The sequence below is a fragment of the Oryctolagus cuniculus genome, chromosome 18 (assembly GCF_964237555.1).
Source record: "Oryctolagus cuniculus chromosome 18, mOryCun1.1, whole genome shotgun sequence".
In the NCBI taxonomy this organism is placed as follows: Eukaryota; Metazoa; Chordata; class Mammalia; order Lagomorpha; family Leporidae; genus Oryctolagus; species Oryctolagus cuniculus.
In genome coordinates this window covers 20622513-20761746 of record NC_091449.1, presented here as the reverse complement: position 1 = coordinate 20761746, position 139234 = coordinate 20622513, and the positions used below count along the sequence as shown (strand labels likewise).

General features: G+C 53.1%; 5 protein-coding genes and 1 long non-coding RNA gene across 11 annotated transcripts; 1 reads left to right on the top strand and 5 right to left on the bottom strand.

Annotated features, from left to right (window-relative positions):
* Positions 1-22585: 22585 nt before the first annotated feature.
* Positions 22586-54777, bottom strand: LOC127486809 (tubulin alpha-3 chain). Its single transcript, XM_070062524.1, has 4 exons — positions 54176-54777; positions 41278-41485; positions 24985-25133; positions 22586-24692 (listed from the first exon to the last, which is right to left on the bottom strand). The coding sequence occupies exons 1-4, from the start codon at positions 54308-54310 to the stop codon at positions 24030-24032; spliced, it is 1155 nt and encodes a 384-aa protein (XP_069918625.1). The 5' UTR covers positions 54311-54777; the 3' UTR covers positions 22586-24029.
* Positions 54778-62813: 8036 nt separating this feature from the next.
* On the bottom strand, positions 62814-76170 carry LOC138846507 (TBC1 domain family member 3D-like). The gene is made up of 10 exons (XM_070062522.1): positions 73371-76170; positions 73134-73219; positions 71717-72271; positions 71165-71272; positions 68037-70081; positions 67315-67409; positions 66879-66944; positions 66167-66266; positions 65640-65792; positions 62814-64107 (listed from the first exon to the last, which is right to left on the bottom strand). Exons 5-10 carry the CDS (start codon positions 68107-68109, stop codon positions 63356-63358), a joined length of 1239 nt encoding a protein of 412 aa, XP_069918623.1. The 5' UTR covers positions 68110-70081; positions 71165-71272; positions 71717-72271; positions 73134-73219; positions 73371-76170; the 3' UTR covers positions 62814-63355.
* On the bottom strand, positions 69968-74033 carry LOC138846525 (USP6 N-terminal-like protein). The gene is made up of 6 exons (XM_070062538.1): positions 74028-74033; positions 73134-73219; positions 72232-72271; positions 71717-71794; positions 71165-71272; positions 69968-70081 (listed from the first exon to the last, which is right to left on the bottom strand). Exons 1-6 carry the CDS (start codon positions 74031-74033, stop codon positions 69968-69970), a joined length of 432 nt encoding a protein of 143 aa, XP_069918639.1.
* A 227-nt stretch (positions 76171-76397) lies between the features above and the next one.
* On the top strand, positions 76398-80764 carry LOC138846512 (uncharacterized). The gene is made up of 3 exons (XR_011384035.1): positions 76398-76537; positions 78631-78735; positions 79123-80764. It is a non-coding gene; the product is annotated as an uncharacterized lncRNA (long non-coding RNA).
* Positions 80765-80908: 144 nt separating this feature from the next.
* LOC138846509 (putative ATP-dependent RNA helicase TDRD12) lies at positions 80909-115997 on the bottom strand. 4 transcript variants are annotated; one of them, XR_011384030.1, is made up of 7 exons: positions 115631-115997; positions 101207-101365; positions 98621-98757; positions 95190-95309; positions 83448-83547; positions 83135-83279; positions 80909-82102 (listed from the first exon to the last, which is right to left on the bottom strand). XR_011384030.1 is itself a non-coding variant. In XM_070062527.1 (5 exons), the coding sequence occupies exons 1-5, from the start codon at positions 115934-115936 to the stop codon at positions 83526-83528; spliced, it is 744 nt and encodes a 247-aa protein (XP_069918628.1). In that variant the 5' UTR covers positions 115937-115996; the 3' UTR covers positions 80909-83525. The 4 variants fall into 4 exon arrangements, 1 of the variants encoding a protein (XP_069918628.1); XR_011384028.1 differs by having other exon boundaries at positions 80909-83279; XR_011384029.1 differs by lacking the exon at positions 83135-83279 and having other exon boundaries at positions 115631-115996.
* Positions 115998-121628: 5631 nt separating this feature from the next.
* On the bottom strand, positions 121629-135617 carry LOC138846504 (TBC1 domain family member 3D-like). 3 transcript variants are annotated; one of them, XM_070062517.1, is made up of 8 exons: positions 134586-135617; positions 132616-133722; positions 129491-131535; positions 128769-128863; positions 128333-128398; positions 127621-127720; positions 127094-127246; positions 121629-125561 (listed from the first exon to the last, which is right to left on the bottom strand). In XM_070062517.1, the coding sequence occupies exons 3-8, from the start codon at positions 129561-129563 to the stop codon at positions 124810-124812; spliced, it is 1239 nt and encodes a 412-aa protein (XP_069918618.1). In that variant the 5' UTR covers positions 129564-131535; positions 132616-133722; positions 134586-135617; the 3' UTR covers positions 121629-124809. The 3 variants fall into 3 exon arrangements, with proteins under 3 accessions (XP_069918618.1, XP_069918617.1, XP_069918616.1); XM_070062516.1 differs by having other exon boundaries at positions 132616-134671; positions 134823-135617; XM_070062515.1 differs by having other exon boundaries at positions 132616-135617.
* Positions 135618-139234: the final 3617 nt, after the last annotated feature.

Sequence of the window (139234 nt, the reverse complement as noted above, 5' to 3'; positions counted from 1 at the left end):
CTGGGACTTGAACAGGTACACTGATGTGGGATGCTGGTGTCACAAGCAGTGGTTTAACCTGCGGAGCCAAAGCACCCACTTCAGAATTTTCCTTTTTTTAAAATTTTTATTTATTTGAAAGTGTTACACAGAGAGAGGAGAGGCAGAGAGTGAGAGAGAGAGAGAGAGAGAGAGAGGTCTTCCATCCATTGGTTCACTCCCCAGTTACCAAAACCCCTGGAGCTGCGTCAATCCAGGAGCCAGGAGCTTCTTTTGGGTCTCCAATGCAAGTGCAGGGGCCCAAGGACTTGGGCCATCTTCTCCTGCTTTCCCAGGCCATAGCAGAGAGCTGGATGGGAAGTGGAGCAGCTGGGACTTGAACCGGTGCCTAGTGGGATGCTAGCATTGCAAGTGGTGGCTTTACCCTTTATGCCACAGCGCCAGCCCTGAATTTTCCTCATTTTTAAAGGCTGAATAGTATTGCACTGCGTGTACAGACCACATTTTGTTCACTGATGCATCTGTCAGGGGACAGTCGGGTCTCTCCAACCTCTGGACTTCTGGGAGTCCAAATATCTCCTCTAAAGCTTGCTTTCAGTTCTTTTGGGTATAATATTCAGAAATGGAATGACTGGGATTTCTTCTTTCCATTCTTCGAGGAACCACCATAGTGTTTTCTACAGCAGCTGCAGCATTTTGTGTCCCTACCTATGGTGATCAAGGGTTCTGGTTTTTCCACATTCTCACCCACACTTGCTATTTTTTTTTTTTTTTTTGGCAGTAACCATCCAATGGGTGTGAGGTGGCACCTCACTGTGGTTTTGATTTGCATTTCCTTAATGATGAGTGATGTGGGGCATCTTTTCATGTGCTCATTGGCCATTTGTGTGTCTTTTTTGGAGAGATGTCTATTCAAGTTGACTTCCATGATTTTGCGTGATCACATCTGTATTGATTCAAGCAAACCAACCGGAATAAATCCTGTCATTTAGACTGATTTTGTGGCTTTCTGCAAATAAATTTTGCCCCCAAATAACCTCCAACTTTCTGGAAGCAGTCAGCGTGGGTACAGTTCTGAAGATAACTTTCTTTTAAAAAGGGAAATTCATAAAAGTATCATGCATCTTCCTTTTTTTTTTTTTTTTGACACTAATGGAACGATTTAATGTAATTTCAGAGGGAAGCAGAGCCTCTGGGAAGAGTCGTGTGATAAGAGAAGGTTACCCAGCTCCCTTGTCAGGCAGCGTGTGGGAGTCGACAGCAGCTTTCTCTGTGGGCGCTTGTGGAGGGGAGTGGGTAAGCAGCCCAGGGCTGGCTGCTGAGGGCTAGAGGCAGAGCCCAGGGAGGGGAAGGAGGACGGGAGAGGCAGTCCCTCAGTTCTGCAGGAATCCTGGCAAGTTACCTAGCAGAAGTACCCTGCTCCGCCCAGCAGACTCTGTGGCCCCCTTCAGTACAAGTGATGGAAGCAGGGAGCCCAGTAGCACAGTGATTCAGAACACTTCTCTTGGGCGTGGCATCTTTCTGGGGCTCAGTTTTCTCATCTGTCAGATGGAGATATTATTAGGATCCACCTCATAGAGATTTCGATGAGATTTAAAGGGGAAAAAGGCAGGCAAAATGCTGGTAGTTTGTGAGCGGTTAAATTACTATGAAGGTGCAGGGACTTAATAGCTTCTGTGAAAGTGTTTTAGAAAAATTATTTGGAAAGAGGGAAGGCGCGGGGGGAGAGAGAGATTTTACATCTGCTGGTTCACTCTGCAAATGGGTATAATAGCCAGGGCTGGGTTATGAGTATTAAGGGCCCAAGCACTTGGGTCATTTTCTAATGTTTTCCCAGGTGCATTAGCAAGGAGCTGGATCAGAAATGGAGCAGCTGGAACACAAACTGGTGCTGCAGTATAGGATGTCAGCGTCAAAGCAGTGGCTTAACGTGCTGTTGGCCCTGGGACTTAGTTCTTTTTTTTTTTTTTTTTTTTTTTTTTTGTTTGTTTGTTTGTTTGACAGGCAGAGTGGACAGTGAGAGAGAGAGACAGAGAGAAAGGTCTTCCTTTGCCGTTGGTTCACCCTCCAATGGCTGCCACGGCCGGCGCGCTGCGGCCGGCGCACCGCGCTGATCCGATGGCAGGAGCCAGGAGCCAGGTGCTTTTCCTGGTCTCCCATGGGGTGCAGGACCCAAGCACCTGGGCCATCCTCCACTGCACTCCCTGGCCACAGCAGAGGGCTGGCCTGGAAGAGGGGCAACCGGGACAGAATCCGGCGCCCCGACCGGGACTAGAACCCGGTGTGCCGGCGCCGCTAGGCGGAGGATTAGCCTAGTGAGCCGCGGCGCCGGCCCTGGGACTTAGTTCTTAACCTTGGAGAGCTGTTGGTCTCTTGAGTAGACAGCCTGGTTCCTACAAAACGATAATGCAGAGTGGAAAGAAAGAAGGGTTAGTGCAAGCATGCCCAGAAATGAACCGTTAGCACTATCGTGGACACCATGGCTGGCTGCATGAGAAGATGTCTGAGTTGAATCTTGCAGGCTTTGCTGGGTCCCAATTAGCACATAGGAAGGGAATGGGCATGGCTGGCAGAGGAATGGTTTAACCAAGGAGAGGAGACTGTGGGGATAAGGGAAGAGGGTTTTGGGGAGAGGGAACAGTATCCGCAAGGGAGAATTACGGAGCCGAAATCAGTTTGGTTTACAGGTGGAGAATGTGAACCCAGAAGGCAAGAGCTTGATCAGAAAGGGCTCATACATCCCATCGAAGCGCACAGAATCTTTTCTGGTTTTGAAAGCATTGACGGATTAGATTCGTCTTTTACAAACCACTCTGTGGTTGAAAATGAATTTCATGGTGGCAAGGCTGGGGGCAGGAGGGGAGAGCAAGGAACCTGGGTTGGGAGGTGGTTGTAGCCATCCAGCCAGGACTTGAGGATGTCTGGTTGGAAGAGCTGAGAGGCGTTTGGAGAGTGCTATTGGGAGAACTTGGTGGTTGATTTGATGTGCATAAGGCAGGCATGACCCCTGGGTTTCTGGCTTGGGTCCTGGGTGGTACTGGGTGGTGCTTTTGATAGATGTGGGACCATAGGGGAGGAACATGTTTGGAGGGAAGGCTGAGTTCCTTGTTGATGTCCAAATCGTACGTGGATCTCCAGGCCCAGAGTTTAGGGCGCAGGTCTGGGTTTGGACATGGCTGGGTGTCAAGGGTAATTCCATCATGGAGCATGATGAGGTTCCCCAAGGGCTCGGGGGACTCAGGGGAGAGAAGTGCGTGCTGGCCTGGGAACTCTGACTTTGCAGATATTGTTGACATGTGCAGAATGGAGAGAACCTACAGAGGTATTTCAGGAAATGTTTATTGAGCAAGAACCTGTGAAAGGCACTGGGGTGTGCATGTTGTGCAAGGAATCCTCAGATGAATGGAACACAGGCCTTGCACAAGGAAGTGGCTGGTCTGTGCAGAAAGACTATAAATGCCCCTAATGTAGAAGAGGCTGTGCTAGGGGTGGGGTGGGGTGGGGAGGGACAAGGGAGCAAAAGGAATGCAGTGGACAACGTGGGATGGATAGGGCACCTCTGTCGGGAGATGGGAGGGCTTCCCGGAGAAGGTGTGACTTTTGTAGCTAATGTTTAAAGGAGTAGATGGAGCCGGAGTTCTGCAATGGGGGGGAAAGAGGGAAAGATGGTTCAGTTTAAGAGGGTGCTGCCCAAGGGATGGCCCAGCAGAGGAACTTTGGGGAAGATGCTTCTAGAAAAGTTAGCCTCCCGCCATGGCAGGTGCCCAGGGGAGCCTGGAAGACATTGGTGGAAAGTTGTAGCAGCAAATAGTAGGTGGGCTTGACTGCCATGTAGCAGGACTTGGGGCCCTTTAGAGAGGCACAGGGAGCTGTCGAACACCCAGCAACTGGAGGCTGACATGGCCTGCAGAACCCACGAAGGCTCGAACCAGGCAGACCCTGGTTTGCGTTTGGACTGCTGTTTCCTAGCTGTGCGCTCTTGGGCAGATTGTGAAGTTAAATCAGCAGTGCCTGGACTACAGTTTCTCGCTGTATGTTAACATAGTTGTACTTCATGCACAGCCATCCTTGCAAGAATGCTAACCGCTGCATCATCTCCACTGCTTGCTTGCTTCTGTGTCTGCGTACGGTGTGTAGAAGATGCCCAGTGAGTGTTTCTTGGGTAAAACATGAATTGCACTGGCTTCTTTTTGGAAGAGACTTATTTTCTTTTTCGGCTTGGGAAAATACTTTGATAAAACCATAGGGAGAAAGTAAAATCTGCCCCCCTCCCTTTTTTCTGGTACTCAGGTTTCAAAAGGGAGAGGTTGACTGTTCTGCAGAGTAGAAGCAGGAGGATGGGGGGTTCCTGAGGCCCTCCAGGAGAGAGGCAGTGAGGAGCAGAGGACTGATCCAGTGTGGGGAGAGGGTGTCCTGTGAAATGGGGCTCCCCCACCCCATGGGACCCCTGAAACTCTCCTACCACATTTTGCATACGTGATGCTTCTGTCTCCCATCTGGTATGGTTGAAATGGGATTAATAGACTCATGTGACTGTCAGACTTCCTAGTAACTTTGCTTGCATGGAAAGACAGCTGTCTCCTGGCTAGCTGGTGTGGCTGGGATGTGGGAAGCTCTCATCTGGGGGAAGCTGACACCTTGAGAAAAGATCTCAAGACTGGAGAGGGCTGTGGATAGGCCTGGTCTTGCTAATGCCCCGAGGCAGACACACTTTTTATGGACAGGCCGATGCTCAGGGTGAGCTGTTTTTTCTCCTACCTGAATTTATGGAGTTGCTTTTTCAAGAGCATTACGATGTCATATCTGTAGATTCTAGGAGAGAAGTGAAATCTAGCTTTCAACATTGGCCTTTCTGTATTTCTTCCTTTGAACTTACTTCTGTTGTTCTGTCTCCAGAAAAAAAAAAAAAAACAAGCCATGTAGTGCTTATTGTTAGCCTCAGAGCGATGTTGTGGATTAATACATGAAAGCTCTTAGCTTGGTGCTTGTTGCATAGGCTGCTTTTCTATATTATTGTTATTGTTGGTTAGCACTGAGTTCATTGAATTTTTACAACAATGCTGCCTGGAAACTACTCTTCCCATGTCACTATCGTGAACCCCACAGAGGTGGAAGACTTGCTTAGGATCACTCAGAAAGCAGAGCTTGTTGCCATAGCAACCATTTCCCAAGCATCAGTGTCCAAAGAGGGACCCAGCCTGGCACTGACTGGCCCCTCAGAACACTGCGATGTCTGGTCAGAGAAGTCCAGGAGGTCAGAGACAATGCCCAGCTCCAGTCAGGTGCCAGCAAGGATGCCCTCAAGGATCTGAATGCCCACTCTCTGACCCTTTCATCTCCACCAATGCTCCTGACAGCAATGGGAGCTAACCAAAGCGGAGTCTTCTCTGTTGACTCCAGCAGGGGCGCCATGCTTGTCCCCAGGTTCTGGAGCCAAGATAAGACTTCAGTTCCGTGTTTCCAAATTCAGTTCTATTCTCTCGGGAGACCACGAGGCCTCCAGACGAGACAGATGGCAGACAGATAGAGGCGTTTAAAATAGACTGAGCTCACTTCTGAGGTAGACGGGCGTGGAGAGTGAGCTGGAAGACAGGGACCCCTGTGTGGAATAGCATTTGGCAGAGTGGAGCTTTGAACGCTAGGATGATTGTAGTGAGGTGGGTGTGAGGGTGTGAGCAGGCCCTGGGCTGGAGCCAACCTGAGGCTGAGCAGGGAGGAAAGGAGGGAGAGGGCAGCTGCCTGGGAAAGTGTGGACCTGGGAATCAGAATAGGCTTCTCCCGTCCTCTCCAGATGCGACCTGCTAGCTGCGCCCCCTAGGGGCGGGAGGTCAGGTGGTTGTTCTGGGATGGCTGCTGCCTCTTGGATGCTGCTATTCAAGGAGCAGGTTGAGCTTGCTGCAAAGAGAGCTTGTGGAGACCTTTCTAGGGTGACTTATGAGGCCCATGCCTTCACTATTTTTTTTTGGTGAAAAGGCCCCCATGAGACAGACGAGTGATGGGTGCTCAGAGGTCACGTGGACCAGGGAGATGATGAGACAGTGGCTGCCTTGGTTCCTGATGATCCTACACTGAAGCCAAACTGCTGTTCCTGCCCCTGGTTTCTGTGAGATTGTTTTATTTCCTTACAACAGCTTGTTCTTTGCTTGAGCCAATTTTAGTGGGGTCTTCTACTTGAAAGTTGTTAAGTGCTATGAATAAGAGTCCAAGGAGATGAAGGTGCAAGATTTGGGACATCCAGGTAGTGAGGTTATTGAACTCTCTCTGGAAGACACATCATGGGAATTAGTAAGGTGGAATTCTGTTTGAAGGGGGTTTTGTAAGCATCTGGGGATTATTTAGAAGTGAGGGCAGATGCTTTAGCAGATGCTGTTGGCTGCCCATCCAACAGCCAGTCCTCCTTTGTTGCTAGTTTTCCTTGGTGGCCACAAGCCCAGAGGGCAGCATTTGAGTGATCTGTAGTAAACTCATTTCCCTTTCCAGTGATTAGTGTAGAGGTGGGCTTGGACCCAGTTCTGGTTGCATAAGAGAGGAAAACCCTTTCTTTCATTCCAACCCCTTCTTCCTGCCTTGGAGGTTGTGAATGAGGATGTGATGGTTGGAGCCAATGTATTCACCCTGTGATTAAGAACAGAGGCAGAGAATTCCAGTAACACCTGCCCAGAGTGCTGGCATCTCTGAGTCACTCATGCAGCCCCAGAAGAAGCCTCTTTCTTCTAGACTTTTGTTTAAAAAAGAGATGTATTGGTAAATCTCTTTTGTTTGAGTTGAATGCAGTTGCATGTTCTGTTAATAAGCCTGAAACAGCTTAACTGATATAGTGAAGCTTCATGACATGGTGATTTAGGAGGAGAATGAGGTGAAAGATACAGTTGTGACAAATGATCTTTATAAACAGAAAATCAACATTTTGTATAGGATGACCTTTAGCTTTGGTATTATAGCTTGATTTGTAGAGCTGTTTGAGAGATGTGTGAACTAAAACCCATCCGTCAGCCATCCAACCCTCTGTCCGTCCGTCCATCCATTCATCCATCACCCATCCATCATCCATCACCCATCCATCCATCCATCACCCATCCATCTATCCATCACCCATCCATCCATCCATCACCCATCCATCTATCCATCACCCATCCATCCATCCATCACCCATCCATCTATCCATCCGTACGTCTGTCCATCCATTCTTCTACCCATCCATCCATCCATCCACCTGCCCATCCACCCATCCATCCATCTTTACATCCACCCACTTCCATGACTTTCTTTTTATGGAACTTTCCTTTTGAGCAGTGGAGGATTTCCTTCCTGTGCTGGCTTGGTTCTCTGTGTTATCATCTGGGTATTGGTGCTCTCCTTGTCCAATTAGGGAAATGGGATTAGGTGGTTGCTGTGAGGAGTGAAGGAAATTTTGCCTCAGCTTCCCTCTAGGGACACTTTGCCTTCTGCAGTGTCTGGCATTTTAAAGAGACGTGTTGATTTTTAGGCACTGGGGAAAAAGTGCTTCTTTTGTTTTTAGGACACTGAAAGCTCTTATTTCCCCTTCTTTTATTCCCCAGAGCTTTCACCAACAGCAGGCTAGCCATTATTGACTAGACAAGGCCAACAGGACACATCTTTGGAGAAATCTTGTGGCATTAGCAGCTCTTCCTCCAGGGGAAAATGACTATCGTAATAGGAAGAGGTATTCTTTAGTGTTTGGTTCCTAGGAATTGTTATTTTTTTCTCAAGTCAATGGGCTTGTCTCTGTGACAGTATTCAATTCCATAGAATATTTTCAGTTTACAAAATTTACGTATCTAGAGTGCTGTCCATTTCAGGTTAGGCATGGTCAGTATTTACGTGTGTGCCTGTGTCTCTTGGTCTGTTCCTTACTGGGGTGGTGATGATGGGGATAGTACAGGGTGAGGTTGGTGCTCTTGTAGATGGAAGATGGAGCATGACGATGTGGTTTCCAGTAGAGGCCCTTGTGGGTGGTAAGGAAGTGAAAGTAGAAGAAACCAGGATGGTGGGAGTATGATCCCTGCTCTCAGGAATAACCGGAATTGATTTCATTTAGAAAACTGAGTTCTTCCTTCTTGGACAAAATTGGCCTTTCTTCTTAGAACCTTATCTTTGAAAATACATGAGTCTTTGTTTGCAATGGGAGTCACTGAGTACAGTGTCTGTCCTTACTGTGTTTTACTATGAAACTTAAAAAACAACACTACTAGTCGAACAATGCCCTATACCTTGTGCGGTTGTGTGAGTACATGCAGCCTGTTGAAATCCTTGCTTAGCGTATACCAAGTTGGTCTTCTGTATATGAAGGTGATTGAAAATGAAACTCGATGAAGGGCGGGATGGGAGAGGGAGTGGGAGAGGGGAGGGTCGTGGGAGGGAGGGAGGTTGGGGGGGAGCCACAACAATACTAAGGTTGCGCTTTGTAAATTCACATTTATTAAATAAAAAAAAGAACTTAAAAAAAGAAATAAAATTTAAGTGAAAAATAATATTTTAAAGTCTATAAACACATTATAACCAAAGCAAATGCCTTTTGTGCATTGACAAAGATTGGAAGAAAATTACAAGTAATAAAAACATAATTTAATGTTAAAAAAAAGAAAATACATGAGTCTTTGTTTGAGCATGGTGATAGCTGAGGACAAGGAGGAACGTGCCTTGGCCAGGAGGCGCATCTATAACCATTGGTGGCAGAAGTGGCTGGCTGAAGAGTCACCTGGAGAATGAGCCTGTGTGTCTGGGTTTGGAAGCTGACTCAGACCTGCCAGATCAGGAGGTTGTCGCTGGTGGCTGTACATTAGAGTGACCTGGAGAGCTTCCAAAAGACTCAGTCTCTGACCCTACCTCCAACTAATTAAAGTAGAATTTCTGGGGGTGGAGCCAGAGCAGCAGGGCTGATTAACAGCTCCCCAGGTGACTGTAATCAGCATCCAGGTTTGAGAGCCTCTGGGGGAGATAATCTCTATTTTCAATGAAGCCTGATGCATTCAGACCTTTTTTTTTTCTTTGCAAAAATGTTCTAAAATTCTTAATTGACACATAATTATTGTATATAATTATAGAGTCTAGTGTGATAGTTTCATACACATATACAGTGTGTGATAAGCTCCTGATAATTAGCATATTCATCACCTGAAACAGTTATCATTTCTTTGTGTTAGAAACATTCAAAGTCCTTTCTATTAGCTATTTTGAAATACACAATTAAATGTTAATGATAGTTATCCTACTGTGCCACAGAGCATCACAGGTATTTCTCCTTTCCAAATGTGCCCTTGTGCCTGTGAGCCGTCCTCTCTCCATCTTCCTCCCCGCCCTTCACGGCCTCTGAGAACCACTATTCTGCGCCCTTGTGTGAGATCAGCTTTTTCAGCTTCCATCTGTAGCTGAGAGCAGGTAGCATTTGTCTCTCTGAGCCTGAATTACTTCGTTTAGCATAATGTCCTCCAGTTCAATCCATGCCAAGCAAAGGACAGAATTTCACTCCTTTTTATGGTTGAATACTATTCCATTGCGCCTACAAACCGTATTCTCTTTACCCATTCATCTATCAGTGGACACTTCAGTGGATTCTGTGTCTTTGCTGTTGTGAATGGTGCACACCGTCAGCTTTTTACATAGGGCCATCTACCAGCAGAGTCTGAGTGAGCTCACCTTACCTTCAGTATGGCCGTAAATGGCTTCCTGATGGATCCACTTCAAGAACTACCAAAGCACAGGGCCTCAATAGGAGCGTAAACTTAAAATTTAATCACACTATCCTTGGGCATCATATCCCTCCTCCACCTGAAAAATCTTAAAAAGTGTTTTTATTGAAAACATTTTTTTTCGACAGGCAGAGTGGACAGTGAGAGAGAGAGAGACAGAGAGAAAGGTCTTCCTTTGCCGTTGGTTCACCCTCCAATGGCTGCCACGGCCGGCGCGCTGTGGCAGGTGCACTGTGCTGATCCGAAGGCAGGAGCCAGGTGCTTCTCCTGGTCTACCATGGGGTGCAGGGCCCAAGCACTTGGGCCATCCTCTGCTGCACTCCCTGGCCACAGCAGAGAGCTGGCCTGGAAGAGGGGCAACCGGGACAGAATCCGGCGCCCCGACTGGGACTAGAACCCTATGTGCCGGCACCGCTAGGTGGAGGATTAGCCTATTGAGCTGCGGCGCCAGCCTATTGAAAACATTTTTAACATACACACCTACAAGAAGCTATGCATATTTCTGGGGTACAATGTGATGTTTTGATACACGTATGCATTGTATTATGTCCAATCTGGATAAATATATCTATTTCTTCAAACATTTTTCATTCCTTTATCTCAAAAACATCCCAAATTTTGTGATCTAGTTTAAAATAGAAAAATACAGACTGCAACAACATTATCTATAGTCACTCTGCTATGCAACAGAGCCCCATAACTTCCTACTCCCATCCTGTTGTAACTTAGTCCCTGCCCATCAGCCTTTCCCCATATCTTCCTCCCCACTTCCCTCTCTTGCCTCTAGTGGTCACCATTATATTTCCAGCTTCAGTGAGATAACATTTTTTTTTTTTAAAGACTCTACATGTGAGATCATGGGATACTTATCCTTCCATTCAAAATTCTTTCAAATAAAAATAATGCTTTAATGTAACTAATGTATTTGTAAAACACGCACATGGTTCACAAATACAGAAAGGACCTAACTTTAAAGTCTCTTCTTCATCTTTCTCCTCTACTCACCCACCTCCAAGTCCTTCTTTGGCTGTTCTTTTCCCTCCTGCATGCTGTAACCCTTGTTCTCCACCTGATTTTTTTTTTTCTGCTGCTATTTGGTCTGTAGGCTCCCTTGTGATGGAGGGGTTGTTATTTGTTCTGATTTGTTGGGCGCCCTTGTTGACTGGCAGGGGCTCACACAGTCTCAATCTTTAGACAGTTGATTTATGTTCCTCGCTTCCCCACCTCCCACATCTTGGAGGCCTTTCTAAGTCAGCACAGAGACCTTCCTTGTACTTTTTAAATAGATGCAACGTATCCCATTATATGGATAATCCATAATTTATGAAACTAGTTCTCCAGTGATGACATTTAGGTTTTTTTTTTTTTTAACTTAAGGCCATTACAAACAATGCCACCAAGAACAATGTGGTAAATGCACCATTTCAAATGCATAGAAATCCAGCTTTAAAGCTCCCGTAAGTGCTATTTCTTGGTCAAAGGACATTTGCTGGAGTCTGTTTGACTAGCAATGAGAATTTTTGAGGAGATATTCCTTTATCCAGTCTTGCTACACCAGGCAACTCTGTTTCAGTGATTGCAGGAGGTGCAGAATTTCATTTGCTTCTTTCTATGAGTGGCATTGAGAAATTATCAGGTGGAACAGCTGGAAAATTTATGACCGGGGTTTTAGAGAAGATGTGCCTGATGCTGCAGTTCTCTGAGGGCTCTTTTAGATCACTACCTGCATCACCTGGTATTTGTGAAAAATGCAGATCCCGGATCCCATCAGAGTCTTTGAGATGGAGCCTGGTACATTTTTAATGAACTCCCCAGTTGATTCCTCTATACCCCTAAGTGTGAGAGAATCACCACTTTAGGAACTTCGTTGTAGAAAAAAGTCCTGGGAGTTGATCTCGCCCATAAAATTACCATACCAAGGCCACACTGTTCATTCAGGACATGGTCTGTAGTTGCTATGAATGTTGTAAGCTCCGCAGTTCCAAGCCAAGACTGAGTCTTGGTATAAGGTTGAAAAATAACATTTGGTTTTCGACCCCTAATGTGAAATTTCCAACTTTGTCCTCACATGTGCGTGAGAATGTAAACCACGAGGACCATTGTCCAGGACACTGGAAATAGATGGTCAGACAACCAGTCGCCTGCCTCTTTGTGAAGTCTCTGTTCACGAGGCAGATGAAGCTGGCTTGGGTCCACCCTCCCCAGAGGAAGCAAAGAGCAACTGGAGGTAGTAGCTTGTCTTTTTCCACTGTCGTATTCTTAGGCTAAGAGATCCAAGTTGTACCAAATGAAAAGTCACCTTCTTTTGCTGAAACACAACTTTCTGAGATGTCTAGAGGCCTCTTACAACTCCAGCTTTTCCTGTCTTCATTCAGGGAGAGCAGGAAGATGAGAGAGGCAGCTTACTTGTGCACTGGTTTGTGTAGGATACTGTTGCTGGCGAGTCGAGCTTTGAGTGGCTTCCGTAGGCAAGGCACATAGGAGGGACTATGGTGTGCATACATCCTGGGAGCACAGAACCAGGTCACAGAGACAGAGGAAGACTCTATGTCAGGAAAAGGATGCAGTAGATGCATGCTTGCCAGAAACCCGGTGTTGTGTATATTGCTTGCTCTCCAGCCTTACCTAGAAGTAGAATGACCATAGCCAAGGCAGGCAGAAAGCAGGACCCAGGGGAACCTACACAATCAATCTCTTGGCAAACACAGCACCTAGATATGTACAATGAATGATATAGAGCTGTATCCTCGGTGTATTGATTACGGGACTCCTGTGAATTCTGAATTCTATGGATGCCCAAGTCCTTTATATGAAATGGCATAGTATTTGCCTATAATTGATGCAATCCTCACATATACTTTAAATCATCTCTAGATTATTTGATACCCAATACAATATGCATGTTGTATGAATAGGTGTCATACTATATTGCTTAGGAAATAATGATGAGAAAAAACCCTTGTATGATTAGTACAGAAAAAAGCCTTTTCTGAATATTTTTGATCTGTGGTTGGTTGAATCTATGGAGGCAGAACCTGCAGATTGGAGAGCCAGCTATTCTTGTGTTTGATACAATGCCATGGTGCCTACAGGGTTTTCAAGAGAAATCTTAATAGTCTGCATATTTGATTCTCAGTCAAGTTGTCATTTATGTGTGAAGGCAGTGGAAAGACAGTTTTCAGATATAAAGAGACTCGAGCTAAATCACAAATGAAGAAGTTATTTGAGGCTGCGCCTTGGGAAAAGATCCAAAGTTAGGAACTTAAGGATGGAGAAGCAATTGTTCTGAGAAGTGAGGTGGACATGCAACTAATTAAACATAACACCACGTCCAAATAATTTCTGTGTGTCTTATAGTACATTAAGTGCCAGACATCAAAAGTTATCTGAGAATGCAAGACTACGTGGTGTGAAAAATAGCTTTGATGTCAAATCCCAGCTTGTGCTAACGAAGAATGGGAGGTAGGCAGCTGCAGAGTGAGGATGAGGGAATTTCACTGGATTTATTACCTTTTATATGGAAGACTTCATCAGAAAATGTCGCAGATTTTCTCTGATCACAAAGAAATGAAACTAAAACTTAATAATAAAGGTTATAGAACTCAGGAACTTAAAAGTAAGATACTTTTCTTAATGACCCAGGGACATACTCAACATAGAACTCAATATCGTAGGGGCTGGCGCTGTGGTGTAGCAGGTGAATCAGCTGTAGGCAGTGCCAGCATCCCATTTGGAAGTCATTTCTAGTCCTGGCTGCTGCACTTCTGATCCAGCTCCCTGTTAAATGCACCTGGGAGGGTAGTGGAGGATGGCCCAAATGCTTGGGCTCTTGGAACCACATGGGAGACCTAGATGAAGCTCCTGGCTCCTGGCTTTGGCCTAGCCCATTGTGGCCATTTGGGGGAAAGAACTAGCAGATGAATGATCTCTCTCCTCCCTCTCTCTCCATCTCTCCCTCTCTTCCTATAACTCTGATTTTCAAGTAAAATAAATAAATCTCTTTTTTTTTAAAAGAACTAGATGTTGTAGCCAATTCTCTCCATTGCTGTAAGGCGAGAAAAGGAAATAAAGAACCACACAAATAAGAAAGAAAGAAAAACTGCCCTATTTTCAGATAATATGATTGTCTATGCAGAAAAATCTCAAGGAACAATAATTTTAAAAGCCTCTCTTTTTATAACTAATAAAAGAATTCAGCAAGGTTGCAGGATAGAGGATAAAGAAATAAAAATCAATTGGATTTCTGTTTACTGGAATTTGCAATTGCTGGAAAAAATAACTTCAGAGTAAATATAACAAAACATATATAGTACTTATGTATTTACTTATATATTTAAAACTGTAAAATTCTGATGAAAGAAATCAAAGATCTAAATAAAGGGAGTGACACACTGTGTTCCTGAATCAAAAGACAACATAATAAAGCTCTTCCCAAACTGGTATATGGGTTTAATGCAGTTCCTACCAAAATTCCACAAAATGATTTTGTGGATATAAGCAAGATATTCCATAACATATATGAAAAGAGAAAAGAACTAGAATAACTAAAAGAGCTCCAAAAAAAGAAGAAGTGGGGCCAGTATTGTGGCACAGCAGGTAAAGCTGCTACCTGCAATGCTGGCATCCCTTATGGGCAGCCAATATCTGTCCCAGCTTCTCCAGTTCCAATCCAGCTTCCTGCTAATGTGCCTGGGAAAAGCAGTGAAAGATGGTCCAAGTGTTTGAGCCCCTGCACCCATGTGGGATGAAGCTCCTGGCTCCTGGCTCAGCTCTGGCCATCGCAGCCACTGGGGAATGAACCAGCAAATGGAAGACCTTTCACTCTCTGTCTCTCCCCTTTCTCTGTTAACTCTGACTTTCAAATAAATAAGTCTTTTTTTTTTTTTAATAAAAAGAAGAACCGAGTAGGAGGAATCCATTTTATATAGCTTTGGCAATCAACTCTGTGTGATGTTGATGGGGGGAAGGGTTAGACACACAGATCAGTAAAACAGAATAGAGAATCCAGAAATAGACCCACACAAGTATGCCCAATTTACTTTTAAGAATTTATTTAATTTATTTGCCGGCGCCGCGGCTCACTAGGCTAATCCTCCGCCTTGCGGTGCCGGCACACCGGGTTCTAGTCCTGGTCGGGGCGCCGGATTCTGTCCCAGTTGCCCCTCTTCCAGGCCAGCTCTCTGCTGTGGCCAGGGAGTGCAGTGGAGGATGGCCCAAGTGCTTGGGCCCTGCACCCCATGGGAGACCTGGAGAAGCACCTGGCTCCTGCCATCGGATCAGCGCGGTGTGCTGGCCGCAGCGCGCCAGCCACGGTAGCCATTGTAGGGTGAACCAACGGCAAAGGAAGACCTTTCTCTCTGTCTCTCTCTCTCACTGTCCACTCTGCCTGTCAAAAAAAAAAAAAAAAGAATTTATTTAATTTATTTGAAAGGGGACAGGTAGAGGGAGACGGAGAGAGAAAGGGGGAGGCAGGAGAAGCAGCAGCAGATGTCCAAGTGTTTGGACCCCTGCACCCATGTGGGAGACCCAGATACAGCTCCTGGCTCCTGGCTTCAGATCAGCTAAGCTCTGGCCATTGCGGCCATTTGGGCAGTGAATCAACAGATGGAAGACCTCTCTCTCTCTCTCTCTCTCTCTGTCTCTGCCTCTCCTCTCTCTGTGTAACTCTGACTTTCAAATAAATAAATAAATCTTTAAAAAAAAGGGGGGGGGAATTATTTATTTATTCAAAAGGTAGAGTGACAGTGAAAGAGAGAGACAAATCCTTCATCTACCGGTTGATTCCCCAAAAGTCCTTGAGGTCCAGTTCTATGCCAAGCCAAGGTCAGGAACCAGAATTCCAACTGTGGCTCCGATGCGGGAGCAGGGGCCCACATATTGAGGCCGTCTTCCACTGCTTTCCCAGGCCTGCTGGCAGAGAGCTGGATCCGAAGCTGAGCAGCCAGGACTCAAACCGGCTCTCCACTATGGGATGCCATCATTGCAAGTGGCTGCTTACCCTGCTGTAGCACCACCCTGGCCCCTGCACTTTAAATGCTAGTTTCCATGAACTTATTGAAGTCCTCTCCTACCCATGTGAACGTGTCCTTGTTTAGAGACTTCAGAGAAGCCGGCCACGCCCTCAGCTCCTCTGACAGCCCTCATGTTCCTGGAACTCCCATCCCTCCACAAGGGAGGGAAACCACGGAGAACTGAAGACAGGGGAGGGCAAGCCCGAACGCGCAGGGGCGAGTGTGCTCTGGGCTGAGCCTTGCTGTCGCTCCTACAGAATGTCTGCGACCAGGGAATTCACAGGGGGAAGAGTCTGACTTGGGCTCCTGGGCTGCACCCTGGGGAGCCCCAAGCACATCAGCGCTCCCCACCAGGCCCTCTTGCTGCTCGTGGCCACAGTGGACAGCAGAAGGCAAGCGTGTGCAGGTGGACGAGAGCAGAGCAAGCCAAGGAAGCGGAACTCGCCTTAGCACAAGCTTCCCTCTACCAGCCCAGTCCTGCCACAGCAAGAACTCACGTGCGGGGCAGGCGCTAGGGCACAGCGGGTTCCACTGCTGCTTAGGATGTGGGCATCCCAGATCAGAACGCCTAGAGTCCTGTCCCACTGCTGCTTCCTGGCCAGCTTCCGGCCAGCCCCAGCTGTGCTGCTCCTGTGTGGGGGAGGTGGACTTGCAGCTGCAAGACATCCCTCACCATATGGGCACCGGTTCTAGACCCAGCCATTCCTCTTCTGATCTAGCTCTCTGCTATGGCCTGGGAGAGCAGTAGAAGATGGCCCAGGTCCTTGGGCCCCTGCACCCACATGCGAGACCCTGAAGAAGCTCCTGGCTTCGGATCAACGCAGCTCCGGCTGTTGTGGCCATCTGGGGAGTGAACCAGCAGGTGGAAGACCTCTTGCTCTCTGACTCTGTCAATGCTTCTCTGTAACTCTGGTTTTCAAATAAATTAAAAAAAAATAAATGGAAGGAGGCCCTCGAGGGAGGGACACTGGGGCAGGAGGTGGCAGAGGCAGCAGGGTGGGAGAGGATGTGTGCGGGGAAGCCAGGGACAGAAGGGAGCTGGGCTCCCCTGGGGCGTCTTTCGGGGAGCACAGGCGCTGGAAGAGATGGAGAAGTCGTGCACGACCCCTGCCTTTTGACAAGGCTGCACTTCTTTGTGTGTCCCAGTTCTGTTCTCCCCACGGGAAGACAAGGACCTGGGCATCTGTCCCAGTCCAGCCAGGGCCCTCAACCCCCAAACAGCAGAATGTGGTCAAATGCCAAGTAGGTCTTTAGAGACAACTGGTCTACCCCGTGCCCCCTAGCCTTCAGGGCCATGAGTGCAAGAGAGAAGCAGAGGACTTGCGCTCTGGCCTGCCCGCCACACTGGCACTGGGTGTCCTGCAGTTCCCATAGTCACAGCAGCCGGTCGTCAAGGTCCCAGCAAGGTGCAAGAGGCTGAGCTGGCCCAGGGCTCCAGAGGCCCTGTGTGGCACTTTCTCCCCTTGCCCAGGCAGGGTTTCCACTGGTTCTGCTCCTTCCCTGCACCCAGGCATGGGCCCATGGTCAGGTCCCCAGAAAGAGAGGGAAAAGGAGCCAAGCCCTGTGTTAACCCAGGGCTGGACTCGGCCAACATCAACACACACACACGTGTACCCTCTGCAACTGCAGGTCATGCAAGCTGTGGCCTGGGGGGGCGGGGAGGGAACACACCCACGCTGGGGGAGGACAGGCCCCTCCTGCCCTACTGGCGGCCCAGAGCAGGTATAAAGGGGCCCCGCGGTCAGAGCGGCTGTCCCTGCACCATGAAGCCTGCTGCTTGCCTGGCACTGCTCGGCGCTGCTTGGCTCCTGATCTCTGTTGCCAGTGGGTGCCAGCCACGGACGCCTGGGCTGGGGGTGCTCTGGGGGCAGGGGCCAGCTTTCCAGGGCAGTGCTGGCTCCCAGGGCGGGTGAAGGGACGCACCTGCCGTGACCCATGCCTTCCATTTCTCTTCAGGTTGTGACATCTGCCGGCTGTGCAGACAGCTGTTTATGAATTTCTGTCAGGACCCTCCGATGAGTATATTTCCTATGTGCAAAATTACTAAAGTGACCCGCTAGTGCTGTAAAACGCCCTGGCGCTGAAGCAGTGCATTGATGGGAAACTGACAGTGGAGGATAAGGGGCACGAGATCAGTGCCGTGGTGAGTCCAGCCGGGCCTGGCCCAACACCGGCTCCTTCCGTGCCCCTGGGGAGGGGGCACTCCTCGTGCCCACCACAGCCTGGCCTGGGACTCTGTGGGAAGAACCTCCAGATGAGGACACAGAGTTGCGGGCCGCCACCCCCGTGGTGCGGGCAAGTACAGGGAGGGAGACTGCGTGCACCTGGATCCCTGGGCTCCATGGCCGTTCAGCTCCCCCAGGCAGGCCTGAGGCCCTCCAGGGCCGCTGTCCCCACGGCAGCCCTGCCTCTTGTGTCAGACCTCAGCTCTGGCCTCCCTGATCAGAGCCTCTCCAGCGCCAGAGCCTGAAACTTCTTCAAGCCGTGGGCGCTGGGTGCTGCCTGCCTTCAAATCTCACTAACTCACCCTGACCCCTCGGGTGCCCTCCTCCACCCCCAGACCTCATGTTTCCTTCTCCCTGTACCCCATGGGCCATCTGGGGCTCCTGAGCATAGAACCAGGCCTCCAACAGCCCTTCCTGTCCTCCCGGGCCTGGCGACAGCTGGGGAAAAAGCAGACCGAACCCTGACTGCAGGTGAGCACAGGCGGGGACGGGCACTGCTAGGCTGCAAGTGTGCCAGAGACAGAAGGGGCCAGCGGACTGGGGTCTGTGTGTTCCTGGAGGCCTCCGGTGCCCCTGCCACCTTGCCAGGCCTTCCGTGTAGCCCCTGCCTGTCCCAGCCTCACCTGCACCCCCCACAGAGAACCTCCCCCTCATTCCTCATCAAGGGAGGGATTTTTACGAGAGATTCTCAGGCACCCGGGTGCAGGAGAGGATCTGCCTTTAGCTGCCCAGATCCAGTGCCAGGCTGCAGCTCCTCCCCAGGAAGTGCCCTGTGCCTGCGCCCTGCAGGTGTCTCTTGGCCCCGGACTCACCAGGTGTCCCGACTTCTCTTTGCAGAATAAAATCTTCTCAGATCCTCTTTGTTAAGGGAGCGCTCCCAGCCAGAAACCCAGGGCCACCCTGGGCCTACGTGCTCAGCAGGTGCAGCCCCACCTGCTGCCTGCCGGCCTCTCACTGGAGGAGGCAACAATAAAAACTCACATTGCACAGAGTCTGCTCAGTGCTGGACCGGACACCGGGCGTGGGTGTGGGAGGCGGGCAGTGCAACGGGGCCGGCTGCCGTGACTGCCAGTGGTGGCTGGATCCAGGGCTGTCCGTGTTGTTCCTGCAGGGGTGCAGTGTGGGGCGGGGTGGGTGGGGGTGTGATCTCCGTCGCCGTGGCCGAGATCCACAGGGCACACGCGTCACCAACCAGGCGTAGCCGGCCAGCCAGCTTCAGAGCGGCAGGGAGAGTCCCAGCGTCACCGTGAGCACACTGCGGCTCAGAGCCGGGGCGCGTGCCCAACACTGCACAGCAGCAGCCACTCTGCTGCCCCGCCCTCTGCAGGGAGACCAGCTCGGCTGCTCAGTGTGAGGCCATGCACGGTGGCAGTGGTGCCCACCTATAGATGGATATGAGACCTCCCACCTCCAGGCCCAAGGGACATAAGGGGTGGGAAGGGGTCCCTGACCGGACAGGAAGACCTAAAGGTCAGGGGGCATGAACGCCCCTGGCCATGATCCAGAAATCCTCTCTCGTGCCTCAGCTGGTCCCAGTGCCAACCCCCAACTGTGGACGCAGCTGTGACCCCGCAAACACACTCCGTGTGGGGTCTCCCGCACAGTGGGCCCAGGATCTGGGTGTCTGTGGTGGCTCAGCCCTGTGGTCATGATGCTGCCTCCTGTCTCAGGCCCCCCGCACGCCTGTCTGTGCCCTCTGGGCCTGGATCTGCCACCTGCCCCCTGCTCTGTCACAACTCACTGAGGGCACTCGGCACAGGGCTGTCTGGGGAGGAGCATCTGTGACATCCTGGTGACCAATGAGCTGCTGGGAGGCCCAGACAGGGTGGAGTGGCCGCTCCTGTCCCTGGGGGCTTGCTGGGGGGGTGGGGCAGGGTGGGCTGATCCTTTTCCTGTTTCTCCCACACTTGTACCTGGGCTGCCTTCACAGAAAGAATGCGTCAGGGTGGGCGCTCCAGGCAGCGGTGAAGTCCCGGATTGGGGTGCCAACATCCCCAGTCAGGAGGCCTGGTTCTATTCCAAGCTCCTTGGCTGCCATTCAAGCTCCCCGCTAATTCACACTCGGGGGTTCAGGTGGCGCCTGTAGGTGGTGGTCCAAGCACTGGGGTTCCATCACCCACGAGGGAGGGAGACCCAGATGCATTTCCTGCCTTTGGCTGGCCCAGCCCTGATTCTGGGAGCCCAGCACTCATCCCTTCCCAGGGCCCCACCCCATCTCAGCTAGCAACCTCCTACTCTGCCCACCTCTTAAAGGTCCCACACCCCTCTTGGTGCCACAAACTCTGTCTAAAGCACTTACCCCAGGGGAGACCTGCTCTTTGTGCTCACTGAGCTCTCTCCACAGAGGAGCAATGGGGGACCCCTGCCTCTGCAGGAGTGAAAGGGAGCCCAGGGGATGTGAGGGCTTGGGGAGCAGAGACCCCCTCGTTACCCCACCTGTGGGACCCTGGGGCTGTGTCCCACCACACCCCATCCGACAGATGCAAATCTATGGGCAGTGAGGGCACAGGAGACACCAGGTGTCTCGGTCCGCTCTCTGCTGCAGTGACAGAATCCCACAGACTGGGGCGATGTGCAAGCCACACGAGCTGATTGGCTCACGGCTCTGGAGGGCCTTCCTGCTGCATGCAACATGGTGGCCAACATCCCATGGGGGTGCAGGGAGAGGCGGGTAGAGTCAAAGATGTAGAGAGAAAGAGGGAGAGAAGTAGAGGAACTTGCTTTTATTTTGAACTTTAATTTTTATTGTTTAAAGATTTATTTATTTTAAGGCCTCAGCCACTGGCTTCTGCAGGCCTCTAGTGAGGGGAACAGTGGATGGAAGCAACCACCCCCCCAGATCCACGAATTAAACATTTGTAGCAACACCTTGATAGTAAGGAAACATTTGTAGCAACAACAATGGGAACTCACTCCTGTGCATCCAAAGCCACCCCAGGAGGCCAGCGTCAGTCCATGCAGGAGCTGGGTTGGGGCCCATGCACCCATGCTCCCTGCACACGGACTCTGGGGAACAAACCTCTCCCCCAGTGAAGGAAAGTGCAATGTGGAGAACACTAAGCCTAGGCATCTGGAGTTTGAACTCAGGCAGAGAAAGGAAAACGAATGAGATTCCTCCACCCAATTAGGAACATCTGACTGCTGAAGCTGAGTGGTCCCCATTCAGCACTCGCTGTGTTATTTTACAGCACTTTGTGAGTCTTCCAAAGAGTTTACAATGCAATTTAAAGCTGAGAAGCTGAGTGGGGAGGGGGAATAAAAGAATCAGTTAAAACCCAAGTGTTGCTGGACAGCATCTCTGGACACGACACAGTGGTGCACTCATTCACACTCCACAGAGGAGGCCAGCAGGTGTGTGGGTGACCAGGGCCCTGCACCCTGTGGTCTCCATGCCAGGGCAGGGGAAGTGGGCAGAGAGGCAGAGCAGTGTGCCCTTGAAGGGAAAAGAACCGACTGTGGCCCCAAGGTGGCAGCCTAGGGGCAGTGTGAGGCCCAGGACCAAGGAGGTGCTGAGCCACTTTCCCAGGGGGAGCAACCTTGTGATCAGCACCCCGGGGAGCCACGGGCCTGTGGCTACTCCTGCCTGCGGCCTGATGCGTGCTGTCCTTGTCCTTATGGTCAGCAGCAGCCCGGTGTTACCAGCATGCGGCTCAGGTGCTGGTGCCCCAGAGTGAGTAGCGCTCATCAGCAAATATGAGCAGGTACGGGCCAGGGTGCTGGGGGAGGAGGTGGGGCCCTGCCTCAAGGACTGTGCCTGTGAGAGCCAGACCCCGCCTCCCTGAGGACACGGGGGAGGGGGCGGGCGGACAGCTCCCCCAGTGACTTCTCATCCCGGGTCCCTCTCGGCTGCAGGGACGCCGAGGAGCGGCACTGTTAGAGCCTGAAGAAGAGGACGATGAGGGCGGCTGCCTCGTCCCAGACAGGCTTGGGTTCCTGCAGTGAGCCCTCCACACCCCAGCTCACCCCAGGGAGGGACTGGGGTCAGAAACCCCAACATGAGGCATCACACCTGTCCCCGGGCCCCAACCTTGAGCCCAGCTGTGGTCACAGGCAGGCACTGGTCAGCATTTGGCCAGAGCCGAGTGACCCTGAGACTCAGGACTGCAGGCAGGGACAGAGCTGGATGTGGGGCAAGCACTGGGCACTCTTACTCTGAGGCCTCTGTTTCTGTTAAGTAGAGGGGGTGGCTTGCGGGTCCCCATGCTCCGAGGGACACCGCCTGGCCATCGCCACCCCAGAGCTGTGTCTACAGGGTTGGGGCACCAGCCTAGCAGGTAGGCAGTTGTCCAGCAGGTGCCTGGCTTCAGGGGCCAGGCTCAAGGCTTACAAAGACCTAGTCTGAAGGATGGCCAGGGATGTGGTCTCTGTGGCTCTGAACTTGTTTGTGGGCTGCCGCAGTACAGACCGTGGGGAGGGTGCAGCTGAGGGCCCTGCCCCCGGGTCTGTGCTGCCAGGAGTGGGGCCTGGGGCAGGAGTTAGATTTGGAGGCTGCTCCCACAGATGTCAGGGAGAGAGGCCCCGTGGCTGGAGGGTGGGCTCCAGTGACCTGGAAGGATGGAGCCATCTTGGGCTGTCTCTGGCATGACTCAGCAGCCCACCTGAGCACGGGGATAAGGACTTCTGTCTCCATGTTGTGCCAGAACCTGGAGAATAAGCAAGAGCAGAGTGGTAGAGAGATGGCCAGGGTCCGGGCTGACAGAGGAGGGGTGAGGTGGGGCGCATGACCTCAGGAGGCCAGGGCACGGTGGGGAGGGTGGGCGGTGGGGGACCCTGAGGGGTGTGGGGGTCCCAGGTGCCTCGAGCCCCAGGTGCACACTCACAGCACTGAGCATCTCTCAGGCAGGCCACCCGGACTCGTCAGTTCCAGGGTGACGTCCTGGGCAGAGCTGATGTGGGGATATAGCTGCCTCAGCCCTGGGCAGCCTGGCCCTGCTCAGCACAGCCACCCCACAACCGCTGTGGGGGGCTGCCCCACACCCACGAAGGTGGACCTCTGACAGGCCTGGAGCCCGCCACTGGCAGCAAGAGCCCCTGCCTGGCCCTGGGCTCCCTGTGCTCATGGTCACCAGCCCCTCCCTTCCCGTCTCCGTTCCCTGGGCTGAGAGGATGAAGCTGGTCCTTCCCTGGCCCACTAGGGAGGTCGCGGTGCTTGTTGTGGTCCTGTCCTCACCTCTCCGCCTCCCTTGCTTTCCAGTGAGCAGAAGTTGCCCCAAGACAGCACCCCGGGGGCAAAGGGGCACCACAGATGGCTGCAGTGGCCGGAGCTGTGCTGACCTGAAGCCAGGAGACAGGAGCTTCATCCGTTTCTCTCACACGGGTGCAGGAGCCCAAGGGCTTGGGCATCGTCCACAGCTTTCCCAGACCACAGCAGAGAGCTGGATCAGAAGTGGAGCAGCTGGGAGTTGAACTGATCTCCATATGAGATGCTGGCACTGCAGACAGCTGCTTAGCCGCTACACCACAGCGCCAGCCCATGCTCCACTTCTAATCCAGATTCCTGCTAATGTGCCTGGGAAAGCAGCAGATGGCCAAGTCCCTGGGCCCCTGCACCCATGTGGGAGACCTGGAAGAAGCTCCTGGCTCTGGAAGAGCCCACCTCTGGCAGTTGTGGCCATTTGGGGAGTGAACCAGCAGATGGAAGACCGCTCTCTCTCTCTACCTCTGCCTCTCTGTAACTCTGCCTTTCAAATAAATAAAATACAACTTGAAAGAAAAAAATAAGTCATCTGTGTCAAGCTGTCATCAAGGGGGCTGAGAGCGTCTAACAAGTGGTGTGTGATCAGAGGGAGCACAGCCATCCACGTGGGAAACGGCAGACACACTGCTCTGGGTTTCTCATGTCATTTTCCATCTGAATGATCTGGAACTCGAAACTCCCCCAATACATGGGAACTCATCAGAGCTTACAAATGTGGAATCCATAGTTTTGTCTATGGGGAAAATCATTGTGGACAAGGTTAAAAACCAAAGGGCATGAAGATGCAAACCAGGTGTGTCAGGGCACGCAGCCTGCTAATCACAGTATGCCTTCTCCCGGAGGTCTGCTGCCCGCTGATGGGGTGACACCTCCCAACGCCCAGGCCTACCTTAAAGCTGGTCGGGCATCAGTCCACAAACTGGATGGTGAGCTTGGTCTTGATGGTGGCAATGGCCGCGTTGACGTCCATCGGGACCATGTCACCCCTGTACAGCATGCAGCAGGCCATGTACTTGCCATGACAAGGGTCACACTTCACCATCTGATTGGCCGGCTCAAAACAGGCATTGGTGATCTTGGCCACGGACAGCTGCTCGTGGTAGGCCTTCTCCGCCAAGATGACCGGGGCGTAGGTGGCTAGCGGGAAGTGGATGCGGGGGTACAGCACCAGGCTGGTCTGGAACTCCGTCAAGTCCACGTTCAGGGCCCCGTCGAATCTCAGGGAGGCCGTGATGGATGACACGATCTGCCTGATCAGGCGGTTGAGGTTGGTGTACGTGGGACGCTCGATGTCCAGGTTGCGCCGACAGATGTCATAGATAGCTTCATTGTCCACCATGAAGACACAATCAGAATATTCCAGGGTCGTGTGGGTGGTCAGGATGGAGTTGTACGGCTCCACCACGGCCGTGGAAACCTGCGGCGCTGGGTGGATGGCAAACTCCAGCTTGGACTTCTTGCCATAGTGCACCAACAGCTGCTCCATGAGCAGAGATGCGAACCCGGAGCCGGTGCCACCCCCAAAGCTGTGGAAGATGAAGAAGCCCTGCAGCCCCGTACACAGGTCCGCCTGCGAGAAACCACACAGCGTGAGCCGGGTCCGGGCAGGCCGTGCCGCCCACCTGCCCCCCGCCAGGCTCACTTCTCTCGGCCTCTGCAAGTTAACACAGACTCAGACCGTCTGCGGTGAACACGTGTTAGAGCAGAAGCAAAGAAGCACACGATAAGACCCACAGTGAGTCGCACACGCACCCTCCGCAGAGGCCTCTGCAGACCAGGTCGGGCTCCTGATCCTGGCCTGAGTGTTGTGGAGCCACCTCCCCTGCCAACCCAAGGCTATGCGGGATGAGGGCGCCCCTTACCAGTTTGCGGATGTGGTCCAGCACCAGGTCCACGATCTCCTTGCCGATGGTGTAATGGCCCCTGGCGTAATTGTTGGCCGCGTCTTCCTTCCCAGTGATCAGCTGCTCCGGGTGGAACAGCTGCCTGTACGTGCCCGTGCGCACTTTGTCTGCAGAGAGACCAGGGAGGCGGGGCCTGCTGTACTCACCGAGACGGCGCGGCCGGCCCTGCTCAGTTCCACAAAGCATACGGTGTGCCCTGTAGCCCCCACGGGCGCAAGTGTCTCAGAAAACATCTGTGATGCAAAACCACCCATGCAATTCGTGGATTTTAGCGGGTGAGGTCAACTCACCGAAGGAATCCCAGAGTTCCCTGCTGCGGTGAAGGGAGAGCAGCTCTCACCCCTCACACGGGGACCAATTTGTTTCAAGGAATAATTTTTTTTTTTTTTTTGACAGGCAGAGTGGACAGTGAGAGAGAGAGACAGAGAGAAAGGTCTTCCTTTCCCGTTGGTTCACCCTCCAATGGCCGCCGCGGCTGGCGCACTGTGGCCGGCGCACCGTGCTGATCCGATGGCAGGAGCCAGGAGCCAGGTGCTTTTCCTGGTCTCCCATGGGGTGCAGGGCCCAAGCACCTGGGCCATCCTCCACTGCACTCCCTGGCCACAGCAGAGAGCTGGCCTGGAAGAGGGGCAACCGGGACAGAATCCGGCACCCCAACCGGGACTAGAACCCGGTATGCTGGTGCCGCTAGGCGGAGCATTAGCCTAGTGAGCCGCGGCGCCGGCCTCAAGGAATAATTTAAAACTGGGCAGTGCCTAGGTCAGTGTGGCTTTGGCTGGGCAGTCCTGTCGGGGTTGCCCAGGTGCTCTGGGCCTCCCAGGCTGTGACACTGTTGTCCCCTGGCACACCCATCTCTCTGCAGCTCTCCTTCACACGACCTTGGGCTCTAAGCTGGGAGAACCACACGAATGCTCTACGCTGACCTTGTCATGTGGGAGTTGCACCAGCACACAGAGCACGGCGGCAGGGAGGGAACCAGCACACACGGGGTCTGCAGAAGCCACCCGACCAAGGCCGAGGCAGCCCCCGGCACATCTCTCCGCAGCCCACCGTGTGCCGGCAGAGCAGCTGTGGGTCAGGGGTTGCCGAGTCGCAGTCAGACTGTGCATCGTGAACCTTTCAGTTCTCACTCGACAACAGCATGGGCTCCTACAGCTGTTCTCTCTGCAGGGGAGCCCACACCGGGCATCCCACCCTCTGGTACCCGAGCACCTACCAACCACCGTGGGCTCCAGGTCCACAAACACGGCTCTGGGCACGTGCTTGCCCACCCCTGTCTCACTGAAGAACGTGTTGAACGAGTCATCACCGCCACCGCCACCGATGGTTTTGTCACTTGGCATCTGACTGTCGGGCTGAATGCCATGTTCAAGGCAGTACAACTCCCAGCAGGCATTGCCGATCTGGACGCCCGCCTGCGCCACGTGGATAGAGATACACTCGCGCTGGGAACTAGAACATAAACGTGAAACTCGCTCATTGTCAGGCAAGCTGCAGCTACAGGGCATGTGAAACACTTTCACAGTGTATAACGCTTCAGTTTCTAGGGCTTTTTCAACTTTCATTTTCTACAATGGTTAGGTCACCCTTGTATCCTTGCTCACCCTACCTATTAAGTGCCACAGTTAGCCCTAGAACCTAAATGTTTGCCATCACACAAAAATTACATTATTGTAAAAGTTGGTGGCCAATGAATTCCCGGGGCCAGCACTGTGGCATAGCAGGTAAAGCCGCTGCCTGCAACATCATCTCCCATCCCAGCTGCTCCATTTCCGATTCTGCTCCTTGCTAACAGCCTGGGAAAAGCAGTGGAAGATGACCCAAGTTTGGGCTCCTGTCTCCCTCATAGGAGACCTGGATGAAGCTACTGTCCTGGCTTCAGCCTTGGCTGTTGCAGCCATCTGGGGAAGGAACCAGCAAATAGAAAATCTCCCTCCCTCTCTCTCTTTCTCTCAAATAAATGATCTGTCAAAAAAAATAGATGAATTCATTCTTATGGCCAGCCACAGTAATTCTCTGAATACACAGCATTTGTGAACTGTGCCTGATCAAAAGATAATGTGAATTGGGAGAGAAAGAATGGGCAAGGTCCCACGTGGTCACTATGTGTCTGCCACCTGCCCTCCCACATCCAGTCTGCCGTTTCAATCCCATTGTGTGCTTCGGGAGGCTGACATATGTGGTCAGCATCAGAGGGAGTCCCTGGCCTCTGGCCTCATACAGGCAGCAGCAGCTGACTAGACAGTGTGGTCAGGGGCCTGGTCCCTGGCTCCCCCCCTACATACTGGCTGGGACTCACTGAGAACCTTCATCAAAGCCCCAGTCCTCAGCATTTGGCACTCTTCATACAGCTGCCTTCTCAACTGCTAGTAACTACTTCCTCCTCCGACCTCTTCAAGCCCAGGAGCACAACAGCTCCAGGCATAAGGCATGCTGGGACCCAGAACTGTCCTTTGATGCTTTCTTATTTTATGACTCTTAATTAACATTTTTATTTATTTGAAAGGCAGAGATGAGAAACATCTTCCATCCACTGGTTCATCCCCCAAAAGCCTCCAATAGCCAGGGCTGGGCCAGGTGGAATCCAGGATCCAGGACCTCCATTTGGATCTCCTCATGCTGGCCAGAAACCCAAGCATCTGGGCATCACCTACAGCTTCCCAGGTGTAGTAGCAGGAAGCTGGATCAGAAGCACAGACCAGCTTGGACTCAAGCCAGGCACTCCAGCGTGGGACATGAATGTCCTAACTGGTATCTTCAGCCCAAGAATAAACGCCTACCCTCATGGTTTAACCCTATCCATATCTATGCTGCTTAGCTTCTCCTCAAGGCACCCATTTTGAATGGACCATCTGTTTCCTGCCAGGAGCCTGCCTGGACATACACTAGCGATTTATTCAATTTTATTTTATTTTTAAAATGCTTTTATTTATTTGAAAGAGAGAAAGTTACACAGAGAGAGGAGAGGCAGAGATAAAGAGAGGTCTTCTATCCACTGGTTCACCCCCCAGATGGCTGCAACGGCCAGAACTAGGCTGATCCGAAGCCAGGAGCTTCTTCTGGGTCTGGATTTGGGCCATCTTCTACTGCTTTCCTAGGGCATTGCAGAGAGCTGGATCAGAAGTAGAGCAGCCAGGTCTCGAACTAGCACCCATACAGGATGTTGGCACTGAAGAGAGTGGCTGGTTACCCGCCACACCACAGTGCCGGCCCCATTTTAAAAAATCTTTATTTGGAAGGCAGAAGAGGGACAGAAACAGAGAACAGAGGTAGATCTTCCATCCACTTGTTCACTCTCCAAATGCCTGCAACAGCCAGGGCTGGGAGGCAGGCAAAGCCAGGAGCCCAGAACTCAATTCACATCTCCCTTGTGCAAGGCACTGATGGAAGAACTTGAGACATCTGCTGCCTCCAGTGAGTGCATTAGCACGAAGCTGGAATTGGAAGCTCAGGCAGGACTCAAACCCAGACACTAATATGGAATGTGGGTGTCCCAAGTAACATCTTAATTGCTGGATCAAATATCCACCCCGACTTGTGGATATTGTAAACCACAAATACTCATAGAGATCACATCAAATTTGAGGTGCTCACCCATTCAATTCTAATCTACAATCCTAAGAACTTGAAGTCCTATTTCCTACTGTATTTGCAACAAATATCAGAGTCTGCAGAGGCATTCAAACATAAACATAATGCAATACTCTCAGTAGGAAGCATTTTTTTAAAGTAGAAAGAATTTTTTTAAAAAACAATGTCTATCTACCTGAAAGACACGGAGAACAAAGAGAGATCTTCCATTCACTTGTTCACTCCCCAAATGGCTGCAACAGCCAGGGCAGGGCCAGGCCAAAGCCAGGAGCCAGGAACTGCAAGCTGGTCTCCCACATGGGTGGCAGCGGCCCAAGTACTTGGACCATCTTCCACTGGTTTCCCAGGCTGATTAGCAGACAGCTGAGCAGCCAGAACTTGAACTGGTGGCTCCAGTATGGGGTGCTGGGGTTATTAGTGGAAACTGAACCCACTGTGCCATGCCAGCCCACAGAAAGCTCTCCAATACAAAGGAACTCACTCCTCCAAGGGAGGAATCCACCAACATTCAGGGAAAAACCCTTTTGAGTCTACTTAACGACACCATTTTGAATCCATATTACTTTTTAAATAACTTACTCATTTATCTCTAAGGCAGAGTTAAGAGAGAGAGGAAAAGACAGATTATTTTGCCTTACACTTAAATCCAGGTACCGTGTATTTCACAAGGTGCCTTATTTGGCATTCTACTCAGCTTGCCCCAGTAACATCCAAGTAAGATCTGTGACATCCATAAATCCCCAATTTCTTCATTTATAAAATGGGGATGGAGAACAGCCATTTCCATCTCTAATCAGAGCATCCGAGAAAATTATTCTTTGCTTTCAAGACAGTCACTATAAATTACCATCGCGACCCTCACCTGGGTCAATTTTAGATTTTACTTTATAGTTTTTATTTGTTAGAGATTTATTTATTTATTTGAAAGGCACAGCCGAGAGAGAGAGGGAGAAAAAGAAAGTGAGCTTCCATCTGCTGGCATACTCCCCAAAATGCCTGAAATGGCCAGGGGTGGGTCAGACTAAAGCCAGGAGCTTCATCCAGGTGCCCCACGTGGGTGCAGGGGCCAAGCACTTGGGCCATCTTCTACTGCCTTCCCAGGCCATTACCAGGGAGGTGGATCAGAAGTGGAGCAGCCGGGACTAGATGGTGCCAGTGTTGGCTTCTTTATTTTTAAAAAAAGTATTTATTTGAAAAGGCAGACAGAAAGATATAGGTATTTATTTGAAAGGCAGTTAGAGAGAAGGATTTGGTTCACACCCCAAATGGCTGCCACATCTAAGACTGAGCTAAGCCAAAGCCAGGAGCCAGGAACTTTATTCCAGGTATCCCACATGGGTAGCTGGAATACTTGGGCCATCCTCTGCAGCCTTCCCAGGGGGGCGCCAGTTTGAGTCCCAGCTGCTCCACTTCCAATCCGGCTCTCTGCTGCGGCCTGGGAGGGCGGTGAAAGATGGCCCAAGTGCTTTGGCCCCTGCACTTGTGTGGGAGACCCGGAGGAGGCTCCTGGCTCTGGATTGGCGCAGCTCCAGCCATTGTGGCCATCTGGGGAGTGAACCAGCGGATGGAAGACCTCTCTCTCTCTGCCTCTCTTTCAAATAAATAAATAAATCTTTAAAAAGAATTTACTGAAGGGGCCAGGATTGTGGCATAATGCGTAAGCTACCGCCTGAAATTCCAGCATCCCATCTGGGCACTGGTTCGAGTCCCAGCTGCTCCACTGTTGATTAGCTCCCTGCTAATGCGCCTGGGAAAGCAGTGAAGATGGCCCAAGTCCTTAGGCCCCTGCTACCCATGTAGGAGACTCGGATGAAGCTCCTGGTTCCTGGCTTCCGCCTGGCCCAGCCATGGCTGTTGCGGCCTTTTGGGGAGCAAACCAGTGGATGGAAGATCTCTATCTTTCCCTTTCTCTCCCTGTAAGTCTGTGTTTCAACTAAATAACTCTTTTTTTAAAATTTATTTGAAATTAGACCCAAGAGACAGTGAACTCCCATATCCTGGTTCACTCCACAACTGCCTAGGAGCCAGAAACTCAATCCAGATCTCCCATGTGGGCAGCAGGAGTCCAGTTACCTCTCAGGGTTTGCATGAGTCAGGATTCAGCAGTCAGAAGCCAGAACTGGGTATAGAACCTGTATACTCTGATGTGGGACACGAGCTTGTTAACCGGCATCTTAACTGCTAAACACTCACCCCCCAATTGTACATTTCTTTAGTAAGCTCTCATCTCAATAAAACCATTTCCAGGGCACGCATCTGGCACAGTGCTACTAAAAGGGATGCTCACATCCCATTATCCGAGTTCCTGGTTTGAGTCCCCGCGACACTGCTTCCGATTCAGCTTCCTACCACTCTGCACCCTGGGAGGCTGCCAAGTGACAGCTCAAGTACCTGGGTCCCTGCCACCCATGTGGCAGTTCCCGACTGAGTTCCAGGCTCTGGGGCTTGGCCTGCCCCATCCCTGGCTGTCGCTGCGATTTGGGAGTGAACTAACAGAGGGAACGTTTCTCTCTTCTCTGCTATGGAGAGAACACTGCTGGGACTGTTTGAGTGCAAGCTGACAAACCAGGATTATTCAGACTTGGGTATTTATTTAGGATCCCGTGTGCTGCTTTTAAATGAGTAGCTTTTTACTTTAAAGATTTATTTATTTATACAGAGAGGTAGATGCGAAGAGAGAGGTCTTCCATCTGCTGGTTCACTCCCCAAATGGCCCAAACAGCTGGAACTGGGCCAATCCAAAGCCAGGAGCTTCTTCTGGGTCACCCAGTGGGTGCAGGGGCCCAAGGACTTGGGCCATCTTCTGCTTTCCCAGCCATAGCAGAGAGCTGGATCGGAACTGGAACAGCCAGGACTAGAACCAGCACCCATATGGAATGCCAGCACTGCAGGAGGAGGCTTTACCTGCTATGCTCAGTGCCGCCCAATGAATAAGCTTTTTAAAAGCTTCTCAAGGGCCGGCGCTGTGGCTCACTTGGCTAATCCTCCGCCTTCGGTGCCGGAATCCCATATGGGCGCCGGGTTCTGTCCTGGTTGCTCCTCTTCCAGTCCAGCTCTCTGCTGTGGCCCAGGAGAGCAGGGGAGGATGGCCCAGGTGCTTGGGCGCCTACACCCGTATCGGAGACCAGGAAGAAGCACCTGGCTCCTGGCTTCAGATCGGCATAGCTCCGGCCGTAGCGGCCATTTGGGGGGTGAATCAATGGAAGGAAGACCTTTCTCTCTGTCTCTCCCTCTCACTGTCTCTAACTCTACCTGTCAAATAAATAAATAAAAAATCTTAAAAAAAAAAAAAAAGCATCTCAACGGTGGGCATTTGACACTGGTTAAGATGCCACTTGGCTTCCCATATCCAAATGTCTGGGTTTGAGTTTTGGCTCTGCTCCCAACTCCAGCTTCCTGGGAGGCCGCAGGGGACGGCTCAAGTACTCTGTCTCCTGATGCACACGTGGGAGACCGGCTGCCACCAAGGCTCCAACTTCAGGCTTCAGGCATGGCCCAGCAGCCTTGTTGTGGCCATTTGGGGAGTGAACCAGCAAACGGAAGATCTTTTGTCTTTCAAACAAAATGGAGAATACAACTTTTTAGAACTTCTCAGTTGAATTTTTGTTTTAAAAGACCTGGAAAAGGGCAGAATTAGAGCGAGATTTTGCATCTGCTGCTTCACTCTCAAAATGGCTGCAATGGCCAGGCTGGGCCAGGCCGAAGCCAGGGGCCTGGAACTACCTGGGCAGGACTTGGGCCACCTTCCACTGTCTTCCCAGCACATGGGCAGGGAGCTGGATCGGCAGTGGAGCAGCCACGACCAGAAGCGGCGCTCACCGAGGCTGCCAGTCCCAAGGCGGGGCGGCCTACCCGCCGGCGCCACCACAGCAGCCGCTCAGTGGAAATTTCCAATAGGAGAAACAGCCATGGCTACATGCACAAAGGCACTGCGGGCCCCTCTAGGAGCAGGGACAAGCGCCCTCCAGGCTTCAGAGCCCACCGCTACTTCCAGAGACTGACAACCCTGATCCTGCCTAACTCCATCAGCGTCACGGGCATCACTTTTTTTTTTTTTTTTTTTTTTTTTTTTGACAGGCAGAGTGGACAGTGAGACAGAGAGACAGAGAGAAAGGTCTTCCTTTGCCGTTGGTTTACCCTCCAGTGGCCGCTGCGGCCGGCGCTCCGCGCTGATCCGATGGCAGGAACCAGGTGCTTATCCTGGTCTCCCATGGGGTGCAGGGCCCAAGCACCTGGGCCATCCTCCACTGCACTCCCTGGCCACAGCAGAGAGCTGGCCTGGAAGAGGGGCAACCGGGACAGAATCCGGCGCCCTGACAGGGACTAGAACCCGGTGTGCCGGCGCCGCAAGGCGGAGGATTAGCCTAGTGAGCCGCGGCGCCGGCTGGGCATCACTTTTAAAAAATAAAAAATTCCCTCCCTCTCCCCACCCGGCTGCGTCGGGCGCTTAGCCACCGACTCCCAGGGCAATCCGCCTTCATCCTGTCACCGCTGCCCTCAGACCCGAGAGCACCATGGACGCCCTGGGCCGCCCGCGTCCCGCCCCGGCCTCCTCTCCCACCCTCCTCTCTGGCTGCCCCAAGTGGCGGGCTGTTCCGCCCGCCGGCCTGGGCCCGTCCCCGGGACCCTACCGCGGTGAACTTCACCGCTGCCGCCTGGCGCCGCTACTGGACTTGAACTGCCGCCGGAGCCAGCAGCCACCACGGCGCACGCGCGCCCAACAGCCCATAGCTGCCTCGCGCTGCCCCGGATTCGCTGGGGGGCAGTCATTGGTCCGGAGTCCCTCAAGGCGGGCCAAGGCTCCAGATCCTGCTTCCTATTGGCTGATGCTCAGCCAGCGGATCTGGGGCGCCTTCTGATTGGGTGTGGGTTTGGTGGGAAGGGCGCGGAGTGGCCGACGGCTGCACAGACCCGACGGTGAGGGCGGAAGCGCTGTGGTGGAGCTTGGGGCATTGCCGGGCACCCAAGCCCCAGGTGTGCGAATGACTGCAGTAGGAGGAAGTGGGCTGTCCACCCGCTCCCCAGGCACCCTAGGGCTGTTCGCCTCCACGCTCCTCGTTCGGTCTTTGCAGACATGGCCGCCTCCAAGAGGTCTACTTCCCTGTCGACCCAGTCCTGGCACCCTGCTCTGTTTTCTCCCAGCAGGAAAGCCATTCCCATTCAGCACTCAGGAGACCGGCAGGGTTTGATTGCTGCTTTAGTGTGAAGGAATGAGTTTCCCGGCCACAGGAGCGGGAGGGTACCCCCTACTCCCAGAAGATGGGATGGGGTGGGATCGAGTGCCCGCTTTGGTGGACTTTGGAAAAATTGTCAGGTTTTTTCGAATCTTAAGATCACTTAAATTTATTTATTTTTCTTTTTAATTTGACAGAGTTAGACAGTGAGAGAGAGAAAGGTCTTCTTTCCGTTGGTTCATTCCCCAAATGGCCGCCACGGCTGGCGCTGCGCCGATCCAAAGCCAGGAGCTTCCTCTGGGTCTCCCATGTGGGTGCAGGGGCCCAAGGAGCTGGGCCATCCTCCACTGCACTCCCGGGCCACAGCAGAGAGCTTGACCAGACGAGGAGCAACCAGGACTAGAACCCGGCAGCCATATGGGATGCCGGCACTGCAGGCGGAGGATTAACCAAGTGAGCCACGGCGCCGGCCCCAGGCAGAGACTTAACTACTTGAGCCATAACCTACTGCATCCCAGGATCACATTAGCAGGCAGCTGGATTGGAAGCAGAGTACCACGGCGGCCACTGGAGGGTGAACCAACGGCAAAGGAAGACCTTTCCCTCTGCCTCTCTCTCTCACTGTCCACTCTGCCTGTCAAAAAAAAAAAAAAAAAAAAAAGGAAAACTCTCTTTGAATAATGTGTCTCTTCCATTTGTCCTGAACTTTTCTTTCAGTTATGCCACTAATCCACATATTAGGTGGCATCCTCCATCTTTCACCTGTTTTTCTCAGGCTGCAGTGACAGAGAACCAGGAACTAAAGTTATTCCGAGGTCGAGTTTTGTCTCCAGGCAGCAGTCAGTGTAAAGGGTTCTGAAGCGGGAAGGAGCTTTGAGAAGAGAAGGAAGAGAAGACATTGCTGGTGGGAGGACAGACGCAGAGGGGTGCGTGATGAGAGCAGAGGGAACGGCAAGGCCTTGTCGGCGTGGTATATGTACATTTGAAGTGTGAAGAGAAGCCATTAGGCATTTTTTTTTATTATGGTTCATCTTATTGTTTTATTGAGACCCCTCATCTGTGGGTTCACTCCCCAAATGCCTGCACTGGCTGGCACTAGATCAGGCCAAAACAGGAGCCAGACTCCAGCTGCATCTCCTGCACAGGTGGCTGACACTCAACTGTTTGGGCCATCATCACCTGCTGCCTCCCTGGGTGTGTGCATTAGCAGGAAGCTGAAATCAGGAGCTGAGCCCGGGCTGGAGCCCAGCACTCTAACACGGGACACAGTTGTCCCAAGCGGCATTTAACCACTATGCCAAATGTTCACCCTCAACTGGTGACTTTTAATGAGGGCAGTGACTTGACATTGACTTACATTTCAATTGCAAGGTCATTTTTCCAGCTCAATGGAGAATCTATTGTGAGGGAAAGCATAGAAGTGGAGAGGCAAGAGATAATTAACTGGCTTGGCCTAAGTCAGGGGTGGGGAACTTTTTTTTTTCTTTTTTGCCAAGGGCAAAATGTAGATATGTAGAACATCGTTTGCAAGCCATACAAAGTTATCAACTTAAAAATTAGCCTGCTGGGGACAGCATCATGGCGCGTCGAGGGTAAGGCCACTGTATACGGTGTGGCATCCCATGTGGGCACTGGTTTGAGTTCCAGCATAGGTTGTCCCACACAAAGAAATACCCCTCATGAGTAGGCAATGGCCAGGAGAGAAAAGGGTGGGAGAGGGAAAGCACAGAGCTCCCCAGCGCCTCCTCCAGTCCTGGTCTGTGGTGACAGAGGGAGAATGTATCCCAGCACCTGCTTTTGGGTGGAGTGTGGGTTGGGGTGGTGTAGCCTCTGCAGATATGAAACTACCTGGGCATTATATGTTACCTCCATAAAATCCTAAAATGGAGCCTTATAGACATGTTTCCATGGCAAACTCCCCCCTCAGGTCCTGCATGCTGAAGCAGATGCATCTGGGAAAGGGGGAAGTAGAATAGATTTCATTGACAAGTAGGCTAGAATTACACAGGGGGTGGGGGCTTGTGGCTCCCAGGTACCTCCAGCTCCAGCTATCCTAATTAGCTGCCTGCCTAATCCTATGTCAGGTTACATTCCTGTCTCCTGGCTTCGGGCCAGCCTAGTTCTGGCCATTGCAGGTATATGGGAATGAACCAGCAGGTGGGACCTCCACCTCTCTGCCTCTCAAATAAATTATCCTAATACAAAAATATTGTGAGACCTGGGGGCCAGTGCTGTGGCACAGTGGGTTAAAGCCCTGGCCTGAGGCCGGCGCCGCAGCTCACTAGGCTAATCCTCCGCCTTGCGGCGCCGGCACACTGGGTTCTAGTCCCTGTCAGGGCACCGGATTCTGTCCCGGTTGCCCCTCTTCCAGGCCAGCTCTCTGCTGTGGCCAGGGAGTGCAGTGGAGGATGGCCCAAGTGCTTGGGCCCTGCACCCCATGGGAGACCAGGAGAAGTACCTGGCTCCTGCCATTGGATCAGCGCAGTGCGCTGGCTGCAGCGGCCACTGGAGGGTGAACCAATGGCAAAAAGGAAGACCTTTCTCTCTGTCTCTCTCTCTCACTGTCCACTCTGCCTGTCAAAAAAAAAAAAAAAAAAAAAGCCCTGGCCTGAAGCGCCGGCATCCCATATGGGTGCCAGTTATAGTCGCGGCTACTCCTCTTCTAATCCAGCTCTCTGCTATGGCCTGGGAAAGCAGTAAGAAGATGGCCCGAGTCCTTGGGCCCCTGCACCCGTGTGAGATGTGGAAGAGGCTCCTGGCTCCTGGCTTTGGTTCAGCACAGCTCCGGCCATTGCAGCCATCTGTGGAGTGAACCAGCAGATGGAAGACCTCTCTCCCTGTCTCTACCTCTCTCTGTAACTCTTTCAAATAAATAAATCTTTTTGAAAAATTATGGTGAACCTATTATTTAACTGGTATCGGACTGCTTATTCATAATTTTCTTTTTTTTAAAATTTTTCTTTCTCTATTTTCTTTTTTTGGACAGGCAGAGTGGACAGTGAGAGAGAGAGAGAGAAAGGTCTTCCTTTTTGCCGTTGGTTCACCCTCCAATGGCCGCTGCAGCCAGCGCACTGCGCTGATCCGAAGCCAGGAGCCAGGTGCTTCTCCTGGTCTCCCATGGGGTGCAGGGCCCAAGCACTTGGGCCATCCTCCACTGCACTCCCTGGTCACAGCAGAGAGCTGGCCTGGAAGAGGGGCAACCGGGACAGAATCTGGCGCCCCGACCGGGACTAGAACCTGGTGTGCCGGCGCCGCAAGGTGGAGGATTAGTCTATTGAGCCACAGCGCCGGCCATGCTTATTCATAATTTTCAATATTAATAAGCCTGCGGGCTCTTGCCACATATTCAGAGAAGAATTCTGAATACTGGCTCAAATAGACCAGATAACATGGTAAGTTTTTAAGCTTTTTATTCAGTGAGAATAATGTGCAGGAGAGTGAGGGCTTTATTTAGAGGAGAAAGAGAAGTCTAGAAGACAAATTGGGTCCATACCAGGCAGAGCAGACCAGCAGCAAGCGTACAGGCAGGAGAGCAGAGAGCCAAGGCCAAGGGCAACAAGGCGAACAAGGGCAAACTAGGGAGGGGCCCGCTGTGTCCCAAAGGGGAGTGGTTACATAGTCTGATTGGCAGGCGGGCATACAGGTGGGGTCAGGTAGGGGCTTGAGCTCACCCAGGGCATGGTGAAGGCATGGTCTTCCAGCTCACAAATCGAATCGATTTTTATCCTATCTGCCTGCTTACACTAAAATCTCTCCAACCAGTGAGAGGGGAAACAACAAGGTAAAAGGCAAACAATTCCCTCCTTAAAGCATGTGACCCGGAAGCACTTACCTCCTTCAAAGAGAGAAGAGGGTCTGAGGGCATGCAGTGAGGGACTTGGGTGTCTACAGGTCAGTTAGAGGGGAAGCAACCAACAGAGCTGTGACCACAGAAGGGGCAAGGAGGAGTGGAATAACCGTACGGTGTGGAGAGGGAAAACTCAGAAATAATGACAGATGCCAAGGCCAGCCTAGTTCTGGGTGTTTCCGGAGGTCATCACCCAAGAGGCTCAGAACAGACAGAGGCCATGATAATGTGAAACAACGTCATTGTTCCTGAGGTTACAGACGGCATCCTAGGCATGGGGCAGGGACACCTGTGCGCTTCCTGCTTCTGCACCTGCGGCCCAGGTAGCTGGAATGCATCAGGTAAGACAGCTGCTGTGAGCACTAGCTGGGCTCTGAAACAATCTAATTTTTTCCATGCGTGAGGACACCCCTCTTATTCGGGGCTGGGGAGCAGGCCATCACAAGTGGGAAGTCAGGTGAGAATCTCCCAGAAGGGATTCCTAGGGGCAGCTTTACTCGGATTAACGACAAAACTGTAGCTCTTCCACGGAGAAAGACCGGTCACATAACTACCGGGACATCTGAACCACCCGTTTAGCCCTTAACCCGTTACAGGGAGCAGGGCCGGGAGGCAGGTTCTGCTCTTGGCTCTGGCGCTGACGAGTGGCGTGGGTCTGTTTCCCGGTGTCCTCACTGGCAAAGCCACAGTGTACGCTGATGGACTTCAGCTCGGAGCACTCACTCCTGGCCAGGTAACGCTATCTGTGTTGGGCACCTTTCCCAACTAGACGGCAGCAGCAGACCCCTGTCCCCTGGAGAGGTGACCACCAAAACGGCTTCCAGTCATCAGCAAATGTCCTCTGAGAGTGAAATGCCCGGGGTTGAAAACCACTTCCTATAATCAGGATTAAATAACACACACTTCATTTGTATTTATCATTGTTTTTATTTTACTGGTAGGGAATGGAGACATTTCATGAAAAATGAAATCAATTGTATGATACAGTCAAGATCTTGAAAAAGAATGATCATTTCTCACCTTTAATCAGTAAACATTCCTCTCCAAAGGAGGTGAAAAAATACTTATATTAAATGTACCAAAAATAAAACGCATTAATTAAATACCACATCTCTCTAACTTCTTTGCATTCATTAACTACCACTCTAGAGTAAAAACAGTGATGGCTTTTGTTATGGCTTCATATTTCTTTAAAATACTAACTACAATAGATTTCCTTGTACAACTGTATTATTGAATGTTAATTGACAAGATAAAATGCAGGGAGAAAACAGTGACATCGTCATTTTAACCTTTTAGTTAATTTCTAGCAGCAAGTGTGAGAAACCCATGGGTTACTCTGTACAGCACCTTGGGAAAGAAAGTGCAAATATAGTGGACCAGCAGAACCACAGCAGTCGAACATCTTATTTAAACTTCTGAGATGAGAAATCGCCATGGAATTCTTGGTAGCAAGATCATTAATACTTTATAAACTTTATACTTGTGGTGGCATACTGTAAAGTTTACAGAAAAAAAAAATAAGCAAGAGAGCTAAGAATCACTGCATCAGAACTTTTACAGGTTTCTTACATTTCAAGTAAGTTTAATCAGCTCTCACTGTTATGAGCACCACCTCGGGCAGGCCAGCGTACCATCGAGCGGCGCCCTACAAGTGGCTCTTACTCGCCACATAGTTCTTGGGATAAATGTGCTTGTACTGTGGCTGAACGGTCACGTGAAGGCTACAGTGATGGCGGCTGTGGATCACTATTCGGTGAAACTTCTTGCCTTCCCTCATGACTTATTCTATACCTTTTTCAGTAGACAAAACTTTTTCTAAAAAGTCTGAATCTTTCAAGTATAGCTCATCCCCTGAAAAACAATAAAATTTTCATTTCATTGAGTATTATTTTACAAGTAATTCCAATAGGTTGCTGGCACATGAATCACTGTTTGTTTGGGACTAAGATAGTTGCTAAATGGTCCTAACCATATGAGCTTCTCTCAATTTCTTTCTTATATTTCCCTTTGTCAGTCTGAGAGGCAGAAGGCAGAGAGAGAAAGAGGAAGTGCACATCCGGGTCTCCCAGCGGCTGGCTCATTCCCCAGATGCCTGCAATGGTCTCACTCACGGGGCAAAGCTGTGAGCCAGGAACTCTGTCCCAGTGTCCCAGGCAGGTGGCAGGAACCTAATCACTGGAGCCTGCACCATGGGCCCCCGGACCTCCAGTGGGAAGCTGGAATCAAGAGCCAGGGCACTCTGATATGGGACATGAACGCTTTAACCACTATCTCCAAAGCCTGCCTCCCTTCTTAATTTTGAATACCTCACCACCTTCATCCCCCAGCGAAGATTTTCTCTGCATGCATAAGCATTTATGACTGGTACACTGTTCGTGCATCTAACTTGTATATTAGTTCATGACTCTTTGTATATTTTGCTATTTCATTGTATTCTGATAAACTAAAGGAATTACCATTGGAGCCGGTGCTGTGGCTTAGTGGGTAAAGCCACCACCTGCAGTGCCGGCATCCCATATGGGCCCTGGTTTGGGTCCCGGCTGCTTCACTTCCAATCTAGCTCTCTGCTATGGCCTGGGAAAGGAGTGGAAGATGGCCCAAATCCTTGGGCCCCTGTACCTGCGTGGAAGACTCAAAAGAAGCTCCTAGCTCCTGGCTTCGGATTGGCTCAGCTCCAGGAGTTGTGGCCATTTGGGGAGTGAACCAGCAGATGGAAGACCTCTCTCTCTCTGCCTGTGCCTCTCTGAGAGGTAACTCTGCCTTACAAAAAAATAAATAAACCTTCGAAAAAGACAAAAACTACCACTGATAGAAAGGTTGCTGAATCGTGGCCCTGCAGGTTGCAATACAAACGTTACCACTATTCTCAGGAACTGAGCCGGCAGCCATGAAGGGAGACAGGTCACAAGGCCCCAGTGTGGAGCACCAGCAGCTCTCCTGACGTGCACCAGGCCAGCAGCAACCAGCCACTAACAACTGCCCCAGCTCAAACACGCTGCCAGCTTCCCAGTGCTCACAATTCAGAATTAAAGTGATACAGATGAAAAAGAACTTTTCCAATGTCTAGGAAATGTTTTTATATAAAAGTAAATGTGTATGGGGCTATGTATGTAGTTGTGGCTCAGTGGGTTAAGCTGCTGCCTGCAACAGTGGCATCCCATATCAGAGTGGGGGTTTGAGTCCTGGCTGCTTTGCTTCTGATCCAGCTTCCTGCTAATGAGCCCGGGAAAGCAGCAGAGGATGGTCTAAGCACTTGGGCCACTGCACCCACACAGGAGACCTGGAAGAAGCTCCTGGCTCCTGGTTTTGGTCTGGCCCAGCCCCAGTCATTGTAGCCATCTAGGGAGTGAACCAACGGATGGAAGATCTCTGTCTCTCTCAAATAAATGAAATAAATCCTTTAAAAAAAGAAAAGAAAAAGCAAATGAGCACAATATATGTGTATAACATATTATCCAGAATTCTCATTATAACAAGTACTAGGGCTATTTTATAGGCATTGACCTTATTGGATACATACCTTGTAGCCTCTAAAACCCAGACTGAAATTCATGTCTCTGTGTTGGCATTCCTGTGCTGCACAGCCCAGCGTACCGAAGTGAGTCCCAACAAAAGCACCGCGGCATCACGACTTACCAGGTAAAAGCTGGACCACCCCATCAGCAGTGAACAAGGTGATGGGCAGCCATCTTTCCACTCCTTCCGACGCACGATCCAAACAAAAGATGTGCAGGTCAGACAGGGAGGCAAAGTTCTCAAGTCTTCTGATTTCGTAGAACTGTGGTGGGGGCAGCCAAATTTCCTTCGAGATTAAACTTCTGGTTGCCTCTGAAGGAGAGGACCACTGTGGAAGACAAAGGGAGGGTTTCCTAAGGTTCATTCCATATATACTGTGAGCTCTGAGGTTGTTGGGTCAGTGCCCAAGATCTCATTGAGATTTAAACTTGATGCCCGCATGCGTTCTTCCAGATCCCTCTGAGACTACACGAGATCTGTGAAGAGAGCTGACTTGGTCCTCTTCAGAGGCTGCTTGCTGGGCCACTGACCCTGAGAGCTCGCAACTATGAGGGTGTTCCACAAGGGCCATGGGGGATGGAAGGAAGAGGCCAGCGTGGTTGCACAGCAGGTGGAGCCGCTGCCTGTGATGCCAGCTTCCCATATTGGGGCAACAGCTGGAGTCCCAGCTGCTCTGCTTCCGATTCAGTTCCTTGCTAATGGGCCCGGGGAAGGCAGCAGATGATGGCCCAGGTACTCGGGCCTTTGCCACCTATGATGGGGTTCCAGGATCCTGGCTTACGCCTGGCGCAGCCCCAGCCCTTGTTACTTGGGAGTAAACCAGCATATGGGAAAAGCTCTCTGTATTTCCCTCTTTCTGTCAGTCTGCCTTTCAAATAAATAAAAGTTTTTTTTAAAGATTTAATTAATTAATTAATTTATTTATTTGAGAGGCAGAGTTACAGAGAGAGAGGGAGAGACACAGAGAGGTCTTCCATGTGCTGGTTCACTTCCCAAATGGCCACAATGGCTGGAGCTGAGCTCATCTGAAGCCAGAAGCCAGGAGCTTCCTCCGGGTCTCCCACGCTGGTGCAGGGGCCCAAGCACCTGGGCCATCTTCCACCACTTTCCCAGGCCACAGAAGAGAGCTGGATCGGAAGAGAAGCAGCATCCATAGGAATGCTGGTGCCACAGGCAGAGACTTAGCCTACTATACCACAGCGCCAGCCCTGATAAAACAAAACTTAAAAAAAAAAAAAGAAAATGGAATTAAAAGATTTTTTAAATGTTTAAATCGATGCATATGAAAGGTCTTTGGAAAAAGTTCACAAAAATTATGTATGACAAAGAACTACACATGGATTCAGCTATTTTTTTCATCAAAAGAAACTGATCTTTTAATTCCATTTTCTGTGGACTTTCTGAAATATCCTCATAAGCCAGGAGAGAGGATCAAAGCTGACCTGAGAGAGCTGTTCAGCCTGAGAGCAGGAGATGCTGAGAGAGCGAGCCTTCTGGTCTGGACAAGGACAGGAAGATTAGACTGACAAGGCAGTGCCTGTGCGTCCCTGAGGATGTCACGATGGACAACACAAAGCTTTCTTGAGCCGTATGGTGCCTTCAGCCACAGAAATGTGGTGTGACGCGGGCCACACGTTACCATGAGGGTGAGGAATCGGGAACAACAGTTACTTCCAGCGAGGTCAAGAGGCACTGGGCAGTAACCCTATAGGGTGGCAACCAGCCCCTGTCAGCCCATTAACATTAAGCGGCCTCACTGCTGCAACCTGCCCTCCTTCCCAAGAATTGTGGGGTGGGGAGAGGGACACAGACATGATGAAAAAGAGCTATTTCAATGAGCACAGAATTCTTTAATCAGCTTACTGAATCTTCCCTTACACCAGGGCAAACTGATTCTCATGCCTAAGCCCCTGCAGTTGAAAATGTTTTGGACCTTGCACAAGATGGGTCAAAGGTTTGCCAGCTTCAACATGGGAAACCTGTTACACCTTTACACACCTAGGGCCCTGGCAGAGGGCCCAGCAAACTACAAGTTTAACAAGCACCCTAGATCACTCTTAAGTTGGCCAAGACTACATCTTGAGAAACAAAGCTCTGGGTTTCAAAGGACTGCCCCCACCTCTCTAACTTGTTTCCAAGTCAGTCTGTTTTTACGGTTTTGTTTGAGTTCAGTGATAATCAAGACGAATGGCAAATGACAGGCATCGAACCACCAAGTCCAACCCACAGGTCTCAATAAGTTATCAGTTATTAGATACTTGTTTCTTTGCTTTTAGATTTATTTATTTATTTGAAAGGCAGAGTTACAGAGAGGCAGAGGCAGAAGCAGAGAGAGGCCTTCCATCTGCTGGTTCACTCCCCAAATGACCACAATGGCCGGAGCTGAACAGATCCGAAGCCAGGAGCTAGGAGCTTCTACCAGGTCTCCCATGTGGGTGCAGGGGCCCAAGGACCTGGACCACCCTCTATTGCTTTCCCAGGCCATAGCAGAGAGCTGGATTGGAAGTGGAGCAGCTGGGACGCGAACCAGCGCCCATGTGAGATGCCAGCACCACAGGCGGCAGCTTCACCCACTATACCACAGTGCTGGCCCCTGCTTTTTAAATTTTTTAAAAACATTTTTGAAAAGTAGAGAGGCAGGCACGCACACACACACACGCACACACACACGGAGCTCTCCACTGATTTACTTTCTGGATGTCTACAATGGCCAGGGCTGGAGCAGGCCAAAGCTGGGACCCAGTAAGGGTCTCACCCAGGTCTCCCATGTGGGTGGCAGGGATCCAAGTACTCAAGCCATCATCCCCACTGCCAGGGTGCACACCAGCAAGAAGCTGGAATAGGAGTGGAGCTGGGACGTGAACCCTGGCACTCTGAGATGCAGACATCCCATGTGGTGGTTTAACTGCTGCACCAAACCTAAAATGTTTCACGTCAGATGTTTCCACTTCTCGGGGTCATGCTGCATATTCTCATTTTATAGACAGGGAAATTGAGGCAGCTCCTCTGACTAGAGTCTCAGCATAAAACTCTGGAGGTGCCTGGCTCCAAAGTCTACTTTTTTTTTTTTAAAGTATTTATTTATTTGAAATGCAGAGTGAGAGAGAGAGAGAGAGAGAGAGAGAGAGAGAGAGAGAGAGAGAAAGAGGAAGAGAAAGAGACAGAAAGAGATTTTCCACTCGCTGGTTCTGGAGCTCCATCCAGGTCTCCCACATGGGTGACAGGGGCTCTAGTCCTTTGGCCATCTCCTGCTGCTTTCCCAGGTGCATCAGCAGGGAGCCAGATTGGAAGTGGAGCAGTAGCCAGGAATTGAACTGTGCTCATACGGGAGGCAGGGGCTTATCCCACAATACCAGCCCCCCAAATTCTACTCTTTCCGCTAAGCTTTTGAACCTCAGCACTAAGGATTCTAGCCGCATAATTCCTTGTTGTATTATGCACCGAAACAGGGGTGTTGAGAAGCATTCCTTGGCTCTACCCAGCAGATGACAATAGCAATTCCCCAGCAGTGACAACCAAAACCATCTCCAGACGTTGCCAAATGTACCTGGGGACCGGGAGGGCCTCCTGTGGAGAACCACTGGTCTAAACCGGGTGAAGAACTGTTCACTGGAACCTCCTCTCCCAGTCGGGAGAGAATGCCCACTCCCTCCCCTCCCCGCTGCAATGTAAGAAACAGAGAACTGGATAAAAGCTCTGAAACAGCCATTTCCAGACACTGAACACTGCAGAGCTGTGATCTCTGAGAAAGGACAAACAAGGCGAGCCCTAACATTGCCTGTGGCTTCGCCTGAAGTCATTCCAGGGCTGCACCACAAGGAGGCAGAGTCTGGTCAGTATCTAGGACTCTCACTGGCCCCAGGGGGCAGAATGTGCAGTTGGGGAGGCCCTGCGAGGAGGGACCCACGGCTAATAGAACTCAGATCTGTGTCCTAGAATCTTTGCTAGGCACTTATCTGTAGATACATAACACGAAACCACGGAGCCAGGAAAAGACGATTCCCGAGAAAATAAGTTACCCTCTAACTACCATGTAGGGGCCCTGTAGAATATAAGCAGTATTCTAGCAGACACCACAAAGGTCACAGTGAGAAGTGCGGCTACATCAGCACTAGAATAAAGGCTACTGTACACCCTCCCTAAGCCAGCTACACTCGCACTTCAAAAGCATCAAGGCAGGAGCAGAGGTGTAGCATTGTAACACTGGAGCAAGCCAGGACTCCAGCTACAGCCCTCTGGGCGGTGCTGGGTTCCTGCAGCCTGTGAAGACGGTATTGCTTACACTGGCTGCCCAAAGGGCGGATGGGCTCCACTGGCTGCCTCGTTCCAGCAGGACAGACAGTATGGGCAGGACCCACAACGGCACCAGAGGTGAGCTAAGCCACTTTGCACAGGAAGAAGGTGCCCACTCTGTCTAGACCTGGCTCCTATATTGAATCTGAAACTTGCGTTAAGAGAATCAAGAAGGTCTGCATGTACAGCCACGCTCAGAGGAACCCGGGCTCCAGCAAGTGCATCACTGCGGCCAATACGGAAGCTTCCTTGGGGACGCGCACTCTCAGCATGGGGCTTCCATACTAACAGTCTGTCCAGTCTGTCCAAGAAACACCGCCAGGATGACAGCACTCCACCATGGGCTTCACTAATGCCAATTTGCAGCAGTAGTTAGCTGTCTGTTTCATCACGTTAGTGGTGGATGTGCAATGCTGGCAGCTGTGAGGCAGCGAATAAGTCACTGGAGAGGGAGAACCCAGAACCCAGCAGGTGTGTGTTTCCAGGAAGCTGAGCTCATCAGGAGGTGTATTAGGAACTGTTGCCTCTAAGGACCGTGCAAGAAAACACATACCGTGAAAATGAAAGGCTATCCCTGGTTTAACGAAGCGTAATCCTATGTAGGAAGCTTAATCCTATCTTTTGGGGACAGAGGTTTTCTTTGTGTGCTAAACTATGTAAGTTAGAGAAGACCAGCTTGTTTTGTTTTTAATTTCCCTCCCAGATCATTAAAAAGACTTTTCTTAGTTATGTATTTTTATTCAATTGAAAGGCAGAGAGAGAGAGAGAGAGAGAGAGAGACAGACAGACAGAGACAGGCAGACAGATTTTCCACCTGCTGGTCCACTCCCCAGACACTTGCATTAGCCAGGGTTGGGGCAGGTCAGAGCCATGAGCTTGGAACTCAACCTACAACTCCCCCATGGATGGCATGGACCCAGGTATTTGAGCTGTCACCCGCTGCCTCCCAGAATGCAGATTAGCAGAAAGCTGGGAGGGGAAGCAGAGCTGGGACTTGAACCTAGGCACTTCAAAATGGTGTGTAGGCATCCCAAGAAGAGACGCAAGGACTGTGCTAAGTGGCAGCCACCCAACACACCTTGAAAACAGGGCTGACCGGGGCATTCTCATTCTCTCAGGGGGCCATCCATCAATGACATTTAGCACAGCCAATCTATGCTAGCAACACTCTGCAATTCCTTCAAAGAAGGCAGCCCTTTGAGAAGTCTCTTGAACCTAACCAACAGTCCCTTCGTGGGTGATATTTGTGATTTTCAGTAATCCGAGTTTCCGGGGGTCTTTGAACAAGACTCCAGGATGTGAAGGTTAATTGCTGTGCTGCACAGATCTCATGTATTAGCGTCTGTAGGAAGTTCACTTTTCTTTTTCTTTTATGATATGTTGTGCATTTCACAACTTTAAGGTTAAATGAATTATACATTTATTTATTTTATTCTTAAAGATTTATTTATGTATTTGAAATGTGGGGTTACAGAGAGGCAGAGGCAGAGGCCGAGGCAGAGAGAGAGAGAGAGAGAGAGGTCTTCTATCTGCTGGTTCGCTCCCTAAATGGTCGCGCTGTGCTGATCTGAAGCCAGGAGCCAGGAGCTTCTTCTGGATCTCCCACATGGGTCCAGGGGCCCAGGGACTTCAACCATCTTCCACTGCTTTCCCAGGCCATAGCACAGAGCTGCATCGGAAGTGGAGCACCCGGGTCTTGAACCAGCGCCCACATGGGATGCCAGCACTGCAGGCAGTGGCTTTACCCACTATGCCACAGTGATGGCCCTTATTATTTTTATTTACTTATTTTGTTTTATTTTTTCATAGGCAGAGTTAGTGAGAGAGAGAGAGAGAGAGAGAGACAGAGAGAAAGGTCTTCCTTTTTCCTTTGGTTCACCCCCACCCCAGGTGGCTGCGCAGCTGGCGCGCTGTGCTGATCTGAAGCCAGGAGCCAGGGCACAGGGCCCAAGGACCTGGGCCATCCTCCACTGCACTCCCGGGCCACAGCAGAGAGCTGGACTGGAAGAAGAGCAACTGGGACAGAATCCGGCGCCCCAACCAGGACTAGAACCCGGGGTGCCAGCACCGCAGGCAGAGGATTAGCCTAGTGAGCCGTGGCGCTGGCCCCTAATATATATTTATTTATATACATTTTTTAAATGATTAGGGGCCAGCATTGTAGCACAGCAGGTTAAGCTGCTGCCAACACTGCATATCAGAGTGCCAGTTCCCCATTTCTGATCTAGCTCCAATAATGTGCCTGGGAAAGCAGCGGAAGATGGCCCAAATGACTCGGGCCCCTACCACTCACATGGGAGACCAGGCAGAGTTACAGGCTCCTGGCTTTGGCCTGGCCCAGTCTTGGCCATTGCAGTCATTTGGGGAGTGAACCATCAAAGAGATCATCTCTCCCCTTCTCTTTATCACTCTGCTTTTCAAATCAATCTTTAAACAAATAAAGGGTTAACTAAATAAAAATAAGGTTGTGCCATTAGTTCAGAGATGTAAAGGCAAGTATCATCATGATGAGAGAAAACAGAGTATTTATGAATTAAAAGGAACTTCCAGGGGAAAGCGTTGTGGTATAATGAATTCAGTCACCACTTCCAATGCCAGCATCCCCTATCGGTGCTGGTTCTAGCCTTGGCTGCTCCACTTCCGATCCAGCTCCCTGTTTATGTGCCTGGGAAGGCAGCAGAGGATGGCCCAAGTGCTTCGCCCCTGCAACTGCACGGGAGACCCAGATGAAGCCTGTGGCTCCTGGCTTTGGCCTGGCCCAGCTCCGGCCATTGCAGCTATCTGGGGAATGAACCAGTGGATGGAAGCTCTCTCTAACTTTCCTTTTCTCTCTCTGTAACTCTGCCTTTCAAATACATAGAATAAATTTTGTTTTCTTTTTTTTATTTTTCCTTCCAGAGAGGAAAAATAACTGAAGTGAAAAACACTCTGGCTGCCATTTACAGCAGGTTAGGTGCTTTATAAACAGAGCGCTAACTTGAAAACAGCAAATAGAACAAAGTAAAACAGAGGAAAAGAGAAAGATCGAGAAAAACTGAATCAGGCATCAATGTACTGTAAGACATTATGAAGTAGTCTAACACACGTGTGACTGGAATCCCGCACAATAGGGATAGAGAAAGAGATGAAATAGTTAAGGAAATAATAAAACGAGCAAATCAGTGTACACCATAATCAAGTTGTTAAACACAATCATTAAGAGAAAGTATTAAAAAGACACATACACCAAAAAAATGCACATATATTAAGTACACAGAAAAAAAGATAAAATTGATAGCAGATTTCTCATTGAACATTTCATTAGCAAAAGGGGAGGGGGAGGGCTGCTGTGGCCCAGCGGATTAAGCTGTTACTTGGGCTGACAGCAGGCCATATTAAGAGTGTCTGGTTCGCATCCTGGCTACTCTGCTTCCAGTCCAGGTTCCTGATAGTGCGCATCCTGGGAGGAAGCAGATGGCTCAAGCACTTCAGGCCTGCGACCCATGGGAATATCCAGCTGGAGCTCCAGGCTCCTGGCTTCAGCCTGGCCTAGTCCTGGCCGCCCCAGGTGTCTGGGGCAATGAACCACCAAAAAAATGCTCAAAAAAAAAAAAAAAATGAACCACCAGCTGGAAGATCTTTCTCTCTAAAAAAAAAAAAAAAAAAAAAAAAAGTAGGAGAGGACTTCAATAAGTTCATGGAAATTAGAATTTAAAGTGCAGGGGCCAGGGTGGTGCTACAGCAGGGTAAGCAGCCACTTGCAATAATGGCATCCCATAGTGGAGAGCCGGTTCGAGTCCCGGCTGCACAGCTTCGGATCCAGCTCTCTGCTAATTGCATCCTAGTTATTCTCCCAAATGAAATGAACTCGAGTCCATACAACTACCTGTATGCAAAGATGATAGCAGTGTTGTTCATCATCTCCCTAAACTAAAACAACTCAAGTGGCCTGTGAGTATAAACTGCTGTGTGTGCACACAACGGAATACTACTCTGCCACTGACCCTATGCAGCAACACAAAGCAGTATCCAATGTGCCGTCTTTGAAGAAGCCACAGTGAAAGGCCACTACTGCTCTGGGATTCTGCAGGCACCCATTTCTGTGACATTCTAGAAAAGGAAAAACTAATAGCAGAAAACAATCTTTTCTTTATAAAGCATTACAGGTAGAGAAAGATACAGCTACAAAGGAGCTTCCTCATGGGAATATGGGGAAGTGAGGAAATGCTTCTGCATTTTGACTGTGGGGGTGATTACACGATGCTATGCATTTTTCAAAATACAGAAGTCTACACAAAAAGGAATGAATTTTTCTGTAAATAAATTATACATCAATTAAAAAATAGGGGTGGGCTTTTGTCATAGCAGTGAATCCTCAGGCCGGGTCTGCATTCCACATGGGAGTGCTTAGGTTTCCGTGCACGTTCTGATGCAGATTCCAGCTTGCTGCTAATCAGTGCACACTCTAGGAGGCCTCTTGACCATGGCTTGAGTGACTGGGTCCCTGTCCTCAGTGTGGGGGACTCAGGTTGAGTTCCCAGCTCCAAGCTTTGGCCTGGCCCCACCTTGGCTACTGTGGGCATCTGGGGTGCGAACAAAGGGATGGGAGAGCTCTGTCTCTCCTTGTGTCTCTACCTTTCAAATAAATAAGAGTTTGGTGGGTGTCCCAATATTGATACTATTTTCCACACTTTTCTGCATCTCCAATGTATTTTCTAATAAAAAGTTAAAATTTTTAAATTAATCTGAATTTTTAAAAAAGATTTACTTATCTATTTCAAACGCAGAGTTAGAGAGGGAGGGAGGCAGAGAGGGGGACAGAGAGAGATCTTCCACCCACCAATTCACTCCCCAAATGGTTGCAATGACCAGGGCTGGACCAGGCTGAAGCCAAGAGCTTCATCTGGGTCTCCCACATGGTGGCAGAGGCCCAAGCACTTGTGTCATCTTCTGTTGCTTTCCCAGGCACATTAGCAGGGAGCTAGATCTTAAGTGGAGCAGACGAGATTTGAACAGGTGCCCATATGGGGTCCTGACATCACAGGTGGTAGCTTACCTTGCTATACCACAATGCTGGCCCAGCATCAAATTTTTTTTTTAAACATCTTGTCCTCTGACGTGGCATATCTTATGTAGCATTTTTATTAAAAATGTCTAACCTAAATATATTAATATAGTTATAATTATTGAGGAATATTTTGCAAAGTGACTGCCCTTATTCTTCAGAAATTTCAGTATCATCAAAGATAGACCAATGTACTGCCTGAATGAACTCTACAAGGCCATGACAATTAAATGCAGTGTGTAGTTCTGGGTTCTTTATCAGAAAAAACAAGCTACAGTAGACCTTATCAGGACAAAGGGAGTACAGACTGTGTATCAGGTAACAGACTTGCACCAACATTAAATTTCTCAAGTGTGATGATTACATTACAGTTCTATAAGAGGAAGTCTTTGTTCCTAGAAAAATCACTTAAGTGCTCTGAGTTCTAGACTCATTCTCAAATGGCTCAACCAAAAAAGAAAAAGTAATTTTTACATACACATATTTCTGAAGTGCAAACGCAGCAAAGCGTTACCAACCAGTTAGTGTGGGTGTAGTACACACAGGCATTCATGATGCTGTTTTTGTGTTTGAAAATTTTCCAAAGAGTAATTTAGGAAAGACGTTTACAAAGCATTCTTAGGGGTGGGCGTTTGGGGCAGCAGTCAGGTCATCACGGCTTGGGACACTCAGAGTACCTGGTTCACATCAAGGCCACACAACCACCAATCCAGCTTCCTGCCAACGTGCCTACTGGTCAGACAGCAGATGATGGCTCGAGCACTGTGCCGCTGTCACCCATGTGGGAGACCAGGACTGAGCTCTAGGCTCCCAGCTTTGGCCTGGCCCAGCCCTGGCTGCTGTGGGCATTCTGGAGTAAACCAGCAGATGGAAGAACTCTGCTGACCTGTTTTCCCAATGAAAATACATAAATAATTTTTTTTAATGTTAAATGATGAAGCTGCTAGAATGTTTCATTAAAAAAAAAAAATCTGCTTCTAAAACCTAAAAATGCAAGCCAGGCCCAGTTTTTGCAGACAGCAACACACACAGTTCTAGTTGCCAGTTCCTCCAGGAGCTTCCCAGGGAAGGCCGAGGACTACTGCTTTCTGCCACTCTCCAAGGCCACGTGCCCAGCCATCAGTGTGCTACGGCCTCCCAGATTTCAAACACAGAAGTGTGCGGCCCGGGCTGCTTTCCTCATATATGCTGTGTGTACTTATGTATTTGAAAAGCAGAGTGACAGAGAGAGATGGACAGCAAGAGCAAGGTGGGGGATGGGGAGAGAGCTCTTCCATCTGCTGGTTCACTCCCCAAATGCCCACAACAGCCAAGTCTGGGAGGAGGGAAGGAACTCCACTCTGACCTCCTACACAGGGGCAGGGGTCAAAGTACTTGGGCCATCACACGCTGCCTTCCCATGTGAGCACACAGGAAGCTGGACCAGAAGCTGAGCGGTCAGATCTGAACAGGCACCCTGATGTGCGATGCAGACATCACACGCGGCACCTAACCAGCTGGGGCGTGCGAGCCCCCCTCACATTCCTGGCAGCCAACAGCTCTTCTCTGCCCTCCTTAGCCAGGAGAGGTCTCGTCCCTGCCAGATGTGGCAGAGTCTCCTGCAGGCCGGACTCTTCAGGAACAGCACAGCTGCCCTGCTACAGGGCTCCTGGTGATGCGGCTCTCCAGGTACAGCTCTCGCCTCTGTCTGCGTCACTCAGGGAGGCCGCTGTCTTCTGGGTCGCTGCTTCTCTTCTCTGCCGGGTTCCTGTCTCATGACCACCAAGAACCAGTTCGAGTCCCGCCTGTTCCACTTCTGATCCAGCTCCCTGGGAATGTGCCTCGGGGTCCCAGTGCTTGGTCCCCTGCCACCCACATGATAGGCCCGGATGGAGTTCCTGGTTCCTGGCTTCAGACTCTCCCAGATCTGGCTGTTGCGGCCATTTGAGGAATGAACCAGTGGATGGAAGACCTCCCTCTCTGTTGGTCTCTGTCATTCTGTTCTTCAAATAAGTAAATCTTTTTAAAAAGTCGTGGCAAACTCCAGATAAAATTCATCCTTTTGGGCAATTTTAACTGTACAGTTCAGTAGCATTATGTAGACCGGCACTATTATGCAACCACGAGCACCAGCCATCTCCAGAATTCCTCACCTTACAAAACTGAATCTCTGCCCTGTACGCACAAACCCAACCTCTGGCAGCTGCCATTCAACTCGCCCACAGAATCATACAGCACATGGGCCTTTCTGCTTGGCTCACCTCACTTCATATGACATCCTCATGTGTAAGAGGACACCTCCAAACTAACTAATGTGAAAGCTAAATAATTTCCCATCCTACATGCACACCACCCTGAGGGTACCCCATCACCTGTTGATGGGCACAGGGTGGGAGGGGGCACCGTATCCATGGAAATGCCACATCAATCTGGATCAGGACAGCCGGAACCTGGACCTCACTGGGGCAAATACTCCTATAAGGGGCAGAAGATTTGCTCCAAGGGTGAGCCAGGTCGCAGTCATAAGTGGAGGCCGGGCAGAGCTGAGGGGAGACACAAGCAGGTTCCAGGGCCCAACACACACACGGGTTCCCAAGCAGGAGGGCACGAGCCCAGCACTTCTTGCCCAAGTCCTGCACCCACGGGCGTGCACGTGGCACGATGGGTGAGAGCCCTTTCACAGGAAGGAATTGGGACTAACATATTTAGGACTGATGGAGAACATTGACTAGTGCAGAGGAGCCTCCCAGGGAGACCTGAAATCCCTTCAAAGTCTGAGAGCCGGGGCCGACGCCATGGCTCACTTGGTTCATCCTCTGCCTGGGGCGCCAGCGAACCATATGGGCGCCGGGTTCTAGTCCCAGTTGCTCTTCTTCTAGTCTAGCTCTCTGCTGTGGCCCGGGAGTACAGTGGAGGATGGCCCAAGTGCTTGGGCCCTGCACCCGCATGGGAGACCAGGAGGAAGCACCTGGCTCCTGGTTTCAGATCGGCACAGCGCGCTGGCCGTGGCGGCCATTTGTGGGGTGAACAAAAGGAAGGAAGACCTTTCTGTCTGTCTGTGTCTCTCACTGTCTCTAACTCTGTCAAGTAAATAAAACAAATTGAAAAGTCTGAGAGCCAGGCCTCCTTGCAAGGAGTCAGCGGCTTCGGGGGTGTGTGACGCTCTGGTCGGGTGAATCCACAGAACACAAACACCACCCATCCCCCTCCTTCGCGGCGCCCCTCCCCATCCCACACCCTGGCTCCGGTTTGTAAACTCCCTCCTCCAGCGCCTCCCCTCAGTCTTCCTCGGGAGCCCTCCCTGCACCTCAAGTCTCCCAGGTGGCGGCCCATGCCCGCCCCGGGGACCAGGACACCCGCGTGAGGAGAGGGCGGCGTGGGGGGGGGGGGGCGGGGGGGGTCCCAGAAGCCGAGCCCTGAGGGCTGCGGGCGGCGGGGGAAGGGCGGGAGCCAGGTCCACGGTTCCCCGCGAGGGCCCTAACCTAGGGCGGACGTGGGCTGGGGTGTGCGGGGCACCGACACACCTGCCAACGTGCCCGAGTCAGGCACGCACACCTAGTGCGAGACAGCTCGCAGCAACCGCCCTCCGGGGTCGTCGGGAACAGCGCACGCGCCCCCTTCTGAAGCGACCCCCACCCGCACTCCAGCCTCCCGCCTGCACCGACCCGGGCCCGACCGTCCGTGCGCGGGCCGCTCGCTCACCTGGAGCACCAGGACCTGGAGCATCTTCGCCGCGCCTCTGGCCCGCTCGCCCTGGACGACGCGCCCGGCGGCGAGCATGGCGGGCGTGGCGAGCCGCGCGGCCACCGCCGCCGCCCCGGGGGCGGCCCCTGCCATCGCGCCGGACGCCTCAGGCCTCTGCGGGGGCCGCGCCCACCAGCTCGACGGGGACTCCAGCTTCCTGCCCTGGACGCGCCCCCGCCTGCAGGCCGGCCGCCACGCCCCCCAGTGCCGCGCCTCGTCTTCCCACCCGACGCCGCCGCCGCGGGCGCGCTCTGGGCTCCTCGTCGGCTCCACCCCGCGCCCCCGGCCTCTCGTAATGGCGCCCGCCCCCGCGCCGGCCTCCAGGCGTCCAGAAGCCACGTGGGCGCCCAACGGCCCCGGACAACGGCCGGCCTTGCGCAGCGCCGCCGTGCGGCGGGGAGGGGCGTGGGGGCCCGCGGTCCTGGCGCGCGGCTCGCTTCCTGGGCCGCGGGGCGCCCGGGGGCTTGGGGACCTGGGCTGGCCTCCCCGCCGGGAGCGCGCGGGGCCTGCTGGGCTGTCCACCCCCAGCGTCCAGCGGGCCGCGCTCCCCAGGTCTCTGTGCGGGCCTTGCCGTCTTAGCGGAAGTGTGCACGACCCCGTCCTCTGAGTGGGCCGGGGTCTGCAGCTCCTGTGACTGAAGCAGCCACCAGAGTTCTCACTTGGAAGGCTCTGTCCCCGCACCCAGAAGAAGCTCCTGGCTTCTGATTGGCCCAGCTCTGGCCATCTGGGGAGTGAACCAGCTGATGGAAGACCTTTCTCTCTGTCTTTCCCTCTCTCTCTAACTAGCACTCAAATAAATAAATAATATTTTTTTAAAAAATGAAAGAAACCTCGACACCCCCCCCCCCAAATGCTGGGCCAGGAAGCTTTTACAGCTGAATTCCTTAATATTTCAATGGGGGGTGGGGGTGGGCGCAAGGTTTCTTAAGCTCTATGTGGAAATGTGTTAATTGATTGGGGCAACCAACAAAATAGTAGAAGACCAGATTAGAGAGAGCATGGGAATTGTTAGGTTCTGTGCTTGGGGGAGCAAGATGTTCAGGTAAGCCTCTAGTTTTAAAAAATAAGCTCGACTCTCTCGGTAACTGACTTTCAAGTAAACCTTTAAAAAAAATAAAAATTCAAGGAAAAAAAAAAAGCTTGATTCTACAGGCCCCACAGGTGTGTGCTTGACGTCCCCCAGGAGGACCTTGGGAAAGGACAGGTGTGTGCCTGCGAGTCAGGCAGGAAGCTGCTGATGGGGAGCATGGTGTTCACCTGGTGCTGGGGGGGGGGGCGAGGAAGCAGGCTACATACCTGGCAGGCCAGCACACCAGTCGACAGGTGAGACGTGGAAGGTCCCGAGCCTGAAAGGAGGTGGAGAACACGGGCAGGCGATGTGCCAGCGCGGTGGCTGGAGCCCCTGCGTGCGGTGTCCCTCTGCACTTGCATTCAGTTTCCTGCGATGTGCAGGAGAAGCAGCAGGGGAAGGCCCAGGTGCTGGGTTCCTGCCACCCACGTGGGAGATGCAGCTGTATTTCCTGCTTTCAGCCCGACTCGGCCCTGCTACTGAGGGCAGTTGGGGAATGAACCAGTGGATGAAAGATCTCTCTCTCTCTCTCCCTCCCTGCCTCCCTCCCTTCCTCCTTCCTGCTCTCTCTCTCTCTCTCATTTTGCATTTCAAATATATAAAATTTTTTTAATGAAGAATGCAAGGGACAACCTTTGTCTTTTTTTCTTTGATTAACTCATGCTGCAAAAGGTGATCCTGAAACATTGTCACAAACCTGCTTCCAGAAAGTGGAACTATTTGTACATCACAGTGGCCTTACCAAGCCCAGGGTCTTTGGCTCACTTGCAGATAGAAATTGACAAGGGGCCAATATGCAGCCCAGAAGGGTTTATGGGGCGCTCATGCTCCAACACAGGGACAGCACAGCAGGGTGAGCTTCCATCAACTTGCTGTCCTGTGGGAGCCGAACAGGTGCTTTCATGGGGGTGGGAAGGCATGCCCGTTCCCCCAGTACACACGGCACTTCAATCTGGCTCAAACCCCCCGGGCACAGGACAGCATTTGGCACCCAGCTAGGTGATCTGCACAGGCACCGCTGATTTGGCTTTCACTCTTTTTGCACACGACACACCACAGCAATGGTGCTTGATACCATCACCCCGGAAAGTTCACATGAGGCCATTTTGGGCATGCTTGAACGTTCAGGAGTCCCTACCAGGGCAGCAGGGGTCACTGCCGGTGAGGATCTGACACTCCTCGCTCCTGATTGGTTTGGAGCTAGAAATGGACACGTGTCCAGTTGTGAGGAGCTTGATATTTTTCTAAATGAGTCCTGTTTCTCTCCTGTTGCACTGGGATGGATACTCAAAATGAGGCTGCAGCCACCCAGTCTCTTAAGACTGCAGAGTTTCAGAATCTGTACCTGTAACCTGCTCCCCCCTCCCCCAACTCTGATGCTAATGGGCAGATTTTTTGTTTGTTTTTTAAAAGACCTTGCACCATTGTTTTGGACATTTGGTGCAGCAGTTAAGACACAGCTTGGTATGCTGGTAGCCCCTATCAGAGTGCCTGGATTTGAGGCCTGGCTCCACTTTGAATTCCAGCTTCCTGCTGGCCTAGACCCTGGGAGGGAGTAAGTGACAGCCCAAATATTTGGATCCCTGTCACCCACACAGGAGACCCAAATTGAGTTTGGGGCTCCTGGCTTCAGCCTGGCCCAGCCCTGGCTGTTGCAGACATTTGGGGAATGGATCAGTGGCCAGGAGATCTCTGTCTCTCTGCCTTTCAAATAAACAAATGTAAATAAAAATTCTAAAACTTTACAACATAAACAGGTAGAAAGAGAACAAGGTTGTGGAAAAAAGGAAGACGTAGTATGGTGCTGCCATATCGTCCCCATTGGGTGTCTGGGCCACTTTGGAGCAGAGCAGCTGGGGTTCAGGCTCTGTGGTCTGTAGGAACCCCCAGAAGAGCCCAGGGAAGAGTTGGCCACGTTAAGTGGAAAAAGAAAGCAATGACTGATTACGATGACTTTGCATTTTGGGTCTGGATTTGCCACTCCTTTCTTGATGCGAAGACACCTAAAGCTTAAGAAAAACATTGGGGGCAGGCCCTTGGTGCAGTGGTAAAGCCGCTGCAGCCAGGTCCTATATAAGAATACCTGAGTTCAGGCCGGCATCCTGGCTCACTAGGCTATTCCTCCGCCTTGCGGTGCCGGCACACTGGGTTCTAGTCCCTGTCGGGGCACCGGATTCTGTCCCGGTTGCCCCTCTGCCAGGCCAGCTCTCTGCTGTGGCCAGGGAGTGCAGTGGAGGATGGCCCAGGTGCTTGGGCCCTGCACCCCATGGGAGACCAGGACAATTACCTGGCTCCTGCCATCTGATCAGCGTGGTACGCCAGCCGCAGCAGTCACTGGAGGGTGAACCAACGGCAAAGGAAGATCTCTCTCTCTCTCTCTCTCTCTCTCTCTCTCTCTCCACTCTGCCTGTCAAAAAAAAAATTTTACTCTGAGATTCTTATAATAAATTTAACCCATTTTTTGTGGTTGTGGTTGGTGTGTTCTAATTTCAGTCACTCTCTTCTAAGGTTTTGGCTTACGTTTCATGGCTACTTTCAGTGCTCTCCCTTTTGCATGAGGAGTTACACTCTTGTTTCTGACTGATTTGTAACATCACACGCTGTCTTTAATTCTACCAGCTACTCTTGCACTGAAAAGCACTTGAACAGATATTTCTCTATTATCTCAGGTATTTACTCTGTCCTCTCATGTTTTTTCCTATTCTTTCTAGCACTACCCCTATATGTGAGAATATAGTCTGGAATAATTGAACAAAAACCACGTTATTTTTATCTTTAAAAGGTTGTTTTTAACAAAACAGGTTAAATTTTAATTTTTAACATTTGCAATGTCTTGTTTAAAAAAGATTTATTTATTTATTTGAGAGTCGGAGTTACACAGAGAAGAAGCAGAGGCAGGGAGAGAGAGGTCTTCCATCTGCTGGTTCGCTCCCCAGTTGGCCGCAACAGCCAGAGCTGTGCCAATCTGAAGCCAGGAGCCAAGAGCTTCTTACCAGTCTCCTGTCGCTGCCCCTCTTTGTGGAGGAACGACACAGGACCCTGCGCTGTTCTTTTGTCTGCTCGGCCCTCCCCGGGTTTGCTGCTGGTTCTTCCCAGGTTGGCTACCATCCCTTCCACCTCTGTGGAAGGGCAGTTCCCCCTGCCACCTTCCCCACTTCCGCGGGGGAGCGGCACACCGCCGGCCGGCTCTCTCGGGGGCTGCACAGGTGTTCCTTCAGATAGATGTTCCTGGTGCATGTTGTCTCTCTCCTCCTTCATAGTCCTTTTCCGCCAATCCCAACTCTGCTACCCACACGCCGAGTACGCTGCTCTCCTCCAATCAGGAGCAGGTCCTACAGTTTATTGGTTGAACTGGAGGCAGCTGCGTAGAAGCTGTTTCTCCCTTCTCAGCGCCATATTGTGGGAGAGCAGATGCATAGAATAAGTCTTAATTCCAGTAACAGTCTAGTCCGAGTTGCTCCCCACAGTCTCCCATGCGGTGCAGTTTCTCAAGGGCTTGGGCCATCTTCTGCTTTCCCAGGCCACAGCAGAGGTGCTGGTTCCAGTCCCGGCTGCTCCACTTCCAATCCAGCTCTCTGCATGTTTCCATGTGGGAAACCCAGAGGAAGCTCCTATCTCCTAGCTTCGGATTGGAATAGCTCACTCTGTTGCGGCCAGTTGGGGAGTAAACCAGCAGATGGAAGACCTCTCTCTCTTTCTCTCTCTCTCTCTCCTTATCTTTCTATATAACTCTTTCAAATAAATAAATAAATCTTTAAAAAAAAAAAAGAGAGAGGGGCTGGATTGGAACCAGTGCCCGTATGGGAGGCCGGCACTGCAGGCAGCGGGTTTACTCAATACGCCACAGTGCCAGCCCCTACAGTGTCTTTATCTAGAGCAATTATCCAGGCTGGCACCGCGGCTCACCAGGCTAATCCTCCACCTAGCGGTGCCGGCACACTGGGTTCTAGTCCCGGTCGGGGCACCGGATTCTGTCCCAGTTGCCCCTCTTCCAGGCCAGCTCTCTGCTGTGGCCCGGGAGTGCAGTGGAGGATGGCCCAAGTGCTTGGGCCCTGCACCCCACGGGAGACCAGGAGAAGCACCTGGCTCCTGCCATCGGATCAGCGTGGTGCGCCAGCCGCAGTGGCCATTGGAGAGTGAACCAACGGCAAAGGAAGACCTTTATCTCTCTCTCTCTCTTTCTCTCTCACTCTCACTGTCCACTCTGCCTGTCAAAGAAAAAAAAAGTAATTTTGCAGACTCTCTCTCTCTCTCTCTTTCTCTTTCTATCTCTGCCTCTCTGTAACTACGCCTTTCAAATAAATAAATAAATAAATAAATATTTAAAAAGGAAAACAAAAAAACCAATATGTGATAGTCACAGAAAGAATTCTCTGGATCATGGGCTCTGAAGATTCTCCTGCTCAAAATACTATAGATGAAAAAACAAACAAAAAAGAAATACTATAGGCTTCTAAAAATGAATCAGAATCAAATATTTTGAATGAGCAGTGCATGGTAGAAGTCCTGATAATAAGTGTCAAAGTCAATTAATTATAGGAAGTAAGTCTGGATAATTACTCTATTTTTTTTTTCTTTGACAGGCAGAGTGGACAGTGAGAGAGAGAGAGAGAGAGGTCTTCCATCCACTGATTCACTCCCCAGATGGCCGCAACAGGCAGAGCTGAGCCGATCTGAAGCAAGGAACCAGGAGCTTCTTCTGTGCCTTCCACACGGGTGCAGGGGCCCAAGGACTTGGGCCATCTTCTACTGCTTTCCCAGGCCATAGCAGAGAGCTAGATCATAAGAGGAGCAGCTGGGACTAGAACCGGTGCCCATATGGGGCACCGGTCCCTAAGGCCAGGGCGTTAACCCACTGGGCCACTGTGCTGGCCCCAATAATTCCTTTTTAAACACAGTAAGCTGGGGCTGGTGCTGTGGCTCTGGCGTAGTGAGTTAAAGCCTCCTCCTGCAGTGCTGGCATCCCATATGGGAGCCAGCTTGAGTCCCAGCTGCTCCACTTCCCATCCAGCTCTCTGCTATGGCCTGGGAAGGCAGTAGAAGATAGCCCAAGTCCTTGGGCCCCTGCACCTGCGTGGGAGACCAGGAAGAAGCTCTGGCTCCTGGCTTCGGATCGGCACACCTGTGGCTATGGGGGCCAGTTGAGGAGTGAACCAGCAGATCGAAGACCTCTGTCTCTCTTTCTCTCTCTGCCTCTCCTCTCTGTGTGTAATTCTGACTTTCAAATAAATAAACGAATCTTAAAAAAAAAAAAAAAACAGTAAGCTTATTTCAGTGCAAAAATTTCGAAAGTCACATGACTTTTTCATAAAATGCAGCTTCCACTACGTTTTTGAAGGTCTTTTGTGAATGTGTAGATATTGCCTCACATTAATTTTTTTAAAAAAAAAGACTTATTTTATTTATTTGAAAGACAGAGTTAGAGAGATAGAGAAAGAGAGAGAGAGAAATGTCTTCCATCTGCTGATTCACTCCCCAAATGACCAAAATGGCCGGAGCTGTGCTGATTAGAAGCCAGAAGCCGAGAGCTTCTTCTGGGTCCCCCACGCAGGTGCAGAGGCCCAAGGACTTGGGCCATCTTCTACTGCTTTCCCAGGCCATGGCAGGGAGCTGGATTGGAAGCAGAACAGCCAGACTTGGCCAGCATCCATATGGGATGCCAACACCAAGGCCTGGGCTTTAAACCCACTGAGCCACAAGCCAGCCCCTCACATTTTTAAAAGTGCAGGTTTTACATGTCACAATATGTCAAAATTAGGGTCCATGTTGTGGCTTAATGGGTAAAGCTGCTGCCTGCTGTGCCGGTATCCCATGTGGGCTCCAGTTCCAGTCCCGGCTGCTCCACTTCCCATCCAGCTCTCTGCTAATGGCCTGGGAAAGCAGTGGAAGATGACCCAAGTGCTTGGGCCCCTGCACCCAAATGGGAGACCCAGAGGAGGCCCAGCTGCCATTGCAGCCATTTGGGGAGTGAACCAACGGACTGAAATTCTTGCTCTCTCTCTCTCTCGCTCGCTCTCTCTCTCTCTCTGCCTCTCTGTGACTCTGCCTTCCAAGTGAATTCAAGATTAAGCACTTTTGTTTTGTTTTGGCTGGAGGCACTCTATCACCAACAATGACAGAATACGGTTTGCTGGGCATCAGAGCAGAAAAGACACACAATTATTTCGAGCCCAGGGAGAACCCTGTGCCAAACAGGATTCACATCCGGCAACTGCTTTAGGCAAAGAAGCACCCAGAGCTGAGTGCCAGCTGCCCGTTGTCCACCTGTCCTCGGGGCTGGGAGCTTTCTCAGCCTGTCCTGGGTTTTCTGACCTTGCCACTCTAGGGGAGGCCTGGCCAGGGATGACCCAATGTCCCCTACACTGTGCTCTCTTTGGAGTTTGGACTAGGGTTGGGGAGTTTGGAAAGAAAACCAAAGAAATCAGGTCCCTTCTTGTCACCTGGCATCCAGGTGCATGACAGCTGTGGCTGACCACGGGTTATCACCAGAGGACTGTCCACATCTGTCAGGGAGGGGCAGTAGCTCCCCCTGCTGGAGCGGAGTCAGCCATTGACTACTTAGGGTCTCTCTCAGGAGTATTTGTCTCTTCTCCATCCGTCTGCTTATGCAGTTATCTGTTTGTATCAGGATGCACTCACATGTGGGGTTTTATTCATGGTTATAACCCGATATTAAGTTACTCCTCTTGCTGCTCACCGGGTTCCAGATAAGCGCACAAGCAGCTGTCTTGGGCTCGCTTCTGCTAGCGTTTCCATGGACACCCTCGTCTTGTTGGAGCCAACACACTGTGCTCCTGCATCGGAGGCTGGGGGAGCTCTCTGGAAGGTCTAGGCAGAGCAGCACCGCCCCTTGGTGACCCGGCGTGTGGGCCTGTAGGGCTGCAGCCTCAGGGGCTGGAAGGGCTCGGGACAACTCAGTCTGGGGAGATGCCTCTCTCCCGATACCACCTGCTGGTGCTGATGGAGGCACAGGGCCCTTTAAACCGCCCAGGGGGTTCAAGGCTCAAGTTCAGAAAAAAAACTCCATTGCTGTGCTTACGCTGGTTTGCAGGTCATACTTGCTGCTTGTTATGTGAGTTTCCCAAGGCAATGAAAAGGTCGATCATCTTATCTCCTGCAACTTGGCTGCCATCAGACACCTAGAACAAGCCCCTATTCTACACCAAAAACTTCATATGGCAGAAAGCAACACAAAATCACTTTTCCCGGAGCTAACAATGAGCCAATGCAAACACCTAGTGCACTCTTGCAAGAATTGTGCCCCCTCGCCCCGTCAGCCCCACTGCTACAAACAGGAGTGAACCCGCGAGGCCTTGCTCCTAAGAAGCTCTGGCAAGTGGACTTCACCCACATGAACTCCTTGGGTCAACTTAAGTTTGTCCAAGTGGTGGGAGATACTTATTCAAAGGCTGTATTTGCAGCAGCCCAATCCGGAGAAAAGGCTAGAAATGTGATAAAGGCGGTTAAGTCAGCCCTGCTGGTCCTCGGTGTCCCCTGGAAAATAAAGACTGATAACGGGCCAGCGTATACACCACAGGAATTTAATTCCTTCCTGAGGTCCTGGAACATACAGTGTGACACAGGTATCCCATACCTGTGAGAGACATGTGGGGTCAAGCCAGGGATGCTGCAGCCACGGCCGCCCAGGTCTAGGGGAGAGCACAGAGGTGACACAGGCCCTCCAACCACGGCTGTTCCTATTGTGCTGATCTGTCCCAGAGGTCACGGGCACTCACAGCTGCTGCTCTCCCACCCTGACCCAGTTCCCACAGGGCACAGCTGAATCTCAGGCATTGCCTGCAGGGTCCTGAGTGGGTCTCTGCCTGGGGCTGGGGGCTGTGGAGCTGCCTACGCTCTCCAGGAACACGGGGAAGCTTGCTGCCGCTGGGCGCCGGGGTCACAAACTGGAGCAAACTCCTTTCCATGGAACAATTTAATACAGACTCAGCACCACCTGAGGGTGGCGGTGGGGGAGGGGGCGGGGAGGAGAGTACAGTGGCTCCTGGCACAGCTGTTGTCTTCCAGTGTCAGGGTGTCCTGGCCCCAGGAAGAGCCTGGGTGGTGGGGGCTCAACCAAGTGCATAGGATGCCGTGAAGACACACGGAAGGCTGCTGCCCAGCCTGGGCAGGACAGATGCTGGACTCGGCCTCTCTTCTAGGAGGCACCCATCATCCAGGTGCCCCACAGAATAAGAGGTAAGGAGGCCTCTGGCCAGGGAGGGCACGCGGGCCTGGTCTCCCATCCCAGGGCTGGCTCTGGCCGGCTCCAGCCCGTGACTGTCCCCAGAGTGCGTGGGGCTGCCATGCCAGTAGGGGGGAGTCTTCAGCTGTGGCCCCCAGGCGGGGACAGCCTGCATGGGCCCTGGTTCTGGGGGCTCTGAGGCCTGTGGAGGAGCCCACATCCACAGGCCCTCCCGGCTGCCAGCGTCGGAGGAGTCGTCCTCCCTGTGCTCTGGCCCGCTCAGGTTAGGGAGACTGGCGCACTGGCACAGGCCTCCCCACCTCGAGCACTTTGGAGACTCCGTGGGGCTGGCAGAACCTGGAGACTCTGCGGTCCCCACAGGGGAGCCCAGGCCGAGGGGCTCTGGGCTGCCTTCCCAGCTCTCCTCCTCCTCCATGCCTTCCCTCTTGGTGATGCGGAGGCCAAAGATTCCTGGAGGACGGATCATCACTGCACGGGTAGCGGGACCCCTGGTCTGCTCCCACACTGCCACTGTGTCCTGAATGGTGATTTTGGCCTTCGGAGCAGTGGGGGCAGGAACGTGCATCTGGGGGACGCGTGCCTGCCCCAGGGGCCTGCTGCACTGTTCGATGGCCTTGGCTGGAAGAAGAAGAGACGCGGTTTGCTTCTCCACAGCCCCCGTCTGGCCTGCTCGGTGCCTGCCCCGACCTCATCCTGGGGTCCCCATCACCACGTGTGACGCTGAGGACTCTTCCAGGCTGCTGGCCCCAGACGGGAGGGTGTGTGCAGCCCGGGCAAGGGGAGCCCTGGGACACCACCGGCTCCTCCTGCACAGCCCCACAGGGTGGATGGCCCTGAACTCCTTGCCTCACTCTCATCTCTGGGGACCCAGGCACCAACTCAGGACCCCATCACCTACCCCACCTGACCTGCTGCGCCCTAACAGTGCATTGGCTGATTTCCCGCATCTGAGTCCCTCCTACATGGCTGGAAAGGAACTGAGCCTAAGATGATGGGGGTGAGAGCTGGGGCTGTGGGGCAGACATGGAGTCCGGTTCAGGACTTGGGGACAGGGAATGCAGTTTCTAAAGAGGTGGCAGGGGTGCCCTGTGTCCTCTGCCCCTGGGCCACTGTCTCTTTCCTGGTGAGACTGGGCTGTCACCGCTACTGTCCCAGGAGCACCCAAGGAGGCAGCACCTGGAGGCACAGTGGGGCCTCCCCAGTGCCTGGACAGCCTGCACCTGGGCCCCCACTTAGAGCCTCTAGAGCTGGGACAAGCCCATCTCTGCTCTGCATGGGGACCCAGGCGCTCAGGTCCATGATGGCAGCAGCAGCAGGGGATGAGCACGGGGACCCCTCCCCACTAGAGCCCAGAAGCCAGCGATGCTCCCGGTCCCGCTGCCTTCTGTTGGCCCGAGGATAGAGCTGCAGAGCCCACACTCTTGTTTTCTGCCGTGGGGCCCCCAGCCCTGCCTCTGTGCCCAGCCCTGCTCGCAGGAGTGCACTCAGCCCCCACAACTGGGCTCAGGGCACCTGGGCCTTCCAGGGGTTCTCAGATGGCTGAAGGGGATCCAGTGCCGGTAGCCTTTACATCACTGCACAGGGTCTCCCACAGCCCCACCTCCCTCTAGCCCTGCCCACATGCAGGTGGGAGCCCCGCCCACCCCTGTCCTAGGAGGGTCCTGTGTGCAGACAGCTGTGGTCATCGGGCCAGGAGCCTGTGTGGGGTCAGTTGGGGAGGGGCCCCCTGGGCAGGCAGGGCCACTTCTCATCTTGCTGGAGTGGGGGTCCAGCTGTGCTCCAGGCTCCTGGGGGCACTGAGCCAGGGCACCTGCTCCAGACCTGGGCAGGGTAGCTCAAGGCGGGGCCTCCAATCCACTCCAGAGTGGGGGTCAGCCGAGGAGCCAGAGCCACAAATGTCCTGAGGACAGCTCCACGGCCCGGCCCCAGAGTGGTGGGGGGAGAGCCGGCACCCACAGGAGGATTCTGGGAAGCTGCCCGAGGCCCTGCCAGGCCATGCTGACAGAGCTTCAGAAAGCAGAACTGCTGAGCCCGGGGAGGACAAGGAGGACCAGGAAGAGGTGAGGCCCTGGGCGGGGATGTCAGGGCCTGGCACTCCCACTACTGACTCCCCCAAGGGAGCATGGGACGGGGCCGTGTGCTGGACTCACCTTCGGGAGGCAGGAGGCACTGGAGCTTCCCCAGCTCACGCATGGAGGCCCACAGCTGCCTGATGACCGCGTCCTCGCTCAGAGACCAGGCCTGCTTCAGGGTCACCTGCAGGAACTCCCGGAGGTGGTCCCGGGGCATCTTCAGCAGGCGCTCTAGACATGGGGGTGGGTGTCAGGCTGGGAGGGGCCCTAGGGATGGCGCAGCCACCATGGCTGCTCCAAGCCCTGTCCCAGCACCAGACATGGGCTGCAGACACCCTTGGACACCCTTGGGTGTCACACCAAGCACTAGAGGGACTGCTCAGGGGCCAATTTCCAGTGCGATGACCCTGGCCACTTCTCCTTGTGGTCTGTGGGGGCCTGGGATTGGGGATGCAACAGGGGGATTCTCAGTGCCCTCCTGAAGGGAACCCAGGCCTCCCAAACCCCCTCATCCCTCCCTCAAGCCCTGCTCACGAGGGACAGGCAGGGGACCCCCAGCTCCTCCGTCCCCAGCACCCGGGCCTCTGTGGGCCCTGAGGACTCACTGTTATGGATCTTGAGGGCCGTGTATGCCATGGCCGGGAGCACGTGCTCGCCCTCCAGGATGTATATATCCCATATTCTCAGAGCCAGGGGGAATGGCACCTGGGGACAGAGGCATTGGAGGACCCGCCCATCAGGGCCTCAGCAGGGCCCACAGGGGTGGGTGTGCAGTGTCACTCCCCTAGGACAGAGGGAGACTCCAGGAGGCTGATCACACAAGAAGGCCAGAGCTCCTCCTGGGAGGGGAGGGGAGGCCATGCCTCATGGCCACATCCCTGCCCACTCAGCGAACCAGACCCACAGAGGATGACCATGTCCTGTCCTGGACCCTGGGGGTCTGCACACTTTGGAAGCCACACTGGAGATGCCAGACACCCCAGGGACCTGGGGAGGGGTCAGCCCTTGGGCTGTGCTGCCACCAGCCTCTGCCTCGGGGGGTCTATGGATCTCCTGCCTCTCACTGTAGGGCTCTGGCCTTTGCCAGGCTTTCTGGATAGGTCCTGGTGGGACCTGTCCCCTCCTTGCTGGCTCTGAGGCTCAGCCTCAGCTTGGACCACCCTTAGCAGGGCTGGACAGGGCCTGCCTGGTCTGCACAGCAGGCTCCCTCCTGTGTCTGCTGGGGCTGGGGGAGCTCAGAGTCACAGGCCACCAGCACCAGAGAACCAGGCACTGGGGCAGGAGCTTCCCTGGGCAAGGGGTCCCCGGGGCACTTACCCCATCCAGGAAGCACTGGATGTACCAGTGGGTGGTGGAATCCTCCAGGCACACACCCTCCTTCTCCTAAGAAAAGGCAGAGGCAGAGGGGGCTCAGGGCCCAGGGCCCAGGGCCCAGGCCTGACTCCCTCTAATCTGAGCCCTGGGGCAGAGCCCCTGGGTGCAGGAAGCCCAGCAGCAGGGGCATCCCCCCTCCCAGCCATGCAGGTTCCTGAAGGGACACAGGTCCCTCCTTCCACTCTGCTCTGGGGACAGCGTCTCCCTTCAATCTACGCCAACTCTGGGGGACCAAGTGCTGGACAACAAACCAACACCCAAGCTGCCGTGGACCCCCGTAACCAAGGAAAGTTTTGGTGAGGATGTGGCCTCCCCTGGCTCAGGAAGCAGTCCCATGAGCCCAGAGCCCCCAAGAGGAGAAAGGAGATGCTTAACTTACCAGGTGTTTCTCCAGGGAGGGGAGCACGCGATGCACAATGAGCCCCAGGTGTTGCTGGAATCGCTCCAGTTTGGGGGTGTTTGGTTTGTAGAAACCTGAGTAGAATCAGCCACACCCCCACGTGAGAGCCTCCTCCTAGGAAGGCTGGAGAGCCCCAGGCCTGGGTGGGGTGCTTCTGAGCATTGAGGGTCAGGGGAGGCTGGACCAGGGGCAGGTGGGGATGAACGTGGCCAGGGCAGAGGATCTGCTTGGGAGGTGGGTGCAGGTGGGTGACTGTGTGCAGCCCAGGCCTGGCTGCCCCCTGGAGCCCGCTGGGGTGGGTGCAAGTCAGACTGGGTGCCTCCTGACCATTCCAAGACTCAGGAGCGAGGAGGGGTGACCCTACAGGGGATGCTGCCTTCCACAAGTTCCCTGGGTGTGGCTCTGTGCTTGAGAGTTGTGTACAGACGTGTGAGGCAGAAGAGTCAGAATCGACCTGAGTCACTGGACAAGGACAGGACCCCTTGTTCTGAAGGTTCTCACACCCAGGATGGCCATGGCCAAGCTGCAGGGCCTTTGGGTGGTGGTAAAAGAAGGGGGCTGGCTCAGTCTGGGAGGCCTCTGCCAGCCCTGGCTTCCTGGGAGCCCCCCCCACACACTGTGACACTGTCCTGCACATTCAGGAGCCAGTGAGGGCCGTGCACGGACTTGCATGCACTGGGCCCCACACGCCATCCACCTACCGTGCATCGCGTGCTTCCTGCTTTCCATGAGCTGCACCAGGGCCCAGAAAGCGTCCTCCTCGGGCATATACATGAGCAACAGCGCCACCACATGGCTCAGACCCTGGCTGTAGCCCACCTCCTGCAAGATCCCAGAATACCTTTAGGAGACCTCCCCTGGCAAGAATGATATCCTAGGATGGCCCACCTCTCAGGCAGATCAGGGTCACCCACTGAAGGGTCCAGGAAGATTTAGGCACAGGGAGCCCCTGTGCCTGAATCCTGCCACTTGGTGTCAGCTGCCCAAGAATTGGAGCCCAGAGAAGTTCTCCAAGTTCCTGGAGGGAATCCTGCAGGGCCTGAGCTTAGGCAGCACAGGGGGAGAGCTCAAGTATGGACACCTGTTACCCCCAAGATGTCAGCATGGGCCAGGTTGCTGTGGGAATCCAGATCCATGCCCATGGAAGCTTCTGGACCCCTGAGCTCTGCAGGTGAGCCGGTGGCCCTTTCTCACATGAGGAAGAAGTAAGCCAGGAAGTGCTACCAGGACCGGAACAGGAGGTGTGCCTCTGGCATGGGTGCAGGCCTGGGCTTCCTGAATGCCAGGCCCCCTGGGAACCAGGGCACCAGGCAGGGTTGGCCAGTGGCAGGTCAGGGGGGTGGGGATGTCCAGGCCTTGCTGGGTCACCCATGGAGCCCTGCGCCTGCTCCACTCATGGGAAAGTCTGAGTGGGTGGTTGTGGCAGTGGCGCTGTACAGAGTGGGATTCAGGCCCATGGGTCCAACCACAGGGCTGGTGGGTGTAATGGCATCAGTGGGACCCAGAGCAAAGTCGTACACCTGATCTGCCCTGCCTTCGCCCCCCGCCCCACTGCGTGGAATGCTAGTCCTGGGAGGGGCATCCCAACACGGCCAAGCTCCTGGGGTCTGGAGACCAGCCCAGGAGAAGGCTGCCTTTCTCCTCCCAGAACTTGAGGTTGGGTCCAAGGAGGCTCAGAGCCTGGCCTCCACCGCTCTTCCTCAGAGCTGTGGATGAGCGAGGCCCCCTCAACCCAGGCTGGGATCTTTGTGACCAGGGGTGCCCTGCAGGGACTGCCGGGATAGCACCTGCGCTATGATCCCAGAATACTCACAGGATTGTAGACGGAATAGGCCATCAGTATGTGGAATAAGGCCTGTTGGCTGGAAGAGAGAGGACAGAGGCCGTGTGTCTTGTGCTGCCGAGGCTCTCAGTGCAGCTCTGCCTAACAGAGCCTGACAGCCACACGCAGGGCCCGTGACACTCTGCTCATGTGCAGTGACGTCGTCAGGGCACCTGCGTGTTGTCCACCATGTGGGTGAGTGCCGCCTGCAGGGACACGCACACCTCCCAGGGCACAGTCACGTGCACTTTCATTTCCCAGGTGGGTGTTCAGGGCACAGGTGAGCGTCCCACTGTGGGAGTGCAGTCCCGTGTGTCCAAGCTGTGGAGAGTCAGCCTCCCATGCACGTTCAGCCTTGTAGGGAGCAGCACCCGGCGTCCTCAGTGGTTTTAGTTCCCCCCTCCCACAGCTGTGCGCTGGTGCCCCTTTGTGGTGTAGGGAATAAGCGTGTGTTCATGCGCTGAGGAGGTGAATTGTGTGTGCGTTCATGAAGGGTCCCCCCCGAGCCTGTGTTCCCGGGGTACTGGGGGGCTGCCCACTGCTTCCTTGTGACTGAGTTGAAGGGCTCCTTGAATATTCTGGAAACAACACCTTTATTAGTTAGATTGCTACTATTGTCTCCCCTGGTGTTTCTTTTCATTTCATTCTCTCCACAGTGTCTTTGGGAAAGTTTGTGTACTATAGAAAAGGCAAGTTTGTTTTCTGTGCTCAATGAACTGTTTTAGGCTTGCACCCAATCTTCCCTAGGGACCCCATGTGCCCCAGGACCCTTGCTCCTCCCACCCGCGGGTCCTCCCCAGCCCAGAGGCCTCACTTCATTCCGTAACGTTCCCGGAACATGAGGTGGTTTCTGAAAGTCCATGCGATGGCGGAGTCGATGTGATGGAAGTGAGTGGCGCCCAGCCTGGCCAGCTCTTTCATCTCCTGCAGGGCAGGGACGAGGGGGAGGGGCAGCCTCAAGAACTGCACAAGCCCCATTGCCACACAAGGACCTCAAGTCCACGTCAGCTCTTCTGGCTGACAGGGAGTTCCCTGCAAGCGCTCATTCCTTTCTGGGTCCCGCCTTGAGGGAGGGTCATGGGCTCCCTAACTTGCCTCAGTGCCCACGTAACCCTGACGGTCAGCAGCAGACAGGGGCTCTGAAAGGTCCCTGTGCACTCCCCCTGCCTGCCTCAGCTCTCAGCACGACGTGGTCTGCCCCCAGCCAGGCTTCTGAGCCTTCTCACTGACATCTCAGGCCCTGCCCTCCAGGAGTCAGCCACAGCCTGACCACTGCTCCATGCTGCCCCCTGCTGGAGGGGCCCATCTCCATCTCGACATTGCAAGCCGCCCTTAGCTTGGAGCTGAGCCTGGGCAATGACTGTCTCCAGGCCCAGCTCCCAGGGCCAGCCCCAGACTGCAGACTTGGGGGAGGCAGGGTGGGAAACACAGCTGGGCCCTGCTCCCTGATGGCAGCCAGGGGCCATGAGAGCCAGCTGCAGCTGACAGCCCTCTGCCCACACCAGTCCTCACTCCCTCCTTTCCCAGAAGCATTGAGAGCTGTGTGACCATTGGAGCGGCCTCTCCAGGCAAGGGCAATGCCAGGGGCTGCAAGTCCATGTGAAGGCAGGGCCAGCTGTGGGCAGGCCTAGGTGAAGGCCGGCCAGCTGCGGGCAGGCCATGTTAGCACAGAGCCTGTGGGGCTCCCTACCTCACACCATTGTGATCTCATCCTGGGAGACCCCCGCCCATCAGGGACCAGCAAGTCCTCTCTTCTGGCCGTATGCCAAGCTGCCCAGGTGAGCTCAGCAGAGAGCAGGTTAAAGCCTCTGGCACAAAACACACCTGTCCAGTCCCAGCTGGGTCTGAGGAGACGTGGAGGAGGCACTGACTAGGATCTAGGGAGAGGAAGGCAGGATGGGGAGGAGGCTCCCGAGGGCTCAGTGAGGGACGGTCCTCCACGGAGACTCAGGCTCCTGAGCAGGCCCAAGCAGGCCGGGCCCCCTTGGGCTGAGTGCAGAGCCGTACCGCGTATTTGCCCGCGTTCTGGGCCTTCCTCTTGTCCACCTCCAGCATCACGGCCCACACCTTCCCGCGCACCTGGGCAGGGATGCCTTTGTAGATTCTGCGCTGAAACTACAGGAGAGAGGAGGCTCTGGTGAGTGCTGAACGTGGCCACTCGTGGAGGCAGCGCAGGGTGAGACAGCAGAGGGAGAAGCCAGGGGCTCCCTGTGTATTGGCAGAGGGAGTATCTGCCCAGATGGGGGCCTTATGACCCACAGTGACTGGAGGGCCAAGGGCTCAGGGGCACCGGCTCTGCCGTGTACGGAGTGGCCGCTACAGGGCTCCTGGAACCACGCCTGCCCTGCATCCGGGATTGTCTTCAGCAGTGACTTCAGATTTTCTACCAGGACAGTGTCCTGTGTGTATGGGGAGGTGTGCCCATGACCTGTGTCTCTAGGGACTGGACAGTTGCCCCTGGGCATCTGAGAGGCAGGCGGTGCCTGGCACAGGAATGGGCACTGCTCAAACCCCAATTCAGCTCTCAGTGTTCCCGAGGGGCCCTCATCGCCACGGTACCTTGTCACTGCCGTGGTATTTACTATGGTTCTTGATCATCTTTATCCACTTCTGGATCCTTCTTACCTCCTGTTTACGCTGGAAAACGAGACAGGATGGCGTGAGCCCAGCTTGGGGCTCTGAGAGGGGCCCTCGGATGCAGCTCAGGAGCTCTGTGGGCGCTCAAATGGAAGGAGCCAGAAAAGGCACAGACCGTGAGCCCCAGATCTTCTGTCTGGGGGAGCATCGGTGGCCTGGCCTCTGACCCGAGCTGCCCCTTCGTCAAGGAGAGCCCCTGAGCTCCAGCCAGGTCACTCCCAACCATGCCAATGAGTCAGGGCGGCCGACAGCAGACACCCCTGAGCTGCGGCTCACTTCTGGGACAGGTGAGTGTGGTAAGATGTCAGCAGGTGCCGTGTAAGTACCGCATCGCGGGACCTTATGGCGCTCCCACTCACCACTGCCGAGCCCCACGTGCCCCCTCTGCCCAGCTCTGCTTCCAGATGACTGGCCCATGGCCAAGGACTTGTCCTTACCTTTGCCCCCGGGGTGCTGTCTTGGGGCAGCTTCTGCTCACTGGAAAGCAAGGGAGGCGGAGAGGTGAGGACAGGACCACAACAGGCACCGCGACCTCCCTAGTGGGCCAGGGAAGGACCAGCTTCATCCTTTCAGCCCAGGGGACTGAGATGGGGAGGGAGGGGCTGGTGACCATGAGCACAGGGAGCCTAGGGCCAGGCAGGGGCCCTTGCTGCCAGTGGGGGGCTCCAGGCCTGTCAGAGGTCCACCTTCGTGGGTGTGTGGCAGCCCCCCACAGCGGTTGGGGGCTGGCTGTCCTGAGCAGGGCCAGGCTGCCCAGGGCTGAGGCAGCTATATCCCCACATCAGCTCTGCCCAGGACGTCACCCTGGAACTGACCGAGTCTGGGTGGCCTGCCTGAGAGATGCTCAGTGCTGTGAGTGTGCACCTGGGGCTCGAGGTACCTGGGACCCCCACACCCCTCAGGGTCCCCCACTGCCCACCCTCCCCCCGTGCCCTGGCCTCCTGAGGTCATGCGCCCCACCTCACCCCCTCCTCTGTCAGCCCGGACCCTGGCCATCTCTCCACCACTCTGCTCCTGCTTATTCTCCAGGTTCTGGCACAACATGGAGGCAGAAGCCCTTATCCCCGTGCTAAGGTGGGCTGCTGAGTCATGCCAGAGATGGCCTGAGATGGCTCCATCCCTCCAGGTCACCGGAGCCCACCCTCCAGCAACGGGGCCTCTCTCCCCGACATCTGTGGGAACAGCCTCCACGTCCGACTCCTGCCCCCAAATGCTGACCAGTGACTGCCTGTGACCACAACTGGGCTCAAGGTCGGGGCCGGGGACAGGTGTGCCGCCTCATGTTGGGGTTTCTGACCCCAGTCCCGCCCTGGGGTGAGCTGGGGTGTGGAGGACTCACTGCAGGAACCCAAGCCTGTCTGGGACGAGGCAGCCGCCCTCATCGTCCTCTTCTTCGGGCACCAACAGTGCCGCTCCTCGGCGTCCCTGCAGCCGAGAGGGGACCCGGATGAGAAGTCACTGGGGGAGCTGTCCACCTGCCCCCTCCCCCGTGTCCCCAGGGAGGCGGGGTCTGGCTCTCACAGGCACAGTCCTTGAGGCAGGGCCCCACCTCCTCCCCCAGCACCCTGGCCAGTACCTGCTCATATTTATTGATGAGCTCTGCTCGCTCCTGGGCCCTCCGGGACCTCAGGGCGTTCATATCCAATCTGTAAGACACACACACACATGGGAGCCAGCACTGGGGAGCCCACAGGAATGCTGCTTTGAGGGCTGTCCCCCTGGTCAGAGGTGGGGCAGCCACACAGCCAGGCAGGCGGGCACCTGGTGGCCAGGTCCTTGGATTATGACTTGTGCAGAGCTCATTGACTACGGACGGTTGGGGAAGGACAGCCCCCACCTTGCCTCCCCTGCCCTTGGAAAGGATGCTCCTCCCCCAGGCTGGCAGCCACGTGTCCTCCAGGGGGCCCAAGTCCCAAGTCTACGGGGCTCCCTGGCCTGCTCCCAGCTCCCGCATCTCTGGGGCTCTCAGAGCCGGCCTCCCTGCCCACCTGATACCAGCTGACCCGACACCTAGTCTTGAACCCGTGTCCAGACACAGACTCACACCCAGGCCCATTCAACACTGGTGACCAGCAGAGCGGGAGGAATGAGACGACTGTGTACACACTCTGCACACAGGGGCAGCACTCAGAGCTCCACCACATCGCCCATGGAATCCGGTGTGGGAGACCAGGGCCGCCCCCCTGGCGGGACCTTCCCCACGCCACAGCTCGTTAGAGCAAGTGCCACTCACCTCCATCGCGAATCCATGTGATTCTCTGAAATGCGCCTGCTGCCTACACTACCAACTGGTCAGTTGGGCAGTAGACGCACTACTGGCCTCTGGTCGCCTCCCAGCCCAGAGTGCGCATCTCAGTGACTGTGACATCACAGAAGCCTGCCAGCCAATCCCTAGTGGCTCTGCTGTGGCAGGGCTCAGGGTCCTCAGGCCTGGCTTCATTAAAGGTCACCACAAGTGGGGCCTGTGTTCTCCCCAGGGCCCAGGTGAAGAGGGCAGGGCTCTGGCAGAACTGCCCCGGAACCAGGGGTGCCAGGGCCCTCTGCCACCTGCCGTCACGGTCCCAAGTCTCAGGCAACCGGCACCTCCCGCCCCTCCTTTCTGCCTCTGCAATTGTATTACAGCCCAACTGTGAAGGCCTCTTTCTTAGAACAGAAGGTCGCATAGGGAGTCCCACATAGACCTGTCCCCACACTCGGGGCTGCCCTGCCATGACCTGAACTGAGACTCCCGGGGGAGCAGCCTCCTGTCCTACCACAGGCCCCACCCCAGCACTGCCACCCTCTGCTGCCCCTCCTGCTCTGTTCCAGCCCTTCTCCCCTGGAGTTGTAGGAGGTGGACACAGGGGTCCTCTGGGATGGAGGCAGGGGAGCCTCCCGCTGAGCACCTCAAGCCAGCATGGCCCAGCCTGTCCAGAGCGGGAACCAGGGCCCTGTCCTGGACACAGGCCAGGGCTTCAGGCACAGAGCACTGAGAACTCCTGGGCACCAGCACCTGAGCCGCATGCTGGTAACACCGGGCTGCTGCTGACCATAAGGACAGGGACAGCACGCGTCAGGCCGCAGGCAGGAGTAGCCACAAGCCCGCGGCTCCCCGGGGTGCTGATCACAAGGTTGCTCCCCCTGGGAAAGTGGCTCAGCCCTCCCCCAGCACCTCCTTGGTCCTGGGCCCCACACTGCCCCTAGGCTGCCACCTGGGGGCCACAGTCGGTTCTTTTCCCTTCAAGGGCCCACTGCTCTGCCTCCCTGCCCACTTCCCCTGCCCTGGCATGGAGACCACAGGGTGCAGGGCCCTGGTCACCCACACACCTGCTGGCCTCCTCTGTGGAGTGTGAATGAGTGCACCGCTGTGTCGTGTCCAGAGATGCTGTCCAGCAACACTTGGGTTTTAACTGATTCTTTTATTCCCCCTCCCCACTCAGCGTCTCTGCTTTAAATTGCATTGTAAACTCTTTGGAAGACTCACAAAGTGCTGTAAAATAACACAGTGAGTGCTGAATGGGGACCACTCAGCTTCAGCAGTCAGATGTTCCTAATTGGGTGGAGGACGCCCATTCGTTTTCCTTTCTCTGCCTGAGTTCAAACTCCAGATGCCTAGGCTTAGTGTTCTCCACATTGCATTTTCCTTCACTGGGGGGGAGGTTTGTTTCCCAGAGTCCGTGTGCAGGGAGCATGGGTGCATGGGCCCCAACCCAGCTTCTGCATGGACTGATGCTGGCCTCCTGGGGTGGCTTAGGGTGCACAGGGGTGAGTTCCCATTGTTGTTGCTACAAATGTTTCCTTATCATCAAGGTGTTGTTACATATGTTTAATTCATGGATCTTGGGGGGTGGTTGCTTCCATCCACTGTTCCCCTCAGCATGGGCCTGCAGTGGCCAGTGGCTGAGGCCTTAAAATAAATAAATCTTTAAACAATAAAAATTAAAGTTCAAAATAAAAGCAAGTTCCTCTACTTCTCTCCCTCTTTCTCTCTACATCTTTGACTCTACCCGCCTCTCCCTGCACCCCCATGGGATGTTGGCCACCATGTTGGATGCAGCATGAAGGCCCTCCAGAGACGTGAGCCAATCAGCTCGTGTGGCTTGGACATCGCCCCAGTCTGTGGGATTCTGTCACAGCAGCAGAGAGCTGACCGAGACACCTGGTGTCGCCTGTGTCCTCACTGCACATAGATTTGCATCTGTCGGACGGAGTCTGGTGGGACACAGCCCCAGGGTCCCAGAGGTGGGGTAATGAGGGGGTCTCTGCTCCCCAAGCCCTCCCGTCCCCTGGGCTCCCTTTCACTCCTGCAGAGGCAGGGGGCCCCCATTGCTCCTCTGTGGAGGGAGCTCAGTGAGCACAAAGAGCAGGTCTCCCCTGGGGTAAGTGCTTTAGACAGAGTTTGTGGCACCAAGAGGGGTGTGGGACCTTTAAGAGGTGGGCAGAGTAGGAGGTTGCTAGGTGAGATGGGGTGGGGCCCTGGGAAGGGATGAGTGCTGGGCTCCCAGAATCAGGGCTGGGCCAGCCAAAGGCAGGAAAGCATCTGGGTCTCCCTCCCAACTGGGTGATGGAACCCCAGTGCTTGGACCACCACCTGCAGGTGCCACCTGAGCCCCCGAGTGTGCATTAGCGGGGAGCTGGAATGGCAGCCAAGGAGCTGGGAGTAGAACCAGGCCCTCTGACTGGGGATGTGGGCACCCCAATCCGGGACTTCACCGCTGCCTGGAGCGCCCACCCCGACCTCTTCTCTCTGTGAAGCCAGCCCAGGTACAAGTGTGGGAGAAACAGGAAAAGAATCAGCCCACCCTGCCCCCCTCCAGCGAGCCACCGGTGACAGGAGCGGCCACTGTCTGGGCCTCCCAGCAGCTCCTTGGTCACCAGGATGACACAGATGTTCCTCCCGAGACAGCCCTGTGCCGAGTGCCCTCAGTGAGTTGTGACAGAGCAGGGGGCAGGTGGCAGATCCAGGCCCAGAGGGCACAGACAGGAATGCGGGGGGCCTGAGACAGGCGGCAGCATCATGACCACAGGGCTGAGCCACCGCAGACACCCAGACCCTGGGCCCACTGTGCGGGAGACCCCACGCGGGGTGTGTTTGCGGGCTCACAGCTGCGTCCACAGTTGGGGGTTGGCACTGGGACCAGCTGAGGCACGAGAGAGGATTTCTGGATCATGGTCAGGGGCGTTCATGCCCCTGACCTTTAGGTCCTTCTGTCTGGTCAGGGACCCCTTCCCACCCCTTATGTCCCTTGGGCCTGGAGGTGGGAGGTCTCATATCCATCTATAGGTGGGCACCACTGCCACCGTGCACAGCCACAAAATGAGCAGCCGAGCGGGTCTCCCTGCAGAGGGCGGGACAGCAGAGTGGCAGCTGCTGTGCAGTTGGGCACGCACCCCGGCTCTGAGCCGCAGTGTGTTCACGGTGACGCTGGGACTCTCACTGCTGCTCTGAAGCTGGCTAGCCGGCTACGCCTGGTCAGTGTAGCGTGTGTCCTGCGGATCTCGGCCATGCCGACGGAGACCACACCCCCCCCACCCCACCCCACACTGCACCCCTGCAGGAACAACACGGACAGCCCTGGATCCAGCCGCCACTGGCAGTCACGGCAGCCGGCCCCGCTGCACCGCCCGCCTCCCACACCCACGCCCAGTGTCCGGTCCAGCACTGAGCAGACTCTGTGCAATGCGGGCTTTTATTGTTGCCTCCTCCTTTGAGAGGCCGCCAGTGCGCGGGGCTGCACCTGCTGAGAATGTAGGCCCAGGGTGGCCCTGGGTCTTCTGGCCAGGAGGGCTCCCTTAACAAAGAGGATCTGAGAAGATTTTACTCTGCAAAGAGAAGTCGGGACACCTGGTGAGGCCGGGGCCTAGAGACACCTGCAGGGCACAGGCACAGGGCACTTCCTGGGGAGGAGCTGCAGCCTGGCACTGGATCTGGGCAGCTGAAGTCAGATCCTCTCCTACCCCCTGGGTGCCTGAGAAGCTCTCCTAAAAATCCCTCCCTTGATGAGGAATGAGGGGGAGGTTCTCTGTGGGGGGTGCAGGCGAGGCTGGGACAGGCAGGGGCTACACAGAAGGCCTGGCAAGGTGGCAGTGGCACCGGGGGCCTCCAGGAATGCACAGACCCCAGTCCGCTGGCCCCTTCTGTCTCTGGCACACTTGCAGCCTAGCAGTACCCGTCCCCAACTGTGCTCCACCTGCAGTCAGGGTTTGGTCTGCTTTTTCCCCAGCTGTTGCCAGGCCCGGGAGGACAGGAAGGGCTGTTGGAGGTCTAATTCCAGGCTCCGGAGCCCCAGATGGCCGTTTGGGGTCCAGGGAGAAGGAAACATGAGGTCTGGGGGTGGAGGAGGGCACCTGAGGGGTCAGGGTGAGTTAGTGAGATTTGAAGGCAGACAGCACCCAGTGGTCACCGCTTGGAGAAGATTCGACTCGGGCGCTGGAGAGGCTGTGGCCAGGGAGGCCAGAGCTGAGATTTTACAGAGGCAGGGCTGCCGTGGGGACAGCGGCCCTGGAGGGTCTTGGGCCTGCCTGGGGGAGCTGAACAGCCATGGAGCCCAGGGCTCCGGGTCCACACAGTCTCCCTCCCTGTCCTTTCCCGCACCGTGGGGGGGGGGGCGGCCCCCAACTCTGCATCCTCATCTGGAGGTTCTTCCCACAGAGTCCCAGGCTGGGCTGTGGTGGGCATGAGCAGTGCCCCTCCCCAGGGCCCCAGAAGGAGCCGGTGTTGGGCCAGGCCCAGCTGGACTCACCACGGCACTGATCGCGTGCCCCTTCTCCTCTGCTGTCAGTTTCCCATCTCGCACTGCTTCAGCGCAAGGGCGTTTTGCAGCACTAGCGGGTCACTTTGGTAATTTTGCACATAGGAAATATACGCATCGGAGGGTCCTGACAGAAATTCATAAACAGCTGTCTGCACAGCCGGCAGATGTCACAATCTGAAGAGAAATGGAAGGCATGGGTCACGGCAGGTGCGTCCCTTCACCCGCCCTGGGAGCCAGCACTGCCCTGGAAAGCTGGCCCCACCCCCAGAGCACCCCCAGCCCAGGCGTCCGTGGCTGGCACCCACTGGCAAGAGAGAACAGGAGCCAGGCAGCGCCGAGCAGCACCAGGCAAGCAGCAGGCTTCATGGTGCAGGGACAGCCGCTGCCATCGCGGGGCCCTTTATACCTGCTCCGTGTCCCCAGTGGGGCAGGAGGGGCCTGTCCTCCCGGGGGTGGGGGGGCTCCACGCCCAACCCAGGCCACAGCTTGCATGACCTGCAGTTGCAGAGGGCGCACGTGTGTGTGTGTTGATAGTGGCCAAGTCCAGCCCTGGATTAACACAGGGCTTAGCTCCTTCTCCCTCTCTCTTCCCAGGGACCTGACCATGGGCCCATGCCTGGGTGCAGGGAAGGCGCAGAACCAGTGGAAACCCTGCCTGGGCAAAGGGAGAAAGCACCACACAGGGCCTCTGGAGCCCTGGGCCAGCTCAGCCTCTCGCACCTTGGCTGGGACCCTGACGACTGGCTGCTGTGACTATGGGAACTGCAGGAGACCCAGTGCCAGTGTGGCGGGCAGGCCGGAGTACAGCTCCTCTGCTTCTCTCTTGCACTCATGGCCCTGAAGGCTAGGGGACACGGGGTAGACCAGTTGTCTCTAAAGACCTACTTGGCATTTGACCACATTCTGCTCTTTGGGGCTCGAGGGCCCTGGCTGGGCTGGGAGCGACGCCCAGGTCCTTGTCTTCCCGTGGGGAGAACAGAACCAGGACACACACAGAAGTGCAGCCTTGTCAAAAGGCAGGGGTCGTGCACGACTTCTCCATCTCTTCCCGCACCTGTGCTCCCCGAAAGACGCCCCAGGGGAGCCCAGCTCCCTTCTGTCCCTGGCTTCCCCGCACACACCCTCTCCCACCCTGCTGCCTCTGCCACCTCCTGCCCCAGTCTCCCTCCCTCCATGGCCTCCTTCCATTTTTTTTTTTTAATTTATTTGAAAGCCACAGTTGCAGAGAAGCATTGACAGAGTCAGAGAACAAGAGGTCTTCCGCCCGCTGGTTCACTCCCCAGATGGCCACAACAGCCGGAGCTGCGTCGATCCGAAGCCAGGAGCTTCTTCAGGGTATCGCATGTGGGTGCAGGGGCCCAAGGACCTGGGCCATCTTCTACTGCTCTCCCAGGTCATAGCAGAGAGCTAGATCAGAAGAGGAATGCCTGGGACTGGAACCAGCACCCATATGGTGAGGGAAGTCTTGCAGCTGCAAGTTCACCTCCCCCACACAGGGGAGCACAGCTGGGGCTGGCCGGAAGCTGGCCAGGAAGCAGCAGTGGGACAGGACTCTAGGCGTTCTAACCTGTGATGCCCACATCCTAAGCAGCAGTGGAACCCGCTGTGCCCCAGCACGTGCCCTGCACGTGAGTTCTTGCTGTGGCAGGACTGGGCTGGTAGAGGGAAGCTTGTGCTAAGGCGAGTTCTGCTTCCTTGGCTTGCTCTGCTCTCGTCCACCTGCACATGCTTGCCTTCTGCTGTCCACTGTGGCCAGGAGCAGCAAGAGGGCCTGGTGGGGAGCGCTGATGTGCTTGGGGCTCCCCAGGGTGCAGCCCAGCAGGAGCTGGGAGGCCAGTAGGAGTGACAGCCAGGCTCAGCCCCAGTGCACACTCGCCCCTGCGCGCTTGGGCTCGCCCTCCCGTCTTCAGTTCTCCATGGTTTCCCTCCCTTGTGGAGGGACGGGAGCTCCAGGAACATGAGGGCTGTCAGAGGAGCTGAGGGCGTGGCCTGCTTCTCCGAAGTCTCTAAACAAGGACACGTTCACATGGGTAGGAGAGGACTTCAGTAAGTTCATGGATATTAGCATTTAAAGTGCACGGGCCAGGGTGGTGCTAACTTGCAATGATGGCATCCCATAGTGGAGAGCTGGTTCGAGTCCCAGCTGCTCAGCTTCGGATCCAGCTCTCTGCCAACAGGCCTGGGAAAGCAGTGGAAGATGGCCCCAATATGTAGGCCGCTGCTCCCGTATGGGAGTCACAGTTGGAATTCTGGTTCCTGACCTTCGCTTGGCATAGAACTGGACCTCAAGGACTTCTGGGGAATCAACCAGTAGATGAAGGATTTGTCTCTCTTTCACTGCCACTCTACATTTTGAATACATAATTCATTTTTTACATAATACATTTTTAAAATATTTATTTATTTATTTGAAAGTCAGAGTTACACAGAGAGAGGAGAGGCAAAGACAGAGAGAGAGGTCTTCCATCTGCTCGTTCACTCCCCAGATGGCCACAACCACCAGAGCTGTGCCGATCCAAAGCCAGGAGCCAGGAGTTTCTTCTGTGCCTGCAGGGTCCTGAGCGGGTCTCTGCCTGAGGATGGGGGCTGTGGAACCACCCATCTCCCCAGGAACACGGGGAAGCTTGCTGCCGCTGGGCGCCGGGGTCACAAACTGCAGCAAACTCCTTTCCATGGAACAATTTAATACAGGCTCAGCACCACCTGAGGGTGGCAGTGGGGGAGGGGGGCAGGGAGGAGAGTACAGTGGCTCCTGGCATGGCTGTTGTCTTCCAGTGTCAGGGTGTCCTGGCCCCAGGAAGAGCCTGGGCGGTGGGGGCTCAACCAAGTGCATAGGATGCCGTGAAGACACACGGAAGGCTGCTGCCCAGCCTGGGCAGGACAGATGCTGGACTCGGCCTCTCTTCTAGGAGGCACCCATCATCCAGGTGCCCTGTGGAATAGGAGGTAAGGAGGCCTCTGGCCAGGGAGGGCACGCGGGCCTGGTCTCCCAGCCCAGGGCTGGCTCTGGCCGGCTCCAGCCCGTGACTGTCCCCAGAGTGCGTGGGGCTGCCATGCCAGTAGGGGGAAGTCTTCAGCTGTGGCCCCCAGGCGGGGACAGCCTGCATGGGCCCTGGTTCTGGGGGCTCCGAGGCCCGTGGAGGAGCCCACATCCACAGGCCCTCCAGGCTGCCAGCGTCGGAGGAGTTGTCCTCCCTGTGCTCTGGCCTGCTGAGGTTAGGGAGACTGGCGCACTGGCACAGGCCTCCCCACCTCCTCGAGTACTCTGGAGACTCTGTGGGGTTGGCCGCAGCTGGAGACTCTGCGGTCCCCACAGGGGAGCCCAGGCCGAGGGGCTCTGGGCTGCCTTCCCAGCTCTCCTCCTCCTCCATGCCTTCCCTCTCGGCGATGCAGAGGCCAAAGCTTTCTGGAGGACGGATCATCACTGCACGAGTAGCGGGACCCCTGGTCTACTCCCACACTGCCACTGTGTCCTGAATGGTGATTTTGGCCTTCGGAGCAGTGGGGGCAGGAACGTGCATCTGGGAGACGCGTGCCTGCCCCAGGGTCCTGCTGCACCGTTTTATAGCCTTGGCTGCAAGAAGAGACACGGTTTGTTTACCACAGCCCCGGTCTGGCCTGCTCGGTGCTTGCCCCGACAAAACCCTGGGGTCCCCATCACCACGTGTGATGCTGAGGACTCTTCCAGGCTGCTGGCCCCAGACGGGAGGGTGTGTGCAGCCCGGGCCAGGGGAGCCCTGGGACACCACCGGCTCCTCCTGCACAGCCCCACAGGGTGGATGGCCCTGAACTCCCCACCTCACTCTCATCTCTGGGGACCCAGGCACCAACTCAGGACCCCATCACCTACCCCACCTGACCTGCTGCGCCCTAACAGTGCATTGGCTGATTTCCCGCATCTGAGTCCCTCCTACATGGCTGGAAAGGAACTGAGCCTAAGATGATGGGGGTGAGAGCTGGGGCTGTGGGGCAGACATGGAGATCGGTTTAGGCCCTTGGGAACAGGGAATGCAGTTTCTAAAGAGGTGGCAGGGGTGCCCTGTGTCCTCTGCCCCTGGACCACTGTCTCTTTCCTGGTGAGACTGGGCTGTCACTGCTACTGTCCCATGAGCACCCAAGGAGGCAGCATCTGGAGGCGCAGTGGGGTCTCCCCAGTGCCTGGACAGCCTGCACCTGGACCCCCACTTAGAGCCTCTAGAGCTGGGACAAGCCCATCTCTGCTCTGCATGGGGACCCAGGCGCTCAGGTCCTTGATGGCAGCAGCAGCAGGGGAGGAGTACAGGGACCCCTCCCCACCAGAGCCCAGAGGCCAGTGATGCTCCGGGTCCCGCTGACTTCTGTTGGCCCGAGGCTAGAGCTGCAGAGCCCACACTCAGTTGCCCTTGAGTTCTGCCGCGGGGGCCCCCAGCGCCTGCCTCTGTGCCCACCCCTGCTCACAGGAGTGCACTCGGCCCCCACAACTGGGCTCAGGGCACCTGGGCCTTACAGGAGTTCTCAGATGGCTGAAGGGGATTCTCTGCCGGACTGTTTCCCCCTCACTGCACAGGGTCTCCCACAGCCCCACCTCCCTCTAGCCCTGCCCACATCCAGGTGGGAACCCACCCACCTGTCCTAGGAGGGTCCTGTGTGCAGACAGTTGTGGTCATTGGGCCAGTATGTCTTGGGTATCAAGCCAAGCACTGGAGGGACTGCTCAGGGGCCAATTGACAGTGGGATGACCCTAGCCACTTCTCCTTGTGGTCTGTGGGGGCCTGGGATTGGGGATGCAACAGGGGGATTCTCAGTGCCCTCCTGAAGGGAACCCAGGCCTCCCAAACCCCCTCATCCCTCCCTCAAGTCCTGCTCACGAGGGACAGGCAGGGGGACCCCCAGCTCCTCCGTCCCCAGCAATCGGGCCTCTGTGGGCCCTGAGGACTCACTGCGATGGATCTTGAGGGCCGTGTATGCCATGGCTGGGAGCACGTGCTCGCCCTCCAGGATGTAGATGTCCCGCATCCTCAGAGCCAGGGGGAACGGCACCTGGGGACAGAGGCATTGGAGGACCCGCCGTCAGGGCCTCAGCAGGGCCCACAGGGGTGGGTGTGCAGTGTCACTACAGGGGACAGGGGGAGACTCCAGGAGCAGTGACCCAGGATATTGAGGATCTCTGTCTCTCTGCCTTTCAAAGAAATAGCAAGATCAATAGGGGCCTGTGCTCTGTACAGTAGGCTAAGCCTCCACCTGCCACACCGGCATCCTGTATGGGGCCAGTTTGCATCCCAGCTGCTCCTCTTCCAAGCCAGCTCTCTGCTTATGGCCTTGGGAAGCAGTGGGAGATAGCCCAGGTGCTTGGGCCCCTGCACCCCTGTGAGAGAGCTGGAAGAAGCTCCTGGCTTCTGACTTCTGATCAGCTCAGCTCCTGCCACTGCAGCCATTTGGGGAGTGAACCAGCAGAGGAAGACCTTTCTCTATGTCTTTCTCTGTCTATAACTCTACCTCTCAAATAAATAAAATATTTTTATTGAAGGACGGGGTGGAGCCAAGATGGTGGAATAGTGAGGGCACGCACCGATAGTCCAGGAAAATTTAGTTTAATAAAAGTGGAGTTATGGTAGCCTCAGAAAAAGGATCAGGAAAAAACTGCAGAGGAAACTCTTCCGGATCGAGTGGCTGTGACTCGGAGGACCTACTGGGAGAACAAGGTCGCCCACCGCGCGGAAGCCGAGCTGCAGGAGCTGCATGGTCTGCGCGCCAGTGCAGGAAGGGGAGTGGATGTCACACAGACACCAGCAGGGAGAGCAGGGACGCCCAGGGCTCCGAGTCCACACATCGGTGCTGGAAGGGGAGGTGAGCTCAGTAACCTGAGACATTGGCGGGGAAATGGCGGTCAGAATCTAGAGGGGAGCGGGAAAGTTCACCAGACTGACTACAGGAGAGAAGGAAAAAAGGTGGGGGGGGGGTACTGGTACAGAGGAGTTTCTCTCTCTGCCAACCTTGCAAAGGCAAGCAAGAGACAAAGAGCAGGCCTTCACTCTGGATTTAGATAACAACTAGGGAGAGCTAAGGAACTGAGTCACTACAATTCAGTAGCCTAGGCAACCCAGTGGGAGTCCAGAGGAGAAACAGAGCCTGCACAGACTCTTTGGGTAGAAGCCAGAGATCGGAAGCTAAATACCATCAATTCTGCACAGCAGTGCGGTGCGGTATTACTTACCTCCTAAATAAATAAATAAATAAAAAGGAGAGATTTACCACGCATAACCTGAGGGTGTCACCTTTGCACACCCGTAACCCAGAAGAACCAAGCAGAGCTATCAGGCCACACCCATCTCAAGCCTCCAAGGCTTCTCCAACAGCAGGCAGTCCACTTAACACAGACATAGTATTAAAAAACACACACACACACACACAGTGACGAAAGAAGAATTAACTATGCCAAGCAACAAACACAGAAATCGAGGGAACAAGATCAACGATGACACTATGATGCCTCCAAATAAACAAAACACCCCAAGCCAAGATTATGAAGATGATGAGATAGAAGAAATGCAAGATATGGATTTCAAAAAATTTATGATAAGAACATTTAGAAGTTTTCACAACACAACATATCAAAACTTATGGGATACAGCAAAAGCAGTATTGAGAGGCAAGTTAATAGCAATAGGTGCCTATATCAAGAAATTGGAAAGGTACCAAATAAATGAGCTTTCAGCACATCTCAAGGACCTAGAAAAACTGCAGCCAAACCACACCCAAATCTAGTAGGAGAAGAGAAATAATTAAAAGCAGAGAAGAAATTAACAGGATTGAATTCAAAAAAAACATTACAAAAAATCAGCCAAGTGAGAAGGTGGTTTTTTGAAAAAATAAACAAAATGGACACCCCATTGGCCCAACTAACTAAAAAAAGAAAAGACCCAAATCAATAAAATCAGAGATGAAAAAGGAAATGTAACAACAGACACCATAAAAAAGAAATAAAAAGAATCATCAGAAATTACTACAAGGACTTGTATGCCAGCAAACAGGAAAATCTATCAGAAATGGATAGATTCCTGGACACATGCAATCTACCAAAAGTGAACCATGAAGACATAGAAAACCTAAATAGACCCATAACTGAAAAAGAAATCGAAACAGTAATAAAGGCCCTCCCAACAAAGAAAAGCCCAGGACCAGATGGATTCACTGCTGAATTCTACCAGACATTTAAAGAAGAACTAATCCCATTTCTTCTCAAACTATTCAAACAATTGAAAAAGATGGAATCCTCCCAAATTCTTTCTATGAAGCCAGCATCACCTTAATCCCTAAGCCAGAGAAAGATGCAGCACTAAAAGAAAATTATAGACCAATATCCCTGATGAACATAGACGCAAAAATCCTCAATAAATTTCGCGCCAATAGAATACAACAACACATCAGAAAAATCATCCACCCAGACCAAGTGGGATTTATCCCTGGTATGCAGGGATGGTTCAACATTCGCAAATCAACCAATGTGATTCACCACATTAACAGACTGCAAAAGAAAAACCATATGATTATCTCAATTGATGCAGAGAAAGCATTCGATAAAATTCAACACCCTTTCATGATGAAAACTCTAAGCAAATTGGGTATAGAAGGAACATTCCTCAATATAATCAAAGCAATTCATGAAAAACCCATGGCCAGCATCCTATTGAATGGGGACAAGTTGGAAGCATTTCCACTGAGATCTGGCACCAGGCAGGGGTGACCACTCTCACCACTGCTATTTAACATAGTTCTGGAAGTTTTAGCCAGAGCCATCAGACAAGAAAAAGAAATTAAAGGAATACAAATTGAGAAGGAAGAAGTCAAACTATCCCTCTTTGCAGACAATATGATTCTTTACTTAGGGGATCCAAAGAACTCTACTAAGAGACTATTGGAACTCATAGAGGAGTTTGGCAAAGTGGCAGGATATAAAATCAATGCACAAAAATCAACAGCCTTTGTATACACAAGCAATGCCATGGCTGAGAAAGAACTGCTAAGATCAATCCCATTCACAATAGCTACAAAAACAATCAAATACCTTGGAATAAACTTAACCAAGGACGTTAAAGATCTCTACGATGAGAATTACAAAGTCTTAAAGAAAGAAATAGAAGAGGATACCAAAAAATGGAACAATCTTCCATGCTCATGGATTGCGAGAATCAACATCATCAAAATGTCCATTCTCCCAAAAGCAATTTATAGATTCAATGCAATTCCAATCAGGATACCAAAGACATTCTTCTCAGATCTAGAAAAAATGATGCTGAAATTCATATGGAGGCAAAAGAGACCTCAAATAGCTAAAGCAATCTTGTACAACAAAAACAAAGCTGGAGGCATCACAATACCAGATTTCAGGACACACTACAGGGCAGTTGTAATCAAAACAGCATGGTACTGGTACAGAAATAGATGGATAGACCAATGGAACAGAATAGAAACACCAGAAATCAACCCAAACATCTACAGCCAACTTATATTTGATCAAGGATCTAAAACCAATTCCTGGAGCAAGGACAGTCTATTCACTAAATGGTGCTGGGAAAACTGGATTTCCACGTGCAGAAGCATGAAGCAAGACCCCTACCTTACACCTTACACAAAAATCCACTCAACATGGATTAAAGACCTAAATCTACGACCTGACACCATCAAGTTATTAGAGAACATTGGAGAAACCCTTCAAGATATTGGCACAAGCAAAGAGTTTCTGGAAAAGACCCGGGAGGCACAGGCAGTCAAAGCCAAAATCAACTACTGGGATTGCATCAAATTGAGAAGTTTCTGTACTGCAAAAGAAACAGTCAGGAGAGTGAAGAGACAACCGACAGAATGGGAAAAAATATTTGCAAACTATGCAACAGATAAAGGTTAATAACCAGAATCTACAAAGAGATCAAGAAACTCCACAACAACAAAACCAACAACCCACTTAAGAGATGGGCCAAGGACCTCAATAGACATTTTTCAAAAGAGGAAATCCAAATGGCCAACAGGCACATGAAAAAATGTTCAAGATCACTAGCAATCAGGGAAATGCAAATCAAAACCACAATGAGGTTTCACCTCACCCCGGTTAGAATGGCTCACATACAGAAATCTACCAACAACAGATGCTGGCAAGGATGTGGGGAAAAAGGGACACTAACCCACTGTTGGTGGGAATGCAAACTGGTCAAGCCACTATGGAAGTCAGTCTGGAGATTCCTCAGAAACCTGAAGATAACCCTACTGTTCGACCCAGCCATCCCACTCCTTGGAATTTACCCACAGGAATTTAAATTGGCAAACACAAAAGCAGTCTGCACCCTAATGTTTATTGCAGCACAATTCACAATAGCCAAGATCTGGAACCAACCTAAATGCCCATCAACGGTAGACTGGATAAAGAAATTATGGGATATGTACTCTTTAGAATACTATACCGCAGTAAGAAACAATGAAATCCAGTCATTTGCAACAAAATGGAGGAATCTGGAACACATCATGCTGAGTGAAATAAGCCAGTCCCAAAGGGACAAATATCATATGTTCTCCCTGATCGGTGACAACTGACTGAACACCAAAAAGGAAACCTGTTGAAGTGAAATGAACACTATGAGAAACGGTGACTTGATCAGCATAGCCCCGATTGTTAATGAACAACTTAATACATTATCCCTCTTAGTATTTTTTTTGTCTGTTCTACTTAATATGACTGGTTTAATTCTGTAATTAATACACAGTTATTCTTAAGTGTTGAAATTTAACTGAAATGTGATCCCTGTTAAACATAAGAGTGGGAATAAGAGAGGGAAGAGATGTACAATTTGGGACATGCTCAAGCTGACTTGCCCCAAATGGTAGAGTTAGAAACATACCAGGGGACTCCAATTCAATCCCATCAAGGTGGCATGTACCAATGCCATCTCACTAGTCCAAGTGATCAATTTCAGTTCACAATTGATCATAATGAAAGCTCTAAGAGTCAAAGGGATCACATAAACAAGTCTAGTACCTGCTAATACTAACCGATAGAATAAAGGGGAGAGTGATCCAACATGGGAAGTGAGATACTCAGCAGACTCATAGAATGGCAGATGTCCTAAACAGCACTCTGGCCTCAGAATCAGCCCTAAAGGCATTCGGATCTGGCTGAAAAGCCCACGAGAGTATTTCAGGCATGGAAAGCCAAGACACTCTGGCAAAAAAAAACAAAAACAAAAACAAAAAACCCTAAATGAAAGATCTCTGTGAGTGAGATCCCAGTGGAAAGAACAGGTCTTCAAAGAAGGAGGTACCTTTCTCTGAAGGGAGGAGAGAACCTCCACTTTGACTATGACCTTGTCTAAACAAGATAGGAGTCGGAGAACTCAAAAGGCTTCCATAGCCTTGGAAACTCATGACTGGAGCATAGGGAGATTATGATGCCATAAACAGGAGTGTCAATTTGTAAAGTCAACAACAGGAGTCACTGTGCACTTACTCCTCATGTAGGATCTCTGTCCTTAATGTGCTGTACAGTGAGATTTAATGCTATAACGAGTACTCACACAGTATATTTCACTTTGTGTTTCTATGGGGGTGCAAACTGTTGAAATCTTTACTTAATGTATACGAAACTGATCTTCTGTAAAAAAAAAAAAAAAAAAGAAATTATCAATTCCCAACTTGACTCTCACTGGGATGAAACATGACAATAGGTCTGATCTGATCTGATTTCATCATCATTTAAAAAATCATTATTTTTTACTGTATGTTTCTGTGTGGGAGCAAACTGTTGAAATCTTTACTTAATGTATGCTAAACTTATCTTCTGTATATAAAGAGGATCGAAACTGAATCTTGATGTGAAAGGAAGGGGAGAGGGAGTGGGAAAGGGGAGGGCTGCGGGTGGGAGGGACATTATGGGGTGAAGCCATTGTAATCCATAAGCTGTACTTTGGAAATTTATATTCATTAAATAAAAGTTAAAAAAAATATTTTTATTTTTATTTTTATTTTTTTGACAACCAGAGTAGGACAGAGAGAGAGAGAGGGAGAGAGAGAGAGACAGGTCTTCCTTTTTCCGTTGGTTCACCCCCCAAGGGGCTGCCACGGCCAGCACGTTGCAGCCGGCGCACTGTTCCATTCTGAAGCCAGGAGCCGGTGCCTCCTCCTGCCATGCAGGTGCAGGGGCCAAGCACTCAGGCCATCCTCCACTGTACTCCCAGGCCACAGCAGAGAGCTGGTCTGGAAGAGGAGCAACTGGGACAGAATCCTGCGCCCTGACTGGGACTAGAAACCAGGGTGCCGGCGCTGCAGGCAGAGGATTAGCCTAGTGAGCCACAGGGCTGGCCAATAAAATCTTTTTAAAAAAAGATAAATAAAGGACTAGTACTGTGGTTCAACGGATTAGGGCCTAGGCCTGTGGTGCCAGCATCCCGCATCCCATGTGGGTGCTAGTTCAGATCTTGGCTGCTCCACTTCCAATCCAGCTCTATGCTATGACCTGGGAAGGCACTGGAGGATGGCCCGGGTCCTTGGGCCCCTGTGCCCATGTGGGAGGCCCAGGGAAGGTTCCTGGCTCCTGGCTTCAGGTCAACTCAGCTCTGGCCATTTCAGCTGGTTGGGCAGTGGACCAGTAGATGAAAGACTTCTCTCTCTCTCTCTGTCTCTCCTTCTCTCTCTGACTTTCAAATAGATAAATAAATCTTTTTTAAAAAAGATAATTAAAGTTTTAAAACTGTAGAAGGAATGATGGAAAAAGTGAACCTCACTGTAGCAAATTCAGAATGCCTGATAGGGCCTGGCGCTGTGGTGTTGCAAGTAAAGCTGCTGCCTGCAGTGCTGGCATGGCATACGGGTGCCAGTTCTAGTCCCAGCTGCCCCACTTCTGATCCAGCTCTCTGCTATGGCCTGGGAAAGCAGAAAATGGCCCAAGTCCCTGGGCTCCTGCACCTGTGTGTGAAACCCAGAGGAAGCTCCTGGCTCCTGGCTTTGGATCGGCGTAGCTCCAGCCGTCGCAGCCAGCTGGGGGGTGAACCAGTGGATGGAAGACCTCTCTCTCTCTGCCAACACGCACAACCTCAGTCTGATCATGAGAACATCAGGCCAAGTCAAACTGAACGTTCCTCTGCAGCATAACTGACCAGGACTCTTCAGAAGCATCCAGGCCATGAAGGAAGACTGAAGAACTGTCCCAGACTCTGGGAGACTAACCAGACAGGACACTGGAGGCAAGCTGGAGGCCTGGCTCAGACCCTGGACCAGAAAAAGGAAACCAGTGGGAACACTGCAACACTCCGGTGAGGGCCAAGGACACTTTAGTTCGTACACTAACCTTGCTTTGTAAACCACACACAGGGCTCTTTCTGCATGACCAATCAAGCACACGATGCACACAGCAGAGAGCATAGCTCTGGCCCTGCTCCGGGTGGATAAAGACCCCAGCTACTTCCTGTGACACACCTCTCTCCACACTGCTGCTTGCACCAACACAAACTCACATCCCAGGGCCCCAGTGAGGTGACCTGTGCTCACCACCTGGCACTGTCTGCTGCAACATCAGTTACCTGTGACAAATCAAAACACAAGCTCCCTGGGGCAGCGATTCTGAGATCACTGCGTCTCCACAGGCTGGCACAGAGAAGGATCAGTACATGTCGGCTAAGCCAACAGTGTAGGGGCAGCTGTGGGGAAGCGGCTGCTATGGTCCTCACTCTGCCCACTAGAGCACCCATTCGCCACCTCCCATTTGATCTCTATCAACTTAACCTTTCTACATCTCGCCTATGCTTTGGAAAGAAAATCATAGGAAACGGTATAGGCAGTAGAAAATCAGGAGAAACCAGTATTTAGAAGGAATAAAAATAAAATAAAAAGTCAAGATCAGAATAATATATTTTACATTTCTCTTGTTTGGATCTATCACATATGCTACCACCATACTTCAAGAGTTATTTTAGTTTTTTAAATGTTTATTCATTTTTATTTATTTGAAAGGCAGAGCATCAGAGAGGGCAAGAGAGAGAGAGAAATCTTCTATCTACTGGTTCACTCTCCAAATGTCTCCAACAACTGGGCCTGGACCATGCCGAAACCAGGAGCCAGGAACTCCACTCAGGTCTCCCTCACAGGTGGCAGGTATTCAGGATTCGATCCACCATTTGCTGTCTCCTAGGGCACTAGCAGGAAGCTGTCCTGGAAGTGGGCAGCCAGGACTTACATCAGGTGCTCTAGTATGGAACCAAAGGTGCCCCAAGCAGTGGCTTAATCGGCTGTATCACAAGATCCATTCCTTCCAAGAGTTGTTTTAAAGATCAAATGGGGGGGGCGTGCTGTTGTGCAGTGGGTTAAAGCCCCAGCCTGCAGTGCTGGCATTCCATATGGGCACTGGTTCGTGTCCTGGCAGCTCCTCTTCTGATCCAGTTCTATGCTATGGCCTGGGAAAGCAGTAGAGGATGGCCCAAGTCCTTGGGTCTCTGCACCTGCGTGGAAGACCTGGAAGAAACTCTTGGCTCCTGGCTTTGGATCAGCTCAGCTCTGGCCACTGCGGATTTTTGGCGAGTGAACTAATGGAAGGAATGGAGTTGCTCTCTCGCTGACTATCTACTTCTAACTCTTACCAAAAAAAAAAAAAAAAAAAAAAAAAATCAAATGAGGAAGTATATAGAGAACATTTACCCCACAGCCTGGACATAATCAATGTTCAAAAGTAGTAGTTATTTTTATTTTTACTAAGAAAGGTAGTATCTACACTACATCTAGATAATTACAGGGGGCAGGTGTTACGGGGTACCAGGTGGAGCCACCGTCTGTCTGTGAAGCCACCATCCCATTATGGGCACCGGTTCATTTCCAGGCTGCTCTACTTCCAATCCAGCTCCCTGTTGATGGCCTAGGAAAAGCAGCAGAATGTAGCCCAAGTGCTTGGGCCACTGCTACCAACATGGGAGACCCAGATGGAGCTCCCAGATTCCACCGGGCCCAGAACCAGCCATTGTGGCCATCTGGGGAGTAAGCCAGTAGATAGAAGATATTTCTCTCTCTCTCTCTAACTCTGACTTTCAAATAAAAAAATTACAAGGATAAAGTACAATATAGCAGTTCTAAAACTATTCACATAAAAAATACTTAATGAGCTTTTCTTTTTTAACAAATATTAGATTTCTAATAAGATAAAGTCAAATAACTGAAGAGAAATATCAATCTAAAATAACAGGTAAATCAGTCTCTCTCCACACACACACAATAAACACTAAAGAGATACCCAACATTGCAAGTGAAAAAATGCAAGTTAAAACAAGAGATCATGTTCACCCAGCAAACAAGCAGAAATTAAAAAGCCTAGTAACAGGGCCGGTGCTGTGGTGCAGCAGGTAAAGCCACTGCCTGCAGTGCTGGCATCACATATGTGTGTCAGTTCAAGTCCCGGCTGCTCCTCTTCTGATCCAGCTCTCTGCTATGGTCTGGGAAAGCAGTAGAAGATGTCCTTGGGCCCCTGCACCCATGTGGGAAGACCTGGGGGAAGTTCCTGGCTCCTGGCTTCGGATCGGCACAGCTCTGGCCATTGCAGCCAACTGGGGAGTGAACCAGCGGATGGAAGACCTCTTTCTCTCTGCCTCTCCTCTGTGTAACTCCTTCAAGTAGATAAATAAAATCTTTTTTTAAAAAAAAGCCTATTAATGAGGTTGTATAGGAAAAGAAACCCCAATAATGATAGTATAAATTGCTATAATATTTCTGGAGGGAAATCTGACAAATCTGTCAAAAACTGTAATACACATTAAGAAAACTATTCTTAATAACATGTGAGTGCAAAGGCATCACCTGCCAAAGATGACGATGAAAACCCAGTAAGAAAAGTTACTCTTGGGGCCAGCACCATGGCACGGCTGGTTAAGCTGCTGCCTGCAACGCCAGCATCCCATATGGGTGCCCGTTTAAGTCCTGGCTGCTCCACTTCCAATCCAGTTAATGCTCCTGGGAAAGCAGTGGAAGATGGACCAAATCCTTGGGCCCTGCCACCCGTTTGGGAAACTAGATGGAGGTCCAGGCTCCGGGCTTCAGCCTGGCTCAGTCTCAACCATCACAGCCATCTAAGGAGGAAACCAGCAAATGGAAGATCTCTCCCCCTTTCTTTTCAACTCTTCAAGAAAAATTCTTGCAAATTAAAAAAAAAAAAACCTTACTCTTAAGTCCTCCACCTACCCCAGGGGAATCCTGAGGGTGGAAAAGACCCCAGTAGTCCTGGAAAGGGGGTCAGTAGGAAGGGGGTGAGAAGGACAGGAAACGGGTTGCCCAAGGGGTAGCTGGGGAGCACAAGCTGCTGCCCAAACCACACCTGGATGGCCTGCAGCTGGCTGCTCTGCGAGAGGAACAGCACAGAGGCTGCTCAGCGGGTCTCCTCACTGCAGAGCAGAAGTGCACAAGCACGGAGCAGGATGCCAGAGAGCAGCCGAGCAGGACACACGGACCCAAGCAGAGACAAGCTGGCTTACTGGAGCATACTACTCTGAGGCTGGTCCCAAGAGTGATGCACTCACCTCCCAAGGGAACTGTGGTGATGGGCATGGTGGGGCGTGGAGCACGAAGTCTCCAAAGGGGCCACAGAGCAGAGGTAACTACCGAGTTCAGGGCGCACAGTGCACCAGTACCAGCTTATGCAAATAGAGACAGGACTGGGCTGCTGCCTATATAGCCTTTCTTCTGTTAACACCACAGTCTGGGAAGTGAGAGACAGAGGAGCTCCAGGTGAGAGTGGCTGCCCCACAGACTACAGAAACAGAAATCCAGCCCTCAGTAGTGCTCCTTAAAGAGCAGAGATCACAGGCACACCGTGCAGAATACAGCCTGGTGCAGGGGCCCACTCTAGGGAACCATCACACAGTAACCACACACCAGGAGGAAGGAGCCGTGACAGGGATGTAAGTTACGTGGATATACCCACATTCTTATGGGAACACACAGCACAAAATGGCTTGAAAATCTAGCTGGCTGTCAAGAAGAAACTGGTTAAATCCAATAACCATATCGGTCATAGTCACCCATGAAAAAGACTCAAAGTGGTTAGGAGAGGGATATGGATTGGCAAAGAACCTCCACAGTTACTCCTAAGCTAATTCTGCAAACAAGACAGCCTGTTCTCTTCCTAAGAAAGTCCACGCCCAGAGAGGTGTCTAACCTCACGGACAGAGGGTAGGATCCAGGCTCAAGGGGGTGTAAGTGCAGACAGAGGGCGAGATCCAGGCGCACAGGGGTGTGTATGTGCACTGACAGAGGGCAGGACCCACGATCACATGGGTATGTAAGTGCACCAACGGAGGGTGGGAAGGTCACAGCCTGCACAGCCCACAGAGGCCTCCAGGAGGAAAGACGTGGGACAGAGGCAGGCATGTGGTCAAGTTTTTTTTAATGCTCCAGCAGTTTTATTTCAAGAAAGCTTTTCTTTCGAATTACTCTACTACTTTTTATAAATTGTTTTTTCAAGTCAAAGGGCACAGAGCTCAGGCCCGGGAGGGGGTGCCTGAGAATTCTACTCACAGCCAGTTTGACCAGCACCAACTCAGAAGCTGCCTCCTGCAGAACCCAGACCTTCAAAACCTGCTCGCGGGTAACTAATGGCACATAAATGCAGACATGAACTGAAGGCGTTTACTCATGATTCCTGTGACTTCAGAACCTGTACTTACACAATCTCGGCGCTGTCTTCACAGAAGTCAATGTGCAATGTAACAGGCTTCATGCAGTACAACCGGAACTTTTTTGCTCTGTAGGGAAGCTGCATAAATGATTCCACTGCAACTCGGATGCTTACAAATGAAGCAGAGAGAGTTCCATTATAAAACACACAACACAGAACAGACTCCTTTATAGTTCACCTAGGTCAGTAACATGCTTGCCGTAAAACAAAGTAAAGACATCCCTTTCTGATTCTAACACAGCCTCCAACAGATGCTTGGAGACATCTGGCCAAGGGGACAAAACTGCTTCTTGGAGGGTGGAAAAAAATCTTCCTGTAAAAGCAGAGAGATCCTACACAGTGATTCAGTGTATCTGTGGCATCAAAATTTCATGGCACAGGGGCAGGAATTCAGGGAGAGTGTATCTGGTGAGGCTCCTCAGGTTAAGACACACTGTGCAGCTGGCACTGTGGTGCAGGTGAAGGCGCCACCCACGGCGCCAGTGTCCATGCGAGTGCCAGCTTGGGCCCAGATCCACTGCCGATCCAGCTCCTTGCTAATGCGCCTGGGACATCAGTGAAGACAATTCAAGTACTTGGGTCCCTGTGCCCACATGGGAAACTCAGGTGGAGTTCTGGGTTCCTGGTTTCGGCTTGGCTGTGGTGGGTATTTGCAGGAGTAAACCAAAGGATGAAAGATACACTTCTCTTTCTTTCTCTCCTTTTCTGTCACTCTGCCTTTCATACCACAAATCAGAAGGAAGGAGGGAAGGAGGGAGGAAGAGAGGAAGGGAGGGAAAGAAGGAACAGAAATACTGCACAGGGGCAGGCATGCGGCCTACCTGCTGGGATGCTGCTTGGGATGCCCTGACCTCGTGTCAGAACACCCGGGCTCCAGTTCTTGTTCCACACCCAATCAGCCTCCTGCTGGTGCAGGCCCTGGGAGGCAGCAGGTGGCTGGGTCTCTACCACCCACAGGAGAGACCACATTGAGTTTCCAGTTCCTGGCTCCAGCATGGCCTACCCAGGGCTGTTGTAGGTATTTTAGAAGTGAAACAAGAAGGCACGCGCTTTCTCGCGCGCGCACGCTTCTCGTCTCTCTGCCCCCCCCTCGTCTCTCTGCCTTTCAAATACATAAAAAGTGAAAAATAAAAGGAAACACTGAATAACAATGAATAAGCCTGTGAAATAAATTCCACTTACTACGTGACCAGAATTACTCCAACATTGCTGTCTATGAACAGATGTTTTAATAATTAGTATTTGCCAACTTTGCACAAAACAGCTGATGGACGGCGAGGTGACAAGTAAGGCAAGCAACAGACATGTCAACATATTTCCTCACCATCAAGCAGCTCTCTTCCCTGAAGCCCTACCCTTTGTCTTAGACAGGTTAGAGCTCTACTTAATCATTTGATTTTCTTGCCAAAAATAAACTCAAAACACCAAATACAAAAGGAAAAGCTCCCCAGATGGCTAAACACAGTAAGTACTTTAAAAAAATGATTTATTTGAAAGAGTTGCACAGAGGGAGAGGGGGAGGGAGAGGGGGAGGGGGAGAGGGGGAGAGAGAAAGAGGGAGGGAGGGAGGGAGGGGTCTTCCATCCACAGGTTCACTCTCCAATTGGTCACACTGGCTGGAGCTGTGTGGATCTGAAGCCAGAAGCCAGGAACTTCTTCCAGGTCCTCCTGCACACGGGTGCAGGGGCCCAAGGACTTGGCTTTCCCAGGCCATAGCAGAGAGCTGGGTCACAAATGAAGCAGCCTGGGCTTTTTAACCGGCACCTATATGGGATGCCGGCAATGCAGTTGGTGACTGTACTGCTATGCCACAGCGCTGACCCCAAGTACTTTTATAACAATTATGGTCACAGAGGTGCAGAATCCCAAGCTGGGGAGGCACCTACTTTTCCCCTGAGTATCTGCAAATCCTCCATGTCTGATGAGCCCTTCTGCCACGAAACTCCTCTACGTGAGAGACACCTCTTACTGCACCGAAGGCTAGCTGGCTCTGCTCTTTTTGCACTGGAATAAGAGCCCTTGTGTTTGCCTATTAAATGGACATCCTCTGACTCTGGGACAAACCATGGGACAATTATCACTAAACACCAACAGTGACTTGTGCTAGCTTTTTCTTAACATTTAATTATTTGAGAGGTAAAGTTATAGACAGAGAGAGGGGAAGACAGAGAGGTTGGTCTTCCATTCTCTGGCTCACTCCCCAAATAGCTACAATGGCCAGAGCTGGGCCAATCGGAAGCCAGGGGCTTCTTTGGGTCTCCCACGTGGGTGCAAGGGCCCAAGCACTTGGGTCATCTTCTGCTGTTCTCCAAGGCCATGAGTAGGGAGCTGGATTCAAAGTGGAGCAGCTGGGATCTGAACGGGTGCCCATATAGGATGCTGGCACGGCAGGCAGAGACTTAACCTACTATACCACAGCACCAGCCTCGTGTGCTGGCATGTTCCCTCCCCCCTCCCCACCCAGAAACCATTTATTAAAACTTCATGCATTTTATAAATACAACTTTAGGAACACAGTGATGTGCTAATGTTTTCTAGTGAGCTGTGACATGCAGTCCCACAGTCAATGAAGGTTACTGTCAGGACGAGCCTGAACTGTCTCCGCACCCTACGTGATAGCCACACCTTTACTCTGTGACGCAGAACAACCAGGAATACGCACTTGAGTATATAATCTGCTCTCTGCAACCTGAGGGTGGCCATCAATTTCCTCCTCTGTGGAGACACGGAGAGTTTCTCTCTACCTCCTGGTGGTGAGGCAAACCGCACTGAAGGACCCACCCCATCCCACGTGCAAACTAAGAGGACAGGCCAGAGAGCAGCTGGCACAGGGCACCCAGGAGACGAGAAGGGAACAGCCTGAACCTGCCCTGCCCCACCCTAGGCAGGCAAGTGGAGAAAGGCCACAGTCACTCTCTCTGTCCTCATTAGGACCATTTGCTCCTCTAGTCATGGACGCAGAATGGAAACCTGCAGTCTTCCTTCATCATTTATCTGAAAGTCAGAGACAGAGAGACAAACACAGATGCCTGTCCACTGGTTGATTCATTTCTCAAATGCGGCAACAGCCAGGCTGACACCAGGAGTCCAGAACTCAGTCTCCCGTGTGGGTGGCAGGGGTCAACTTGAGCCCTCATGTGCTGCCTCCCGGGGGTGCACTGGCAGAAAACCAGAGTGGAGAGTGGAGCTGAGATTTAAGTGCAGGCACTCTGATGTGATGCACAGGCATCCAAGTCGTGACTTCATCACCGCGCCAAATGCCTGGCCCAAGTTTTCATTTCTTAAGGCACAAAAATGCTCAATGTCTTCTTTTCGCAAAAGGTAATCCCCTTACTTTAAAAACTGACATTCTCCTTTAAAATTCATCATTATCTCCTTAAAGAGAGTAAGGCAAACAGACATAAAACCACACATACGTACTTTTTAGATTTTACTGGAATGTACCTGGCGAAGTCTACAAGGAAACACTCTGCCAGGTAATGGTCTGCTGAAGACATGACTGACTTAATGACGGCCCTGCACCAGCACCGGAGCTCCGGACAATACACCACACAGACCTGCAAAACAGAAGGCAGGCTTTATTACGTTCAGCAGTAAAACCTCTAGTCACGTGATGACAGCCCTAAAGGCTCCTCTCCACATCGTCTCAGCCTGTACCCAACTTACAGGAGATGACACAGGTGTAGGAGGCTGCCCAAACTGAGCACTGTCTCCCAGGAAAAGGCCCCCCAGGAAACAGGGATCAGCTGAAAGGAAAGTGCTAAACGGGAAGAATTCCAGCTCACCAATACAGAAGGAGTGGGAGAAATCACCATATTGACAACTAATGGGCTGGCGCCGCGGCTCACTAGGCTAATCCTCCGCCTTGCAGCACCAGCACACCGGGTTCTAGTCCCGGTCAGGGCGCCGGAGTCTGTCCCGATTGCCCCTCTTCCAGGCCAGCTCTCTGCTATGGCCCGGGAAGGCAGTGGAGGATGGCCCAAGTGCTTGGGCCCTGCACCCCATGGGAGACCAGGAGAAGCACCTGGCTCCTGGCTTCGGATCAGTGCGATGCACCAGCTGCAGCGCAGTGGGAGCAGCGGCCATTGGAGGGTGAACCAACGGCAAGGAAGACCTTTCTCTCTGTCTCTCTCTCTCTCACACTATCCACTCTGCCTGTCAAAAAAGAAAAAAAAAAAAAAAGAAAAAGAAAAGAAAACAAATGAGGGGCCCATGCTTTGGCATAGTAAAACCACTACCTGCAGCACTGGCATCCTATATTGGCGCCGGTTCGAGCCCTGGCTGCTCCACTTCCAATCCAGCTCTCTGCTATGGCCTGGGAACACCGTAGAAGATCGGCCAAGTCCCTGGACCCCTGCACCTGGCGTGGGAGACCAGGAGGAAACTCCTGGTTCCTGGCATCGGATCGGCACAGCTCTGGCTGTCGCGGCCAACTGGGGAGTGTACCAGGGAGTAGAAGACCTCCTCTCTCTCTCTCTGCCTCTCCTCTCTGCGTAACTCTGACTTTCAAATAAATAAATCACTCTTTAAAAAAAAGAAAACAAATGAAAGTGGATTCAGGCAGTGACAGCCACTGAATGGAGAGAGCATGAAGTGAAACACTCACAGCAGTGCCACGAAGGAGGGGTCATCCTAGCATGGCTTGCAAGTGGCGCTCTCTCCCATGTTAAACCCACGTGAAGGTAACAGCACACCTGTTCTTCAAAACAAGTGACCCCGAATCTATTCACAGTGTCCTGTTTAACCACCTCTCCACAAAAGGACAGGGAGAAAGCGCTCACCTCCTGGGTAAATGCTCACTGTGAGGAGCCCATCATGCTTTCCCAAACAAGACTACACTTAAAGGACCACTGACCCCGTTCCATCCCTCCAGTAAGTCACTGGTATGGAAAAATAACAAATTGGTCACTAAGGACATTTGTGGGCATGAGGGAAGGAATTCAGATGAGGTCTTGTCTCCCTCCTAACGAGTGTTCATGTCCTTCCCCTCCATGCTATTACCGAAGTTCACACTTGGAACATGGCTGACCCAAGAGAAATCAGACCACAGCAATGGTGGCTGAGGCTGCACGAAAGCAAAGAAGCCCTGATGTAGAGCACAGAGCAGAAACAATCCCAAGTCGGTCAAAGCCATGAGCAACCAAAGAGGGAGGCACTGGCCCAGAACCGAAAACCCCAGGTCCTCTTTGCCAAGGTCCGTATACTTGCCCTGGCTCCCACCGCCAGGAAGACGGCCCTAACACCTGGATCTGGATGGCATCTATCCCAAGGCCCCACTTGGACCTACACAAGCACCACCCCCTGCCACCATCAGCCTGAGTCTCATGCAACCCAAAAACCTAACACAAGGCAACAACCATGAACGTTAAAATAGTCTAATCACATTCATCATTCTAAGCTCCTGAAATATTTTTAACAATTATCTGGTAGACAGAGCACTCCCAACCCAATGATTCACTCCCCAAGGCCCACAACAGCCGGGGGGAGAGGGTGAAGGCTATGAGCTAGGAACTCAATCCAGGTCTCTCAGGTGGGTAACAGGGACCTAATTACTGGAGCTATCTATCATCTGGTGCTTCCCAGGGTCTGTGTATTAGCAGGAAGCTAGAATCAGGAACCGAATGCAAACACTCTAACATGGTGGTGTTTCAACTACCTGGCCAAACACCCACCCCTACATCCTGATTAGTGTTTCAAGATAGGATAATTAAAGGCTGGTGCTGGTTCCAGTTCCGGCTGCTCCACTTCCAGTCTGGTTCCCTGCTAATGAGCCTGCGAAAGCAAAGGAAGATGGTCTGAGTCCTTGGGTCCCTGCACCCACGTGGGAGATCCTGATGGAACTCCTGACTCCTGGCTTCGGCCTGGCCCAGTCCTGGTCATTAAGGCCATTTGGGGATTGACCTAGAGCATGGAAGATCTATCTGTCCCTCTAACTTTGCCTTTCAACTAAATAAATCATTAAATAATAATAAAGATACAATAAATAAAGTGCATTCAGATACATACCTGTCCTTCTTCCAACATTAATGGTTTTATTTCTGTATCTTTACACATGCTGTTATAGAAGTCATTCATGGCGCTATTTAGTTTTTGATAGTCGACTTCATGATCCAAAAAGGGACTACATCCTTTTATAATAACCCAGAAGCAATCTGGATCTTCAACCTGTAGAATTTTTAGAAGATTATAAAATAATGCATGATTTATTTTAAAACCAAATAAACCTTAGAACCATGTAACTTTCTAATTTAAGTGATCTATCATTTTTGACAACTACCTTTATCTTAAATGGTCATACCAAAGAGCCAAAGATAAAATTTAAAACATGTAATCAATAATATGTAATTCTCAATTATGTAGTACAACTCAAAAAGCAATCAGTTCTATTTGGTCTCCTGTAGCTTAAAAATATAAGTATTAAACATATTCTTCTTATTAAAATACCTATTAAAACATCCATATATACAAAAGGTTCAGAACATTTTTAGTATTCTTTTTGTGTAAGAAAAATAAGTATGAATATATATACAGCCTGCTCATATTTTTTTAAATGACAGCAGATGAACCAAAACAAATACAGATTACCTCCTACAGGAGAAAAGAATGGAGTGGAAAGAATAAGGATGAAACTTAGACTTCTCTGAATGGGTCTTATCTACTATTGTTATTAGAAACCAAGATTTTTATTGTTAGGGGAAAGAATTATAAAATGGAAAATTAAATTTTTTAAAATATTTTATTTGTTTGAGAGGTAGAGTTACAGAGAGAGGGAGAGACAGAGAAAAAGGTCTTTCATCCGCTAGTTCGCTTCCAAAATGCCCACAACGGCCAGAGCTGGGCAGATCCAAGACCAGGAGCCAGGAGCTTCTTCTGGGACTCCCATGCAGGTGCAGGGGCCCAAATACTTGGGCCATGTTTTACTGCTTTTCCAGGCCATACAATAGAGCTGGATAGAAGAGGAGTAGCTAAGACATGAACTGGCGCCCATAAGGGATGCCGGCACCACAGGCAAAGGCTTAGCCTATTATTCCACAGCACCAGCCCCCCAAAATTAAGTTTGATTGACAACATCACTAAGAACTCATGATTTGGGGCCGATGCTGTGGTGCAGTGGGTTAAAGCCCTGGCCTGAAGCGCCAGCATTCCATATGGGTGCCGGTTCGAGTCCCAGCTGCTCCACTTCCGATCCAGCTCTCTGCTGTGGCCTGTCAAAAAAAAAAAAAAAAATCGTGAGTTTTTTTTTTTTAATTTAATTTTATTTATTTGAAAGAGTTACAGAGAGAGGTAGCAGTAGAAGATGGCCCAAGTCCTTGGGCCCCTGCACCCACGTGGGAGACCTGGAGGAAGCTCCTGGCTTCGGATTGGCACAGCTCCGGCCGTTGCAGCCATCTGGGGAATGAACCAGCAGATGGAAGATCTCTCTTTCTGTCTCTACCTCTCTCTGTAACTCTTTCAAATAAATAAAATTAAATTTTAAAAAAGAACTCACGATTTTTTTTTTTTGACAGGCAGAGTTAGTGATAGAGAAAGGTCTTCCTTCTGTTGGCTCACCCCCCACATGGCCGCTACAGCCAGCATGCTGTACCAATCTGAAGCCAGGAGCCAGGTGCTTCCTCCTGGTCTCCCATGCAGGTGCAGGGCCCAAGGACATAGGCCATCCTCCACTGCCTTCCCGGGCCACAGCAGAGAGCTAGACTGGAAGAGCAGCAACCGGGACAGAATCCAGCGCCCCAACTGGGACTAGAACCTGGGGTGCCGGCGCCACAGGCGGAGGATTAGCTAAGTGAACCACGGCGCCGGCCAGAACTCACGAGTTTTCAGAGGTTTTTCCTAACTCTGTCTACTGAAAAGGTATGGAAGCAGAAACACCCAGAGATATGGCGTCTAAGTTACCAGTGGCAGGAATAGAAGAGTTCACCTTAGTAATCGTATTATTTTTCTGAATGTTTGACTATTCTGATAATAAATAACTGGAAAATGAATAGCAGTCATTCTGGCAAGGGCAAAATAGTGTATAAGTTACACACACAGCACAATTATGAACCCTGAAAAAACACAAAATAAATGAAGAGCTAGCAAAAGCAACAGACACTGGAGAGCTGACCCTCGAAAGAAGGAACTTCACTGGGCACTATCCCAGAACACCTCCCAGCTGTACAGAGTGGCAACAACGCAACACAAAGTCACACTGTGGCTCGGGGAATCAGAGCTGTCGGTGCCAGTGAGGATTAGGGGGAGAAATTCTGAAACAGCCATAGAGGGAGCCCTGATGTCTGCACATCAACACCCCTCCCACCCTTGCCAAGTCCTGAACGGCAATGGGGGAGACAGCAAGGAGTACTGAGTAAGTGAGCGGTGCAGGGCTCAGAGGAGCACGCAGTTACAGCTGCTGCCCCTAGAAACAGCACTCCGGGCATGTGGCTCCATTCAGTCCTTCGCACTCAGAGACAACCAGATTCCGGCTTCCAGCAGCACAAGGCCACAACCCTGGGATGACTGCAATTATTCATTAAAGTGCTCACTTGAGTGGTGAGCATGTGTTCTAACAGTCATGACACTCACTGAATCCCCCTGCCAGAGTGCTAAAGATTCAATATTCAGTTCCAGCTCCTGACCCCAGCTTCCTGCTAATGCAGAGCCTGGGAGGCAGCAGTGATGGCCCAACTGGGTTCCTGCTACCCATGCAGGAGACCTGGAATGGGTTCCCTACTGCCAGCTTTGGCTTCAGTCCAGTCCTGGCCATGGTAGGCGTTTGGGAAGTATATCAGTAGATAAGAGCTATTTCTCTCTCCCGCCCCCTGTTACTCTTAAATAAAATGGGTAAATAAATAAGCAAGCCTGCCTGCCTGCCTGCCTGCCAGAGAAAGCTCCACAATGCCAGAAGAACTGACTGTTCAGGCTATCATCTGAGGCAGGCCCCAACCTTCCGTTCTTAGAGACTTCACTCAAAAAAGCTTACAAATCTGGAAGTGTGTCCCTGCTCAGTAGCCACTCCTATGAGGCCAGGGCCGCCATGCCAGTTTCTGCAAGACAGCGTGCTAACTTCCATAACTTCCAGCTAGCACACACAGCTGGGATCACCGCATTTACCCTGAATGACCTCTTCTCACTCTTCCCTTGAGCTGTGCCAACCCCAGCCCTCCCTTTAAAACACCCAGGCACCTCCGCACCACTGGTGATGGAGCTCAGCTCTCCTCAGGAGGTACTGAATAAAATCTGTTTTCACTGCTTTAACTAGTCTCTGGCCAAGTCAAAACTGTGCTTCTTAGTGAAATAATAAAGAAAGGACATGGATTGTAAGATTGGAATGGAAAAGATAAAACGGTTTAGGTAAGCTGCAAAAGGTGTGTGGAAGTCTTAAATGCTTATAAAATTTTCTTGTTAGCTACAAAAGTTATCAATCTGTTTTTTTTTTTTTTGACGTAAGATTAAAATCTGATCCTCTGTAAAAGCAATGAGGTTGATGAAATACTTAAGTGTTAATAGATATTTGGGAAAATAGTCTTTTTGTATACTACTGAGATAATCTTTGTCTCATTAAGTTCTACTTGTTTAAAAACAGCTGAGTTTTAAAAGTTTTAAAGTTTTAAAAGTCTGTTTAAATATGGACTTGTTTTACATGTCAAGCATAGAAAGCCAAGACACTGTGGCAAAAAATGTTTTACATGAAGGATCTCCGTGAGGCCCCAGTGAAAAGAAGCAGCCATCAAAAGAGGATGTACTTTTCTCTAAAGGGAGGAGAGAACTTCCACTTTGCTTATGGCCTTGTCCAAATACTGAGAGTTGTGGACTCAAAGGCTTCCTTAGTCTAGGCAGCTCATGTCAAGAGCCTCGGGGGGTCACTGACGTCATAGATTTAAAAAAATTAACACTCTTAAGATTTCTTTATTTGAAAGTCAGAGTTAGAGAGAGAGGTCTTCCATCTGCTGGTTCACTCTCCAATTGGCCGCAATGGCCGGAGCTGTGCCAATCTGAAGCCAGGAGCCAGCGCCCATATGAGATGTCGGCACTTCAGGCCAGGGCGTTAATCCTTTGCACCACAGCTAGCCCCATTAATTTTTTTTTCCTGTTTTCTTTTTTTTTTCTTCCGACAGGCAGAGTGGACAGTGAGAGAGAGAGAGAGAGAGAGAGAGAGAGAGAGAAAGGTCTTCCTTTTTGCTGTTGGTTCAACCTCCAATGGCTGCTGTGGCTGGCGCACCGTGCTGATCTGATGGCAGGAGCCAGGTACTTATGTGCAGATTGTATGTCTATATAAAAATTATTAAAAATGGTTTTGATTGCTTATGGATAAAAAACACTCATATAATGCCGGCGCCGCGGCTCACTAGGCTAATCCTCCGCCTAGCGGCGCTGGCACCCCGGGTTCTAGTCCCGGTTGGGGCGCCGGATTCTGTCCCGGTTGCCCCTCTTCCAGGCCAGCTCTCTGCTGTGGCCAGGGAGTGCAGTGGAGGATGGCCCAGGTGCTTGGGCCCTGCACCCCATGGGAGACCAGGAAAAGCACCTGGCTCCTGGCTCCTGCCATCGGATCAGCGCGGTGCGACGGCCGCAGCGCGCCGACCGCGGCGTCCGTTGGAGGGTGAACCAACGGCAAAGGAAGACCTTTCTCTCTGTCTCTCTCTCTCACTGTCCACTCTGCCTGTCAAAAAAAAAAAAAAAAAAAAAAAAAAAAAAAAAAAAAAAAAACCAATACTCATATAATACTGCTAAATTAACACAAATTACCTTTCTGGTGCACCTGACTTAAATAAATATGATAAATAGGCTGTTCTCAATTTGTTGGTACAGAAAAACTAAAAAAAAAAATTTTTTTTTAAGTTATTGACATGTTTGCATTTGGGTCTGCTGGTCAAACAAGTTGCACTTGTGTTAGGTATTTGCAACCATAAAGGTGTACTATTTATCTAAAACAATATAGTTAGAGGTATAATACAGTGCTCATTGCTCCCTCTAAAGTCCAAGTTAAAGTTGTTCTTTGGCAAATTAATGATAACAAAATTTATAGACAAATTAGGTAAATGATCTTCATGTTTTGATCTTACTTAAAGAACATAGCTCTCCTCATGGGCACTGCATTGTTTCAAAAAAAAAAAAAAACTGTCAAAACATGCCTGTGACTACAGACTTCTAGCTCAGCCACCAAAGATTAAGGACAGAACTCAACAACCCCTTAACTGACATCCTAGAGGATGCCTCTGTGGTCTGCTTTAGCAGGAGGAATGTAAAGATAGGTGTCAAGCCAACTAATAGCTACTTTACACAGTGTTCTGCCATCAAAGAGACCCAGTGAGGCCAGTCTACCCCAAATGGCATCAGGCTTCAATTTGGAAAGCCAGGAGATGGGGCAAACAGCCATCCTGAAAAAAGCCAGCCTCTACCAAATTCTGTCAAGAGCTGGGTGAATGGAATTGCCTTGGGGCTGAAGGGATCCCAGGTTAGAACCACAGATCCTACTGGCTCCAAGCTCAAAGAGCCCTTTACTCTGCCAGCTTCCAAGATAACTACTGCCATTGAGGGCAAGGCCTCGGGTCAGGACAGGCAGGACTGCAATCTTCCTTTCAGAAGTGCCGCCTCTTCTGTACTAACCTCCTGTTCAAGCCAGCTCTTCTCCCAGGCCGCCTAGGTAATGGAGTCAACAGGGTGTCTTCCCTCAAGAGGTTCACACCTTTCTTATGATGTCTCTTCCACTATCCCATGTAAAGACAGAGAGAGGTCGGGCCTCATACGTACCTGGCCAGGCCTACATGCCTCTCTCTGTGAGAAAACCTGCTCCTGGTTTAGAGAACACATTTCTTAGGTACTCTAATAACGATTCAATCTTTTTGTTTTAGATCCTGTTGTATCTAATTTGCTTGTTAGACCTGCAAATTCCAGACTTAGAAAGCCACAAAGTGGGGAAAAAGTCCTCTATTTTAAAAAAGCCTTCTCGGGGCTGGCGCTATGGTGCAGCGGGTTAACACCCTGGCCTGAAGTGCTGGCATCCCAGATGGGCGCTGGTTCGAGTCCCAGCTGCTCCACTTCCGATCCAGCTCTCTGCTATGGCCTGGGAAAGCAATAGAAGATGGCCCAAGCCCTTGGGCCCCTGTACCCACGTGGGAGACCAGGAAGAAGCTCCTGGCTCCTGGCTTCAGATCGGCATAGCTTTGGCCATTGTGGCAAATTGGGGAGTGAAACAACGGAAGGAATACCTTTATCTCTGTCTTTCCCTCTCACTGTCTTACTCTACCTCTCAAATAAATAAAATCTTTAAATCAAATAAAAAAGCCTTCAAACAGATAAAACAAATTCTTAGAAATAAACAGACCCTTGTTCCATCCACCCCTACTACAGTCAAAGTCCTCAAGATAGCTCCCTGGACCCACCACAACACAGACAGGCAGGTGGGCTGACACTGGAGTGCAGCTCAAATCCAGCAATACCGTACAAGCTGAGCCTCTGACACAGGAGGGTCAGCCCTAAAGAGACCAGCAGGGCCGGTGGCTGCAGAGAAACTCCGGAAGAGGACTGACTTACCCAGGGCCAAAGCTTGAGGGAACAGCTGCCCAATAAAATAAATGCAGCGATCCTTTAGTTTTTGTCTCTTTAGATTGGTTTTAAAATTTTAAGCAACTTTTGTATACAAATAGGTGATGAGGACAAGATCATAAAAAAATTACTGATCAAACGAAAAAGGTCACCCTTGGGGCAGGGGTTGCCCATCCACCTCAGCAGAGGGCCCAACTGGACCCTCAGCACCATGGACTATGCGCCTTGAGGGGTGGCTGACAGTAATGGAGGCCGTTCATGAGATGCTGCGCAGTGCTGGGGGTGGGATGCCCCCTAGCACCTGTGGGGGCCGTAATTAAGAAACGGCTGTTTTCCCCTGAAGTGCTCTAGAAACACAACGCAATTCCAACAGGTTTTACTGGTTGATTTTTGCAGGGAAGGGGTGGTTACAAATCAGCATGCTAATAATGAGCTCCTCCTTGGAAAGACAAAGGAATTAGGGGCTGGTGCTGTGGTGCAGCGGGTTAAAGCCACAGCCTGCAGCAATGGCAAACCATATAGGCATCAGTTTGAGTCCTGGCTGCTCCACTTCCGATCCAGCTCTCTGCTATGGCCTGGGAAAGCAGCAGAAGATGGCCCAAGTCCTTGGGGCCCTGCACCTGCGTGGGAGACCTGGAAGAAGCTCCTGGCTTCAGATCAGATAAGCTCTAGGCATTGCAGTCATTTGGGGAGTGAACCAGCAGAGGGAAGACCTCTCTCTCTGGCTCCACCTCTCTCTGTAACTCTCACTTTCAAATAAATAAAAATAAATCTTTGGTTAAATAAAATCAAAGGAATTCGAACAGCCTAAATAATCATGAGAAAGAAGAACACAACTGGAGGACTCACTATCCGACCTCAAGTCCCAGTCTCAGCTGTGAGACTACAGCCATCAGGCGAGGGTGGCGCTGGAGAAAGCACAGGTGCTGAGCTCCATAGGACACACACACACAAAGGGACACACGCGAACATCGTCAGCTCCTGTTTGATAAAGGCACACAGGAAAGCAATGTACACAGTATAGTCTTTTCAACAAATGGTCCTGCAGCAATTAGATACCCACATGCAAATAAAACAAAACCTCCATCCATTCCTGACCCCAAACAAAAAAATTAAGTCAGATGGATCACATAGCTAAATGTGAAACTCCTAAAAGAATAGGAGGCAACCTTTGTGGCTAAATTAGACAAAGATAACACTACCAAAAGTATAATTCATAGAAGCAAAGACTGATAAATTAAAGTCCATCCAAATTAAAACCTTCTGCTCCTTGAAAAACATAAGAGAAAGGAAACTGGGAGGAAGTATTCACACATCATACATCTAACAAAGAACTTTGTAATATATAAAGAACGTTAAGGAGTTCATAATTATTAGAAGAATGTACAAATCTTAACATATACCTCACCAAAGATGGCAAACAAGCTGGTGACAAGGAAATGCAAATTAGTACCACAATGAGATACCATTGCCCATCTACTAGAATGGCTACAATTTATAAACTGGTGCTAAGGCCTAGCCGATAAAGCTGCTGCAACCCCTGCATCCCATAAGGGTGTGGGTTCCAGTCACAGCTGCTCTACTTCCAATCCAGCTCCCTGTAATGTAATTGCCTGGGACAGCAGTGGAGGATGGCCCAAGTGCTTGAGCCCCTGCACCCACAAAAGAGACCCAGATGGAGTCGGGGCTCCTGGCTTCGGCCTGGCCCAGCTCCCACCTTTGCGGCCAATTCAAGAGTGAACCAAGGCTGGTGCTGCGACTCAATAGGCCAATCCTCCATCTTGTGGCGCCGGCACACCGAGTTCTAGTCCAAGTTGGGGCGCCGGATTCTCTCCCGGTTGCGCCTCTTCCAGGCCAGCTCTCTGCTGTGGCTTGGGAATGCAGTGGAGGATGGCCCAAGTGCTTGGGCCCTGCACCCCATGGGAGACCAGGAGAAGCACCTGGCTCCTGCCATCAGATCAGCGTGATGCACCGGCCGCAGTGCACCGGGAGCAGCAGCCATTGGAGGGTGAACCAACGGCAAAGGAAGACCTTTCTCTCTGTCTCTCTCTCACTGTCCACTCTGTAAAAAAAAAAAAAAAAAAAAAAAAAAAAAAAAAAAAAAAAAAGAGTGAACCAGCAGATGGAAGATCTCTAACTCTGCCTGTCGAAATCATCAATCTTTAAAAAACAAACAAAAAACCTGACAATACTAATTGTATATACGGATGAAGAGCAAACAGAACTCCGACTTTTTTTTTTTTTATTAGAGTTAGTGAGAGAGAGAGAGACAGACGGACAGAAAGGTCTTCCTTCCGTTGGTTCACCCCCCAAATGGCTGCTATGGCCGGCACACTGCGCCAACCCGAGGCCAGGAGCCAGGTGCTTCCTCCTGGTCTCCCATGCGGGTGCAGGGCCCAAGCACTTGGGCCATCCTGCACTGCCTTCCCGGGCCACAGCAGAGAGCTGGACTGCAAGAGGAGCAACCGGGACTAGAACCCAGAGCCCACATGGGATGCCGGTGCCGCAGGCGGAAGATTAACCAAGTGAGCCACACAACCGCCCCCCCCCACCTTTTTATTAGACAGGCAAAGTCAGACAGTGAGAGAGAGAAAAAGGGAACTCAGACATTTTTGACAGGAATGCAAAAAGGCAGTTATATTGGAACACAGTCCATCAGTTTCTCATAAAGTTAAAACACAAGTAATTCCATCCTAGTTATTCTCTAAAATGAAATGAACTCGAGTCCATACAACTACCTGTAGGCAAAGATTATATGTTGTTCATCATCTCCCTAAACTGAAACAACTCAAGTGGCCTGTGAGTATAAACTGCTGTGTGTGCACACCACGGAATACTACTCTGCCACTGACCCTACGCAGCAACACAAAGCAGTATCCAATGTGTCGTCTTTGAAGAAGCCACAGTGAAAGGCCACTACTGCTCTGGGATTCTGCAGGCACCCATTTCTGTGACATTCTAGAAAAGAAAAACTAATAGCAGCAGAAAACAATCTTCTTTATAAAGCATTACAGGTAGAGAAAGATACAGCTACAAAGGAGCGTCATCATGGGAATATGGGGAAGTGAGGAAATGCTTCTGCATTTTGACTGTGGGGGTGATTTCACGATGCTATGCATTTTTCAAAATACAGAAGTCTACACAAAAAGGAATGAATTTTTCTGTAAATAAATTATACATCAATTAAAAAACAGGGGTGGGCTTTTGTCATAGCAGTGAATCCTCAGGCCGGGTCTGCATTCCACATGGGAGTGCTTAGGTTTCCGTCCACGTTCTGATGCCGATTCCAGCTTGCTGCTAATCAGTGCACACTCTAGGAGGCCTCTTGACCATGGCTTGAGTGACTGGGTCCCTGTCCTCAGTGTGGGGGACTCAGGGTGAGTTCCCAGCTCCAAGCTTTGGCCTGGCCCCGCCTTGGCTACTGTGGGCATCTGGGGTGCGAACAAAGGGATGGGAGAGCTCTGTCTCTCCTTGTGTCTCTACCTTTCAAATAAATAAGAGTGTGGTGGGTGTCCCAATATCGATACTATTTTCCACACTTTTCTGCATCTCCAATGTATTTTCTAATAAAAAGTTAAAATTTTTAAATTAATCTGAATTTTTAAAAAAGATTTACTTATCTATTTCAAATGCAGAGTTAGAGAGGGAGGGAGGCAGAGAGGGGGGCAGAGAGAGATCTTCCACCCACCAATTCACTCACTCCCCAAATGGTTGCAATGACCAGGGCTGGCCCAGGCTGAAGCCAAGAGCTTCATCTGGGTCTCCCACATGGGTGGCAGAGGCCCAAGCACTTGTGTCATCTTCTGTTGCTTTCCCAGGCACATTAGCAGGGAGCTAGATCTTAAGTGGAGCAGACGAGATTTGAACAGGTGCCCATATGGGGTCCTGACATCACAGGTGGTAGCTTACCTTGCTATACCACAATGCTGGCCCCAGCATCAATTTTTTTTTTTTAAAACATCTTGTCCTCTGACGTGGCATAACTTATGTAGCATTTTTACTAAAAGTGTCTAACCTAAATATATTAATATAGTTATAATTATTGAGGAATACTTTGCAAAGTGACTGCCCTTATTCTTCAGAAATTTCAGTATCATCAAAGATAGACCAATGTACTGCCTGAATGAACTCTACAAGGCCATGACAATTAAATGCAGTGTGTAGTTCTGGGTTCTTTATCAGAAAAAACAAGCTACAGTAGACCTTATCAGGACAAAGGGAGTACAGACTGTGTATCAGGTAACAGACTTGCACCAACATTAAATTTCTCAAGTGTGATGATTACATTATAGTTCTATAAGAGGAAGGCTTTGTTCCTAGAAAAATCACTTAAGTGCTCTGAGTTCTAGACTCATTCTCAAATGGCTCAACCAAAAAAGAAAAAGTAATTTTTACATACACATATTTCTGAAGTGCAAACGCAGCAAAGCGTTACCAACCAGTTAGTGTGGGTGTAGTACACACAGGCATTCATGATGCTGTTTTTGTGTTTGGAAATTTTCCAAAGAGTAATTTAGGAAAGACATTTACAAAGCATTCTTAGGGGTGGGCGTTTGGGGCAGCAGTCAGGTCACGGCTTGGCACACTCAGAGTACCTGGTTCACATCAAGGCCACACAACCACCAATCCAGCTTCCTGCCAACGTGCCTACTGGTCAGGCAGCAGATGATGGCTCGAGCACTGTGCCGCTATCACCCACGTGGGAGACCAGGACTGAGCTCTAGGCTCCCAGCTTTGGCCTGGCCCAGCCCTGGCTGCTGTGGGCATTCTGGAGTAAACCAGCAGATGGAAGAACTCTGCTGACCTGTTTTCCCAATGAAAATACATAAATAAATTTTTTAATGTTAAATGTTGAGGCTGCTAGAATGTTTCATTTAAAAAAAAAATCTGCTTCTAAAACCTGTAAAATGCAAGCCGGGCCCAGTTTTTGCAGACAGCAACACACACAGTTCTAGTTGCCAGTTCCTCCAGGAGCTTCCCAGGGAAGGCCGAGGACTACTGCTTTCTGCCACTGCTCCAAGGCCACGTGCCCAGCCATCAGGGTGCTACGGCCTCCCAGATTTCAAACACAGAAGTGTGTGGCCCGGGCTGCTTTCCTCATATATGCTGTGTGTACTTATGTATTTGAAAAGCAGAGTGACAGAGAGAGATGGACAGCAAGAGCAAGGTGGGGGATGGGAGAGAGCTCTTCCATCTGCTGGTTCACTCCCCAAATGCCCACAACAGCCAAGTCTGGGAGGAGGGAAGGAACTCCACTCTGACCTCCTACACAGGGGCAGGGGTCAAAGTACTTGGGCCATCATACGCTGCCTTCCCATGTGAGCACACGGGAAGCTGGACCAGAAGCTGAGCGGTCAGATCTGAACAGGCACTCTGAGGTGCGATGCAGACATCACACGCGGCACCTAACCAGCTGGGGCGTGCGAGCCCTCCTCACGTTCCTGGCAGCCAACAGCTCTTCTCTGCCCTCCTTAGCCAGGAGAGGTCTCGGCCCCGCCAGATGTGGCAGAGTCTCCTGCAGGCCGGACTCTTCAGGAACAGCACAGCTGCCCTGCTACAGGGCTCCTGGTGATGCGGCTCTCCAGGTACAGCTCTCACCTCTGTCTGCGTCACTCAGGGAGGCTGCTGTCTTCTGGGTCGCTGCTTCTCTTCTCTGCCGGGTTCCTGTCTCATGACCACCAAGAACCAGTTCGAGTCCCGCCTGTTCCACTTCTGATCCAGCTCCCTGGGAATGTGCCTCGGGGTCCCAGTGCTTGGACCCCTGCCACCCACATGATAGGCCCGGATGGAGTTCCTGGTTCCTGGCTTCAGACTCTGCCAGATCTGGCTGTTGCGGCCATTTGAGGAATGGACCAGTGGATGGAAGATCTCCCTCTCTGTTGGTCTCTGTCATTCTGTTATTCAAATAAGTAAATCTTTTTATTTTTATTTATTTATTTATTTTTTATTTATTTATTTATTTATTTATTTTATTTTTTTGACAGGCAGAGTGGACAGTGAGAGAGAGAGACAGAGAGAAAGGTCTTCCTTTGCCGTTGGTTCACCCTCCAATGGCTGCCGCGGCCAGCGCGCTGCGGCCGGCGCACCGCGCTGATCCGATGGCAGGAGCCAGGAGCCAGGTGCTTCTCCTGGTCTCCCTTGGGGTGCAGGGCCCAAGCACCTGGGCCATCCTCCACTGCACTCCCTGGCCACAGCAGAGGGCTGGCCTGGAAGAGGGGCAACCGGGACAGAATCCAGTAAATCTTTTTAAAAAGTCGTGGCAAACTCCAGATAAAATTCATCCTTTTGGGCAATTTTAAGTGTACAGTTCAGTAGCATTACGTAGACTGGCACTGTTGTGCAACCGCGAGCACCAGCCATCTCCAGAATTCTTCACCTTGCAAAAGTGAATCTCTGCCCTGTACGCACAAACCCAACCTCTGGCAGCTGCCATTCAACTCGCCCACAGAATCATACAGCACGTGGGCCTTTCTGCTTGGCTCACCTCACTTCATATGACATCCTCACGTGTAAGAGGACACCTCCAAACTAAACAATGTGAAAGCTAAATAATTTCCCATCCTCCATGCACACCACCCTGAGGGTACCCCATCACCTGTTGATGGGCACAGGGTGGGAGGGGGCACCGTATCCATGGAAATGCCACATCAATCTGGATCAGGACAGCCGGAACCTGGACCTCACTGGGGCAAATACTCCTATAAGGGACAGAAGATTTGCTCCAAGGGTGAGCCAGGTCGCAGTCATAAGTGGAGGCCGGGCAGAGCTGAGGGGAGACACAAGCAGGTTCCAGGGCCCAACACACACACGGGTTCCCAAGCAGGAGGGCACGAGCCCAGCACTTCTTGCCCAAGTCCTGCACCCACGGGCGTGCACGTGGCACGATGGGTGAGAGCCCTTTCACAGGAAGGAATTGGGACTGACATATTTAGGACTGATGGAGAACATTGACTAGTGCAGAGGAGCCTCCCAGGGAGACCTTAAATCCCTTCAAAGTCTGAGAGCCAGGGGCCGACGCCATGGCTCACTTGGTTCATCCTCTGCCTGGGGCGCCAGCGAACCATATGGGCGCCGGGTTCTAGTCCCAGTTGCTCTTCTTCTAGTCTAGCTCTCTGCTGTGGCCCGGGAGTACAGTGGAGGATGGCCCAAGTGCTTGGGCCCTGCACCCGCATGGGAGACCAGGAGGAAGCACCTGGCTCCTGGTTTCAGATCGGCACAGCGCGCTGGCCGTGGCGGCCATTTGTGGGGTGAACAAAAGGAAGGAAGACCTTTCTGTCTGTCTGTGTCTCTCACTGTCTCTAACTCTGTCAAGTAAATAAAACAAATTGAAAAGTCTGAGAGCCAGGCCTCCTTGCAAGGAGTCAGCGGCTTCGGGGGTGTGTGACGCTCTGGTCGGGTGAATCCACAGAACACAAACACCACCCATCCCCCTCCTTCGCGGCGCCCCTCCCCATCCCACACCCTGGCTCCGGTTTGTAAACTCCCTCCTCCAGCGCCTCCCCTCAGGCTTCCTCGGGAGCCCTCCCTGCACCTCAAGTCTCCAAGGTGGAGGCCCATGCCCGCCCCGGGGACCAGGACACCCGCGTGAGGAGAGGGCGGCGTGGGGGGGGGGGTCCCCGAAGCCGAGCCCCGAGGGCGGCGGGGGAAGGGCGGGAGCCAGGTCCACGGTTCCCCGCGAGGGCCCTAACCTAGGGCGGACGTGGGCTGGGGTGTGCGGGGCACTGACACACCTGCCAACCTGCCTGAGTCAGGCACGCACACCTAGTGCGAGACAGCTCGCAGCAACCGCCCTCCGGGGTTGTCCGGAACAGCGCACGCGCCCCCTTCTGAAGCGACCCCCACCCGCACTCCAGCCTCCCGCCTGCACCGACCCGGGCCCGACCGTCCGTGCGCGGGCCGCTCGCTCACCTGGAGCACCAGGACCTGGAGCATCTTCGCCGCGCCTCTGGCCCGCTCGCCCTGGACGACGCGCCCGGCGGCGGGCGTGGCGGGCGTGGCGAGCCGCGCGGCCCCTGCCGCCGCCCCGGGGGCGGCCCCTGCCATCGCGCCGGACGCCTCAGGCCTCTGCGGGGGCCGCGCCCACCAGCTCGACCAGGACTCCAGCTTCCTGCCCTGGACGCGCCCCCGCCTGCAGGCCGGCCGCCACGCCCCCCAGTGCCGCGCCTCGTCTTCCCACCCGACGCAGCCGCCGCGGGCGCGCTCTGGGCTCCTCATCGGCTCCACCCCGCGCCCCCGGCCTCTCGTAATGGCGCCCGCCCCCGCGCCGGCCTCCAGGCGTCCAGAAGCCACGTGGGCGCCCAACGGCCCGGACAACGGCCGGCCTTGCGCAGCGCCGCCGTGCGGCGGGGAGGGGCGTGGGGGCCCGCGGTCCTGGCGCGCGGCTCGCTTCCTGGGCCGCGGGGCGCCCGGGGGCTTGGGGACCTGGGCTGGCCTCCCCGCCGGGAGCGCGCGGGGCCTGCTGGGCTGTCCACCCCCAGCGTCCAGCGGGCCGCGCTCCCCAGGTCTCTGTGTGGGCCTTGCCGTCTTAGCGGAAGTGTGCACGACCCCGTCCTCTGAGTGGGCCGGGGTCTGCAGCTCCTGTGACTGAAGCAGCCACCAGAGTTCTCACTTGGAAGGCTCTGTCCCTGCACCCAGAAGAAGCTCCTGGCTTCTGATTGGCCCAGCTCTGGCCACCTGGGGAGTGAACCAGCTGATGGAAGACCTTTCTCTCTGTCTTTCCCACTCTCTCTAACTAGCACTCAAATAAATAAATAATATTTTTTTAAAAAATGAAAGAAACCTCGACACCCCCCCCCCCCAAATGCTGGGCCAGGAAGCTTTTACAGCTGAATTCCTTAATATTTCAATGGGGGGTGGGGGTGGGCACAAGGTTTCTTAAGCTCTATGTGGAAATGTGTTAATTGATTGGGGCAACCAACAAAATAGTAGAAGACCAGATTAGAGAGAGCATGGGAATTGTTAGGTTCTGTGCTTGGGGGAGCAAGATGTTCAGGTAAGCCTCTAGTTTTAAAAAATAAGCTCGACTCTCGGTAACTGACTTTCAAGTAAACCTTTAAAAAAAATAAAAATTCAAGGAAAAAAAAAAGCTTGATTCTACAAGGCTCCACAGGTGTGTGCTTGACGTCCCCCAGGAGGACCTTGGGAAAGGACAGGTGTGTGCCTGCGAGTCAGGCAGGAAGCTGCTGATGGGGAGCATGGTGTTCACCTGGTGCTGGGGGGGGGTGGCGAGGAAGCAGGCTACATACCTGGCAGGCCAGCACACCTGTCGACAGGTGAGACGTGGAAGGTCCCGAGCCTGAAAGGAGGTGGAGAACACGGGCAGGCGATGTGCCAGCGCGGTGGCTGGAGCCCCTGCGTGGGGTGTCCGTCTGCACTTGCATTCAGTTTCCTGCGATGTGCATGAGAAGCAGCAGGGGAAGGCCCAGGTGCTGGGTTCCTGCCACCCACGTGGGAGATGCAGCTGTATTTCCTGCTTTCAGCCCGACTCGGCCCTGCTACTGAGGGCACTTGGGGAATGAACCAGTGGATGAAAGATCTCTCTCTCCCTCCCTGCCTCCCTCCCTTCCTCCTTCCTGCTCTCTCTCTCTCTCTCATTTTGCATTTCAAATATATAAAATTTTTTTAATGAAGAATGCAAGGGACAACCTTTGTCTTTTTTTCTTTGATTAACTCATGCTGCAAAAGGTGATCCTGAAACATTGTCACAAACCTGCTTCCAGAAAGTGGAACTATTTGTACATCACAGTGGCCTTACCAAGCCCAGGGTCTTTGGCTCAATTGCAGATAGAAATTGACAAGGGGCCAATATGCAGCCCAGAAGGGTTTATGGGGCGCTCATGCTCCAACACAGGGACAGCACAGCAGGGTGAGCTTCCATCAACTTGCTGTCCTATGGGAGCCGAACAGGTGCTTTCATGGGGGTGGGAAGGCGTGCCCGTTCCCCCAGTGCACACGGCACTTCAATCTGGCTCAAACTCCTGGGCACAGGACAGCATTTGGCACCCAGCTAGGTGATCTGCACAGGCACCGCTGATTTGGCTTTCACTGTTTTTGCACACGACACACCACAGCAATGGTGCTCGATACCATCACCCCGGAAAGTTCACATGAGGCCATTTTGGGCATGCTTGAACGTTCAGGAGTCCCTACCAGGGCAGCAGGGGTCACTGCCGGTGAGGATCTGACACTCCTCGCTCCTGATTGGTTTGGAGCTAGAAATGGACACGTGTCCAGTTGTGAGGAGCTTGATATTTTTCTAAATGAGTCCTGTTTCTCTCCTGTTGCACTGGGATGGATACTCAAAATGAGGCTGCAGCCACCCAGTCTCTTAAGACTGCAGAGTTTCAGAATCTGTACCTGTAACCTGCTCCGCCCTCCCCCAACTCTGATGCTAATGGGCAGATTTTTTGTTTGTTTTTTAAAAGACCTTGCACCATTGTTTTGGACATTTGGTGCAGCAGTTAAGACACAGCTTGGTATGCTGGTAGCCCCTATCAGAGTGCCTGGATTTGAGTCCTGGCTCCACTTTGAATTCCAGCTTCCTGCTGGCCTAGACCCTGGGAGGGAGTAAGTGACAGCCCAAATATTTGGATCCCTGTCACCCACACAGGAGACCCAAATTGAGTTTGGGGCTCCTGGCTTCAGCCTGGCCCAGCCCTGGCTGTTGCAGCCATTTGGGGAATGGATCAGTGGCCAGGAGATCTCTGTCTCTCTGCCTTTCAAATAAACAAATGTAAATAAAAATTCTAAAACTTTACAACATAAACAGGTAGAAAGAGAACAAGGTTGTGGAAAAAAGGAAGACGTAGTATGGTGCTGCCATATCGTCCCCATTGGGTGTCTGGGCCACTTTGGAGCAGAGCAGCTGGGGTTCAGGCTCTGTGGTCTGTAGGAACCCCCAGAAGAGCCCAGGGAAGAGTTGGCCACGTTAAGTGGAAAAAGAAAGCAAGGACTGATTACGATGACTTTGCATTTTGGGTCTGGATTTGCCACTCCTTTCCTGATGCGAAGACACCTAAAGCTTAAGAAACACACTGGGGGCAGGCCCTTGGTGCAGTGGTAAAGCCGCTGCAGCCACGTCCTATATAAGAATACCTGAGTTGAGGCCGGCATCCTGGCTCACTAGGCTATTCCTCCGCCTTGCGGTGCCGGCACACTGGGTTCTAGTCCCTGTCGGGGCACCGGATTCTGTCCCGGTTGCCCCTCTGCCAGGCCAGCTCTCTGCTGTGGCCAGGGAGTGCAGTGGAGGATGGCCCAAGTGCTTGGGCCCTGCACCCCATGGGAGACCAGGACAATTACCTGGCTCCTGCCATCTGATCAGCGTGGTACGCCAGCCGCAGCAGTCACTGGAGGGTGAACCAACGGCAAAGGAAGACCTTTCTCTCTCTCTCTCTCTCTCTCTCTCTCTCTCTCTCTCTCCACTCTGCCTGTCAAAAAAAAATTTTACTCTGAGATTCTTATAATAAATTTAACCCATTTTTTGTGGTTGTGGTTGGTGTGTTCTAATTTCAGTCACTCTCTTCTAAGGTTTTGGCTTACGTTTCATGGCTACTTTCAGTGCTCTCCCTTTTGCATGAGGAGTTACACTCTTGTTTCTGACTGATTTGTAACATCACACGCTGTCTTTAATTCTACCAGCTACTCTTGCACTGAAAAGCACTTGAACAGATATTTCTCTATTATCTCAGGTATTTACTCTGTCCTCTCATGTTTTTTCCTATTCTTTCTAGCACTACCCCTATATGTGAGAATATAGTCTGGAATAATTGAACAAAAACCACGTTATTTTTATCTTTAAAAGGTTGTTTTTAACAAAACAGGTTAAATTTTAATTTTTAACATTTGCAATGTCTTGTTTAAAAAAGATTTATTTATTTATTTGAGAGTCGGAGTTACACAGAGAAGAAGCAGAGGCAGGGAGAGAGAGGTCTTCCATCTGCTGGTTCGCTCCCCAGTTGGCCGCAACAGCCAGAGCTGTGCCAATCTGAAGCCAGGAGCCAAGAGCTTCTTACCAGTCTCCTGTCGCTGCCCCTCTTTGTGGAGGAACGACACAGGACCCTGCGCTGTTCTTTTGTCTGCTCGGCCCTCCCCGGGTTTGCTGCTGGTTCTTCCCAGGTTGGCTACCATCCCTTCCACCTCTGTGGAAGGGCAGTTCCCCCTGCCACCTTCGCCACTTCCGCGGGGGAGCGGCACACCGCCGGCCGGCTCTCTCGGGGGCTGCACAGGTGTTCCTTCAGATAGATGTTCCTGGTGCATGTTGTCTCTCTCCTCCTTCATAGTCCTTTTCCGCCAATCCCAACTCTGCTACCCACACGCCGAGTACGCTGCTCTCCTCCAATCAGGAGCAGGTCCTACAGTTTATTGGTTGAACTGGAGGCAGCTGCGTAGAAGCTGTTTCTCCCTTCTCAGCGCCATATTGTGGGAGAGCAGATGCATAGAATAAGTCTTAATTCCAGTAACAGTCTAGTCCGAGTTGCTCCCCACAGTCTCCCATGCGGTGCAGTTTCTCAAGGGCTTGGGCCATCTTCTGCTTTCCCAGGCCACAGCAGAGGTGCTGGTTCCAGTCCCGGCTGCTCCACTTCCAATCCAGCTCTCTGCATGTTTCCATGTGGGAAACCCAGAGGAAGCTCCTATCTCCTAGCTTCGGATTGGAATAGCTCACTCTGTTGCGGCCAGTTGGGGAGTAAACCAGCAGATGGAAGACCTCTCTCTCTTTCTCTCTCTCTCTCTCCTTATCTTTCTATATAACTCTTTCAAATAAATAAATAAATCTTTAAAAAAAAAAAAAGAGAGGAGCTGGATTGGAACCAGTGCCCGTATGGGAGGCCGGCACTGCAGGCAGCGGGTTTACTCAATACGCCACAGTGCCAGCCCCTACAGTGTCTTTATCTAGAGCAATTATCCAGGCTGGCACCGCGGCTCACCAGGCTAATCCTCCACCTAGCGGTGCCGGCACACCGGGTTCTAGTCCCGGTCCGGGCACCGGATTCTGTCCCAGTTGCCCCTCTTCCAGGCCAGCTCTCTGCTGTGGCCCGGGAGTGCAGTGGAGGATGGCCCAAGTGCTTGGGCCCTGCACCCCACGGGAGACCAGGAGAAGCACCTGGCTCCTGCCATCGGATCAGCGTGGTGCGCCAGCCGCAGTGGCCATTGGAGAGTGAACCAACGGCAAAGGAAGACCTTTCTCTCTCTCTCTCTCTTTCTCTCTCACTCTCACTGTCCACTCTGCCTGTCAAAGAAAAAAAAAAGAGTAATTTTGCAGACTCTCTCTCTCTCTCTCTTTCTCTTTCTATCTCTGCCTCTCTGTAACTACGCCTTTCAAATAAATAAATAAATAAATAAATATTTAAAAAGGAAAACAAAAAAACCAATATGTGATAGTCACAGAAAGAATTCTCTGGATCATGGGCTCTGAAGATTCTCCTGCTCAAAATACTATAGATGAAAAAACAAACAAAAAAGAAATACTATAGGCTTCTAAAAATGAATCAGAATCAAATATTTTGAATGAGCAGTGCATGGTAGAAGTCCTGATAATAAGTGTCAAAGTCAATTAATTATAGGAAGTAAGTCTGGATAATTACTCTATTTTTTTTTCTTTGACAGGCAGAGTGGACAGTGAGAGAGAGAGAGAGAGAGGTCTTCCATCCACTGATTCACTCCCCAGATGGCCGCAACAGGCAGAGCTGAGCCGATCTGAAGCAAGGAACCAGGAGCTTCTTCTGTGCCTTCCACACGGGTGCAGGGGCCCAAGGACTTGGGCCATCTTCTACTGCTTTCCCAGGCCATAGCAGAGAGCTAGATCATAAGAGGAGCAGCTGGGACTAGAACCGGTGCCCATATAGGGCACCGGTCCCTAAGGCCAGGGCGTTAACCCACTGGGCCACTGTGCTGGCCCCAATAATTCCTTTTTAAACACAGTAAGCTGGGGCTGGTGCTGTGGCTCTGGCGTAGTGAGTTAAAGCCTCCTCCTGCAGTGCTGGCATCCCATATGGGAGCCAGCTTGAGTCCCAGCTGCTCCACTTCCCATCCAGCTCTCTGCTATGGCCTGGGAAGGCAGTAGAAGATAGCCCAAGTCCTTGGGCCCCTGCACCTGCGTGGGAGACCAGGAAGAAGCTCTGGCTCCTGGCTTCGGATCGGCACACCTGTGGCTATGGGGGCCAGTTGAGGAGTGAACCAGCAGATCGAAGACCTCTGTCTCTCTTTCTCTCTCTGCCTCTCCTCTCTGTGTGTAATTCTGACTTTCAAATAAATAAACGAATCTTAAAAAAAAAAAAAAACAGTAAGCTTATTTCAGTGCAAAAATTTCGAAAGTCACATGACTTTTTCATAAAATGCAGCTTCCACTACGTTTTTGAAGGTCTTTTGTGAATGTGTAGATATTGCCTCACATTAATTTTTTTAAAAAAAAAGACTTATTTTATTTATTTGAAAGACAGAGTTAGAGAGATAGAGAAAGAGAGAGAGAGAAATGTCTTCCATCTGCTGATTCACTCCCCAAATGACCAAAATGGCCGGAGCTGTGCTGATTAGAAGCCAGAAGCCGAGAGCTTCTTCTGGGTCCCCCACGCAGGTGCAGAGGCCCAAGGACTTGGGCCATCTTCTACTGCTTTCCCAGGCCATGGCAGGGAGCTGGATTGGAAGCAGAACAGCCAGACTTGGCCAGCATCCATATGGGATGCCAACACCAAGGCCTGGGCTTTAAACCCACTGAGCCACAAGCCAGCCCCTCACATTTTTAAAAGTGCAGGTTTTACATGTCACAATATGTCAAAATTAGGGTCCATGTTGTGGCTTAATGGGTAAAGCTGCTGCCTGCTGTGCCGGTATCCCATGTGGGCTCCAGTTCCAGTCCCGGCTGCTCCACTTCCCATCCAGCTCTCTGCTAATGGCCTGGGAAAGCAGTGGAAGATGACCCAAGTGCTTGGGCCCCTGCACCCAAATGGGAGACCCAGAGGAGGCCCAGCTGCCATTGCAGCCATTTGGGGAGTGAACCAACGGACTGAAATTCTTGCTCTCTCTCTCTCTCGCTCGCTCTCTCTCTCTCTCTGCCTCTCTGTGACTCTGCCTTCCAAGTGAATTCAAGATTAAGCACTTTTGTTTTGTTTTGGCTGGAGGCACTCTATCACCAACAATGACAGAATACGGTTTGCTGGGCATCAGAGCAGAAAAGACACACAATTATTTCGAGCCCAGGGAGAACCCTGTGCCAAACAGGATTCACATCCGGCAACTGCTTTAGGCAAAGAAGCACCCAGAGCTGAGTGCCAGCTGCCCGTTGTCCACCTGTCCTCGGGGCTGGGAGCTTTCTCAGCCTGTCCTGGGTTTTCTGACCTTGCCACTCTAGGGGAGGCCTGGCCAGGGATGACCCAATGTCCCCTACACTGTGCTCTCTTTGGAGTTTGGACTAGGGTTGGGGAGTTTGGAAAGAAAACCAAAGAAATCAGGTCCCTTCTTGTCACCTGGCATCCAGGTGCATGACAGCTGTGGCTGACCACGGGTTATCACCAGAGGACTGTCCACATCTGTCAGGGAGGGGCAGTAGCTCCCCCTGCTGGAGCGGAGTCAGCCATTGACTACTTAGGGTCTCTCTCAGGAGTATTTGTCTCTTCTCCATCCGTCTGCTTATGCAGTTATCTGTTTGTATCAGGATGCACTCACATGTGGGGTTTTATTCATGGTTATAACCCGATATTAAGTTACTCGTCTTGCTGCTCACCGGGTTCCAGATAAGAGCACAAGCAGCTGTCTTGGGCTCGCTTCTGCTAGCGTTTCCATGGACACCCTCGTCTTGTTGGAGCCAACACACTGTGCTCCTGCATCGGAGGCTGGGGGAGCTCTCTGGAGGGTCTAGGCAGAGCAGCACCGCCCCTTGGTGACCCGGCGTGTGGGCCTGTAGGGCTGCAGCCTCAGGGGCTGGAAGGGCTCGGGACAACTCAGTCTGGGGAGATGCCTCTCTCCCGATACCACCTGCTGGTGCTGATGGAGGCACAGGGCCCTTTAAGCCGCCCAGGGGGTTCAAGGCTCAAGTTCAGAAAAAAAACTCCATTGCTGTGCTTACGCTGGTTTGCAGGTCATACTTGCTGCTTGTTATGTGAGTTTCCCAAGGCAATGAAAAGGTCGATCATCTTATCTCCTGCAACTTGGCTGCCATCAGACACCTAGAACAAGCCCCTATTCTACACCAAAAACTTCATATGGCAGAAAGCAACACAAAATCACTTTTCCCGGAGCTAACAATGAGCCAATGCAAACACCTAGTGCACTCTTGCAAGAATTGTGCCCCCTCGCCCTGTCAGGCCCACTGCTACAAGCAGGAGTGAACCCGCGAGGACTTGCTCCTAAGAAGCTCTGGCAAGTGGACTTCACCCACATTAACTCCTTGGGTCAACTTAAGTTTGTCCAAGTGGTGGGAGATACTTATTCAAAGGCTGTATTTGCAGCAGCCCAATCCGGAGAAAAGGCTAGAAATGTGATAAAGGCGGTTAAGTCAGCCCTGCTGGTCCTCGGTGTCCCCTGGACAATAAAGCCTGATAACGGGCCAGCGTATACACCACAGGAATTTAATTCCTTCCTGAGGTCCTGGAACATACAGTGTGACACAGGTATCCCATACCTGTGAGAGACATGCGGGGTCAAGCCAGGTATGCTGCAGCCACGGCCGCCCAGGTCTAGGGGAGAGCACAGAGGTGACACAGGCCCTCCAACCACGGCTGTTCCTATTGTGCTGATCTGTCCCAGAGGTCACGGGCACTCACAGCTGCTGCTCTCCCACCCTGACCCAGTTCCCACAGGGCACAGCTGAATCTCAGGCATTGCCTGCAGGGTCCTGAGTGGGTCTCTGCCTGGGGCTGGGAGCTGTGGAGCTGCCTACGCTCTCCAGGAACACGGGGAAGCTTGCTGCCGCTGGGCACCGGGGTCACAAACTGGAGCAAACTCCTTTCCATGGAACAATTTAATACAGACTCAGCACCACCTGAGGGTGGCGGTGGGGGAGGGGGCGGGGAGGAGAGTACAGTGGCTCCTGGCATGGCTGTTGTCTTCCAGTGTCAGGGTGTCCTGGCCCCAGGAAGAGCCTGGGCGGTGGGGGCTCAACCGAGTGCATAGGATGCCGTGAAGACACACGGAAGGCTGCTGCCCAGCCTGGGCAGGACAGATGCTGGACTCGGCCTCTCTTCTAGGAGGCACCCATCATCCAGGTGCCCCACAGAATAAGAGGTAAGGAGGCCTCTGGCCAGGGAGGGCACGCGGGCCTGGTCTCCCATCCCAGGGCTGGCTCTGGCCGGCTCCAGCCCGTGACTGTCCCCAGAGTGCGTGGGGCTGCCATGCCAGTAGGGGGGAGTCTTCAGCTGTGGCCCCCAGGCGGGGACAGCCTGCATGGGCCCTGGTTCTGGGGGCTCCGAGGCCCGTGGAGGAGCCCACATCCACAGGCCCTCCCGGCTGCCAGCGTCGGAGGAGTCGTCCTCCCTGTGCTCTGGCCCGCTCAGGTTAGGGAGACTGGCGCACTGGCACAGGCCTCCCCACCTCGAGCACTTTGGAGACTCCGTGGGGCTGGCAGAACCTGGAGACTCTGCGGTCCCCACAGGGGAGCCCAGGCCGAGGGGCTCTGGGCTGCCTTCCCAGCTCTCCTCCTCCTCCATGCCTTCCCTCTTGGTGATGCGGAGGCCAAAGCTTCCTGGAGGACAGATCATCACTGCACGGGTAGCGGGACCCCTGGTCTGCTCCCACACTGCCACTGTGTCCTGAATGGTGATTTTGGCCTTCGGAGCAGTGGGGGCAGGAACGTGCATCTGGGGGACGCGTGCCTGCCCCAGGGGCCTGCTGCACTGTTCGATGGCCTTGGCTGGAAGAAGAAGAGACGCGGTTTGCTTCTCCACAGCCCCCGTCTGGCCTGCAGGGTGCCTGCCCCGACCTCATCCTGGGGTCCCCATCACCACGTGTGACGCTGAGGACTCTTCCAGGCTGCTGGCCCCAGAGGGGAGGGTGTGTGCAGCCCGGGCAAGGGGAGCCCTGGGACACCACCGGCTCCTCCTGCACAGCCCCACAGGGTGGATGGCCCTGAACTCCTTGCCTCACTCTCATCTCTGGGGACCCAGGCACCAACTCAGGACCCCATCACCTACCCCACCTGACCTGCTGCGCCCTAACAGTGCATTGGCTGATTTCCCGCATCTGAGTCCCTCCTACATGGCTGGAAAGGAACTGAGCCTAAGATGATGGGGGTGAGAGCTGGGGCTGTGGGGCAGACATGGAGTCCGGTTCAGGACTTGGGGACAGGGAATGCAGTTTCTAAAGAGGTGGCAGGGGTGCCCTGTGTCCTCTGCCCCTGGGCCACTGTCTCTTTCCTGGTGAGACTGGGCTGTCACCGCTACTGTCCCAGGAGCACCCAAGGAGGCAGCACCTGGAGGCACAGTGGGGCCTCCCCAGTGCCTGGACAGCCTGCACCTGGGCCCCCACTTAGAGCCTCTAGAGCTGGGACAAGCCCATCTCTGCTCTGCATGGGGACCCAGGCGCTCAGGTCCATGATGGCAGCAGCAGCAGGGGATGAGCACGGGGACCCCTCCCCACCAGAGCCCAGAGGCCAGCGATGCTCCGGGTCCCGCTGCCTTCTGTTGGCCCGAGGCTAGGGCTGCAGAGCCCACACTCTTGTGTTCTGCCGTGGGGCCCCCAGCCCTGCCTCTGTGCCCAGCCCTGCTCGCAGGAGTGCACTCAGCCCCCACAACTGGGCTCAGGGCACCTGGGCCTTCCAGGGGTTCTCAGATGGCTGAAGGGGATCCAGTGCCGGTAGCCTTTACATCACTGCACAGGGTCTCCCACAGCCCCACCTCCCTCTAGCCCTGCCCACATGCAGGTGGGAGCCCCGCCCACCCCTGTCCTAGGAGGGTCCTGTGGGCAGACAGCTGTGGTCATCGGGCCAGGAGCCTGTGTGGGGTCAGTTGGGGAGGGGCCCCCTGGGCAGGCAGGGCCACTTCTCATCTTGCTGGAGTGGGGGTCCAGCTGTGCTCCAGGCTCCTGGGGGCACTGAGCCAGGGCACCTGCTCCAGACCTGGGCAGGGTAGCTCAAGGCGGGGCCTCCAATCCACTCCAGAGTGGGGGTCAGCCAAGGAGCCAGAGCCACAAATGTCCTGAGGACAGCTCCACGGCCCGGCCCCAGAGTGGTGGGGGGAGAGCTGGCACCCACAGGAGGATTCTGGGAAGCTGCCCGAGGCCCTGCCAGGCCATGCTGACAGAGCTTCAGAAAGCAGAACTGCTGAGCCCAGGGAGGACAAGGAGGACCAGGAAGAGGGGAGGCCCTGGGCAGGGATGACAGGGCCTGGCACTCCCACTACTGACTCCCCCAAGGGAGCATGGGACGGGGCCGTGTGCTGGACTCACCTTCGGGAGGCAGGAGGCACTGGAGCTTCCCCAGCTCACGCATGGAGGCCCGCAGCTGCCTGATGACCGCATTCTCGCTCAGAGACCAGGCCTGCTTCAGGGTCACCTGCAGGAACTCCCGGAGGTGGTCCCGGGGCATCTTCAGCAGGCGCTCTAGACATGGGGGTGGGTGTCAGGCTGGGAGGGGCCCTAGGGATGGCGCAGCCACCATGGCTGCTCCAAGCCCTGTCCCAGCACCAGACATGGGCTGCAGACACCCTTGGACACCCTTGGGTGTCACGCCAAGCACTAGAGGGACTGCTCAGGGGCCAATTTCCAGTGCGATGACTCTGGCCACTTCTCCTTGTGGTCTGTGGGGGCCTGGGATTGGGGATGCAACAGGGGGATTCTCAGTGCCCTCCTGAAGGGAACCCAGGCCTCCCAAACCCCCTCATCCCTCCCTCAAGCCCTGCTCCCGAGGGACAGGCAGGGGACCCCCAGCTCCTCCGTCCCCAGCACCCGGGCCTCTGTGGGCCCTGAGGACTCACTGTTATGGATCTTGAGGGCCGTGTATGCCATGGCCGGGAGCACGTGCTCGCCCTCCAGGATGTATATATCCCATATTCTCAGAGCCAGGGGGAACGGCACCTGGGGACAGAGGCATTGGAGGACCCGCCCATCAGGGCCTCAGCAGGGCCCACAGGGGTGGGTGTGCAGTGTCACTCCCCTAGGACAGAGGGAGACTCCAGGAGGCTGATCACACAAGAAGGCCAGAGCTCCTCCTGGGAGGGGAGGGGAGGCCATGCCTCATGGCCACATCCCTGCCCACTCAGCGAACCAGACCCACAGAGGATGACCATGTCCTGTCCTGGACCCTGGGGGTCTGCACACTTTGGAAGCCACACTGGAGATGCCAGACACCCCAGGGACCTGGGGAGGGCTCAGCCCTTGGGCTGTGCTGCCACCAGCCTCTGCCTCGGGGGGTCTATGGATCTCCTGCCTCTCACTGTAGGGCTCTGGCCTTTGCCAGGCTCTCAGGATGGGTCCTGGTGGGACCTGTCCCCTCCTTGCTGGCTCTGAGGCTCAGCCTCAGCTTGGACCACCCTTAGCAGGGCTGGACAGGGCCTGCCTGGTCTGCACAGCAGGCTCCCTCCTGTGTCTGCTGGGGCTGGGGGAGCTCAGAGTCACAGGCCACCAGCACCAGAGAACCAGGCACTGGGGCAGGAGCTTCCCTGGGCAAGGGGTCCCCGGGGCACTTACCCCATCCAGGAAGCACTGGATGTACCAGTGGGTGGTGGAATCCTCCAGGCACACACCCTCCTTCTCCTAAGAAGAGGCAGAGGCAGAGGGGGCTCAGGGCCCAGGGCCCAGGGCCCAGGCCTGACTCCCTCTAATCTGAGCCCTGGGGCAGAGCCCCTGGGTGCAGGAAGCCCAGCAGCAGGGGCATCCCCCCTCCCAGCCATGCAGGTTCCTGAAGGGACACAGGTCCCTCCTTCCACTCTGCTCTGGGGACAGCGTCTCCCTTCAATCTACGCCAACTCTGGGGGACCAAGTGCTGGACAACAAACCAACACCCAAGCTGCCGTGGACCCCCGTAACCAAGGAAAGTTTTGGTGAGGATGTGGCCTCCCCTGGCTCAGGAAGCAGTCCCATGAGCCCAGAGCCCCCAAGAGGAGAAAGGAGATGCTTAACTTACCAGGTGTTTCTCCAGGGAGGGGAGCACGCGATGCACAATGAGCCCCAGGTGTTGCTGGAATCGCTCCAGTTTGGGGGTGTTTGGTTTGTAGAAACCTGAGTAGAATCAGCCACACCCCCACGTGAGAGCCTCCTCCTAGGAAGGCTGGAGAGCCCCAGGCCTGGGTGGGGTGCTTCTGAGCACTGAGGGTCAGGGGAGGCTGGACCAGGGGCAGGTGGGGATGAACGTGGCCAGGGCAGAGGATCTGCTTGGGAGGTGGGTGCAGGTGGGTGACTGTGTGCAGCCCAGGCCTGGCTGCCCCCTGGAGCCCGCTGGGGTGGGTGCAAGTCAGACTGGGTGCCTCCTGACCATTCCAAGACTCAGGAGCGAGGAGGGGTGACCCTACAGGGGATGCTGCCTTCCACAAGTTCCCTGGGTGTGGCTCTGTGCTTGAGAGTTGTGTACAGACGTGTGAGGCAGAAGAGTCAGAATCGACCTGAGTCACTGGACAAGGACAGGACCCCTTGTTCTGAAGGTTCTCACACCCAGGATGGCCATGGCCAAGCTGCAGGGCCTTTGGGTGGTGGTAAAAGAAGGGGGCTGGCTCAGTCTGGGAGGCCTCTGCCAGCCCTGGCTTCCTGGGAGCCCCCCCCACACACTGTGACACTGTCCTGCACATTCAGGAGCCAGTGAGGGCCGTGCACGGACTTGCATGCACTGGGCCCCACACGCCATCCACCTACCGTGCATCGCGTGCTTCCTGCTTTCCATGAGCTGCACCAGGGCCCAGAAAGCGTCCTCCTCGGGCATATACATGAGCAACAGCGCCACCACATGGCTCAGACCCTGGCTGTAGCCCACCTCCTGCAAGATCCCAGAATACCTTTAGGAGACCTCCCCTGGCAAGAATGATATCCTAGGATGGCCCACCTCTCAGGCAGATCAGGGTCACCCACTGAAGGGTCCAGGAAGATTTAGGCACAGGGAGCCCCTGTGCCTGAATCCTGCCACTTGGTGTCAGCTGCCCAAGAATTGGAGCCCAGAGAAGTTCTCCAAGTTCCTGGAGGGAATCCTGCAGGGCCTGAGCTTAGGCAGCACAGGGGGAGAGCTCAAGTATGGACACCTGTTACCCCCAAGATGTCAGCATGGGCCAGGTTGCTGTGGAAATCCAGATCCATGCCCATGGAAGCTTCTGGACCCCTGAGCTCTGCAGGTGAGCCGGTGGCCCTTTCTCACATGAGGAAGAAGTAAGCCAGGAAGTGCTACCGGGACCGGAACAGGTGGTGTGCCTCTGGCATGGGTGCAGGCCTGGGCTTCCTGAATGCCAGGCCCCCCTGGGAACCAGGGCACCAGGCAGGGTTGGCCAGTGGCAGGTCAGGGGGGTGGGGATGTCCAGGCCTTGCTGGGTCACCCATGGAGCCCTGCGCCTGCTCCACTCATGGGAAAGTCTGAGTGGGTGGTTGTGGCAGTGGCGCTGTACAGAGTGGGATTCAGGCCCATGGGTCCAACCACAGGGCTGGTGGGTGTAATGGCATCAGTGGGACCCAGAGCAAAGTCGTACACCTGATCTGCCCTGCCTTCTCCCCCCGCCCCACTGCGTGGAATGCTAGTCCTGGGAGGGGCATCCCAACACGGCCAAGCTCCTGGGGTCTGGAGCCCAGCCCAGGAGAAGGCTGCCTTTCTCCTCCCAGAACTTGAGGTTGGGTCCAAGAGGCTCAGAGCCTGGCCTCTACCGCTCTTCCTCAGAGCTGTGGATGAGTGAGGCCCCCTCAACCCAGGCTGGGATCTCTGTGACCAGGGGTGCCCTGCAGGGACTGCCGGGATAGCACCTGCGCTATGATCCCAGAATACTCACGGGATTGTAGACGGAATAGGCCATCAGTATGTGGAATAAGGCCTGTTGGCTGGAAGAGAGAGGACAGAGGCCGTGTGTCTTGTGCTGCCGAGGCTCTCAGTGCAGCTCTGCCTAACAGAGCCTGACAGCCACACGCAGGGCCCGTGACACTCTGCTCATGTGCAGTGACGTCGTCAGGGCACCTGCGTGTTGTCCACCATGTGGGTGAGCGCCGCCTGCAGGGACACGCACACCTCCCAGGGTGCAGTCACGTGCACTTTCATTTCCCAGGTGGGTGTTCAGGGCACAGGTGAGCGTCCCACTGTGGGAGTGCAGTCCCGTGTGTCCAAGCTGTGGAGAGTCAGCCTCCCATGCACGTTCAGCCTTGTAGGGAGCAGCACCCGGCGTCCTCAGTGGTTTTAGTTCCCCCCTCCCACAGCTGTGCGCTGGTGCCCCTTTGTGGTGTAGGGAATAAGCGTGTGTTCATGCGCTGAGGAGGTGAATTGTGTGTGTGTTCATGAAGGGTCCCCCCCGAGCCTGTGTTCCCGGGGTACTGGGGGGCTGCCCACTGCTTCCTTGTGACTGAGTTGAAGGGCTCCTTGAATATTCTGGAAACAACACCTTTATTAGTTAGATTGCTACTATTGTCTCCCCTGGTGTTTCTTTTCATTTCATTCTCTCCACAGTGTCTTTGGGAAAGTTTGTGTACTATAGAAAAGGCAAGTTTGTTTTCTGTGCTCAATGAACTGTTTTAGGCTTGCACCCAATCTTCCCTAGGGACCCCATGTGCCCCAGGACCCTTGCTCCTCCCACCCGCGGGTCCTCCCCAGCACAGAGGCCTCACTTCATTCCGTAACGTTCCTGGAACATGAGGTGGTTTCTGAAAGTCCATGCGATGGCGGAGTCGATGTGATGGAAGTGAGTGGCGCCCAGCCTGGCCAGCTCTTTCATCTCCTGCAGGGCAGGGACAAGGGGGGGGCAGCCTCAAGAACTGCCCAAGCCCCATTGCCACACAAGGACCTCAAGTCCACGTCAGCTCTTCTGGCTGACAGGGAGTTCCCTGCAAGCGCTCATTCCTTTCTGGGTCCCGCCTTGAGGGAGGGTCATGGGCTCCCTAACTTGCCTCAGTCCCACGTAACCCTGATGGTCAGCAGCAGACAGGGGCTCTGAAAGGTCCCTGTGCACTCCCCCTGCCTGCCTCAGCTCTCAGCACGACGTGGTCTGCCCCCAGCCAGGCTTCTGAGCCTTCTCACTGACATCTCAGGCCCTGCCCTCCAGGAGTCAGCCACAGCCTGACCACTGCTCCATGCTGCCCCCTGCTGGAGGGGCCCATCTCCATCTCGACATTGCAAGCCGCCCTTGGCTTGGAGCTGAGCCTGGGCAATGACTGTCTCCAGGCCCAGCTCCCAGGGCCAGCCCCAGACTGCAGACTTGGGGGAGGCAGGGTGGGCCACACAGCTGGGCCCTGCTCCCTGATGGCAGCCAGGGGCCATGAGAGCCAGCTGCAGCTGACAGCCCTATGCCCACACCAGTCCTCACTCCCTCCTTTCCCAGAAGCATTGAGAGCTGTGTGACCATTGGAGCGGCCTCTCCAGGCAAGGGCAATGCCAGGGGCTGCAAGTCCATGTGAAGGCAGGGCCAGCTGTGGGCAGGCCTAGGTGAGGGCCGGCCAGCTGCGGGCAGGCCATGTTAGCACAGAGCCTGTGGGGCTCCCTACCTCACACCATTGTGATCTCATCCTGGGAGACCCCCGCCCATCAGGGACCAGCAAGTCCTCTCTTCTGGCCGTATGCCAAGCTGCCCAGGTGAGCTCAGCAGAGAGCAGGTTAAAGCCTCTGGCACAAAACACACCTGTCCAGTCCCAGCTGGGTCTGAGGAGACGTGGAGGAGGCACTGACTAGGATCTAGGGAGAGGAAGGCAGGATGGGGAGGAGGCTCCCGAGGGCTCAGTGAGGGACGGTCCTCCACGGAGACTCAGGCTCCTGAGCAGGCCCGAGCAGGCCGGGCCCCCTTGGGCTGAGTGCAGAGCCGTACCGCGTATTTGCCCGGGTTCTGGGCCTTCCTCTTGTCCACCTCCAGCATCACGGCCCACACCTTCCCGCGCACCTGGGCAGGGATGCCTTTGTAGATTCTGCGCTGAAACTACAGGAAAGAGGAGGCTCTGGTGAGTGCTGAACGTGGCCACTCGTGGAGGCAGCGCAGGGTGAGACAGCAGAGGGAGACGCCAGGGGCTCCCTGTGTATTGGCAGAGGGAGGATCTGCCCAGAGGGGGGCCTTATGACCCACAGTGACTGGAGGGCCAAGGGCTCAGGGGCACCGGCTCTGCCGTGTACGGAGTGGCCGCTACAGGGCTCCTGGAACCACGCCTGCCCTGCATCCGGGATTGTCTTCAGCAGTGACTTCAGATTTTCTACCAGGACAGTGTCCTGTGTGTATGGGGAGGTGTGCCCATGACCTGTGTCTCTAGGGACTGGACAGTTGCCCCTGGGCATCTGAGAGGCAGGCGGTGCCTGGCACAGGAATGGGCACTGCTCAAACCCCAATTCAGTTCTCAGTGTTCCCGAGGGGCCCTCATCGCCACGGTACCTTGTCGCTGCCGCGGTATTTACTATGGTTCTTGATCATCTTTATCCACTTCTGGATCCTTCTTACCTCCTGTTTACGCTGGAAAACGAGACAGGATGGGGTGAGCCCAGCTTGGGGCTCTGAGAGGGGCCCTCGGATGCAGCTCAGGAGCTCTGTGGGCGCTCAAATGGAAGGAGCCAGAAAAGGCACAGACCGTGAGCCCCAGATCTTCTGTCTGGGGGAGCATCGGTGGCCTGGCCTCTGACCCGAGCTGCCCCTTCGTCAAGGAGAGCCCCTGAGCTCCAGCCAGGTCACTCCCAACCATGCCAATGAGTCAGGGCGGCCGACAGCAGACACCCCTGAGCTGCGGCTCACTTCTGGGACAGGTGAGTGTGGTAAGATGTCAGCAGGTGCCGTATAAGTACCGCATCGCAGGACCTTATGGCGCTCCCACTCACCACTGCCGAGCCCCACGTGCCCCCTCTGCCCAGCTCTGCTTCCAGATGACTGGCCCATGGCCAAGGACTTGTCCTTACCTTTGCCCCCGGGGTGCTGTCTTGGGGCAGCTTCTGCTCACTGGAAAGCAAGGGAGGCGGAGAGGTGAGGACAGGACCACAACAGGCACCGCGACCTCCCTAGTGGGCCAGGGAAGGACCAGCTTCATCCTCTCAGCCCAGGGGACTGAGATGGGGAGGGAGGGGCTGGTGACCATGAGCACAGGGAGCCTAGGGCCAGGCAGGGGCCCTTGCTGCCAGTGGGGGGCTCCAGGCCTGTCAGAGGTCCACCTTCGTGGGTGTGTGGCAGCCCCCCCACAGCGGTTGGGGGCTGGCTGTCCTGAGCAGGGCCAGGCTGCCCAGGGCTGAGGCAGCTATATCCCCACATCAGCTCTGCCCAGGACATCACCCTGGAACTGACCGAGTCCGAGTGACCTGCCTGAGAGATGCTCAGTGCTGTGAGTGTGCACCTGGGGCTCGAGGTACCTGGGACCCCCACACCCCTCAGGGTCCCCCACTGCCCACCCTCCCCACTGTGTCCTGGCCTCCTGAGGTCATGTGCCCCACCTCACCCCTCTTCTGTCAGCCCGGACCCTGGCCATCTCTCCACCACTCTGCTCCTGCTTATTCTCCAGGTTCTGGCACAACATGGAGGCAGAAGCACTTATCCCCGTGCTAAGGTGGGCTGCTGAGTCATGCCAGAGATGGCCCGAGATGGCTCCATCCCTCCAGGTCACCGGAGCCCACCCTCCAGCAACGGGGCCTCTCTCCCCGACATCTGTGGGAACAGCCTCCACGTCCGACTCCTGTCCCCAAATGCTGACCAGTGACTGCCTGTGACCACAGCTGGGCTCAAGGTCGGGGCCGGGGACAGGTTTGCCGCCTCATGTTGGGGTTTCTGACCCCAGTCCCGCCCTGGGGTGAGCTGGGGTGTGGAGGACTCACTGCAGGAACCCAAGCCTGTCTGGGACGAGGCAGCCGCCCTCATCGTCCTCTTCTTCGGGCACCAACAGTGCCGCTCCTCGGCGTCCCTGCAGCCGAGAGGGGACCCGGATGAGAAGTCACTGGGGGAGCTGTCCACCTGCCCCCTCCCCCGTGTCCCCAGGGAGGCGGGGTCTGGCTCTCACAGGCACAGTCCTTGAGGCAGGGCCCCACCTCCTCCCCCAGCACCCTGGCCAGTACCTGCTCATATTTATTGATGAGCTCTGCTCGCTCCTGGGCCCTCCGGGACCTCAGGGCGTTCATATCCAATCTGTAAGACACACACGCACATGGGAGCCAGCACTGGGGAGCCCACAGGAATGCTGCTTTGAGGGCTGTCCCCCTGGTCAGAGGTGGGGCAGCCACACAGCCAGGCAGGCGGGCACCTGGTGGCCGGGTCCTTGGATTATGACTTGTGCAGAGCTCATTGACTACGGACGGTTGGGGAAGGACAGCCCCCACCTTGCCTCCCCTGCCCTTGGAAAGGATGCTCCTCCCCCAGGCTGGCAGCCACGTGTCCTCCAGGGGGCCCAAGTCTACAGGGCTCCCTGGCCTGCTCCCAGCTCCTGCATCTCTGGGGCTTTCAGAGCCGGTCCCTGCCCACCTGATACCAGCTGACCCGACACCTAGTCTTGAACCCGTGTCCAGACTCAGACTCACACCAAGGCCCATTCAACACTGGTGACCAGCAGAGCGGGAGGAATGAGACGACTGTGTACATGCTCTGCACACAGGGGCAGCACTCAGAGCTCCACCACATCGCCCATGGAATCCGGTGTGGGAGACCAGGGCCGCCCCCATGGTGGGACCTTCCCCACGCCACAGCTCGTTAGAGCAAGTGCCACTCACCTCCATCGCGAATCCATGTGATTCTCTGAAATGCGCCTGCTGCCTACACTACCAACTGGTCAGTTGGGCAGTAGACGCACTACTGGCCTCTGGTCGCCTCCCAGCCCAGAGTGCGCATCTCAGTGACTGTGACATCACAGAAGCCTGCCAGCCAACCCCAAGTGGCTCTGCTGTGGCAGGGCTCAGGGTCCTCAGGCCTGGCTTCATTAAAGGTCACCACAAGTGGGGCCTGTGTTCTCCCCAGGGCCCAGGTGCAGAGGGCAGGGCTCTGGCAGAACTGCCCCGGAACCAGGGGTGCCAGGGCCCTCTGCCACCTGCCGTAACGGTCCCAAGTCCCAGGCAACCAGCACCTCCTGCCCCTCCTTTCTGCCTCTGCAATTGTATTACAGCCCAACTGTGAAGGCCTCTTTCTTAGAACACAAGGTCGCATAGGGAGCCCCACATAGACCTGTCCCCACACTCCGGGGCTGCCCCTGCCATGACCTGAACTGAGACTCCCGGGAGTGCAGCCTCCTGTCCTACCACAGGCCCCACCCCAGCACTGCCACCCTCTGCTGCCCCTCCTGCTCTGTTCCAGCCCTTCTTCCCTGGAGTTGTAGGAGGTGGACACAGGGGTCCTCTGGGATGGAGGGCAGGGGAGCCTCCCGCTGAGCACCTCAAGCCAGCGTGGCCCAGCCTGTCCAGAGCGGGAACCAGGGCCCTGTCCTGGACACGGGCCAGGGCTTCAGGCACAGAGCACTGAGAACTCCTGGGCACCAGCACCTGAGCCGCATGCTGGTAACACCGGGCTGCTGCTGACCATCAGGACAGGGACAGCACGCGTCAGGCTGCAGGCAGGAGTAGCCACAGGCCCGTGGCTCCCCGGGGTGCTGATCGCAAGGTTGCTCCCCCTGGGAAAGTGGCTCAGCCCTCCCCCAGCACCTCCTTGGTCCTGGGCCCCACACTGCCCCTAGGCTGCCACCTGGGGGCCACAGTCGGTTCTTTTCCCTTCAAGGGCCCACTGCTCTGCCTCTCTGCCCACTTCCCCTGCCCTGGCATGGAGACCACAGGGTGCAGGGCCCTGGTCACCCACACACCTGCTGGCCTCCTCTGCGGAGTATGAATGAGTGCACCGCTGTGTCGTGTCCAGAGATGCTGTCCAGGAACACTTGGGTTTTAACTGATTCTTTTATTCCCCTCCCCACTCAGCGTCTCCGCTTTTAAATTGCATTGTAAACTCTTTTGGAGATTCACAAAGTGCTGTAAAATAACACAGCCAGTGCTGAATGGGGACCACTCAGCTTCAGCAGTCAAATGTTCCTAATTGGGTGGAAGACACCCATGCATTTTCCTTTCTCTGCCTGAGTTCAAACTCCAGATGCCTAGGCTTAGTGTTCTCCACATTGCATTTTCCTTCACTGGGGGGGAGGTTTGTTCCCCAGAGTCCGAGTCCAAGGAGCATGGGTGCATGGGCCCCAACCCAGCTCTTGCATGGACTGACGCTGGCCTCCTGGGGTGGCTTTGGGTGCACAGGGGTGAGTTCCCATTGTTGTTGCTACAAATGTTTCCTATCAAGGTGTTGCTACAAATGTTTAATTCATGGATCTTGGGGGGTGGTTGCTTCCATCCACTGTTCCCCTCACCAGAGGCCTGCAGTGGCCAGTGGCTAAGGCCTTAATATAATATAAATAAATTTTTAAACAATAAAAATTAAAGTTCAAAATAAAAGCAAGTTCCTCTACTTCTCTTCCTCTTTCTCCTACATCTTTGACTCTACCTGCCTCTCCCTGCACCCCCATGGGATGTTGGCCACCATGTTGCATGCAGCACGAAGGCCCTCACCAGACAGCACGGATGCCCTCCAGAGCCATGAGCCAATCAGCTCGTGTGGCTTGGACATCGCCCCAGTCTGTGGGATTCTGTCACTGCAGCAGAGAGGGGACGGAGACACCTGGTGTCGCCTGTGTCCTCACTGTGCATAGATTTGCATCTGTTGGATGGGGTGTAGTGGGACACAGCCCCAGGGTCCCACAGGTGGGGTAACGAGGGCGTCTCTGCTCCCCAAGCCCTCCCGTCCCCTGGGCTCCCTTTCACTCCTGCAGAGGCAGGGGTCCCCCATTGCTCTTCTGTGGAGGGAGCTCAGTGAGCACAAAGAGCAGGTCTCCTCTGGGGTAAGTGCTTTAGACAGAGTTTGTGGCACCAAGAGGGGTGTGGGACCTTTAAGAGGCGGGCAGAGTAGGAGGTTGCTAGGTGAGATGGGGTGGTGCCCTGGGAAGGGGTGAGTGCTGGGCTCCCAGAATCAGGGCTGGGCCAGGCCAAAGGCAGGAAATACATCTGGGTCTCCCTCCCTTGTGGGTGATGGAACCCCAGTGCTTGGACCACCACCTGCAGGTGCCACCTGAACCCCCGAGTGTGCATTAGCGGGGAGCTGGAATGGCAGCAAAGGAGCTGGGAGTAGAACCAGGCCCTCTGACTGGGGATGTGGGCGCCCCAATCTGGGACTTCACCACTGCCTGGAGCGCCCACCCCGACCTCTTCTCTCTGTGAAGCCAGCCCAGGTACAAGTGTGGGAGAAACAGGAAAAGGATCAGCCCACCCTGCCCCACCCCCCAGCAAGCCCCCTGGGACAGGAGCAGCCACTCCACCCTGTCTGGGCCTCCCAGCAGCTCCTTGGTCACCAGGATGTCACAGATGCTCCTCCCGAGACAGCCCTGTTCCGAGTGCCCTCAGTGAGTTGTGACAGAGCAGGGGGCAGGTGGCAGATCCAGGCCCAGAGGGCACAGACAGGCGTGTGGGGGGCCTGAGTCAGGCGGCAGCATCATGACCACAGGGCTGAGCCACCACAGACACCCAGACCCTGGGCCCCACACGGGGTGTGTTTGCGGGGTCACAGCTGCGTCCACAGTTGGGGGTTGGCACTGGGACCAGCTGAGGCACGAGAGAGGATTTCTGGATCATGGCCAGGGGCGTTCATGCCCTCTGGGCTTTAGGTCTTTTTGTCCAGTCAGGGACCCTTCCCACCCCTTATGTCCCTTGGGCCTGGAGGTGGGAGGTCTCATATGCATCTACAGGTGGGCACCACTGCCACCGTGCACGGCCTCACACTGAGCATCCAAGCTGGTCTCCCTGCAGAGGGCAGGGCAGCAGAGTGGCAGCTGCTGTGCAGTGTTGGGCACGTGCCCCGGCTCTGAGCCGCAGTGTGCTCACGGTGACGCTGGGACTCACTGCTGCTCTGAAGGTGGCTGGCCGGCTACGCCTGGTTGTGATGCGTGTGTCCTGCGGATCGTGGCCACGGTGACAGAGATCGCACCCCCACCTGCCCCGCCCCACACTGCACCCCTGCAGGAACAACACGGACAGCCCTGGATCCAGCCACCACTGGCAGTCACGGCAGCCGGCCCCGCTGCACCGCCCGCCTCCCACACCCACGCCCGGTGTCCGGTCCAGCACTGAGCAGACTCTGTGCAATGTGAGCTTTTATTGTTGCCTCCTTCAATGAGAGGCCGGCAGCGCCTGGGCTGCACCTGCTGACCACGTAGGCGCGGGGTGGCCCTGGGTCTTCTGGCCGGGAGGGCTCCCTTAACAAAGAGGATCTGAGAAGATTTTATTCTGCAAAGAGAAGTCGGGACACCTGGTGAGGCCGGGGCCTAGAGACACCTGCAGGGCGCAGGCACAGGGCACTTCCTGGGGAGGAGCTGTAGCCTGGCACTGGATCTGGGCAGCTAAAGGCAGATGCTCTCCTGCACCCGGGTGCCTGGGAATCTCTCGTAAAAATCCCTCCCTTG

Coding starts and splice junctions, on each gene's coding strand:
- LOC127486809 (XM_070062524.1), bottom strand. CDS start 54,310: ATGGCAGGGGCCGCCCCCGGGGCGGCGGCGGTGGCCGCGCGGCTCGCC. Junction 41,486..54,175: donor TCCAGGTCCTGGTGCTCCAG/GTGAGCGAGCGG, acceptor TGTCTTCCACAG/TGGTCCTCTCCTTCAGAGGC. Junction 24,693..24,984: donor TGGACCACATCCGCAAACTG/GTAAGGGGCGCC, acceptor GGTTTCTCGCAG/GCGGACCTGTGTACGGGGCT.
- LOC138846525 (XM_070062538.1), bottom strand. Junction 72,272..73,133: donor GACAGGCTTGGGTTCCTGCA/GTGAGTCCTCCA, acceptor CTTGCTTTCCAG/TGAGCAGAAGCTGCCCCAAG. Junction 71,795..72,231: donor ACAGCACCCCGGGGGCAAAG/GTAAGGACAAGT, acceptor CTCGTTTTCCAG/CGTAAACAGGAGGTAAGAAG.
- LOC138846504 (XM_070062515.1), bottom strand. CDS start 129,563: ATGTATATGCCCGAGGAGGACGCTTTCTGGGCCCTGGTGCAGCTCATG. Junction 128,399..128,768: donor CCTCCCTGGAGAAACACCTG/GTAAGTTAAGCA, acceptor GCCTCTTCTTAG/GAGAAGGAGGGTGTGTGCCT. Junction 125,562..127,093: donor GTGCCTCCTGCCTCCCGAAG/GTGAGTCCAGCA, acceptor TTCTTCTTCCAG/CCAAGGCCATCGAACAGTGC.
- LOC138846509 (XM_070062527.1), bottom strand. CDS start 115,936: ATGAGGAGCCCAGAGCGCGCCCGCGGCGGCTGCGTCGGGTGGGAAGAC. Junction 95,310..98,620: donor ATTCCAGTAAAATCTAAAAA/GTACGTATGTGT, acceptor TTCATTTGTAAG/CATCCGAGTTGCAGTGGAAT. Junction 83,548..95,189: donor GAAGACAGCGCCGAGATTGT/GTAAGTACAGGT, acceptor CTCTGTCCCCAG/GTGCCGTTCCCCCTGGCTCT.
- LOC138846507 (XM_070062522.1), bottom strand. CDS start 68,109: ATGTATATGCCCGAGGAGGACGCTTTCTGGGCCCTGGTGCAGCTCATG. Junction 66,945..67,314: donor CCTCCCTGGAGAAACACCTG/GTAAGTTAAGCA, acceptor GCCTTTTCTTAG/GAGAAGGAGGGTGTGTGCCT. Junction 64,108..65,639: donor GTGCCTCCTGCCTCCCGAAG/GTGAGTCCAGCA, acceptor TTCTTCTTCCAG/CCAAGGCCATCGAACAGTGC.